This window comes from Drosophila persimilis, unplaced genomic scaffold, assembly GCF_003286085.1.
Source record: "Drosophila persimilis strain 14011-0111.01,24,50 unplaced genomic scaffold, DperRS2 tig00000477-arrow-pilon, whole genome shotgun sequence".
Lineage (NCBI taxonomy): Eukaryota > Metazoa > Arthropoda > Insecta > Diptera > Drosophilidae > Drosophila > Drosophila persimilis.
This window is the reverse complement of record NW_020825313.1, coordinates 321604-443499: the sequence shown is the minus strand read 5'-3', so window position 1 is coordinate 443499 and position 121896 is coordinate 321604. Positions and strand designations below refer to the sequence as shown.

Here is a 121896-nt window from a genome sequence, read left to right as displayed (position 1 = left end):
AATACGTTGCAGCGAATCTGCCGACCGCTGAGCGAGCCCAGCAAACTCAAGCGGCCCAAAAAGTAGGTTCGTTACAACCGCTTGCATAGTTTTTTCGCATCTTCAACAACGCAAACGCTAGAAGCTCGGATTTGGGATCGCGTCTTCTCTGAATTGATTGAGTTGATCAACTCACATTCTGGTCTCACTATGCGCGCACAATTCAAATAGATTAGCCCAAATTATTTATTCCCCGATACATCCGCATCCACCACAAAAAGAATATATTCCTAAACTCTCAAGTTCCGTCTCGAAAAAGCGACATTTTTTTATTTTTCCTTTTCCCTTACATTTTAAGTGAGTTTTAAGCAACTAATCAATAAACATAACAAATTTGGTGATCAAGCTTACCGAATTAAGCGGGATAGCTTAACTTGCATTTTTGGGCGCTATACTGTTTCCCAAATTAACTTTACATTTTTTATCCATACGTTACTTAAACACTAATTAAAATATCTTTTTCGATTATAAGTAGTTATTGATCTTCTTTTTTAAGGAGAACTTAAATTAACTTTAAATGGTTCAGATAACATGGGAAATCAAAAAATCAATGAGAATAAGTTCAATGGGACGCTAATCTGATGACGCCCAGTGTAAGTACATTTTAATAGATTGTCATCAATTTTGGATAACATAACCTCCATTTAATAGTATGACGATGTCAGTCCAATTGGTAAAGATTAATATCAGATCTCCGTAAGAGGTCTGTTCTTAAACTGTTCTTCTTAAACGTAACAGAATTTTTTAGAATAATAGAATTTTTCTTTTTCTATTTATCGAAGAATTTAATTTTCAGCATTTTACGAAATTCTCAATAACTCTTTCCTCGGCTATGGACTATAATAACAAAAGCAATATGAGCACATTATTTCCATCTTACTTATTTTTCGTGCTTGGCATATCAATATTTTAAACAGCTACCCGGTATAAAAAGCTTACTTTTATATGGTTTTAAGATGTTATTTAATTACAAATTTTTAATGTGTCTTTAAAAATAATTACAATTATGTTACAATTATGATTATTTAAACAGCGCTATCGTCCAATTTACTTGCAGTATTTATGTTATATTGATAAAGTGTTGTTTTAGATATCCTCGATCGCGTCTCCGTCGTTTCTGGGGTTGATGATATCTATGCGATTTACTATCTTCGGTCATAGGTCCTTAAGAATGGCACTTTTCGCATTTTTTAGTTTGTCAAGTCGTTTCAATAAATGGTTATTAGCCGTCTCGGCTTCTTCCAGTTTTTCCAAAACTTCACGGTGCTGTCAGATTTTGAGAAATATGTATATTCAATAAAAAAATATGTATGTTTGTATATGTATGTAAAATTGTATTTGTATATATATATATGATGTTTTATATCCAATTTTAATACTTTAACGTTCTATTAAAAAGATTCGTATGTATAAGCCATAGGTTAGGTTGAGGCGGCTGCCGGACTCGCTCGGAGCCCGTCACACTTAGGCCGGTTTCGGCCCGCATAAGCCATAACATGACACCAAAATAATTACAGCCAAACAATGTTTTAATATGTCATACTCAGCTCAAATGACACAACCGCTATACTAAGAGAAGTTTCTTACTTAGAATCTACTTTCGATGATGTACTCGCGCGGTTTTTTTTATATACCCGATAATTCAAATGAGTATAGCGGTATATTAGATTTGTGGTGAAAATGGATGTGTGTAACGTCCAAAAAGAAGCGGACGAAAATCTGAGGCATCCACACATCTTAGAGATTATTAAAGCTAGCGTAACAAAATTTGGTATCCACACTTCTATTAGATCTCACTATAACAAATGTATTTCAAAACTTCGCCCCTTCCCCTTCCGCCCCCACAAAGAACGAAAATCTGTGGCATCCACAATATTGAAGATACGAGAAAACTAAAAACGGACAATCATAGAGTATACCCATATCTATCAGATTGGCGAATCTGGATCATATCGGATCATTTTTATAGCCAAAAGGAACAAATCAATTTGCAGTGGCTACGCAGAGCCCGACGACATGTTCAGACACGTTTTCTGTCTCTCTCACACGCACTCTTTGTCGTGTAGTAAAATATTTTCGAGTAGATTAGACAACAAAAATGTTGCGTGACGTATTCTCTTTTGCCCATTTCTCAATTAGGGAGAGCATTTTGTTAGAAATATTGACACAAAGATTTATTTCATTAACGGGACTACTAACATAAATTTGGACGTCATCAGCATATAAATATACTTTACAATTAGACAAGACACTGGGTAGATCATTAACATATATGGAAAACAGTAAGGAGCCCAGTACTGATTCCTGAGGGACCCCCGTGTAAGAACCCTAAAAGACAGCATGTGTACCGGATACTACTGCCTGCAATCTATTTGTTAGGTACGATTTAACAAAATTGAATGCAGTCCCTGAGAAGTTTAATAAGTTGGTCAGTTTTCTGCAAAGAATATTATGGTTGACTGAGTCGAACGCCTTACTGTGGTCGAGAAGTGTTAAAAACGTAACCCAGTTCTTATCTAGTTGCTGTCGAATATCTTCGACAATATCCGTTAAAGCGCTTATACAACTTCTTTTATATAACTTCTTTTAAAAAATCAAAGCGTAGTTAATATTTATTTTGAACTATAGACTTGTAGCTATTTGGTCAAAGGTGTATATGACGTTTAATTACATGTACTACTTAGTTTAAAATAACTGTAGAAGTTGACCTTTGGAAAAGTTTTGCTTAAAGAACATATTGCTTTGTTTGGTGGAGTGCATCTTGTGAGACGGTTGCGATCTGGCTTCAATTGTTTTTGATAAACATTCTCAAAGGTATTGTAAATTTGGATGCTCAAAATGATCTGCATATGGCTGCCGAAATTAAAAGTCTGGCAGGCTCCGTTTTTCATTTACTTTTGCGGATTACGTTTTCATCCAAAATGTTTCGTTTTCGTTTAAAGGTTCTCCAGTTTTCACATATTTTTGCTGTTTGCACCAAAACGAAAATTTGTGTTGCCATGGCCAATTTTTTCCGACCCAAATTTGAGGTTTGGTTAAAATAAAATTATTTTTAAGGAAAGAAAAAGTTAAATCACCCTGATATAGGTGTCAAGTTTATGTTCATGCATCTATAAGTCATCTTTTTTTTCCTTTTGCAATTAAGGGTCGTTTCGTTGTACGAAACGAAAATGTTTTCGTTTTAAAAACGAATAGTTCTTGCGGAATGTGAAAACGGGAGCCTTAATTTATGTTTATTCAAAATCGGAAGTAAATCGGAAAACTTTTGTGAATGTGAAAAACGGAGCCTGGCTGAGTAATTTAATTTGTAGAAAATGTCCATCCCAAGACGAACCATTTTTTCAGTTCGGTGCAACGAGAAGGTCGCTACCAAAAAGTCTATTGCGGTTGAAAATTACATATTTTAAAATAAGTTTAATAATAATGATTATTCCCAAGAACAACACAAAGAAATTCAAAGAAGAATAAGAACATTTGTAAGCGCATTGCTGCAAAAATAGAAAAAAATGTAATAGAACATTGTCACATTTCGAAAAGTATAACAAGCAGTGGTTAGATGGCGACTGTATATTAAAGGTGCAACCGGAGGAAGATGTATATCCAGTGCACTGTGGGCCAGCGACCCCATTTTTCGACGTTAATTCGAAAAAATGCATGTCTTAATTTAAAATTAACATTTAATTAGTATATACATTAATTTAAAAAAAATCAAAATTTTTTTTTGTTTTAATGCATCCCTGGCCTTTTTGCAACGTTTTAAAGTCAGCTGTTTGATAAGCTGCAATCGATAGTAAAAAACGCGGGAAACTGTTTGTTTACTTTGAGAGCTTACCAAATTGAAACTAAGTTCAAAAACTGAAATCAAAGTAATGGAAAAGAAAGGCCAGGGTATGTAGAGTTATTATATTAAACAAATTTGTGCTCATGTTTTTGAATATGTTTTTATATTGTATATATTGTAGTGCAAACTGTGTATAAAATAATCCTAAAACTCGTTTTTTTGCGCCGGTGTGCGCACTTTAATTTATTTGTTGGTGAGGTGGAGTTTACTTATGAAAAGCTGCTCTGTATTTACATTGAGAATAATCGAAGCGCCGCAGCACTTTCGAGTTGGATTTTCGAAGAACTGAAGGCATACAAAATAAGCACGGAGAAAAAGGATGAAATGAATAATGAAGTAAGGAGCTTTTATCTACACGATTTTGTAGGCCAATCAAACTTGAATTTGTTAAAGAGACTAAAGACCATATTATCGAAGAAAAAAAAATTTGGACGATCAAATTAAAGATTTATCTTCATATGTCTGCACAGTTATAAATGGAAGAAACATAACAGTAAAATATAATCTGCATATGGCACTTTTAGACGGGAAAGTTTTGAACATTTTGACTGAAACTAAATCTGGCCAATTATGTCCCATCTGTGGAGCAAGTCCAAAAGATTTCATGGAAAGTGGAAATATGGATTCACCGAAATTTAAGCCTGGACGTAGAACATTACAATATGGCATGAGTCCACTTCACGCATGGATTCGATTTTTTGAGTTTTGGGTGGAAATATAAAGGATCCATTGCCGAAAGCTGTTATTGAACTTTTAGAAACACCATGTTTTGAAAATATTTTTTATAAAAATAATGCTTCCCTAGAAACTGATACTTATTGTGGTATGTGTGAAAGTGACGAATCGGATTCCGATAATGAAAATTCATTTTCAATAGAAATAGGTGTAGAAGAAGATTAATAATAAATTCGTTGTACTTTGAAAAACTTCTACATTCATCCCCCTCTAAGTATTAAGTTTAAGTGTAAAAATATTAATTTTTAAGAATTTTAATAACATATAATAATAATAACATAATAACATATAATAAAATATTCTATCATAATGGACTACGTGTTAAAAATCAATATTAGCGAATCTTTTCTTTTATGGGCGTTTGGTGTGGGCGTGGTCGGATCGGTTTAAAATTAAGATATATATATATATACACGTCGATAATATTTTGTGTACAAAATTTGAAGTCTCTAGCTTTATTATTTTAATTTACGTCAAAAAATGGGATCGCTGGCCCACTGTGCAGTGGGAAGACCGTCAAAATAGTTGGCAGATTGTTCATTAAAACCCAAATTAAACAAAGCTAAATCTCTTGCAAACAAATCATCGATGAAAGAGCTCATGTTGGTGGCACACGTAAGCTTGTACAAAGGTGGGGAGAGAAATGCTTCTTAAGTTATATCATTGCTCAATTTAATAAAATGTGCTAACAGTGATCCCAAACTTCCTATTAAATTCAGTCCTGAGGAAGCTTTGGCGATTAATGTAGATGGGCGCTTCACGAAAAATGCATAAAAGCTAGTGAAAACGAAAACTAAATCTTACTACGCAAATATTTTTCCAAGCTACGATTCATTGAGAAACGTAAATGTAAAGGGCTCACAACCGAATGTTTTCACGTAGAAATACGATGGAAGATTTAATGCATGCTCTTTTCTTTACATCTGATCCTTTAATTTCAAAGTTATCAAAATCGTCGTCAAGGCTTTCAAAAAAAATATAGAGTTGGATTAAGAAGTTAAAGATGTGCTATTAGATTTCAACTTTCAAAAGACTTTTAATGTACCGATAGTTCAGATATTTGAATTTAAATAAATTTATAATTACGTAAGATAGACTGGTAAACTATCTTTGGAATGGTATTTTAAAATCTTTAAATATTTTGACGGATCGGAACTATCGTATCTATTTGATATAGTTGACCGATAGATGACTGAAATTTTGTACAATCATCCAGCTATTAACAGTCCTGTAAAACTAAAAATCATTAGGATATCTTTTAAATTACGCTTGTTATTAAATTAATGCCGTTTTGGCCGTTTTGCCCACTGTACGATGGGCTCTCTTAGCTAAGATGTTATTATTATTATTAAATAGTTAAAACTAAATATTAACAAAAGTAGGAGCCATAACTACTGAGGCCTTACGCTCACTATAAATATGTACAAAGATGTTTTGATGAGTATTTACAAGTTAGGTTATATATTGTCAAGGATATTTGCGGTTTCTTAGAATTTGAAGATAGTTTAGAAATTTGAGTTAGTGGGGTTCGCGATAAACTGCATGGGATCGTTTTTATTAAATGATAGGAGGGGCAGGTGTATAGTATGTGTCGTATGTCTATGCTCGAGTTGCGGCACAATGGACATGTATTGAGTAATATTTTGTCAATGTAGTGGCCGTTGGTCAGCTTGGTGTGGCCAAGTCTCATTCTATTAATAATGACCTGGTGCCACTATGTAGGATATTGTTTTTGAGGGGAGTGTTATTGGTAGCGAGATTGCTGATTTGTTGGTACCATGTAGATATCAGTGAGGAGGTCGGTTAGTTTAGATTGGACGATTTATTTTAGGAATTGTGCAATATCGGTAGAGTTGTGGTTTGGGGTGGAAATGGGGAACATTTTGCGGTAATCTTGGCTGTGGAGTCGGCGAATTCGTTGCCTTTTATGCCTATGTGACTCGTTTGTAATAATGAAGTAATGAAGTTGATGGAAGACTATTGGAGGGGTAGTGTTTGAGTTTTTTAGCATAGAGCAATATGCCAATGGGAGATGGCAGCAAACCGTTTCCTGTAAAGTCTCAAGATTGATATGGCCATATCGATCGAAGAAGCGCTCAGCAGAGCTGTATAAACTCAGCAGAGCACAGTGCTCTGCAGTTACTAGAGCCATTACGGGACACTGGCAGATCGGCACTCACGCCTCTAGACTGTCAATCCCTCATAACGACTTCTGCAGGAGTTGTCGCGACGAGGAGGAGGAGGAATCGGTCCCCCACTTCTTCTGCCACTGCCCAGCCCTTGGAAATCGTCGTCTTCGTATTCTCGGGGCCGCTTTCCTCACGGACATTTCGGACCTATCCGTAATCAAACCAGGGACCTTGTCCAAATACATCCAAGCCACCGGATGGGACTGCCCTTAACCTGCAGTAGTATGCTCTCACGGTTCGGGCAACGCGAAGGGGCACATGCCCATGCGGCAACACAACGGACCTGTCTATAGGTCCAAGTGAGCTTGGGGGCGGGAGGCTCTTATCCCCCCCCCCCTCCCGGCTACCGCTTTAACCTAACCTAACCTAAGATATGCCGTCAAGTCCAGGGCTGTTTGCTTTCAAGGAGGACAATGCTGATGTGTATTCAATGAGTGTTATATCGTTCTCGATTTCTAGTTCTGATGGTATTGGGGTATGATGGAATGGTATGGTATGTACAGGAATGTTGGGGAGAAGTTAAGGCCGTCTGCTTCTTCTGACCATGACTGGGCGAAGGAGTTGGCTATTTCTGATTCGTAGATTATGTGTGATTAAGTGCAAGGGTTATGGATGGCATGGATATTTTTAGAGAGGTATAGACCGCAGAGACGTCTGATGTTCGTCCATGTTGTGGATTGATCTGAGTTGGGATGTATTGGTGATGTAAATTCGTGGAGAGATTTGCGTTTTGCTGCTCTAATTGCTCTTTTGAAACTAGCGTTTGTTTATGTCTCTTTGTCTCTGTTAAGGTTTAATTTGGACATTTACGCAAACTGCGTCATAGTCTGTGTTGAGTTGAATTTGGGTATGGGAGATGGAGTTGTGTATAAGGAGAGCTTAGTTATGTGGGTTTCCTGTAGGGCTATAATTTGAGGGTTGTGAGTTTTCATGAGTGTTTATAGTTCTTTATAGTTATTCTTATATCCCCGGATGTTCCATTGGATTATTTTGAGTATTAAATGTGGGTTTGCTTAGTGTTAGGTCTTAGCGTAATAGTTTGGGTTGATATTTAAAGATTGTCTTCGCTGTAAATTTGGTTTGTTAATGTATTATTAGGTTTGCGTTTGGGGTCTTAGTTTTTCCAGTCTCATCTTTAGCTTTGAGGTGTTCGGTGATCAGGTTGAGATTGTCTTCGTCCTTAGCCTGGTTTCTGAGTTTACGGTCAGAATCTGGGATAGTGTCTATACCAATTTCTGCTTGGGAGCTGGGGGGTGTTGTTGTAATTAAGTTGGCTATGTGTTAGGGGGTCTTTATGTGTTTGGGGTCTTTAACTGATCTTTTTTGGTGTGTTTGGTTATATGTGTTGTGCGATAATGAGGTACACTTCTGGCCAAATAATAAGTACACTCTTATAAGCTTTCTTTCAAGTCCGATAAAACTTTTTTAATAAAAATAAGTTACAAAATAAAATTTACTTCTAGTATTCTAACCTACAGTAGACTATAAAAATATTTATCATACGCATTTTTCATTTCACATATATATTTTATGATCGATTAAGCCTTAAAAACATAAACAAGGGCCAAAATAATAAGTACAGCAATTCTCCACAGCGAAAAACTAAAAGCGTATCAAAATTTGTCCACTTTTTTCTTATAATTTATAATCTTTTACTAGTATTCTATATAGCAACACTTATTTTGGATGACTTCGGCCATTCTTCTTGGCATACTAGCAATAAATTTGCGGCAAGTCTCCATTGGAATCTCATACCATGTTTTTTGCACACATTTTCCACAATTCTTTTTCTTTTCGAAAAGTATTTCGATGATTCAAGTCACCCCAAAGGTTTTCAATTGGGTTTTAGTCAGTAGACTGACTTAGCCATAAAGTTTATATTTTTGAGTCGTTGTAAAGATATATACATTATCATCAGTCATTATCAAAAATATTTATTTTTGTTTCATCTCTAAATAAAATATTATTCCACTTTTAAGACCCATCTGACCCAGACCATGCCAAATGATTTTCGATGACTTTTTGCATCATCTTCAAATTTTCTACTCGGAGTAAGAGAACTTTTCGGAGTATACGTCCTGTAAAGTCTGTATATTGAAGTCCCCGACGAAACATCAGAGCTGATTTTTCTTTGCCAATTTTAGCGTGTGTAGCCTTGGAGAACATGAACGGATCCTTTTTTGCAAGACTGATGACGGGGGTGTCCGTTGTTTGCAAAGATTTGTTCTTCCATCCTGGATTTTCAATAATGACTTTAGATTTAAAAGCATTGTGACCCAAAAATACCGAGCGTCCAAGACTTTTCGCAATTTCCAGGAGAATTTTCCTTTCTTTTTGAAGATTTATGGAAAAATTGTTTTCTTCGGCAGTACGGCCTATCTAAAGAATTTTTTTTAACTCTCATGTACTTAAATATGAAATAACTCAATAAAAACCAACAAGCCGTTGACCAAATCCATAACAAACCCTTTTAAATTTATTAATAACACCAGTGTACTTATTATTTTGGCCAGACCAAAAATGTCCATCCAACAAAAATTTAAGCATAGAATTTTATAAAGCTTGTTCCCCACTTTAATTTTTGATTTAAATATTTGGCATGATTTATATTTATATTTAAATATTCCAAATATAAACAATTGGCATCCATACATTTACAAAATGGCGCGCTATTCCTTAACAAACTGGCACGACACCGATGTACTTTTTTTTTTGGCCAGTAGTGTAGATGTGCCAGTGAAATGAGGTTTTGGTTGATGATGGCGGGCAGCTAGTAAATTTTCTTTGCGGTAGCGAAGTCTACTTTTTCAATTGTTTTTATTATTGTGATTTCTTTTTGTTTAAGGAACTTTGTCAACTCTGAGGAACGTTGACATGCAATGACCGCATCTTGCAAGAGGCGATGCAATTACTGCACCGTCAAGTGGCCCGTCTGAAACCAGCAGAAGGCTATTACGCGAGCATGCAGGAAAGCTAGATGTTACCCTAATATTAGAGGGAAATTAGCACTAAAGTTACTAAGAGAACTAGACATGCATTCAAAATAAACATAAAAATAAAAATACCACTGCAATTACTAATTACTAGAAAGGTGTGTAAGGACTAGTAATTTAATAAGAGGAAGAGAATTAGTGGTGGATATAATATGGTAGAGGGAATTATAATCCGAGCATAATACCCTGAACAGTTCATGTAAGAAATAATTCGATCTACAAAGTGGAAGGAACAACGGTATACAATTTCTAGTGAGTCTAATGGGTATCGTAAAGTTTATGCGGCCCAACAGATCACGGCTGTCTATGTCACCCCTGATCAAGTTGTGCATAAAAATCACACCAAGCATTTTTCTACGGTTAACTAAGGATGGGAGGTTTACTTATACCAGTCTACTAGAGTAAGATGGGAGTCTCACACCCGCATCCCAGTTAAGGCCCCACAGAGCAGAGTAAAAAGTTGTTCTGTACTGATTCTATACGGTCATGATGTACTATGCACTGAGGGCACCATACACAGGAGCCGTATTCTAAGATCGGACGAACTAGCGAGGTATAGAGAGTCTTTGTTATATAGGGGTCGTCAAATTCCTTTGAGCACCTCTTTATAAACCCAAGCACGCCCAAGGCCTTATTTACCATGGTAAAAATGTGTTCAGAAAACTTTATCTCGGGGTCTAACATAACAGCAAGATCATCCACCAAGGTAATTCTCTCAAGAGAGCCACCACATATGGTATATGGAGCCAACAAAGGGCTAGAACGATGAAATGTCATAACTTTGCATTTGCAACACCATGACTGAAAGTTATTGAGATCGAATTGCAAGCGAGAATGAAACGAAATGTCCTTATACTGGACACAGAGTTTGACATCATCCGCATACATAAGTACTCGAGAGTATGTTAATACCGAAAGCAAGTCAAAAAATGATAGCGAGGATGGGTGTGCGGACGTTCTACGCTTACTGTTTACGAAACAGTACAACTTTGTAGGGTCCTGAGAAAAACGTATCCTGCATCGAGACAGGTAGTTCTTAAGCATTGTGCATTAAGAACTGAACAGCTTGACCCAGCTTTTACATAGCGAGAGTGAGAAGTAGGAGAACCAACTTCCTGAAATTTTGTATGTCTTGATATTAAGTTTTTTAGGCTGGATAACTCCTTTGGTAAACCAAGGGGGCTTTCCAGATCTAATCGGACAAGAAAGCGGGACACAAGAATCAAAAAATGTGCCTAGCGCATTGTAAAAAATGTTTGTGCCTTTTATGACATCAGTGCACAAGTAAAAAGCGGACCAATCAAAATCCCTAATAAATTTATTAAGCTATTAAGTAGGATGGTAGGCGTCTTCAGGTATAGTGCGCGGAAGGGCTCGGTCTATGGTCCGATCCGATACAAAGGACAGATCAAGCAATCAACAAAAAGAATTTTTCACATGGTTTAGTTGAGACAGGGATAGGTCAAGCAAGCCGTCAACAAAGCCAAGTTGAAGTCACCAAGACCTATCATATGATCTTTATCTGATAGCGGAGAAGAAACAGCGATTAAAGCGAACAAGTGCTTCCCATAAATAGGGATATTCGAAGAAGGTGGAATATACGAGAAAGTAATGAATATAGCGAAAGCGGGAAGAATCAGTGTTACACACAGGAATTCCAGTTCCTGTTGAGCTTGGACTGTGAAGTGTTCCGACGTGAAGTTAGAGTTCACTGCAATAAAAACCCCTCCTGCACGTCGAGACGAACGGTCTTTTCTAAAAGGTGTGTACCGACCTGCCAAAACCTCGGAACTAAGAATGTCCGGCTTTAGACAGGTTTCGGTAAGCACAATAACGTGGGAAGAAAATGCAACACTATCCCGGAAAAGAATGCTGAGTTTACTACGTAAGCGCCTAACATTCTGATATGTTACTAAAAGAAAAGTTAGTTTTTTGGACGGATTAAAGCAGGACGGGAAGATGAGGAGGAGGAGGAGGATGGCACACTGGGATGATTTGTGGCAGTAATGGGGGTCTTATTCTTCTTTTTAGCCTTGAAACTTCGCCACCAAATGCTCTGGCCAAAAATTTGGCAGAACAAATGGTATCAAAGTTAGTTGAGGAGATGCTTATCTTGCCTCGTTCAAGACCTATCTCCCTGGCATAAGAGATGTTAAACTTCTCCACATTTAAACCCATGGCTTTTATTTTTCTTTAAATAAAAGCAATTACGTCATTAGATGTGAGGTCAGGGGCCAGCCGTGAAACAAAAACTTGTATTTTTGGTGGGACTCCCACCACACAACGAACACAACGGACACGGACGCTGCAGACGTACTTGGCTGCACGTACTCCGAAACGATGAATTCGGCTACAGAATCTGCATCGCCAGCAGCTGTCGTTGCCCTTGGAGTGGCAAACGAGATCAACTGCCGCACACTTCGAGTGGTCGGAGTCAGTTTGTCGACCGCGAACGGCTGAGTGACGGCTGGCCCTTGCAGATCCCGCGGAGTGACCCTTTTGCGCCTCGGAGACTCATTCAGCAGTTGCAGACTGCCAAACTGAGACTTCATGGCTAGTAGCCGATCGTACTACTTTTTAAGGCCAACGGTCAGTTCCTTAAAGCCCTTCCGCATAAAAGCCACCATATCATTCTCCACCGCTCGGCATGCCTCGTAACTGTAATGCAACCCATTACGTTTGGCTATAGCATCACTCACGAGCCCAGACTATCCAGCGCACTTTGCGTGCACTACGACGTCGCAGAGCCAGCAGGGGACATTCGGCTGATCGTGAGTGATCTGCTTCTTACAAGTTTTTCTGGCGCAGACCACAGCGTATTCCATTTTTATTGTTTATTTATTTAAAAATTTGCAATAAAAAATTTCAAAACAAATTGGTACACCAATGGTCAGACCAATGTGCCAGACAACGCTCAAAGCGGAACTAGTAAAAAAGAGAGCAGGGTGGAGAGCGGTTAAAGCGAAAGCTACTGAACAGAGAGTGCTATTGCTCAGAAAGTTAAAGAGCGAGAGAGAAAGAACAGTTGTTTGAGTTTGGATAATAGGGAGAGAGTGATTAGCTACAGCAAAGGCTACGGGATAAGAACAGTTGTTTGAGTTTGGATAATAGGGAGAGAGTAATAGCTACAGCAAAGGCTACGGGATAAGAGCGGGCGAAACTCAGCGTGAGCCTACTTACAGAAAGCAACACACAAACAAAAGATTAACCAACGCACAGAATTTATATCAAAAACGAGGGGGAACGTTGTAATTTGCTGCGGACACCGCAACTCTACAGTTTTACCCGATACTAAGTCAGTATGGCTCTCCTCCGGCAGACGCCGCTAATATTAAGCGACACCACAAAGAGTGCGTGCGAGAGAGACAGAAAATCAGTCTGAGCGTGACGTCGGGCGCTGCGTAGCCACTGCAAATTGATTTCTTGCTTTTGGTTACAAAAATGATCCGATCTGATCCAGATTCAGCAATCTGATAGATATGGTCATTATCTATGATTCTGCGTTTTTAGTTTTCTCGAATCTGCAATATTGTGGAGGCAACAGATTTTCGTCCTTTGTGGGGGCGGAAGGGGGTGGGGCGAAATTTTGAGATATACGTTTTATAGTGAGATCTAACAGGAGTGCGGATACCAAATTTGGTTACTCTAGCGTTAATAGTCTCTGAGATTTGTGAATATCTTCAGATTTTCGTCCTTTGCGGGGGCGGAAGGGGGTGTGTCGAAATTTTGAAACAAACTCGTCTCGGTCCGATATATTAGGAGTCTGGATACCAAATTTGGTTGCTCTAGCTTTTATAGTCTCTGAGATCTAGGCGCTAATGTTTTACTCTAAGCAAAGCCGCCTATGCTACGTGTGTGTTAGAGAGAGACAGGGCGAGAAAAAATGAAATTGTTTTCTTGATGCTGGCTATAATAATAGTACGATCCAATTCAGATTCTGCAGTCTAAAAGATATGGTTTTTGGTTTTCTCGTATCTTTAAAAATGTGGATGCCACAGATTTTCGTCCTTTGTGGGGGCGAAAGTGGGCAGGGCGAAGTTTTGAAATATTTTTGTAGCAGTGACATATCACAGAAGTCTGGATCCGAAACATCGTTGCTCTAGCTCTTATAGTCTTTGAGCACTAGGCGCTGAAGGGGACGGACAGACGGACAGACAGACATGGCTCAATCGACTCGGCTATTGATGCTGATCAAGAATATATATACTTTATGGGGTCGGAAACGATTCCTTCTGGACGTTACACACATCCACTTTTACCACAAATCTAATATACCCCAATACTCATTTTGAGTATCGGGTATAATAAAGTTTTTATGAAGAAACAAGAGGCATGCACTCGCGTTAAAGAACAGATTTTTTACTATAGGTTAAGTGGGAATTTGTCTCAAGGTTTATTTTGAAAAACACGGGCTGTATTTGCAAAATAAATGAAAAAGAAGCGGAGTGCAAAACAAAAACACGTCTGGACACGAAAGAGAACACCACAACACTGGAAGTCGATGACTTTTTTATTATGAAAAGGGAAGGTGTTTTTGCATGATTTTTTATCTGTTCTGTTTATAGAAATGTATTTTGGTTCTAAGAAACCTGTTTTGTTCCACTGTGTGAGCAATTTTGGATCTGGTGGTCGCGACATAGCGATCGAGCCCGCTGCACTTGGATTTGTAACTGTTCACTTAGTGTGTGTTTGTTATTGCATTTTGTTGGAATTTGATTTTTGCACTGGTTTGTTGTGCTGTTGTGCTATTGTTAGTTTTGCGTTCGCTGTTGCTTAGCTGTTGGCGCGTCTTTAAAATATGTACTAATAATCAATAAAATAATATTTATCAATATTGGGAATTGATTATCGTTAAGTGTTAGCACCGTCTGGGGGAGGAGAGCCATACTAACTGAGTATCGATATTAATGTAGAGTGGCGGCCGTAGCTGCAACTCACAACGTTATGCCTGGTATTTTTTCATTTATATGTTATATCACTTACCAATTAGAGTTAATATTATTTAATGGGAAATTAAACAATTAAAATAATAATAAACATTTCTTATTTTTAATAACCAATTTTACTTTTTGGCAGGGACCGCAAATAAGAGTTGTGAATACAAAATGTATCTATCTAAGTCAATGTGAAGGAAATATGTTACGGCAAATGGAATACAGAAAAAACTTCTGCTTCACAATTTTTATTGAAAAACAAAAATAACACTTATTTTTGATTTAAAAAAGAAAATGAGAAATAACACTAATATTTAATTATTTGAATAAATATAAAAAATCAGAGAATCAGTTCGTTTGTGGCCCAGTTTTCTACAATGATAACACTCTATTAATTCAGACCGCTTCGCTTTTGGCTCTCCGCTTGGAGAGTCAACGAAGAAGTTTTTTTGGAGAATAACTATATGTCGATTTATTTTGGGATCTCACATGTCTAATGGATGAAACATATACATCTGAAGAGGCTGCCAACATGTTTAAAACATCTTCTTTTTGCCTTATTATATTCACCTAAATTTTTTTTTGGGATTACCCGTTAATGCTTTCTGTTATTTACGTGAGTTTCCGACGTCTCCGTTGCTGGCAACAAATTTGCAAAACGCTTTACTTAGGACTCTATAAAAAAATGCCCAAATGAAAACAGATGACGGTGCATTGCATTGGCAGAACAAAATGTCTCAATTCAAAAAATAGTGGATAGAGCTAAGATCAATGCTCAGTGCGAAGGTTTTTAAAAAAATTTCGTGAGACTTGACAAGTGGCGAGGACGCTTCTGAAGTGCAGCAACGATTTACGAAAGAAATTTGACCTCGAACTATACAGCGTCGTCCGGAGGTGTCTTTAATAGCAAGGAAACCTGGCAAAAAGCCACGTCTGCAAAGTCGATTCAGTTAATGAGAAAGAACTAGATCCCATCTTTCAGGATGATTCTGTACCTTGTCATTAAGCGCGCTCGCTTTTTATACCCGATACTCAAAATGAGTATAGGGGTATATTAGATTTGTGTTGAAAATGGATGTGTGTAACGTCCAGGAGGAAGCGTTTCCGACCCCATAAAGTATATATAACTGTAGAGTTGCGGTGTCCGCAGCAACTCACAACGTTCCCCCTCGTTAATTATATAAATATGACATCAAAAAAATGTAGTTAGAAATTTATTTAATGACACACAAAACAAAAAATAGACGAATCGAAATTTGGGGAAACCCCAGGTTACAGAAGTCAAGCATGTATGAATTTCCTGGGATTCTTCTGAAATCTGTTCTCTGATAGGCTCTGATGTTCAATTAAAATGGGACCATGTGTCAAAATTTTATGAAGCGTAGAGTAAGCTTCTTTTCAGGATTTTTTTCAATAACAGCTCTGCAGTCTTCGAGGCGTATATAAATAATATTTAAAATGACACCCAATATTTTAATAATGTCAATATCGACACCATTTATTTCTTTAGTAATTTCGTTTTTCTAAAAGAAGAGATAAGTTTTCATCATTTGTGTTTGCATATCCTTGTTTGGGATAGTCGACCTTCAGTGATATTTTGTCTAAGAATTTTGCTTGAATAATTTTGTTCCTGTTGTTTTTTTTTTCCTTGGTAAAATGCAAGTTTGGTATGGTATACTTACTGTTCTTTCTCTCTCACTCTCGTTACTTTCTGTTCAGTAGATCTCTCTCTCATAAGCCGCTTCTGTAACTGCTCTCCTCTCCTCCTATTAGCGTGCTGCTGACACACTGATCTGATGGCTATTCGCTTGGAAATTTTATTTGATTTTATTTTTGTTTAAATTTGTTTGCTTTTTTCCCCCCTATAATGAAGTTTACTGTGTTCTGTGCCAAAAAAAAACCTGTCGGAAAGAGATCACCATGATTAGCTGAGTATCCCCTGCTGGCTCTGCGACAACGTAGTGCACGCAAAATGAGCTGGCCTTACGGGTCTCGTGGATGATGCTATCTCAAAACGTAACGGCTTGCACTACACTTGTGAGGCATTCCTTGCGGTTGAGAATTACATGGTAATATTTATGAGGCAGACGCGGAAGGGCTTTAAGGAGCTGACCGTTGACTTTAAAAAGCAATACGATCGGCTCCCAGACATGGAGGCGCAAAAGAGTCACTCCGCGGTCAGCCGCTCGTTTCCGAAAAATTGACTTAGACCACTCCGAGTGTGCAGCAGTTGATCTCTTGTGCTACTCCAAGGGCAACGACTGCTGCTGGCGATGCAGATTCGGTAAACGAATTCATCGCCTCGGAGAACGTGCAGCCAATAACTTTTACAGCGTCCGTGTCTGTGGTGTCCGCAAGCTCACTATCTGTCCCGTCCATTCCGATCGGGACATCCGGATATTGCCACCACAGGTACTAGGCCTGTGGTGCCTAATCCACTGCACTATGGTCCCAACGACCACTTTTGTTGGCCAAAAATTAATAACTCGCGAACGGAACAAGATTTTTTTATTTAGTTTTTTGTGAATTAAAAAAAAAAATGGTGGCGGTGTGGCACAGCCTTTTTTTTAATAATGCATATTAAAATTAATTTAGCTTTCTATTTGTTTTAAAACAAATTCGAGGTCGTATATATATATATACTTTATGGGGTCGGAAACGATTCCTTCTGGACGTTACACACATCCACTTTTACCACAAATCTAATATACCCCAATACTCATTTTGAGTATCGGGTATAATAAATTGATGTTTCTTCCCTCTGATACAACAAGATCTGCAATCTGCCTTCTTCGTGATCTGCGACCATTTTTTTAATATAACAGTACAGGGCGTCCCAATGACTTTAAGGCTTTAGGCCAATCCACATATTTTCGTTCAAACATCTTTGAATATGACCTGCATTTGTTACGTTTTATTGCCAAACGACAACAAATTTTCTTGCTGTTGTCTTCAAAAGCTTTATTCATTTAATCTGATATTCAAATTCCAAGAATTTTAATGAAAAGTGGAATTTCTTACTATATACATTTCAACAAGAATTTATTAATCTACGACACACAAAATGTTTCAAGGTGGAACTTGGAAGGACTCATTTTGTATACCTTTGCAAAAATTAGTTTTCATTACATGTTGGCACATGCTGAACGACTCACATTAACCTACAATTACGATGACTTCACAACTACTAGATACAGTTCACAACTCAAAACACGCAGTACAAACCCAACTGATTAATATTCATCACAGAAATTTAATCAGGTTTTGGCGTTTTTCAATTTTTGAGAGATTTAAAATTGTTATTAATATTGCATTTTTTCACTTCACGTGCTTTTCGATAACAACAGTTGGGTTGAACAGCTGATTTTGTGAGTTTTGGCGCCATCTATGGAAATTAGATGTTCAAGGTTCAAGGCTAAAAAGAAGAATTAGACCCCCATAACTCCCACAAATCATACTTATGTGCCATCTTCAACCCCAACTTCCTCTTCCTCATCATCCCGTCCTGCTTCCACCTTTCCAAAAAACTTACTTCTCTTTTAGTAACCTATCAGAATGTTAGAGGCTTACGGGATAGTGTTGCATTTACCGAAACCTGGTTAAAGCCGGACTTTCTTAGTTCCGATGTTTTGGCAGGTCGGTACACACCTTTTAGAAAGCACAGTTTTTTAGACGTGAAGGTAGGGTTCTGATTGCAGTGACCTCTAACTTCACGTCGGAACACTTCACAGTCCAAGCTCAACAGGAACTGGAATTCCTGTGTGTAAAACTTATTCTTCCCGCTTTCGCTATATTCATTACTTGCTTATAATTTCCACCTTCTTCGGATATTTCTATTTATGAGCAGCACTTTTCCGCTTTAACCGCTGTTTCTTTGTCGCTATCCTCGACCATAGTGTTGTTAACTCGAGCCCTTCCGCGTACTATACCTGAAGACGCCTACCTTCGTAAAGCCGAGTTTGCGAAGCTTAAGAACCTCGTTAGGGATTTTGATTAGTCCGCTTTGTACTTGTGCACTGCATGTTATAAAACGCACAAACATTTTTTACTATGCTCTTGGCACATTTTTTGATTCTTGTGACCCGCTTTCTTGTCCGATTAAATCTGGAAAACCCCCTTGGTTTATCAAAGAGTTATCCAGACTAAAAAAATTAAAATCAAGACTATACAAAATTTAAAGAAGTTGGTTCTCCTACTTTGTACTCTCGCTATGTAATAGCTCGGTCAAACCTTTCAGTTATTAATGCTCAATGCTATAAGATGCAGGATAAGATGCAGGATACGATGCAGGATACCTATTCTCAGGAACCAGGATACCTATTCTTCTTTTTAGCCTTGAAACTTCGCCACCAAATGCTCTGGCCAAAAATTTGGCAGAACAAATGGTATCAAAGTTAGTTGAGGAGATGCTTATCTTGCCTCGTTCAAGACCTATCTCCCTGGCATAAGAGATGTTAAACTTCTCCACATTTAAACCCATGGCTTTTATTTTTCTTTAAATAAAAGCAATTACGTCATTAGATGTGAGGTCAGGGGCCAGCCGTGAAACAAAAACTTGTATTTTTGGTGGGACTCCCACCACACAACGAACACAACGGACACGGACGCTGCAGACGGCTATAGAATCTGCATCGCCAGCAGCTGTCGTTGCCCTTGGAGTGGCAAACGAGATCAACTGCCGCACACTTCGAGTGGTCGGAGTCAGTTTGTCGACCGCGAACGGCTGAGTGACGGCTGGCCCTTGCAGATCCCGCGGAGTGACCCTTTTGCGCCTCGGAGACTCATTCAGCAGTTGCAGACTGCCAAACTGAGACTTCATGGCTAGTAGCCGATCGTACTACTTTTTAAGGCCAACGGTCAGTTCCTTAAAGCCCTTCCGCATAAAAGCCACCATATCATTCTCCACCGCTCGGCATGCCTCGTAACTGTAATGCAACCCATTACGTTTGGCTATAGCATCACTCACGAGCCCAGACTATCCAGCGCACTTTGCGTGCACTACGACGTCGCAGAGCCAGCAGGGGACATTCGGCTGATCGTGAGTGATCTGCTTCTTACAAGTTTTTCTGGCGCAGACCACAGCGTATTCCATTTTTATTGTTTATTTATTTAAAAATTTGCAATAAAAAATTTCAAAACAAATTGGTACACCAATGGTCAGACCAATGTGCCAGACAACGCTCAAAGCGGAACTAGTAAAAAAGAGAGCAGGGTGGAGAGCGGTTAAAGCGAAAGCTACTGAACAGAGAGTGCTATTGCTCAGAAAGTTAAAGAGCGAGAGAGAAAGAACAGTTGTTTGAGTTTGGATAATAGGGAGAGAGTGATTAGCTACAGCAAAGGCTACGGGATAAGAACAGTTGTTTGAGTTTGGATAATAGGGAGAGAGTAATAGCTACAGCAAAGGCTACGGGATAAGAGCGGGCGAAACTCAGCGTGAGCCTACTTACAGAAAGCAACACACAAACAAAAGATTAACCAACGCACAGAATTTATATCAAAAACGAGGGGGAACGTTGTGAGTTGCTGCGGACACCGCAACTCTACAGTTTTACCCGATACTAAGTCAGTATGGCTCTCCTCCGGCAGACGCCGCTAATATGAAGCGACACCACAAAGAGTGCGTGCGAGAGAGACAGAAAATCAGTCTGAGCGTGACGTCGGGCGCTGCGTAGCCACTGCAAATTGATTTCTTGCTTTTGGTTACAAAAATGATCCGATCTGATCCAGATTCAGCAATCTGATAGATATGGTCATTATCTATGATTCTGCGTTTTTAGTTTTCTCGAATCTGCAATATTGTGGAGGCAACAGATTTTCGTCCTTTGTGGGGGCGGAAGGGGGTGGGGCGAAATTTTAAGATATACGTTTTATAGTGAGATCTAACAGGAGTGCGGATACCAAATTTGGTTACTCTAGCGTTAATAGTCTCTGAGATTTGTGAATATCTTCAGATTTTCGTCCTTTGCGGGGGCGGAAGGGGGTGTGTCGAAATTTTGAAACAAACTCGTCTCGGTCCGATATATTAGGAGTCTGGATACCAAATTTGGTTGCTCTAGCTTTTATAGTCTCTGAGATCTAGGCGCTAATGTTTTACTCTAAGCAAAGCCGCCTATGCTACGTGTGTGTTAGAGAGAGACAGGGCGAGAAAAAATGAAATTGTTTTCTTGATGCTGGCTATAATAATAGTACGATCCAATTCAGATTCTGCAGTCTAAAAGATATGGTTTTTGGTTTTCTCGTATCTTTAAAAATGTGGATGCCACAGATTTTCGTCCTTTGTGGGGGCGAAAGTGGGCAGGGCGAAGTTTTGAAATATTTTTGTAGCAGTGACATATCACAGAAGTCTGGATCCGAAACATCGTTGCTCTAGCTCTTATAGTCTTTGAGCACTAGGCGCTGAAGGGGACGGACAGACGGACAGACAGACATGGCTCAATCGACTCGGCTATTGATGCTGATCAAGAATATATATACTTTATGGGGTCGGAAACGATTCCTTCTGGACGTTACACACATCCACTTTTACCACAAATCTAATATACCCCAATACTCATTTTGAGTATCGGGTATAATAAAGTTTTTATGAAGAAACAAGAGGCATGCACTCGCGTTAAAGAACAGATTTTTTACTATAGGTTAAGTGGGAATTTGTCTCAAGGTTTATTTTGAAAAACACGGGCTGTATTTGCAAAATAAATGAAAAAGAAGCGGAGTGCAAAACAAAAACACGTCTGGACACGAAAGAGAACACCACAACACTGGAAGTCGATGACTTTTTTATTATGAAAAGGGAAGGTGTTTTTGCATGATTTTTTATCTGTTCTGTTTATAGAAATGTATTTTGGTTCTAAGAAACCTGTTTTGTTCCACTGTGTGAGCAATTTTGGATCTGGTGGTCGCGACATAGCGATCGAGCCCGCTGCACTTGGATTTGTAACTGTTCACTTAGTGTGTGTTTGTTATTGCATTTTGTTGGAATTTGATTTTTGCACTGGTTTGTTGTGCTGTTGTGCTATTGTTAGTTTTGCGTTCGCTGTTGCTTAGCTGTTGGCGCGTCTTTAAAATATGTACTAATAATCAATAAAATAATATTTATCAATATTGGGAATTGATTATCGTTAAGTGTTAGCACCGTCTGGGGGAGGAGAGCCATACTAACTGAGTATCGATATTAATGTAGAGTGGCGGCCGTAGCTGCAACTCACAACGTTATGCCTGGTATTTTTTCATTTATATGTTATATCACTTACCAATTAGAGTTAATATTATTTAATGGGAAATTAAACAATTAAAATAATAATAAACATTTCTTATTTTTAATAACCAATTTTACTTTTTGGCAGGGACCGCAAATAAGAGTTGTGAATACAAAATGTATCTATCTAAGTCAATGTGAAGGAAATATGTTACGGCAAATGGAATACAGAAAAAACTTCTGCTTCACAATTTTTATTGAAAAACAAAAATAACACTTATTTTTGATTTAAAAAAGAAAATGAGAAATAACACTAATATTTAATTATTTGAATAAATATAAAAAATCAGAGAATCAGTTCGTTTGTGGCCCAGTTTTCTACAATGATAACACTCTATTAATTCAGACCGCTTCGCTTTTGGCTCTCCGCTTGGAGAGTCAACGAAGAAGTTTTTTTGGAGAATAACTATATGTCGATTTATTTTGGGATCTCACATGTCTAATGGATGAAACATATACATCTGAAGAGGCTGCCAACATGTTGAAAACATCTTCTTTTTGCCTTATTATATTCACCTAAATTTTTTTTTGGGATTACCCGTTAATGCTTTCTGTTATTTACGTAAGTTTCCGACGTCTCCGTTGCTGGCAACAAATTTGCAAAACGCTTTACTTAGGACTCTATAAAAAAATGCCCAAATGAAAACAGATGACGGTGCATTGCATTGGCAGAACAAAATGTCTCAATTCAAAAAATAGTGGATAGAGCTAAGATCAATGCTCAGTGCGAAGGTTTTTAAAAAAATTTCGTGAGACTTGACAAGTGGCGAGGACGCTTCTGAAGTGCAGCAACGATTTACGAAAGAAATTTGACCTCGAACTATACAGCGTCGTCCGGAGGTGTCTTTAATAGCAAGGAAACCTGGCAAAAAGCCACGTCTGCAAAGTCGATTCAGTTAATGAGAAAGAACTAGATCCCATCTTTCAGGATGATTCTGTACCTTGTCATTAAGCGCGCTCGCTTTTTATACCCGATACTCAAAATGAGTATAGGGGTATATTAGATTTGTGTTGAAAATGGATGTGTGTAACGTCCAGGAGGAAGCGTTTCCGACCCCATAAAGTATATATAACTGTAGAGTTGCGGTGTCCGCAGCAACTCACAACGTTCCCCCTCGTTAATTATATAAATATGACATCAAAAAAATGTAGTTAGAAATTTATTTAATGACACACAAAACAAAAATTAGACGAATCGAAATTTGGGGAAACCCCAGGTTACAGAAGTCAAGCATGTATGAATTTCCTGGGATTCTTCTGAAATCTGTTCTCTGATAGGCTCTGATGTTCAATTAAAATGGGACCATGTGTCAAAATTTTATGAAGCGTAGAGTAAGCTTCTTTTCAGGATTTTTTTCAATAACAGCTCTGCAGTCTTCGAGGCGTATATAAATAATATTTAAAATGACACCCAATATTTTAATAATGTCAATATCGACACCATTTATTTCTTTAGTAATTTCGTTTTTCTAAAAGAAGATTCATCATCATTTGTGTTTGCATATCCTTGTTTGGGATAGTCGACCTTCAGTGATATTTTGTCTAAGAATTTTGCTTGAATAATTTTGTTCCTGTTGTTTTTTTTTTCCTTGGTAAAATGCAAGTTTGGTATGGTATACTTACTGTTCTTTCTCTCTCACTCTCGTTACTTTCTGTTCAGTAGATCTCTCTCTCATAAGCCGCTTCTGTAACTGCTCTCCTCTCCTCCTATTAGCGTGCTGCTGACACACTGATCTGATGGCTATTCGCTTGGAAATTTTATTTGATTTTATTTTTGTTTAAATTTGTTTGCTTTTTTCCCCCCTATAATGAAGTTTACTGTGTTCTGTGCCAAAAAAAAACCTGTCGGAAAGAGATCACCATGATTAGCTGAGTATCCCCTGCTGGCTCTGCGACAACGTAGTGCACGCAAAATGAGCTGGCCTTACGGGTCTCGTGGATGATGCTATCTCAAAACGTAACGGCTTGCACTACACTTGTGAGGCATTCCTTGCGGTTGAGAATTACATGGTAATATTTATGAGGCAGACGCGGAAGGGCTTTAAGGAGCTGACCGTTGACTTTAAAAAGCAATACGATCGGCTCCCAGACATGGAGGCGCAAAAGAGTCACTCCGCGGTCAGCCGCTCGTTTCCGAAAAATTGACTTAGACCACTCCGAGTGTGCAGCAGTTGATCTCTTGTGCTACTCCAAGGGCAACGACTGCTGCTGGCGATGCAGATTCGGTAAACGAATTCATCGCCTCGGAGAACGTGCAGCCAATAACTTTTACAGCGTCCGTGTCTGTGGTGTCCGCAAGCTCACTATCTGTCCCGTCCATTCCGATCGGGACATCCGGATATTGCCACCACAGGTACTAGGCCTGTGGTGCCTAATCCACTGCACTATGGTCCCAACGACCACTTTTGTTGGCCAAAAATTAATAACTCGCGAACGGAACAAGATTTTTTTATTTAGTTTTTTGTGAATTAAAAAAAAAAATGGTGGCGGTGTGGCACAGCCTTTTTTTTAATAATGCATATTAAAATTAATTTAGCTTTCTATTTGTTTTAAAACAAATTCGAGGTCGTATATATATATATACTTTATGGGGTCGGAAACGATTCCTTCTGGACGTTACACACATCCACTTTTACCACAAATCTAATATACCCCAATACTCATTTTGAGTATCGGGTATAATAAATTGATGTTTCTTCCCTCTGATACAACAAGATCTGCAATCTGCCTTCTTCGTGATCTGCGACCATTTTTTTAATATAACAGTACAGGGCGTCCCAATGACTTTAAGGCTTTAGGCCAATCCACATATTTTCGTTCAAACATCTTTGAATATGACCTGCATTTGTTACGTTTTATTGCCAAACGACAACAAATTTTCTTGCTGTTGTCTTCAAAAGCTTTATTCATTTAATCCGATATTCAAATTCCAAGAATTTTAATGAAAAGTGGAATTTCTTACTATATACATTTCAACAAGAATTTATTAATCTACGACACACAAAATGTTTCAAGGTGGAACTTGGAAGGACTCATTTTGTATACCTTTGCAAATATTAGTTTTCATTACATGTTGGCACATGCTGAACGACTCACATTAACCTACAATTACGAAGACTTCACAACTACTAGATACAGTTCACAACTCAAAACACGCAGTACAAACCCAACTGATTAATATTCATCACAGAAATTTAATCAGGTTTTGGCGTTTTTCAATTTTTGAGAGATTTAAAATTGTTATTAATATTGCATTTTTTCACTTCACGTGCTTTTCGATAACAACAGTTGGGTTGAACAGCTGATTTTGTGAGTTTTGGCGCCATCTATGGAAATTAGATGTTCAAGGTTCAAGGCTAAAAAGAAGAATTAGACCCCCATAACTCCCACAAATCATACTTATGTGCCATCTTCAACCCCAACTTCCTCTTCCTCATCATCCCGTCCTGCTTCCACCTTTCCAAAAAACTTACTTCTCTTTTAGTAACCTATCAGAATGTTAGAGGCTTACGGGATAGTGTTGCATTTACCGAAACCTGGTTAAAGCCGGACTTTCTTAGTTCCGATGTTTTGGCAGGTCGGTACACACCTTTTAGAAAGCACAGTTTTTTAGACGTGAAGGTAGGGTTCTGATTGCAGTGACCTCTAACTTCACGTCGGAACACTTCACAGTCCAAGCTCAACAGGAACTGGAATTCCTGTGTGTAAAACTTATTCTTCCCGCTTTCGCTATATTCATTACTTGCTTATAATTTCCACCTTCTTCGGATATTTCTATTTATGAGCAGCACTTTTCCGCTTTAACCGCTGTTTCTTTGTCGCTATCCTCGACCATAGTGTTGTTAACTCGAGCCCTTCCGCGTACTATACCTGAAGACGCCTACCTTCGTAAAGCCGAGTTTGCGAAGCTTAAGAACCTCGTTAGGGATTTTGATTAGTCCGCTTTGTACTTGTGCACTGCATGTTATAAAACGCACAAACATTTTTTACTATGCTCTTGGCACATTTTTTGATTCTTGTGACCCGCTTTCTTGTCCGATTAAATCTGGAAAACCCCCTTGGTTTATCAAAGAGTTATCCAGACTAAAAAAATTAAAATCAAGACTATACAAGACTATTCACCGGGTCCAGACGGGGTTCGAGTTTGTGTACTCAGGTACTGCGCCGAGGCTCTGTGTGGCCCCTTGCTTAAACTATTCTTGTCCCTGTCCATTGATTCTTCTTGTTTCCCCCCGATATGGAAGGAATCATTCATCTCAATAAAAAATGTAGCCAGTCCGACAAAAAAAATTATAGACGTATAGCAAAGTTATCCGCTATTCATACAATTTTTGAGAAGGTCTTAACTCCGCACTTCCATTATCTGTGCAAGTCACTTATATCTCCAACTCAGCATGAATTTATTAGGCGGCGATCAACCACCACAAACTTGTTAGAGTTTACCTCTCTCATTATTAAAGGATTTCACGGTAACTTATAGACGTATGTCATTTACACCGACTTTAGTAAAGCATAAGCGCATAAACTTGACCTTTTAGGGTTTCCGCCCAACCTCCTGAGATGTATTTCTAGCTTTGTTCCAGGTCTCAAAGAGTCCTTCTTCCCTCTCTTCACCAGTAAAGGTTTCTTCGGGAGTACCACAGGGCAGCCATCTAGGCCCCTTACTCTTCACACTCTTTATTAATGACTTGCCTTCGGTATTAACATACTCTCGAGTACTTATGTAAGCGGATGATGTCCAACTCTGTGTCCAGTATAAGGACATTTCACTTCATTCTCGCTTGCAATCCGATCTCAATAACTTCCAGTCATGGTGTTGTGCAAACTTGTTACACCTTATTGCCTCGAAGTGCAAAGTTATGCGATTTCATCTTTCTAGCCCTTGGATGGCTCCATATACCATATGGATGATCTTGGTGTTATATTAGACGCCAAGCTAAAGTTTTCTGAACACATTTCTACTATGGTAAATAAGGCCATGGGCGTGCTTGGGTTTATAAAGAGGTGGTCAAAGGAATTTGACGACCCCTTTATAGCAAAGACTCTGTATACCTCGCTAGTTCGTTCGATTTTAAAATACGGCTTCTGTGTATGGTGCCCTCAATACAAAGTACAGCAGGATCGTATAGAATCAGAACAAAAAAACTTTTTATGTTTTGCGGGTGTGAAACTGCCATCGTACTATAGTATACTGATATTAGTAAACCTCCTATCCATTGTAGAAAAATGATTGGTGTGATTTTTATGTACAACTTGATCAAGGGTGATAGCTAAATATAAGGCTAATAAGCTAATATAAGGCTAATAAGCTAAATGGAAAGGTGTTTGATAGGTTTGTGCCAGTTTATTGCAGAGCTCGTGGGCCTACTTTCCTACTATTTTGTAATTGTTGTATGACAGTGTGAATTTCAATTTTGTCGAACGCTTGGTGAAGTTCATCGAGATTACTGTTAGGTGTTTTTTCAGGGCAAGAGCTCTGGTGGCTAGTGGGTTACTTAAAGTAGACTATCTAGTACCGATTTGGTTCTTTTGAACCCTAGTTGGCTGTTGTGAATCAGGTTGTTATTTAAGATAAACCATCACAACCTTTTTGCCACACTGTTATCCAGTGTATCCAGATAGGCATGAGTTTAATGAGATTGGCCTTTATGATTTAATGTCTGTTTGTGGATTTAGAATGGGAAAGACTAAGCTGAGGTATATTGCTTTGGAGGTGTAGGGTTCTGGTTTTGAGAGTGTAGGGTGAGATTTTTAACATCGAGTAGGAAATGCGGTTAAGACTAGGGGTGTTTCCTCTCAAGGAGTTTAGCGCTGATGTGAATTCTATGAGTGATATATCGTTTCCGATTTCTAGTGCTGATGAAGTTGGGTGATACTTTGTTTGAGCGGAACGTTGGAGAGAAGTATAGATCAACTTCTTCTAACAATGATTGGGTGAAGGAGGTGGCTATTTTTGTTTGTGTCTGGTTGGGGGTTATAGGTACAATAGATATTTTTAGGGGGGTAAAGGCCGCAAAAAGGGCTGATGTTAGTCCATGTTGTGGATGGGTCTATGTTAGGATGTATTTATGATGTAAATTCGAGAATCGATTTCCATTTGGCTGCCCTGATAGAGAGCACAGTTTGCGTTTTTAAGTTTAAAGGACGGTTTTGAGGTACATTTTGGAGAGATGGGTTGTAAAATAACAAAAGTAAGAAGGGGGAGGTGGTCACTACCGTGGGGGGTATCTATTACTTTCTAGAGGAGTTCTGGAGCTGGTGTGAGTAAATGTGTGTTGAGAGATCGGTGGGGGACTTAGAAGAGGGACTTTTGTTGAATATATTTTGAGCGGTATAGAAATTAGGCTATTGTTTTCCCTCTGCGGTTGGACTTGGGTGAGCCCCAGTAAAAGTGCCAATTGTTGAAATAACCCAGGTCATTTGGTGGGGTAAAGACGTTATGGAAGTTACGGGTGTTGAAGAATTTGAGCTTTGGTTTAGATTTTATGGTGACACCTACTGCGTCACTGTCTTTGTTAAGTGGAATGGGTATGGGAGATGGAGTCGTGTATGAGAATGCATTAGTAAAGCTATTGTTGCAGTATAGAGTAAAGTTAACACGGATTGGGTGTGATTTGAGGTTATATGTATATATATGGGTTCATGATTGTTCTATGTTCTATGTATATACTATGTATATAGTTATTACTTTATCCGTATATATTCCATTACATTATTTTGAGCATAATACATTTATTATTACTTTTGGCACTAGCTTAGGGTACAGTTTTAAATTTTATCGAGTTTGAGTCGTGTTAGAGCCGGCTCGCAGAATAGCTTGCATAGCGGTCACAGAAATAGCAAATTTGATAAATTTTTTATGAAATCACTCAAAACACACCTAGTATTACAAATTTTCTCACTTATTTTTTTTATGGGTGGACCTTCAATGCTTTTCTATGTTTTCCATTTTTCGGTCTTCGAAAATTATTTACCACAACCCACATTTATTCGTATATTTAGGACACTCCGATTGATTTTTGAGAATTTTTTTTTATGTGCGCTCGAGACCGCAGTGAATAAAATATTTTGAGTGTCAACGTATTCAAACGTATTTAAGTGTCGCACTTTTGAAGAACGAAAATTTGCGTTATTTGAATTAACTTTTTTCCAATCTCTTTTAATAAATTTTGCTATTCATTTGTCTAAAATTTATACTAAATTGAATAAAGATTTGATGAAAATTCAAATTCACCGTTTCTTTGGATTGTGCTGTAAATATAAGTGCCTAGATTATAAGTGCCTATAAGCTAGATTTTGCTTATTTTAAAATCAAATAGCTTGAAAAATATTTTAAAAGCTCATAGCGTGAAATCTAGCTTATTTTAAATCAAATTAAGCTTATTTTGGTTAAAAAAAATGTAGAACAAAAGAATTTTTTGTTTTTTGATTGTATTGTAATATTTGTTAATTTTTATCGAGAAATCGGACAAAAATCATATTTGTTGTTCGTATATTGGTATATCATCCAATTTTGATAATGACAATGATAATTTTTTCGTTGAAAAATTTCTGTTTGCACATTTACATACACAAAATTTTTACATACATAAAAAAAATTTAAACAATTTCTGGTTAAATTTCGATGAGTTTAAGGAGTGGCTACGTAATGTGCCAACTGACCCCACTAAATCGTACTGCTGCTTTTGTAAGGCAAGAATTGGGGCCAAGTTGAGCGAATTACGGCATCATACTGTCGCTAAAAAACATATTGCGTCCAATGCAAGCATGGCACAAACTAACAAAATAGTTTTTATTAGAAAGTATTCAAAAACAGAGGAGCAGGGGCTGCATTTTGTTTGTACATTGCTGAGCACTCGGCCGTGGTATAGTAAAAATTATGAAATCATGTCATTACTTTTATTAAAATCAATAAAAGTCAATTATCCATTATTTTGATGTGTTTTTATGGTTAGCTTATTTTTAAGCTTTTTTTAATTTTTAGCTTATTCTAGCTTATTTATTTCTTCAATCTAGCTTATGGTGACTCTCAAAATTTGGCAACACTGGTCGGAGGGTAAGAGTAAGTGGGAGTAAAGTTAAGTTTGCATAATACTAGTGCTTAGTATTGTCTATTAATATGGTTTAATATTTCTTTATTCGCTGTAAATTTGATTTGTTAAAGAATTATTAGATAATAAAGCTAGCTTTGCTATTAGAGTTTTAGGTTGTGTTATAGTGAAATGGGAATACTTTTTGGATGGTTTACTTTTTTGAGCACGAATTTATTCCCTTGATGCGTCACTTAGAATGATCGAGCGTCGATCTACATACTTTTCATGTGGTACATTTAGGGATTATTAATCTAAGCTAGGGATGCCGAATTGGCTTATATAGGTTTTAATGGAGCTGCCGTACTGACTCTACAGTTGTATACTCGAAACCCAAAAAGAATATAGGGGTATATTAGATTTGTGCAAAAAATGGATGTGTGTAACGTCCAGAAGGAAGCGTTTCCGACCCCATAAAGTATATATATTCTTGATCAGGATCAATAGCCGAATCGGTTGAGCCCTGCCTGTCTGTCCGTCCCTGTGAGCGCCTAGTGCTCAAAGACTACCTCTTAGAGCAACGACATTTTGTATCCAGACTTCTGTGATATATCACTGTTTCAAAACTTCGCCCCGTTCCCTGCCGCCACCACAAAGGACGAAAATCTGTGGCATCCACAATTTTGAAGATACGGGAAAATTTAGAACGCGCAAGCATAGAGAATGTCCATATGTACCAGATTGCCGAATTTTGATCAGATCGGACTATTATTACTGCCAAAAGTAACAAATCAATTTTCGGTCGCTACGCAGCGGTCTCTTTCGCACACACTTTTTGTCGCTCAGTGTACGCGTCGTCTGCCTGGGGAGAGCCATACTGAGTAAGTATCGGGTACAATAGTAGAGTTACGGTCGCAGCAGCAACTCACAACGTTCCTCCTCGGTTTTAATAACACTACGCAATACCACATGGTCAAGTTCCTTCCCAAACACATTTTTTGCTGTTAAAAAATGTTGTAAATACAAAATTGTCGTGTTTTTTTTTTGTTAATAACTACATATTTCGAGTAACGGAAATTAACTGTAAAGATCGGCATTCAGAGATTTGGTCAAACAGCTGCACCTTAACCGTTTATCCATCGACTTTTACAAACAGTACCTTAAACTACCAATACAAAACGCAACAAAAGTGCAACATGTCTTGCATGATTTTATTTCGACTTTTTTCAGTCAAATTTTGAAAAATATATCGCAAAAATGATCAAATTTTAATATGTAAGTTTAATATTTTCCAGACAGCAAGCTGAAGCTAGGAAGTGTTTAGGTCCGATTTATAGCTGCATTTATCTGTTTTTCAGAATTGCAAAGTTCAATAAAACCAGATTAAGATACTTAAGTTATTTGAAAAAAAGAAGCACAACCTCTGAAAAAAACAGTAACGATAAATTCCAGATTTCAAAAATGTTTAAACATTTTTAAGGCAACAAATATATCATAAAAAGTTAGTTGGGCTTACAGCGGAAAAAAGTTAAATTTTATTGAAAATTAAATCCCTGTAATTTTATAGCCCAGCGGGCCAAGCGACCTGACAAGTCTTTTTGCCTCATAAGCCATTGTAGGGACGCATGGTCCGTTATAACTTGGAAATCCTGTCCTTCTACGTAAGCTCTAAACTTCTTTATTCCTTTAATCACTGTCAAGCACTCGAGTTCGGTGACCGAATAGTTTCGTTGCGCCTTGGAAAGTTTCTCGTACATAAAAGCTATAGGTAACTCTATCCCTTCCTCGTTTAATTGAGCTAGTACGCAGCCCAAACCAAAAGTGCTTGCGTCACATACTAACAAAAAGGGTTTCTTAAAATCGGGGGTGGCTAGAATTGGAGCAGATGCTAAGCAGGATTTGAGTTTATTGAAAGCTTCTTCGGCTGATGCGTTCCACTTAAGTGGTTGATGCTCTTTTAGTAGTTCCGTTAAGGGGTAGCTGACGGTGGCATAGTTATCGACAAAGCGTCTGTACCATCCAGAAAGTCCTAGAAATCTCCTTATCTGTTTCACGGTTTTTGGGATCGGGAACTCCATTATGGATTTTATTTTTTCCCGGATCTGTCTTTAACTTACCATAACCTATTATGAACCCCAGATATTTAATCTCCCGTATACAAAAGTTTGACTTGGCTATATTAATCGTGAGATTTGCCTTACGCAAATGTATCGCTATCTCTTGTAACAGCACCAAGTGTGAATCGAAGTCATCTGAGAGCACCAGTAAATCGTCCAAATAGACAAAAACCCGATTCCTGAGGTGTGCAGGTATCACCTGATCCATAAGTCGGCACAACGTCTGAGCGGCATTAGTTAGGCCAAACGTCATTACCTTATACAGGTAACGCGGCCTATTGGGAATGGTAAAAGCTGTATAGTGCCGAGATTTTTCTTCCAAAGGAATCTGCCAGTATGCGTGTTTCATGTCAAGTCCCGTTATGTATTTGGCTGGTGGTAATCTACTAAGAATGCCATCAATGTGTGGTAACGGGTAGGCAATTGACCAATTAAGATTAATAACACCGTAAACTATAGGGGAAAAGGTTCCAATGCAATGCATATTTAGACAGTAAATTTCTTATACTTTGTGATTCAATAACCTACATTTTTTCGTGACGTTTTTAAATAGCTTCCAAATTTGGCTATGAGAGGAAGCAACACTGCTACAGTTGTGGATTGCATGAGCATCTGCATTAAAGTGTTTCCTAAATCATTAGAGAAAGAAATAATAACTGATGCTCACAACGCCGTACAGCAAAGTTATTAGATTCCACATCTGGAAGGAAAAGTAATGCAGATCATAGGAAACTGTATGACATGTATAATCTACAACAAAAAGCTTTGCAAAAAAGAGGGATTTCTGCATAAGATCGACAAAGGATCACAGCCACTGCATATTATACATGTGGATCACCTGGGGCCTATGGATGCTACTTCAAAGCAGTACAAGTACATATTGGCAATGGTTGATAGCTTTAGTAAGTTCGTATGGATGTATCCCACAAAAACAACAGGAGCAGACGAAGTTCTCAAGAAGTTAAAGGAGTGATCTGATGAATTTGGGAATCCGGCCCGTATAGTAAGCGATCTTGGAGCAGCACTTAAAACTTCGCGCTTTGAGGAGTTTGTGAAGGAAAACAACATAGAACACGTATGGAGCACCACAGGGGTGCCAAGAGGACACCGACAAATTGAACGCGATTCTGAACCGATCAATTCTGAATATCATTTCCAAATTGTCGTCGTAAGAACCTGGAAGATGGTATAAGTTCGTACCGCGAGTTCAGAGGGCTATTAACAGTACTGTTCACTGTCTGCACTGTCTACAAAGCGTTGTCCATTTGAGCTGATAATCAGGGTAAAAATGCGTTGTGGACCGGATAGCGACATACTTCAGCTGATAGAAAAGAAGATGGTTGTTAATTGTAAAGACGAAAGACAGAAGATGTGATTACGTGCATAGCCTTGGATAGGTGCCAGCTTAGTGTAAATTACTCTGTTAACATTCTACAAACCAGAATAGAGGCAATTGTTTATCATTTTGATGAGCTTAGTATTAACAAGTCTAACATTCAACGAATTCGTCAGAAAGACGGAAGAAACGGGCAATAGCGATAAAAGAGGATTTCAACAATAATATCCCAGAAGTTGTAAGTCTGCACTGGGATGGAAAGCTTTTACCAGCTCTAGACGGTCGAAGCTGTAAGGAGGAACGTCTTCCAATTGTTATCGCAATTGAAAATACCGAACAACTCATTACTCATTGCAGTGCCACGTCTGAAAAGTTCGACAGGTAAAGAGCCAGCAAAAATCCATTCTCAAATGGAATTTTGAAGATTGTGTACAACTTCTTTGTTGTGATAAAAGAGCATCAAACATACAGTGGTGCTCATACACTTAAGCCACAAGAACTACACCAAGAATTTAAGCGAATATCAAGAAAAGTTTTTATTTTACAGCTCCCATTTTTTGTCTCAAATTAGTTCTATATGTCAGTGTTTTAATACAACAACAACCAAGTTATGAAAATATATAGTCAGCGAAATAATTAAAAAATCTGAAATCATCTCCAAAATATCCTGCTCATATACTTAAGCCACCTCAAAAAAAATGGTTAAAAATGTTCAAATTTGCCCAGTATTCCTAGTATTTTTACTAAAACTACTTTAATATTTTGTAGGATGACCTTTCTGCTTAAGAAAAGTGGAGCAACGCCTTAGTATTAAATCTATAGGACGTGCCCACTGTTGAGGGGTGATTTTCCTCCATTCTTCCTGTAAAATTCGGCACAAATCCCTTTAATTGCTGTTTTTTTTTGGGCAATGACTTGGTTTAGAATTCCTCACAAGTTCTCTATAGGGTTCTGGTCGGAACTCTGCGGAGACCATTACAAAACATTGATTCCCTCTTGGTTAAGCCACGACTTGACTATCCTGCAGCAATGTATCGGGTCGTTGTCCTGTTAAAATATACAGGCAAGTGGCAAATTATCGGCATGTTCTCCAGATAATGTGTTACTCAGAATGTCTCTCTACATTTCGGCATTCATAATACCTTGAATCTGTTTAACGGCCCGTGCTTATTGCTAGAGCAAAAATTTGATAGAGATTTACTATATTTTACATGTCGCTATCACATCTACGAGCTTGCACTGAAAAGTATGTTTGAAGTAAAAGTTAAGCAAATATCAAGAGGTCCAGATATTCCCCTTTTTAAAAAGCTAAAGGATACTTGAACAAATCTGGACCTTTCAAATATACAATCCGGCCTACAAAATGTGGAAGAGCACCGTAACGCTCTAAATATAATGGGTAGTTGGAGTTTTTTTAAGCGAAATTAAAAGAAAACGAATTTTTTAAATACACTTGTGCAGGTTCGATATCAAAGGAGTGTGGATACCAAATTTGGTTGCTCTAGCTCTTGTAGTCTCTGAGATCTAGGAGCTCACTTTTTGAAATATACTTGTAGCAGTGACATATCACAAAAGTCTGTATACAAAATGTCGTTGCTGTAGCTCTTATAGTCTCTGAGCACTAGGCGCTCATAAAGACCGACAGACGGACGGACAGACATGGCTCAATCGACTCGGTTATTGATGCTGATTAAGAATATATATTCTTTATGGGGTCGGAAACGATTCCTTCTGGACGTTACACACATCCACTTTCACCACAAATCTAATATACCCCTATATTCATTTTGAGTATCGGGTATAATTATGCTAAAGGAGACATCCGGAAGTTGGTTGAACTCTCCATAATTTTCCTAGGTGGAGATATTAGACGGGAACAAAAAATAAGACCTCTTGGCGCGATGCATCAAGCTCGTTGGATGGCACGAGCAATTTACACTTTAAAGATTGCAATTTAAGCTCTCAGCTCAAGCTTAGTAAAACAGAAATCGCAGCTGTCTACGAGCTGTTATAGTTCATAGCATCTACCTATGTGAAGCCATGGCTTGAAAGTTCTTTGGCTGTGATTTTAATTTGATTTTGAAGCTGAGTATGAAGCTACACCTAATTCTGTTTTTACATGGTAAATTGGTTCCTGAATGTGATAAAAGCTAAGGCCTTTTAGAACAAATATTTTTAAAACATAATGAAATTTAAACGAGGAGGAACGTTGTGAGTTGCTGCGGAGACCGCAACTCTACATTTATCCCCGATACTTAGTCAGTATGGCTCTCCTCCGGCAGACGCCGCTAATATTAAACGACACAACAAAGAGTGCGTGCGAGAGAGACAGAAAATCAGTCTGAGCGTGACGTCGCGCGCTGCGTAGCCACTGCAAATTGATTTCTTGCTTTTGGCTATACAAATTATCTGATCTGATCCAGATTCAGCAACCGGATAGATATGGTCATTATCTATGATTCTGCGTTTTTAGTTTTCTGGAATCTGCAATATTGTAGACGTAACAGATTTTCGTCCTTTGTGGGGGCGGAAGGGGGTGGGGCGAAATTTTGAGATAAACGTTTAATGCTGAGATCTAACAGAAGTGCGGATACCAAATTTGGTTACTCTAGCCTTAATAGACTCTGAGATTTGTGGATGCCCCAGATTTTCGTCCTTTGCGGGGGCGAAAGGGGGTGTGGCGAAATTTTGAAACAAAACGGTCAAGGTACGATATCACAGGAGTGTGGATACCAAATTCGGTTGCTCTGGCTCTTATAGGTTCTGAGATCCTTGAACTCATATTTTGCAATTGGCAAACCTGACCATGAAACCTGTGTGTTAGAGAGAGACAGAGCGAGAAAGAATGAAATTGTTTTCTTTATTCTGGCTATAGTAATTACACTATCTGTGTGAGATGCACTCTAGAAGATATAGTCATCCTCTACAATTCTGCGTTTGGTTTTTTCTCGTATCTTTGAAATTGTGGATGCCACAGATTTTCGCCCTTTGTGGGGGCGGAAGTAGGCGGGGCAAAGTTTTGAAATATTCTTGTAACAGTGACATATCACAGAAGTCCGAATATAAAATGTGGTTGCTGTAGCTCTTGTAGTCTTGGAGCACTAGGCGCTGATAGGGACGGACAGACGGACGGATGGACGGACGGACAGACAGACAGACAGACAGGGCTCAATCGACTCGGCTATTGATGCTGATCAAGAATATATATACTTTATGGGGTCGGAAACGATTCCTTTTGGACGTTACACACATCCATTTTTACCACAAATCTAATATACCCCAATACTCATTTTGAGTATCGGGTATAAAAGTTTGAAACGTGCAAATGGATACAGTAAGTATGTCAAGAAACTCTACACCGTTTTTTCATCGAACTGATCAGTTTTTGTAGGTCATACTCAAAGGGAATCTTTTGCCACTCTTCCAGTATGAATTCTTTCAGCTGATTTCGGTTTTTGGGCTGTATTTTTCCCACTTTCTTCTTCAAGTGGGCCCACAAATTTTCAATGTGGTTAAGATCGGGACTCTGGGGTGGTGTATCAATAACTTTTCCACAGTTGTAAAGCAGCCCAGCTCTCACATTGGACTCTTTATGTTTGGGATCATTGTCTTGATAAAACTTGAATTTGGCCCTATTGTCCGTAATGATCCCAAATTTCTCCGCACTGCTTTTTAGATTTGTTTTTAAAACTTGGACGTACTGTTTGGCATCCATTGTGCTCTCAATAAATGCAATATTTCCCACTCCTCGGCTAGAGAAGCACCCCCAAATCATAACCGAAAGTTTTCCAAACTTTACAGTCGGAATGATGTTTCAGTTATCTAAAGCTGTTAACGGCTTGCGCCATACTCTGGGTGGACCATCATTGTAATAAAGCATCATTTTTGTTTCGTCGCAAAATATGACGTCATCCCAGTACTCTGTCGGCTTATTGATCATGTTAACACCGAAAGTGAAGCGGCGGTTTTTTTTTTTTTTGTGCAACTCTGGAAGAGTATTTATGGCGTAGAATGGCCTGGCGTACTGTTTCGTGTGAAACAACCAAGTCCAGTTCTTCGTCAAGTTCCTTGGCCAGAGTCCTGACCGATATTTGCGGATTCGGATTAATTTTCCTCATGATTATGCGGTTTGCTCGTCTGTCTATCTTACTTTTACGGCCACCTCCAGAGTTTGTTTCCAGTCTGCCTTCGTTCTTCGCGCGATTTAGGACATTGTAAATTGTTTTCCTTGATACTGAAAACATGTCTGCAACAGATTTGCCCAACTGGTGATTATAGTAAATCAATTGGACAACGTCAAAGCTTAGTCTTTTGCCAGGCATTTTAAAATTTTCAGAAAGTTAGTCTGTATATGTGCACCGGTCAAAATTTCGCAACCAAATCAAAGTCAATGCAAAAATAGATCAACACTGAGCAACGCCAAAAGCATAGTCCCTTTTTTTTTTCTAAGAACGAGATCAAAACAGAGCTCGAAAACGAAATGTGTAAAGAGTTTCTTGACAGTGTCAAAAATGAGTTATCATTGTTTATTGTTGTTTTGTAAGTTACCTATTTATAGTTTTGTTATTCTTTTTTCACAAACTACTTTATGATTAATCCCTGAATAGTTATGAATTAAAAACATTTGATAAATTTGAATCAAAAGCCATTATTTTCTTATCCAAAGTTAAAAAATTTAATTTATTTTCAGTGTGTAAAGAGTTTCTTGACATACTGTACATGGACTTATATTAAAAAAAAAATTAATTCTCTTGAAAATGATATCTTTGAATTCTAATAATTTTTTTTTTCTTGCTTACTAAATTGAAGAATACACTCCCCGACACTTGAATACGACATACTAAAAAGTACATTTTAGGCACCAATATTTCCGGTACAAGCCAAGGTAAACGGTGAATTTGAATTTTCCTCAAATCTCTATTCAATTTATCATAAATTAAAAAAAAATAATAGCAATATTCATCAAAGTAGATTGAGGAAAAAAATTTAATTGAGATAACTCAAATTTCCGCTCTGGTCGCGACCGGACATTGAATAAATTCTCAAAAATCAATTAGAGTGACCTTATTACGAGAAAAAAATTTGGGTTGTGGTAAGTCCTTTTCAAAGCCGTCAGCCATCGGGTGCTACAGGGGGACAAACGGATGACGGGTCGGCTCGCACAACTGTGAGCTCGGAAATGAGGCGCAGCCGCTCCGGTTAGTAATACCCGGTGCGGTCTGCGTCTCACACCCCCCTTAGGACACAGAGGGTGGCGAGCGAACCGTCACCCGCCGTAACTGTGCACACCGGTGGAAGTGCGACTATACACTCCCCGTGAGGGCGGCTAGCACGGTCATGTCTCTGCTAGGATGCTGGCGAATGGTAGTCGGGCGGAGAGAAGAAAACTCTCAGTGAAATTACCCCAATCCAAGGTGACACTGTTATATGTCGAGGGATGCATGGCCGGGGGGGTGCCCGGTCGCTAATATGCGGACTCTGGATACCTGCCGACCTCCAGTTTAAATCAGGCTTCCCGGGGCAAGCGGGCTATGCCTCGGGTGACCATCCCCTTCCAGCCTACTAGTGGGAACTACTATGTCAAACACTCAAAATATAAAAACAAACAAAACCGCAAAGGAGCTCGGTACTCCTTTTAAAGTACCGGAGGGACAAGCCAATCCCTCTGCACCAGCGCCTGGGAAACCGGGTCCAAAGAAGACGGGGAAGGAGACTGAGTCGGTCCACCGTCTTCAGGCAGCAGCCGCAGCGAGGGGGGGCCCGAAAAGCCAATCGGGTCCCTCCAAGTCGGGTGGCTCCAAGGGCGAAGCGGATACCGGGGTGGCTGCCAAGCAGCCGGGACCGAAGAACCCATGGGAGCCCCGGCGGGCAGCGTCTCTGCACCACGGGGAGGAAAGCCGTCGTACCAGGACAGGAGACGAGCGGCTTTCATCCTGTCCAACGAAGACCCGAACTTCAGGGCGTCAGCCGAAGGAAAGGGGCAGAGGCTGTGGGCCTCCTCAATCCTTCCACTGTTCCAGCCAGCCAAAGCCGGAAAGGGCGCAGCCAAGGCCCCCAACAAGCGGCAACGCTCAGCGGAGGACCCCGCGAATCAACCAGGCCAAACCCAGCAAGCCAAGCGGGTGAAGACCCACCTCACGAACCGGTCGTTCGCTGAGGTGGCAAGGGGCAGGACCCTGATCGGTGTCCTGGACGGGGGCGCCGAGGACGGCAATGTCCCTCGCGATAAGTGGCACCTGGTGGAGAACGAGCTCCAGGACCGGTTCCTACTGGAACTGGAGGAGAACGGCGGACCACCGCCAAAGTGTGAGGACGCAGGGTGGCATCAAGGCAAGGTGAACGCCATCGCCTGCCAAGACGCTCGCTCTGCGGCCCTCTACATGAAGGCGGTGGCGGCCCTAAAAGAGGTCTATCCAGGGGCGAAACTGGAGGCCGTGAAGTGGGAAGATGTCCCTAGTCGCCCGAGAGCCAGAGCGTGGGTCTCGGCTAAGCCTGCAGAGCCTGAGAAGATCCTCAGGTTACTGCAGGTCTGCAACCCCCACCTTCCTACAGCCGATTGGAAGGTGGCAAAGGTGGAGGATATCCAAGGGCAGAGGCGCCAGATTATCCTCGTCCTAAATGAGGAATCCATTGATCTCCTCGCAAAGTCGGACGGTGTAGTGGATTATGGCTACAAGAAGGTCACCATATCCACTTACAAGTGCGATCGAAAGGGCAGGCAAGCGGAGGTCGAGCCAGACCCGGAGCTGCCGGAGATCCCGAAAGAGGGGGCCTCGTGCGAGGAAGACAACCCGGCGTCGGATGCGGCGTCCATGATGTCGGACGACATCTTGGACGACTACGCGTTCGACGAGAGCGACCTAGCCAGAGGTCTCAGCCACATCGTTGTCGGGGAGGAGCCGGAGTCCCCTGACAGCGATCTAGAAGCAACAATGGTGGAGGCGAGCCTCAGGAATGTCGTTGACGCTCCTGCAGATAAACCTCCACCATTGTAAGGCAGCATGCGCTGCTCTACTGCTCCACCTGGCCAAGGGTGGAGCCGACATAGTCCTCATTCAGGGGCCCTGGATCCTCGGAAACAGGGTCTCCGGTCTGAGGACTTCTGAAACCGCAGGTAAAATTCGTATCTGCATTCTTGCAAAAAGAGAGTTGCACTTATTTTTTCTCCCAAATTTCAGCAATGAAGACCACACCGCAGTGAGCCCCGAAGGCCAGGAGCGCTCACTGAGGATCTGCTCCGCATACATGGGGCATGAACAACCAGACCCCCCTCCACACGCACCTCTTCGGGCTCTAATCGCAGACTGTTTGACCATGGACATCGTCCTAATTGTGGGATGCGACGCTAACGCACATCACTGTCAGTGGGGAAGCACTGACAAAACGAAAGGGGTGAGTACCTTTTCAGTTACTTACTGACCACTCAGATGGTCTTATTAAACCGGGGTAGTGATCCCACCTTTATTATTAAAAACCGCAAGGAGGTCCTGGACCTCACGCTTGCCTCTCATGAGATACAGCGTAACATTGTATCCTGGAGGGTCCTGGAAGAGCACTCCTTCTCGGACCACAAGTACGTGGAAACTGTCTTCTCCTTCGCAGTACCGAAGCCAGTCCGTTTCCGGAACATCAGGCGGACAAACTGGACTCGGTACTCTGATTACCTCTGTCGTGTTCTCCCTGAGCCCCCATCTGAGGAGGAGTTCTCCACGGAGGCCACGACTCGTCTTCTTAAGATCTTTACCGACGCCTGCAATAAGGCGCTCGACAAAGCATGCCCCTCTGGCAAGAACAGAGGCCGGAAGAAACCTGAATGGTGAAATCCAAAACTGGGTGAACTCCGGAAAGCCTCCTGGAGACTCTTAAATAAAGCTAAGGCTGAAAACGTTGAGCAAAACTGGGCCGAATACAAGGCCAGTCTGTCAACCTACAACAAAGAACTTAGAAAAGCCAAACGCGCCTCCTGGCGTAAGATCTGCAGCGAAATCGAGAGTAACTCAGAAGCCTCACGCTTGCGCAGAGTTCTCTCGAAGACAACACCCACCCTGGGCTACTTGAAGAACACCGACCTGTCGTGGACTACGTCCAGCGATGAGTCGCTAAATCTTCTCCTAAATACCCACTTCCCTGGCTGCGATGAAAACAGACCCAACTACCTCGCGCCTCCTTCTGTCGAATCAAATGCCATCCTGAGACTGCTAAGCCTGACACCTGGCTTCAGACCAAAGTCGTATTCATACCCAAGGCAGGCAAGCCCTCGCACACTGCCCCAAAAGATTTCAGACCCATAAGTTTATCGTCTTTTCTTCTAAAGGCGATGGAACGGCTCCTGGGGCTGCATCTCACGGCGTGCATTCCGCCCAGTCTGATCTCAGACTCCCAGCATGCCTATCGGAAGGGAAGATCCACCGAAACGGCCCTACACTCGATCACATCGATCATCGAAGCGCCCCTTAACTTTAAGGAGTACACCCTAGTAGCCTTCCTCGACATAGAAGGCGCCTTTAACAACATCCTTCCGACCGCCATCGCGGGCGCACTGACGGATCTGGGCGTTGACTCCAGGACGGTGAGCCTGATCGATCAGATGCTACAATGCAGGACGGTTGAGGCATCACTGGGGACGTCAACGTGCACCAGATTTGTCAGCAGAGGCACACAGGGCGGAGTCCTCTCGCCCCTTCTATGGAATGTGGCAGTGAACACACTGCTGCGGGAGATAGAGGGGGGTGGCTGCCGTGTGGTGGCGTACGCGGACGATGTTGCCATAGCTTTCTCCGGAAAATTTCCGCAGACGTTGTGTGAGTGCATGACAAGTACTCTCACGAAAATGTCGAAATGGGCAGACAAATGCGGGTTAGGCGTCAACCCGTGTAAAACGGAACTGGTGCTTTTCACTAGGAAGTACAAAGTTCCGGTACTGACCCCCTTAAAACTCTGTGGGGAGGCGCTAGTTTTTAGCAATAATGCCAAGTATCTCGGCCTAATCCTCGATAGAAAGCTCGATTGGAAATTGAGCATAGAGGATAGAGTAAAGAAGGCCACCGTGGCCCTCTATACTTGCAGGAAAGCCATCGGACTAAAATGGGGAATGACCCCCTATATAGTTCGGTGGCTATACACCGCCATCATACAACCAATCATGCTCTATGGAGTGGTGGTATGGTGGCCAGCCTTAGACAGAAGGACATGCCTCAATAAACTCAGCAGAGTTCAACGCATGGCAGAGCTATGCATAACTGGCGGGCTACGCACTACTCCAGGGGAAGCCCTGGATACTGTGCTGGACCTCCTCCCTGTGGATCTCATGGGAAAGAAGGTGGCAACACTTTCCGCCCTCAGAATGAGAGAAGCCAGACTGTGGAAAGCATCCGCGGTTGGGCACTCGGGAATCCTGATGAGACTCCCGCAATTACCAGAGAGGACAGATTACTGTATTCCTAGTGATCACCTCTCGACGCTCTTCCAGATCCCACCTAGGGAGGACTGGGAAATGGGCGAACCAGGACCTGCAAATGCGGTCCACTTCTACACTGATGGCTCAAAGCTAGACGGCCGCGTGGGAGGCGGAGTCTACTGCAGTCATTGCTTCAGGCTCCCGGATCACTGTAGTGTGTTCCAAGCGGAGGTTGAAGCCATCAGGGAGGTCATTTCGATCGTCTCCAAACTACTTCTAGATACGCACTTAGTGTGCGTCTTCTCGGACAGTCAAGCAGCTATCAAAGCTCTAGGCTCAATATCGTCGAACTCAGCGACTGTAAATGACTGCCACAGGCCTCTGCACGAGATCGCAGAGCAGTTAGATCTCTTCCTTGTATGGGTCCCCGGCCACAGGGACATCGAGGGGAACGACGCCGCCGACGAGCTAGCCAGGCAGGGTACTACGATTCCTCTCCTGTCGGAGAGGGAGCAAGTAGCGATGCCCTTGGCTACGTGCAGGCTCCTAACGCACGAATTGTTCGAGCAAAATGCCAATAGGAGATGGCAGCAAACGGTTTCCTGTAAAGTGTCAAGATTGATATGGCCATATCGATCGAAGAAGCGCTCAGCAGAGCTGTATAAACTCAGCAGAGCACAGTGCTCTGCAGTTACTAGAGCCATTACGGGACACTGGCAGATCGGCACTCATGCCTCTAGACTGTCAATCCCTCATAACGACTTCTGCAGGAGTTGTCGCAACGAGGAGGAGGAGGAATCGGTCCCCCACTTCTTCTGCCACTGCCCAGCCCTTGGAAATCGTCGTCTTCGTATTCTCGGGGCCGCTTTCCTCACGGACATTTCCGACCTGTCCGAAATCAAACCAGGGACCTTGTCCAAATACATCCAATCCACCGGATGGGACTGCCCTTAACATGCAGTAGTATGCTCTCACGGTTCGGGCAACGCGAAGGGGCACATGCCCATGCGGCAACACAACGGACCTTTTATAGGTCCAAGTGAGCTTGGGGGCGGGAGGCTCTTATCCCCCCCCTCCCGGCTACCGCCTTAACCTAACCTAACCTAAAGTCCTTTTCAAAGGACGAAAACTCCACATTAAAAGCCTCGAAGGAAGTAGGTCCATCAATAATGAAAATAAGTGATAAAATTGGTAAAACTAGGTGTGTTCTGAGTGATTTCATAAAGAACGGGTTAAATTATGGTAAAAAAATAAAAAACCGAATCAAAATTGCTACTTCCGAGACCTCTATGAGATCTCATCTGCGAGCCGCATCTAAAAAACACGCTTAAAACTCGATTTAAAAATCTAAAAGTGTACATTAAGCTAGTGCTAAAATAATAAAACATATTTTTTCGATGACTCCACACCATAAGGGACTGTAATTAATAAAAAACCTCAGCCAACGGACGAAAACTTAGAATACTCCCGTACTTTTGCATTTTCATATGGCGTGGAGTAGAGACTGTCGCTATATAGCATTTTCAAAGGAACAAAAATTTAAATTTTAAGGGTCATAAGGGTTTTTTTTTTATATTTATAGGGACTCAAGGAAGTAAAGGAAGTGAGTAGTGTTCGGGCCAGCCGCTGAAGAATAACCGTAACTTTAACATTATTATTGTATGAGCAGAGAGAGCCGCCTATGTTGTAAAACGTTGACGTTCTGCAGAGCTGCTGCGCTCTCCCGCTAAAGGGGCTCTCTGCCGCCGCCACTTCGGCAACTACTTTGATCTGCTGCCGCCACTTCGGCAATCACTTTGATCTAACGCCGTCGTCTATAGTTTGGTTCTATGCTAACCCCTCTGCGCATTGGTTGCATATCGATCTCGCATAAATTTTATCTGGCAATAGCAAGTAATCGGCTTCCGCTAAGCCACCAAGATTAAATACGAATTATAAAGTTTAACCCAAAATCTCTTTTCATTTTTGAAACACATAGGTGCCAAAAAAGCTTGGCATCTCAAACAAGTAGTAAAGAAGAATTATAATTGGATCGTTTTCACATCAGTGTGAGCGCTATTATTCTGCGGTGAGCAAGATCCTAAAACGGCGTGTACCAGTTGATTTTTCATTAAGTCGAGTTTATCAAATATGCAACAAAGTTGAGGGGTTTTTTTTTATTAATTACAGTCCCTTATGATGTGGAGTCTTCGAAAAAATATGTTTTATTATTTTAGCACTAGCTTAAAGTACAGTTTTAGATTTTTAAATCGAGTTTTAAGCGTGTTTTTTAGATGCGGCTCGCAGATGAGATCTCATAGAGGTCTCGGAAGTAGCAATTTTGGTTCGGTTTTTTATGTTTTTGCCATAATTTGACCCGTTCTTTATGAAATCACTCAGAACACACCTAGTTTTACCAATTTTATCATTTATTTTCATTATTGATGGACCTACTTCCTTCGAGGCTTTTATTGTGGAGTTTTCGTCCTTTGAAAAGGACTAACCACAACCCAAATTTTGATCTCGTAATAAGGACACTCTAATTGATTTTTGAGAATTTATTCAATGTCCGGTCGCGACCACATCCAAAATAAACAATTTTTCAATGTGAATGTCGTATTCAAGTGTCGCATTTTTTGAGAGTGGAAATTTGAGTTATCTCAATTAAATTTTTTTCCTCAATCTACTTTGATGAATATTGCTATTATTATTTTTTTTAATTTATGCTAAATTGAATATCACAGGAGTCTAGATCTCGTACCTTCAAAATTGTGCCTTGAGGGCACTTTATAGGGTCGGAAACGCTTCCTTGTGGACGTTGCACACATCCAGTTTCACCACAAATCTAATATACCCCCTATATCAATTTTTAGTATCGGTTATACAAATAGCAAAATTCATTACAGAAGCGCCTAATTATTATCTGTAGTAATTCATTTTTGATATATTTCTCCCTCTTTCTTCCCGTCTTTCTCTCTACCCTCCTTTCTCTCTCCGAAATGTCTCTCCACCTCTTTTTCTCTCTAAAATCTCTCTCCCCCTCTTTCTCTTTTCGAAATCCCTCTCATCCTCTTTCTCTCTTCAAAATCTCTCTCCCTTTTCAAATCCGCAATCATTCAAATATTTTGCAATTGTTTATTGCTATCAGCTCCTTTGAAAATAGCTTACCTCACGTTGTAGCTTGCGGCGTTCCAATTTTAATTCTGATTCCGACTTCTCAGCGGCTTCTGCGGTGCTTTTATATCGAATAACTTGCGTCTCTGAACGTGCTAAGCTCGATTGTAGATTAGCCATTTCTTGTTCAGCCTTTTGTAACTTATACTTATAGTCTGATATGATTTTGTTTGCTTCCCCTGCGGAATAAAACAGTGAATTCAACTTAGAGAATATTAATTAATTGCGTGCATACTTTGAGCCTCATAATCGTTGTCTTTACCAAAGGGACACGGTGACGAACTGCCACGCCTTACAATTCCTTCGCTTTTATACTCTTTAATCATTTTTTGCAGCTTCTGTACTTCAGATAGTAATTGTTGTTTTTCATCGCACAATTTTTGTATTCTTACATCTGAAATACAACACAGTACATGAATTAATGCTTAAGGCATTTGATTTTCATGATGAAAAGACAATCACCTAAAGAACCCTGAACGGATGCCAACACATTAGCATTTTCAACACTGACTAGAGCTCGCTTGGCATCACTGCCATCAGCATTTTCAATTGCAACAATCAGAAGACCCTGTTCTGCAATCAATGAATCTCGCTCGCTAAGCTGACCTTGAACTAATTTAAGCTCAAGAGAGGTACGATCTAAGTTTCGCTTAATAGCGTTGCAGTCACGCGTTTTCTCTTTAAACTCGCGCTGCAGCTGTGCGAATGCCTCTTGCATAGTTTCACATTTGTCCTTAAGCAATTTTACTTCGTACGTTTGTGAGGCACGATCATTGTCAAGCTGTGCATTTGTTATCATAGCTTTCCGAAAACGTTCTTCGACATCCTACAAAAAAAGTCATAATCACAGTATTTAGTCGAAAACAGAATTTGGCTACCTACTTTAAGCTCATATTTGAAGTCACGTAAGCTTCTACCTTCATCCTCCAAAGAATCTTCACTACTGCGTCGGGATGCCGTGGCTCGAGTAATATTTAATAGTCCGCCAAGAATGAGACGTGCAGGATGTGCTGAGATTGAGTCACTGCCGAAACTGGTACTCGAGTTTTGCATATCAAATACACGATCAGCATTTTGTTCCTGTTCTTTTTGTTGGCGTTCAAGCTCTCTCATACGTATCTCGCGAGCTTCAGCACGGGCTTGGCGGCGTGCGGCAAGGCGTGCTTCGGCCTATATCGAAATTAAATAGAATATTATAAGAACAGTATGACAGTAAATATTTTGCGATGTAAACTATCTAAAAACGAGTGGGAACGTGATGAGACACGGCTAAGGCCGCGGCTCTACATGTTTACCCGATACTCAGTCGGTATGTGTGTTGCTATCTCGCTTCCTTCTGCCAGAAAGCACACACTGCTTCAGAAAGAGTGAGCGAGAAAGAGGAAATGAGTAAGCGCGTTTCGTAGCCACTGCAAGTTTATTATGGCTATAATAATGACATGATATAAACCAATAAATTGGCAATCTGGTAGATATGGTAATTTTCTATGATTCTGTTTTTGGTTTTTGTCGTTTTTGTGGTTACCACAGATTTTCATTTTTTGTGAGGGCGGAAGGGGGTGTGGCAAAATTTTGAAACAAACTTGATCAAGTGTGATATCTGGAGCCCACACAAAAAATTTGGTTGTTTTAGCTCTTACAGGTTCTAAGAAGACGGACAGATAGACAGTAAGACATGGCTATATCGACTCGGCTATTGATACTGATCACAAATGGGTATATGTATATACTATATGGTGTCGGCAATGCTTCCTTCTGGGTGTTACGCACACCCCCTTTTACCATAAATCTAATATACCCCTATACTCTTTGAATACCGGGTATAACAATAAAAACCGTAATTTTCAAATCACATTTTTTAATATAATTACTCCTTCAGTACATAGTACATAAAATACTATTGTTAATAATACTACTATACTATACTAATCAATTAACGTCGACTATGAATTCCATGTTTCTATGAAAACCTGTTTTTTAGTTTTAAAGCTTTCTAAGAACAACTCCAGTGAAATTAATACTTGTACGAGTACGATTTTTTTTGTTCTACGGCGAACTGTACGGGAGCCATTGGATCCAATAGGATTAAATTTTTACTCATCCGAGAATATAATGCGTAACCACGCAGAATCACCCAAATTTTTTTGTTTTTTTCGACCATTTTAATCGATTTTTAGACACTCAACATAATAATCGAGGTATATTAGATTTGTGGGGAAAACGCCCTGTCGATGTGTTTAACGCCCTGAAGGAAGCGTTTCCGACCCCATAAAGCATATATATTCTTTATCAGCATCAATAGCCGAGTCGATTAAGTCATGTTTGTCCGTCCGTCCGTCCCTATGAGCGCATAGTTCTCAGAGACTATTAGAGCTAGAGCAGCGATATTTTTGTATCTATACTCCTGTGATATCAGACTAAATCAAGTTTGTTTCAAAATTTTGCCACGCCATTTTCTGCACAACCCACTTTTAATGATAGAAGAAAACCAAAAACGCAAAATCGTAGAGAATGACCATATCTTCTAAACTGCCGAATCTGGATCCGATAGGATTATTATTGTAGCATAAAGGAACAAGTCAATTTACAGTGCCCCGCACAGTGGGGCATTCCGCCGTTTCAGCTTGCTAAATTAATAACTTCTGAGCAACTAAAGATATCTTCATGAAATAAACTGCATTTTAAAGAACAATAACGGGGTAATGTTTAACTTTGTTGCCGGTGCATATTTTTCCATACATTTTTTTTTGATTTAATTTTCAACTTGCTCTAATTAAAAAAAAATTTTTCTGCAAAGTAATTTTAAGTATTACTCCATTTCCTGTTTACTGGGAGGAATATCTAATAAACGTATAATTTCTAAAGAACAACTGCTTAATGATTTATTTTGTGATCTCACATATGAAATGGATGAAATATATGGATCTGAAGAGGCTGCCAACATGTTGAAAATTTCTTGGTTTTGCTAAATTCGTGTTGTCTTGCACGTTTCAGATTCCTGTTTTTTTTTTTTATAATCTTTGTTTCTCGCTTCCTGGGCTTCCTCTGACATATCTCTAATTGGTAGGCTCTAACCTTCAATTACAATGTGACCATGTGCCAGAATTGTATGAAGCGTGGAAGTTAGCCGTCGTACCAGGACAGGAGATGAACGACTTTCATCCTGGCAACGAAGGCCCTAGCTGCAGGGCGTCAGGGGAAGGAATTGAGAAGAGTCTGTGGGCCGCCTCAATCCTGCTAGACTTCCAGCCAGCCAAAGCCGGAAAGGGCGCAGCCAAGGCCCCCAACAAGCGGCAACGCTCAGCGGAGGATCCCGCTAGTCAGCCAGAAAGACTAGAAAACAGCAAAGAAACTGAAAATCACCGCGTCGGTCGTGCAATACCCCGTCTGCAGCTACATATACCACAGCAGAGCCAAGTGAGAGCATCCAGCGCCAGAAGAGAGAAGTACAGCACCTGGAATTTCCGATCTTATAAAGAGGTATCTGTGCAAAAAATTGAAAGCTCGAGTGAAGACGCAAAGATTAAAAAACTCGCAATTATTGTCTTCAATTCTTGGCACATACGTATGACATAGTAGAGCTAGAGTTAGAGTAGTTAGAGTTGAGCATATATATTAATACATATATATATACCCCTAACCATCTTGGACGCAACACATATAACTCAATTAACTGCAATCGCTGTCACCCCTTCCCCTTTCTCGTTTTCGTTGTGTAAAATATATATGTAGTTGGGTCATTGGCCAAGCACGCATACTAATACGCAGCTGCAGCGGTGAATTTTTCGTTTCGCTCATTACCGTTGCTTATCGCTGTTCTTTTTGTTTGGTGCGCTTGATCCAAACAAACACCAAGTGACGCGCTACCCTGTTGTCGTCGGGTATATTCGTTTGGTGTCAGTAGGATCCAACTATCAATTAAGACAAAGTCGTGCTTCGCAAATCAATTTATAAACAACGTCCATTCTTCAGAACTACAGCGGTAAATTTTTTCGTTTTCGCTTGTCACCATTGCTGTTTGTTGCTATTCTTGTGTGGTTTTCGTTTACGCGACAGCCAAGCGACGCTCTACTCTAAATTGGTCGAGTATATTGATTTTCACCTCGTTGGATACAACCACGAACTAGATACGTAAGTACTTGAGCTAAGTGACGCAATACCCTAAATTTGTCGGGTATATTGGGTTTTTACCTAGTTTGGGTACAATTACTCATTATTTCATTGAGTGCCTCGGCATTGAATACGATTATTAGAAACGACTTTTCGCCTTTAGTTGCTTGTATTGAGAATCAATATGACCTCCATAGCCAACAATATCGTCCTTGAAGATCTGAAGAAAAAGCGCAGTTGCTGTGTCTAAGGCATTAGCGGACCGTTAAGAAGCGGAGGATATTCCGCTGGTATTGACGGAGCTCGAGTGCAGACTCGAAACGCTGATGCGTAGCATTGACACGGCACGCGAACTTCAAGAGAAGATTGAAGATGTAGACATTGACGATGAATTTGGAGCCGAGTTGGAAGAACTCTCAATTGTCACAAAGGCAAAATTAATGTCTCTCATTTGCGCCTTGAAGACAGCTGATGAGACAAAACCTGCAGTACCAGCTTATGGTGGCCCAACTCGTGCTCGCCTTCCGAAGTTAGCACTGCCGCAGTTCAGCGGCAACTTTTCGGACTTTAAAAACTTCATAGGTTTATTTGAGACTCTGGTTCACAATGACGAAAGCATTCCAATTATCTCTCTGGTGAAGCGTTGGGAACAGTTAGGGCTTTCCAAGTAACCGAGACCAACTATGAGAAAGCAATGGCTAGCTTAAAACGGGTCTACGATAATGATTGTCTGATCTTTAAAAATCACATTGATGCCCTATTTAGTCTTCCCAAAATGACCCAGCAATCAACATCGTCCTTAAGGAACCTTATCGATACCGCCTCATCCATATATGGTTCATGTCGATAGGCGATGATAAAAAGATCTCGAATGCGATGATTATTCATCTCGTCTTGAGCAGAGTCGATCCGGTGACCAAAGAGAAATGGGAAGAACAGCTCGATTATGAGAAGCTGCCACTTTGGGATGACTGTGAAAAGTTGCTTATTCGCAGACATCAGCATCTTTCGGCCGAAAATTCGGACAAACCAAAGCAGGAGCAGAAAGCTGTGCCAAGCAAGCCGCATAATTGGAGCTCATTCGCGTGTTCTACCGCGAATACCAAAAACCAACAATGCAGCTACTGCAATGCGAAAGACCATTTGTTGACAGATTGCAGTCCATTTGGTCGGCTGGCAGTAATGCAAAGGTTCGAATTTCCAAAAACTGCATCCCTGTGCATCAATTGTCTGCAACAAGGCCACTCTGTAGTACGATGCAAAGCTAAGAAGTGTCGAGTGTGTGGCTGCTCACACCATAATTTATTGCATAGGTACACAATGGCGAATAAAAGTGTGGCGTTACCATCACCCCCCGGGAATTTTTCTCCTCCTCCCAATCAGAATCAACCTTCCACGTATGCTCTCCATGCGACAGCTATGGATAGAGTTATTCTGGCTACGTCGATCGTAAGCGTCCGAACAAATAATGGTGAACATGTTTTGGCCCGAGCTCTGCTTGACTCGGGGTCTCAAACCAATTTTATAACTGAGGACTTAGCACAGCGCTTACAGATCCGTTGGGAGGAGTCGTGTATCAACTTGCTTGGTATTGGTGAATCCAATTCACAAGTCAACAAAAAGATACACACGGTGGTGAAGTCGCGAATTACTGGTAGTGAGTTTTCGGTCGATTTCTGGATTTTAAGGTCCATTTCGGTGTATCACCCTGATCAAACACTTAACGTGGGTGACTGGAAAATCCCGAAGAACTTACCACTTGCAGACCCATATTTCTTTAAGCCACAGAATATAGATATGTTGATAGGTGCAGAAACATTTTTCGAACTTTTATCTGTTGGTCAAATTAGACAAGGTCCTGACTATCCAATCCTGCAGAAAACGCTTCTCGGCTGGATTGTGTCGGGCAGATACACTCCAAAGGTGACTGCCACCCAAGAAGCGAGGAATTGTTTGAGTTGTCGAGAAGAGTCAGTGATACACATCGACAACACATTACAAAAGTTTTGGTCACTGGAAGAATTGCCGTCTTCTAAAAAGTCTCTATCTCCTGAACACAAGTTATGTGAACAGCATTATATAAGGACTACTCAGGTCGTGCCTTCAGGTCGGTTTGAAGTAAAACTACCGTTCAAATCAGATCCCAGTATCTTAGGCAACTCCTTTGAAGTGGCTAAACGGCGGTTTTTATCGCTTGAAAAAAGATTGTCTCGTGACCCCGAGTTAAAGAAAATGTACTTGGAGTTCATGGAAGAGTACCTCTCCTTGGGTCACATGTCTACCACGGACAACACAATCCCATAAACTCCACATTATTTCATTCCACATCAGTGCGTGTTGAGGCCCCAAAGCACGTCGACCAAGCTCCGTGTCGTTTTCGATGCGTCTTGTAAAACGTCCTCTCAGGTGGCCTTAAACGACATCTTGATAGTCGGTCCTACGATACAGGATGAGCTGTATTCGACATTGCTCCGATTCAGACTACACAGGTACGCCTTGACAGCTGATGTCAAGAAGATGTATCGCCAAGTCTGGGTCGCTGATGGGGATAGACAATTCCAGCTCATAGTGTGGAGAAGAAACCCGTCTGAGTCCTTGAGAATATACCAGCTCAACACCGTAACATATGGGACTGGACCAGCCCCATTTTTGGCTATTCGGTGTTAGAAGAGGTTGAGTGAGTCTGCAAAACTCTCATTCCCTAAAGCTGCTGAAGTTATTGGCTCCGACTTCTATGTCGATGACATGTTGACTGGTGCTGGGTGCGTAGAGGAGTTAAAGACAATTAAGTCTGATGTGGCTCGGGTTCTTCAAACTGCTGGGTTTGAATTGGGTGAATTGACTAAATGGTTTTCGAACTCACCTGAGGTCACCGCATCCGAGAGCACAGTTAAACCGATAACGATCTCGGACTCAGAGTCAACTAAGGCGTTAGGAATATCGTGGCTGCCACACGAAGACGTCTTTAAGTTCCAAATTGACTCGTCAGTTATAGGTCTCCGAGCGACAAAACGGAACATATTATCGGTGACATCCAAGCTGTTTGACCCCCTTGGCTTGTTAAGTCCTTTAGTAATTAAGGGAAAGAGCCTACTGCAGGAGCTTTGGCTTAACAAGCTAGATTGGGATGAGTCAATTCCAATGAACTTGGAAACGGCATGGAACTTATTAAAAGAATCCTTGGGTCAGTTGGAGAAGATTACCATACCTCGATTTGTGCATACTGATCCCATGTCACCAGTTCAAGCTTATGGAGCCTGCGTCTATATCCGTAGAAAGACTGCAGAAGGTTTAGAGGTCTCCTTGTTGACTGCAAAGTCGCCGCTCAAGACGAAAACGCTGCCAAGGCTTGAGTTATGTGCCGCTCACCTTCTCGCAGACCTTTGTCACCGAATGTCGCTGCTCAAGGTTCCAATTGAGAAAATAATATACTGGTCAGATTCAGAAGTTACTCTTCATTGGATCCGATCCCACCCTTCGTCGTTGTCAACATTCGTTGCGAACCGAGTAGTGGAGATTCAAGAGTGGTCAAGTGACGCTACGTGGCGGCATGTGCCAACAAAACAGAACCCAGCAGACATAGTTTCGAGAGGTTGTGACGTAGAGGAAATCGTGCAGTCGATCTGGTTTGGTGGACCAGCATTCTTAAAGTTTGAAGAAGAGAGCTGGCCCAGAAATCCAGACTTCGAGCTTTCCGAAGAAGAGCAACAGATGAAAAGTCGGAAGAAATCGGTCGGACTGACCGTCGGCCCCAAGCCAAATTATGTAGTGGATTTAATCGAGGGATACTCGTCACACCTCAAACTGCTAAGAGTGTTCGTTTTCGTGTTCCGCTTCATTCGAAAATGCAAAGACAAAAGTCTCAACTTTGAAAAAATTACGTCATTCGTAGAATACGACGAGGCGTTTCTAAAAATAGTCGATATAACTCAGAAAAATGAGTCTCAAGAATATATTGAAAGGGTTCGTAAAGGCACCAAGTTATGCCCCAGTCTTAAGCGTTTGAATCCCTTCATCCATGAAGAGTCTGGGACTTGGTGCTCCTTTTCGTTGTTGCGAGTTGGGGGGCGACTACTTAACGCTCCTGTTTGTGCAGACATACGTTCGCCATCTGTATCGTATTTGGATAGTGAACGCTCAGGCGATCTGAAGGGCGACAGTTAGGTCATGTATTCGGTGCTTTAAATGCAAGCCTCTACTCCAGACCCAAATGATGGGCACTTACCCGCAGACCGGCTCCGTGCTCTCCGCCCATTTTCAATATGTGGCGTTGATTTAGTGGATTTCTCTGAAAATTCGTGGAAGGCCCCTGTTCGGAGCAGAACCCAGCCGATTAACTTCTTGCCAAACAGCACCTAATTCTTGGCCCTCAGCCGATTATATTGTTTGTTACTTATGTCTGTGTCACTGATTTGTTTAATAAAGCTTTGCGCGTGCTTGCCCTGCTAAACGCTCTCTGCCAGCTCGCTCTTCGCTATCTCCGCTTTGCGTCTGCCTACCGACGTCGGCTGAGCGAAGCTACGCTTAGCGATCGGAGCGGCAATGTAAAGGGCAGGCAAGCCACACTTGCAATTTGGATGTCACGCATTAAAGAACATATCGTAATTTTATTTCTGCGCCGAGTTTTATTTAATTCGAAATAATTAGTCGGCCGATTAGGGATAAAAAACATTATCTCCACATAAAATTTTGTGACCCCGACGTGATCTCTGAGTTGCAGTATCAATTAATAATCATTCGCGATCGACATTCGTTAGCCTTAGCAAATTTTCGGCGGTTAAGCACAATTCGGTGCTAAAACATACTTACATACACCTACATACACGCATTGCTGGCTATTATATTCTGTGTCGCGACAATTCGGTCAGTGCAGTGCAGCGAACTCACTAATACACACAAGCGGAGTACAAAGCGGAATCGGACAGCTCGCACAGCCGCACAGCTAAAGGCATTAGCTGTAATCCCTTTGCTTTCGGTTCCCACGTTTATACGTATACAGGGTGTCTTTTTCGGTCGTGCTGAGTGACTCTTTTAAAACCTCAACATGGCAGCACATGAGCCTACCAATGTCGCGAACGCAGCAATGCCGAGTGATGTAGATTTCTACAAGCACAAGGCTGAGTCCATCGCGCGCCAACTAAAGGCCATGGATCGCTTTCTCACCAAGGAAGAGATTGCCGAGTTAGATGAGGCAGAACTTCAAGCTCGCTTAGAGTAAATCGAGCGAATGAATGCGGATTTCGATGACGCTCAAACGAGCCTTGAAAGGCTGGATTTCCTGCAGTTAGCCCATGATGCCCGGCTGGACTTTTCGAATGTTTATGTCAAGGTTAGGTCCAAGCTATCGCGGGAGTTGATGGCTGCGCGCACGGTAAATGTTGCCAATTCTCGAGGGGAATTCGTCGTTGTTCGCCTATAATAGTATAGGCCGTTCTCGAATGCCCGAGTTTCAGCTTCCGCGATTCGGTGGGAACTACAACAATTCGACAATGGTGCACAAAGATCATCGTATACCAATCATCGAAAAATTCCAATATCTTCGTGGATGTCTAGATGGTGCTGCGCTGGATACGATTCGTTCCTTGGAACTTTCTGAGGAGAATTACGACAAGGCGATGAATTTACTAAACTGTTACATTTTCAGGTACACGACAAGGCTATTTTCGGACTGCAAGGGGTGGAGAAGGGCTCGGCTATCGGCTTGTGCGCGCTCAGCGACAAAATCAACTCGCACTTGCGTGCACTTCAGACCTTGGCGACCCCAGAAATCAGGATTGCCTCGGTGGTCAAGCATGGCCTCATTCTTGGAAGCAAGATGTCGGATGCTGGAGAATTTGGGATCAGCCATGGAAATAAGTCCTAGCCAACAGGTGGGAGAAAGTAAACCTGTCACCCTAATCACCTCCAGTAACAACCATCCTAACCCCACATGTAACCATTGCAATTCCTCCGAGCATTACATATATAGATGTCAGGCATTCCTGAATCTCTCTGCGTTTGAACGATACAAAGAAGCAAAGAAGAGCCGCTTGTGTTTGAACTGCCTCAACAAAGGCCATGAATTGCAGAGGTGCAGGTCAGGACTTTGCAGGCATTGCCAGGCCAAACATCACACACTGCTCCACATGCAGTCGAGCGCTGGCGCTGAGTTGCCGTCGCCGAGCACGGAATCGACCCAGCATGATCCTGCGAGTGCCCTAGTAGCAAGGAAATATACTAGCCCTCCCCCTCGAGTCAGAAATCTCAGCCTAGCCAGAACGTGTTGCTACCTACTGCCCTCGTCCATGTAACAGATCGTTATGGAGCACTTATCCCATGTCGTGCCATTTTGGATTCTGCATCACAGGCAAACTTTGTAATATCTAGACTTGCTAATCAGTTGCAGTTGGATCACCGCTCGTCTTATGTTAACATCTCCGGTATCGGAGATTCCATTCCACCTTCGAGCATGTCTGTACATCGAGCTTCCTTCGCTGCAATTGTCACCAACTCAATTACGGAAATGCAGCCTAACTTCGGCCTAGACGCAAAGGATGGGCCCATGCCGAATAATCTAAAACTAGCTGATCCTAATTTCTCCAAGCCCCAACGTATCGATCTGTTGATAGGTTGTGGTTTGTTCTTCGATTTAATGTGCGTCGGACAGATTCGACTCTCAGCCCAATTGCTAACTTAGCAGGAGACAAAACTTGGTTGTATAGTGTCAGGAAGCATTGATAGCTCGGAGAATAAGCGTGCAGTTTTAGCCGCTTTTGAAAATTCGGCCCACAACGCTGGAGTACCAAAACTTAAAGCAGCAATGCAGGAAGCAGCTGCTCGAGTGCCAGGTGCAAGTGGAAAAACTGCGATCGGAGAATCAGGAACTGCAGCGCGAACTTTTCGATATATTAAAAACCTACATATCCAAGCTAAATGAAATTCAACTTTCAACAATTTCTACATTGCCAAATTTCCTGCCATTCTAATTGCATAGAATTGCAGAGGTTCCCGATGATCAAGATGTAATCACGACAAGGCGCCTTCGTAAAGAAGCGCCGATTGCTGCATTCGACGATCATCCCAGCGTAGCCACCAGCTGCGCCCAAGCAAGCATGTTCAAGAGGTCCGTTGGAAAAATAGCGGTTCTGCCCCTTCAGGATGGATCTGTTGAAAGCCTTTGCCTTCCAACGGGGGGTGAATGTTCGGAGCAGAGCCCAGCCGATTAGCTGCGTGCCAAACAGCACCTAATTCTTGGCCCTCAGCCGCTTATTTTGTTTGTTACTTATGTCTATGTCACTCATTTGTTTGTTAAAGCTTTGCGCGTGCTTACCCTGCTAAACGCTCTCTGCCAGCTCGCTCTTCGCTATCTCCGCTTTGCGTCTGCCTACCGACGTCGGCTGAGCGAAGCTACGCTTAGCGATCGGAGCGGCAATGTAAAGGGCAGGCAAGCCACACTTGCAATTTGGATGTCACGTATTAAAGAACATATCGTAATTTTATTTCTGCGCCGAGTTTTATTTAATTCGAAATAATTAGTCGGCCGATTGGGGATAAAAAACATTATCTCCACAGCCCCCTTATAAGTCCTACATAGCGTTATTTGTCTGTTTTGCGTCCAAGGCGGTTCATTTACAAATTGTCTCCGATTTGACGTCTAATTCCTTCTTGTTGGCTCGTAGGTTGTCGAGGATGTCCGCAACGCGTGAGCTGTGACAACGCGACAACTTTCGTCGGAGCAAGCCGCCACTACAGCGAACTGCGGAGGAAGATAGAGGCGGAAGCGGACGCGAATTCGCGTCAAGAAGCGGGTGCGAGTTTGCCTTCATACCGCCTCGAGCACCGCACCTGGGCGGACTTTGGGAGGCCGGTGTGAAGGACCTACTCCTACGGCAGTCGGAAGCGCTCTCCTCATCGCAGAGGAGCTGGAGCTAATCAAATCGCGCCCGCTAGGACCTTTAAGCCCAGACTCAAGCGACGGAGACGCACTGACTCCCGGGCACCTGCTGACAGGCGGGCCGCTCATCGCACCCCCAGCACCCAGGACCACGGACCAGGAGGGTCTAAGCTGCTCAAAGCGGTGGCGGCTTGTCTCGTCAGCCAGGCAAATGTTTTGGTAGCGATGGTATGTGCAAATAAAATGCAAGTGGCACCAGGAGAAACCAAATGTCAAGGAAGGCGAAGTCGTAATCGTCGCCGAGGACAACCTGCCCCTCAACTGTGGCGGCTCGGAAGGGTGGTCGGAACAACCGCCGGGGAGGACGGAAGGGTAAGGATGGTCGACCTAAGGACGAGCAGCGGAGCTACGTTCAGGAGGCCAATTCACAAGTTGGCGCTTCTGCCATTGGCTTGAAGCCTTCCAGGCCTTCAACGGGGCCAGTGTAGCGCAATTTGGCGTATAATCTGTATTATAATGATTATTAGGATCGAACTTTATGAAATCTGGTGTAAGTCAGGCTAGTGCAAAGCGGGAGCAATAAAAGCTCGCTCTCTCGCTCTTGGGGAATTCGCTCCGCTTTGCCACCGTAGGTTAGATAGGCTAAGAAGAAATTGTTTTTGAATCCATTGGAGAAGTCGAGAAAATCTATTGAAACGAACGCACGCACTCCTTTTTTTCGTCGTAAAATACAATAATTTGCAGCCACCCAAGTTTTCGGTCTCTTTTATTTAGAAAAACTATTCTAAAATTTCACGGCGCTCCCGGGTGGACTCGCAAATTAAACGTATTAATAACGAGGGGGAACGTTGTGAGTTGCTGCGGACACCGCAACTCTACATTTATACCCGATACTAAGTCAGTATGGCTCTCCTCCGGCAGACGCCGCTAATATTAAACGACACAACAAAGAGTGCGTGACAGAAAATCAGTCTGAGCGTGACGTCGGGCGCTGCGTAGCCAGTGCAAATTGATTTGTTCCTTTTGGCTATAAAAATGATCTGATCTGATCCAGATTCAGCAATCTGATAGATATGGTCGTTATCTATGATTCTGCGTTTTTAGTTTTCTCGAATCTGCAACATTGTGGATGCAACAGATTTTCGTCCTGTGTGTGGGCGGAAGGGGGTGGGGCGAAACTTTAAGATATACGTTTTATAGTGAGATCTAACAGGAGTGCGGATACTAAATTTGGTTACTCTAGCGTTAATAATCTCTAAGATTTGTGGATGCCCCAGATTTTCGTCCTGTGCGGGGGAAGAGGGGGGGTGTGGCGAAATTTGGACACAAAACGGTCAAGGTCCGATATCACAGGAGTGTGGATACCAAATTTGGTTGCTCTGGCTCTTATAGGTTCTGAGATCCTTGAACTCATATTTTGCAATTGGCAAACCTGACCATGAAACCTGTGTGACAGAGCGAGAAAGAATGAAATTGTTTTCAGGATTCTAGCTATAATAATTATACGATCTGGTTCAGATTTTGCACTCTAGAAGATATAGTCATCTTCTACGATTCTGCGTTTTTAGTTTTTTCGTATCGTCGAAATTGGGGACTCCACAGATTTTCGCCCTTTGTGGGGGCGAAAGTGGGCGGGGCAAAGTTTTGAAATGATCTTGTAGCAGTGACATATCACAGAAGTCTGGATCCAAAACATCGTTGCTCTAGCTCTTATAGTCTTTGAGCACTAGGCGCTGAAGGGGCCGGACAGACGGACGGACGGACAGACAGACATGGCTCAATCGACTCGGCTATTGATGCTGATCAAGAATATATATACTTTATGGGGTCGGAAACGATTCCTTCTGGACGTTACACACATCCACTTTTACCACAAATCTAATATATCGCAATACTAGTTTTGAGTATCGGGTATAAAAAGTGAAAGGCAAAAGTGACAGTGACACGAGTGTAGAATAGATCAATAGCCAAGATCTATCATACCTATGTAGATGCATATGTGCTACAGCTAAATTGCCAAATTGACCGCGACGTGTGTGCAAAGAATACAGCAAACAAACTGAAAATCTCCGCGTCGGTCGTGCCCTGTCTGCAGCTATATACCAAAGGAGATATATATATACCATATACCAAAGGAGAGCCAAGTGGGAACATCCAGCACCAGAAGAGGAGAGTACATAAAGAGGTATTTGTGCAAAAATTGAAAGCTCGAGTGAAGACGAAAAGATTAAAAAACTCGCAATAATTGTCTTGCGCTGAAACAATTGCACCTCGCTTTCAATTCTTGGCACATACGTATGACATAGTAGAGCTAGATCTTATGAAGTCTAGTGTAAGTTAGGCTAGGGCAAAGCGGGAGCGCAATAAAAGCTCACTCTCTCGCTCTTGGCGAATTCCCCCGCTTTGCCACCGTAGGTAAGATAGGCTAAGAAGAAATTGTTTTGAATACATTGGGATGTCGAAAAAATCGATTTGAAACGAACGGACGCACTTCTTTCTTTCGTCGTAAAATACAATAATTTGCAGCCACCCAAGTTTTCGGTCTTTTATATTTAGAAAAACTATTCTAAAATTTCAAATGAAAATTCTCCGGGAAGTTGCGAAAAGTCTTGGACGATCGGTATTTTTTGTTCAGAATGCTTTTATATCTAAAGTGTTTATTGAAAATCGAGGATGGAAGAAGAAATCTTTACAAACAACGGACATCCGCATCATCAGTCTTGCAAAAAAGGATCACTTCATGTCTTCCAAGGCCATATCCGCTCAAATTGGCAAAGAAAAATCAGGTCTGATGGATCGTCCGAGACTTCAATATACAGACCTAACAGGACGAATAGTCCGAAAAGTTCCCTTACTCCGAGTAAAAATTTTGAAGATGAGGCAAAAAGTCGTTGAAAATTTTTTGGCATGGTCTGGGTCAGATGGGTCTTAAAAGTGGAATAATATATTATTGAGAGACGAAACAAAAATAAATCTTTTTGATAATGACTCCAGAAGATGTATACAACGACCCAAGGGCAAAGAATTCGACTTCCGGTACAAAAAGAAAATGGTTAAGAACGGAGTCCGATGTATAGGTATCTGAGGCTATTTTTCTTGGCATGGCGTTGAGCCGCTACATCGCATAACTGATCCAATTCGGGTATAAAAACATATTGACAGACATAATACAACCGTTTGCTGAGGAAAACATGCCCTTGAGATGGATCTTTCTACCGGAAATTTACCCAAAACACACCTCAAAGGTGGTGAAGGCGTGGTTTACGGGAAAAATGTAAACGTTATGGCTTGGCTAAGTCAGTCTCCTGACTTAAACCCATTTGAAAACCTTTGGGGTGACTTGAAACGTCGAATTGGTAAAAATAGTTTTCGAAAAGAAATAGAATTTTGGAGAATTTGTGCAAAAAACATGGTATAAGATTCCAGTGGAGACTTGCCGCAAACTTATTGCTAGTATGCCAAGAAGAATGGCCGAAATCATCCAAAATAAGTGTGGCTATATACTATTAAAAGATTATAAATTATAAGAAAAAAGTGGACAGATTTTGATACGTTTTTAGTTTTTCGCTTTGTAGAATTGCTGTACTTATTATTTTGGCCAGTAGTGTAGCTGAAACCGTAGGTAAAATTCTTACCTACATTCTTGCACTTATTTTTGCTCCTAAATTTCAGCAATGAAGACCACACCGCAGTGAGCCTCGAAGTCCAGGAGCGCTCACTGACGATCTGCTCCGCATACATGGGACATGATCAACCAGACTCCCCTCCACACGCACCTCTCCGGGCTCTAATCGCAGACTGTTTGGCCATGGACATCGTCCTAATTGTGGGATGCGACGCTAACGCACATCACTGTCAGTGGGCAAGCACTGACACAAACGAAAGGTGTGAGTACCTTTTCAGTTAATTACGACTCGTCTTCTTAAGATCTTCACCGACGCCTGCAATAAAGCCTGCCCCTCTGGCAAGAACAGAGGCCGGAGGAAACCTGAATGGTGGAATTCGAAGCTGGGGGAACTCCGGAAAGCCTCCCGGAGACTCTTCAATAAAGCTAAGTCTGAAAACGTTGAGCAAAACTGGGCCGAGTATAAGGTCAGTCTGTCAACTTACAACAAAGAACTTAGGAAAGCCAAACGTGCCTTCTGGCTTAAGTTCTGCAGTTAAATCGAGAAGAACTCAGAAGCTTCGCGCTTGCCCAGAGTTCTCTCGAAGACAACACCCACCCTGGGCTACTTGAAGAACGCTGACCAGTTGTGGACTACGTCCAGCGATGAGTCGCTAAATCTTCTCCTAAATACTCACTTCCCTGGCTGCGATGAAAACAGACTCAACTACTTGGCGCCTCCTTCTGTCGTTCCAAATGACATACTGAGCCTGCTAAGCCAGGAGAAAATTTTCTGGGCGATCAGAATCTTGAAACCTTACAAGTCCGCGGGCCCAGACGGCATTTTCCCTGCCCAACTGATTCACGCGGGACATGAAGCCATTAACTGGCTTAAAATAATTTACGATGGAATCTTTCCCCAATCGGACGGTGAGCCTGATCGATCAGATGCTACAATGCAGGACGGTTGAGGCTTCACTGGGGACGTCAACGTGCACCAGATTTGTCAGCAGAGGCACACAGAGCGGAGTCCTCTCGACCCTCCGGAAAGCAATCGGACTAAAATGGGGAATGACCCCGTTTATAGTTCGGTGGCTATTCACCGCCATCATACGACCAATCATGATCTATGGAGTGGTAGTATGGTGGCCAGCCCTAGACAAAAGAACTTTTCTTAACATAACTATGCATAACCCGCGGGCTACGCACTACCTTAGGGGAAGCCGTGGATACCGTGCTGAACCTCCTCCTTGTAGATCTCATGGGTAAGAAGGTGGCAACACTTTCTGCCTTTAGAATGGGAGAAGCCAAACTGTCGAAAGCGTCCGAGAGGACAGATTACTGTATCCCTAGTGATCACCTCTGGACGCCTTTCCAGGTAGGGAAGACTGGGAGATGGGCGAACCAGGACCTGCAAATGCGGTTCACTTCTACACTGATGGCTCAAAGTTAGACGGTTGTTTGGGAGGAAGAGTCTACTGCAGCGAGCTGAACATCAGTCAATGCTTCAGGCTCCCGGATCACTGTAGTGTGCCCAGCGGAGGTTGTAGCCATCAAGGAGGCCATTTCTATCGTCTCCAAACTACTTCTAGATACGCACTTAGTGTGCCTCTTCTCGAACAGCCAAGCAGTTATTAAAGCTTTAGGCTCAATATTGTCGAACTCAGCGACTGTAAATGACTTCCGCAGGTATCTGCACGAGATCGCAGAGCAGTTAGATCTCTTCCTTATATGGGTCCCCGTCTACAGGGACATCGAGGGGAAACGACGCCGCCGAATAGCTAGCCAGGCAGGGCACTACAATTCCTCTCTTATCAGAGAGGGAGCAGGTAGCGTTGCCTTTGGCTACGTGTAAGCTTCAAACCATCTCCAGTAAAGTCCCGAGATCGATATGGCCTCATCGGTCGAAAAAACGCTCGGCGGAGCGTTCGTACAATGTACAATGTGAGTACATTCACTCGAGCCATCTCGGGACACTGGCAGATCGGCACTCACGCCTCTAGATTTTCAATCCCTCATAACGACTTCTGCAGGAGTTGAGAAAGAGGAGGAATCAGTCTCCCACATCGTCGTCTTCAGATTCTCGGGGCTGATTTCCTCACGGACATTTCGGACGTGTCTGAAATCAAACCAGGGACCTTTACCAAATTCATCCAAGCCTACGGATTGGACTGCCCTTAAGCTGCATTAGTCTGCTCTCACGGTTCAGGCAACGAGAAGGGGCACATGCGGTAACACAATGGACCTCCTGTAGGTCCAAGTGAGCCTTGGTGGGGCGGGAGTTCCTATCTCCCCTTCCCGGCTACCGCCTTAACCTAACCTAACCTAGCTTCTTTTCAGGATATTTTTCCAGTAACAGCTCTGCAGTCTTCGAGGCATATTCACCAAACTTGCGGGTAATTATTTTTTCTTTGCAGTTTAAAATATTCAAAATGACACCCAATCCAAACCAGTTATTTCTGCAGTACTTTCGTTTTTCTCATAGAATTTCGGTGATGAGTTTCCATCGTTTGTGTTTCCAAATCCTTTTTTGGGGCAGTCCACTTTCAGTAAGTTTGTCTAAAAATTGTTCTTGAATAATTTGTTTCCTAGTCTTTTGTATTTCCTTGGCTGTTGTCAATAGATTCTCCCTCACGCAGATTGGTACATGCAAGTTTTAAAATTAACTCCATACATATAATTCTTGCATGCAAAACCTGGTCAGAAAGACAGCATATTCATTAACAACCAACAACATAATTGAGGTAGCGCGAAATATAAAATTATTCTAATATTAAGTGTACCTGAGCAGTTTTTCCAACTTTGACTGGACTTAAAAAATATTTACCTAAGTTTTCCAGAGATTTTTATTGTGTATGTTCCTTAAACTATTTATTACCTTAGTCTAAAAGCCCTTTCTGCGCTTCGAAGCCGTTTAGCTTATATACCGATTTATCTGCTACAAGCTCGAAAAACGAGCTAAAAAAAAAGAAGCAAAAAGGTTTGCTATACCACTATCCGTTTCTCTATTAGATGCGTTCATCTATTGTATCCGAAGCGCTAAAAAAAATCGTCGACTTTTGCCACCTCTTTTCGTCTAAATCGCCACTGTGCACCATCCACGCGCTCATTCATTTTCTGTCTCTCTCGAAGTACAATTCGTACTGATGGTGGAGGAGCGCCATACTGACTAAGTATCCGGTATAAATGTAGGATCGGTCGTAGCAGCGACTTAAAACATTCCGCCTCGTTTTCATTCAAAAGTGGCTTTTTGGTAGTATGTGGCAGTTAATATTAAATAGAATTAAATCAATTGAATAGTTTGAGCTGGAATATCATTTGCAAAACCTTGATGCTATCTCAATATTATTTGTAAACCGTTGCTGAGGCTCGTTTCATAATAACACGATATTTTCTTACCCCATAGCCAATATTGGTACCACAAAATAATTGATTACTAAATAAAATTCTGAATTATATTGAAATCATTATTTTACAGGAAACAAATGAAATTGCTGGAAAAAATTAAGTTTTTGTTGTAAAAAGTCGTGTTTCTATTTTAATTGATTTTTTTCATATTATGTCAATATTACCGAATAAACTTTACACCATATGTGTGTACAATTTGTTTCTAAGTACATATATAGCCTACAGCCTCTAGCTGGTTAAGAAGGTGCCCCAACTGGTAGCTTTGTAGGAGTGGGCCAAGCTAGAGGTGGTAGACAGGGAGCTGATCCCGTTTACTCCAAAAGCGAATGTGTCCAGGGAGAGCGAGCGCTGATGCTGCTGCAGAGGCAGAATCCAGACTGGAGAGTTCTGCATGCTGGTAATCCATTACCGAACGAGGCGGGCCAGCATGTGATCCTCCAGATCAGCAAGGAGGCAGACAAGAAAACGCACACCCTGCAGCCGGTCGAGGTCGAGAAAGACCTAGGTTTGGAGATCATAGTGGAGGTCGCCCAAGGTCTTGGGCGACTCGGAGGAAAAGGAGGACGGCGACCTGACAATTATAGTCAACCCTTCGTGTGAGGTTGAGTTAGCCCCTTATGAAATTGAGGGTGCTGCAGCTCAACCTTCATCAAAGTAAAATAGCATCAGGCAAGGAAATTCGAAGCACCAGCCGCGAAGCTCGACACAGTGCCCCAGTGACGGGAATACGCGAGCCAAACGAAATAACAAACTCGAATAATAAGCGGAGCAATGGAATCTTATACAGAGGAACAGCCCGGTGAGTACTACCCTGGAGAATTTATCGCCAACCCAGGGGTGAGTACCGGCTGGATACACAAATGCCGCCGAGAGGAGCTGGAGTCCTTCGCGGAAGAATTCGGATTCAGCCGCGAGGGTAACATGGAACATTTGCGGAGGAACTTCGCCGAACTAGTCGACGGGCCACTCGAACACGATGCCTGGATAAGGTTGGCAGAAGTCAAGCGACAGTACGCCAAATCACCGGGACGAGCCAGATCGCCACAGCCCGACACCTTGGAGCAAACGGAGAAGCGGAAAACCGACCCCGAGCTCACCCTACGAATCCCGGGAATCACGGAGGGCAAAATCAGCGCAGCAGAAGCTACCGAAGCCCCCGCCCCCGGAACCAAGGCCTTCGCCCATGAGAAGGATCTTGCCAACGGCAGGAGAAAACGACCCCACAGACAGCCATTATTGCAGTCACGACGCACAGATGGCAGAACGGGGCCGTAAATGGGGAATCCAGCCTTTTTCCTGCCTTTCCGGTATTTCGAGCAATTGGAAGACCAGATCAGAGACCGCAAACAGGCGGTGGGCGAATCGTTCAAGGATTTCGTCATCGAGCTCCGGCTGCTCATGCACCCCGCCGGGTATAAAGCCGCCAAGGCGTACCACCTAATCGTGAGAATCCACGAACTACGAAACCTGGCGCAACTCATGATGATCCGATGCCACAGAGTACGAAATTATACAGGAGCGAAACGTCCCAGCGACGCCAATCCCCCTTCGACAACCGCCAAGGAACACACGGCCAGCGGCGCAGCCAGTGAAAAACGAAGGCGGGCCAAATCGGAATCCCGTCCCAAACCCCACTGGAACACCGCAGAACAAGCGAGGAGGCTACCACAAGTAGGCCCTCCAACCCAGGGAGCTACGCATCAAATGATCACCACTCCCATCGCGAACCTGAGCGAAAGCTGGGCATGTTTCTCGCGACTGCGCTAGCCTGCCCATCCTCTTCTTTTGGAAATGCGGTAAGCGCGGAGTACGGATCGTAAATTGTTGCCGCCGACACCCGTCGGGAAACGACTCGCGTCCCCAGCTGACACAGGAACAGCCGGTCACGACGCTTCATCAGACACGCAACTAAAGAACCCGCTACAATTACACGACGGCCGGATTGTGGCGAGAGGGACCATCGGAGGGCAGCGCACCGAAGCCACGATCGACACCGGGGCGTCCCGAAGCTTCAATCAGGACCCACGAACTCGAGACCCCCGCCAACAACGAATCCCCCGACACGAAACGAGATACAAGCACAAGGAACACAGAATCCACTTCCACAACGAGTCATACAAGCTCCAGGCCCACTCCAAGAAACCCAAGACCAAGCAAAGCAACGAAGAAAGCGAGCCGGTCTCCCCAAGGCACCGACGCGATTCCAGCAACGAACGGAAAGGAACCCAGGACGCCACTCTGGAATACAACCCGGCCCACCGGCGTAAACCGCCACGCAGCAGCCAAGCGCTCGAGGTACCACTTCCGACCGACACCATGGCCCAGGACTGCAACGACAGCGCCAGCGACACAATTACGACCTCTACGACAGAGACCGACGAGCTACACCCGCGTTTTCTTAGGCAGGAACCGGGAAAGGCGACCACCTGGAGCCAACACGCCATCGATCGTCACAGGCACCCCTCGCACAGCGCCGGCATGCGACCCAGTACCACGCCTGGAGCCATGTCCGAAACCTTCGTCGCCCAAACTAGCCGTCGGTCCAACACTAGGATCGCCACCGAGACCCACACGGGTACCCCACCCATGGTCAACCCCGCCCGCGGTAGCCACCCACATAAGCGCCCACGTACACTCGCGAAGTCGAGTCAACAAGCGCATTCGACACAACGATCCTCCCTTAGAACCACGACCACACTTGCGACCCAGGAATCGACGAAGCATCCGAAGACGATTCGGACCGAGGAACGACAAATAAAACGGAACACACTATCGTCATGAGGGACAACCGCACCATAAAACAGCGGTACTACCCGAAAAATCAGGCCATGCGGCGGATCATCGACGAACAGGTCGACCAACTAATAGCGGAGGATCTAATCAAACCATCCCGGAGCCCCCACAACGCGCCGATCGTCAAGGTCAGCAAAAAGGACGGTAGATGGCGTATGTGCGTAGACTATTGACAACTCAATGAGCGTTCTACCCCGGCCGCATACCCGCTGCCCAGGATCAACTACATACTGAAAAGATTCCGAAACGCAGCCGGGAAGCCACGGAATTCACGACACCCGGAAGGGGGCTGTACCAATGGAAAGTTATGCCTTTCGGACTACACTCCGCGAGAGCCACGTTTCAACGGAGCCTTGATACCGTTATCGCAGACATGGAACCGTTCGCGTTCGCATATCTCGATGACATCGTCATCGTCGGGAAAGACTTCGGTTGGTACCGCAGATTTGTGCCAAACTTCGCCACCGTAGCGTGGTCCAGCCGATGTCGCTGTTGCTGAAGAAAGGAAAAGCATGGACGTGGGGTCAAGATCAACAAGACGCTTTCGACGAACTGAAAACCATGCTCACCACCGCCCCCGTACTCGCCTGCATAGACTTCAACGTCAAAATTTCCCTGCAGACGGTCCGGCAACCAGAACGTAGTCGCGGACGCGCTATCGAGGCAACCGTTGATAATCCTCTCACGCATCGAGGAGGAAGACAACACAGCAGCCTGGCTCAAACAAAGAATCCAACAGATCCATGATGAGCCCCAGAAATACCCAGACTACGCATACGAAAATGGACCGCGACCTAGTACACGGAGCCGATGACGACGACCACATTCGGTGGAAACTATGCGTGCCTAAGAATGGCCGAGCAACAGTCCTCCGCGAATGGCACGATGAACCAACAGCGGGTCAGCTCAGCGTCCGGAAGACCATGCTGAGGATAACACAGCGATATAACTGCCCAGGACTGCACCGAGACGTGCGACGATACGTGCAGGGCTGCGTGAGCTGTCAGAAATTTAAGGCTACACAAGCCGAAGAACGCTTCGCCACCCTGGGCGCCAATTTCGTCGGACCATTACCAAGGTCCAAGCATGGGAACACCATCCTACTGGTTTTCATCGACACTTTTTCAAAGTGGGTCGAACTGGTGCCACTAAAAAAAGCAACAACAGCGAACTTCGATCGAGCTTTCAGAGAACGAATACTAAGCAGCTTCGGCGTGCCAAAACTATTCGTCTGCGACAACGGAACCCAGTTCACCAGCCGATCATTTAAAATATACCTAGGCACCGCAGGCGTGGAGCTACAGCATACGGCCCCGTAGTGCCCACAAGAAAACCCAACGGACAGGGCCAATCGGTCTATGATCGCCCAGTTCCTCGACGACTACCAGAATTCATGGGACAGAGATGACACTAGCGATCAACTCAAGCGTCTCCGAGACGACCAGATTTAGACTCGCGTTCCTCTGGCAAGGAAGGGAACCCCGGCTCCCCGGCACCCTTTACGACGAAGTCACGCCCGGGACGGGAAGCACGCCAGAGACGGCCACCAACAAAGTGACGAGGCTGAAAGAGGTATTTGCCATCGTACGGAATAACATCCAAAGAGCCAGCCCAGAGCAAGGGAGACACTATAACCTCCGCCGGCGACTATGGCGCCCCGCCGTTGGGTCATTGGTACTACTACGCCAACACTACCTCTCGAACGCTGCCGAGTGCTTCGAGGCAAAGCTAGCCACCAAGTTCGACGGCCCCTACCGGGTCAAAAGTTGTCCGTCGCCGAACATCGCCAAGCTACAACATTGTGAAAGCCGGAAACAGAAAGTCGCGAATATCAAATCAAAACAAGAAAAGGGCACGCGGATGAACCAAACCATGGTGCAACATGGGAGGTAAGAAGGGAAAATAAAAGCTTGCTCCGCAAGTATAGATGATAGATGACTCAAATAGCCCCAGCGCCGACCGTCATCAATCAGTACGCTCCCGCCAGAAGAATAGAAACCACCAGATCCCGACCAACAGCCCAAATCAAAGGTACACTAAAAAGCTACCGCACCCACCACCGCACACGCGATGAACGAGTCTTCGTAACTCTCGCCGGGGAAGAAAGGGGATTGTGTAACGAACCTAAAAGGGTTCGCTACAACGCCTCTCCCAACGTTGAATAATACATATATTATTCGCCATGCGCCTAAATCTAAGAACCACTCTGTACACAGAGCTACAAAGACAGGCGCAGACCCTACGAACCGCCGACTAATCATACACGCAGACTTTCCCCACTCCAGACCAGGCGACCGGTCAGATGACCGAGAAAGCTCACGACAACTGCCAACGCCAAATCTGCCAAGTTGCCAAAACGCGAGTAAACAAAACCAGGTCAACCCACGATCGTTAAAATGGTGAAATGTGAACCCTGCGCGGAATCACACTTTCGGTCTCGCTGACACAGCAATAGCAGGCGTATAAATAGACGCCAGCTGGAACCAGAAGGGGACTTACGAATAAACTCGGTCCCGAGTACCAGCGATGTACCAATCTAAGAATTTAAGAATGTGCTAAAATTATTTATAACGAGGGGGAACGTTGTGAGTTGCTGCGTACACCGCAACTCTACATTTATACCCGATACTTAGTCAGTATGGCTCTCCTCCGGCAGACGCCGCTCATATTGAACGACACGACAAAGAGTGCGTGCGAGAGAGACAGAAAATCAGTCTGAGCGTGAAGTCGGGCGCTGCGTAGCCACTGCAAATTGATTTCTTGCTTTTGGCTATAAAAATTATCCGATCTGATCCAGATTCCGCAACCGGATATATATGGTCATTCTCTATGATTGTGCGTTTTTAGTTTTCTCGAATCTGCAAGATTGTGGATGCAACAGATTTTCGTCCTTTGTGGAGGCGGCAGGGGAAGGGGCGAAATTTTGAGATATACGTTTTATAGTAAAATCTAACAAAAGTGCGGATACCAAATTTGGTTACTCTAGCCTTAATAGTCGCTGAGATTTGTGGACGCCCCAGATTTTCGACCGTTTCGGGGCGGAAGGGGTTGTGGCGAAACTTTGACACAAAACGGTCAAGGTCCGATATCACAGGAGTGTGGATACCAAATTTGGTTGCTCTGGCTCTTATAGGTTCTGAGATCCTTGAACTCATATTTTGCAATTGGCAAACCTGACCATGAAACCTGTGTGTTAGAGAGAGACAGAGCGAGAAAGAATGAAATTGTTTTCTTTATTCTGGCTATAATAATTATACGATCTGGTTGAGATTTTACACTCTAGAACATATAGTCATCCTCTACGATTCTGCGTTTTTGGTTTTATCGTATCTTTAAAAATGTGGATGGCACAGATTATCGTCCTTTGTGGGGGCGGAAGTGGGCGGGGCGAAGTTTTGAAATATTTTTGTAGCAGTGACATATCTCAGAAGTCTGGATCCAAAACATCGTTGCTCTAGCTCTTATAGTCTTTGAGCACTAGGCGCTGAAGGGGACGGACAGACGGACGGACGGACAGACGGACAGACAGACAGACAGACAGACAGACATGGCACAATCGACTCGGCTATTGATGCTGATCAAGAATATATATACTTTATGGGGTCGGAAACGATTCCTTCTGGACGTTACACACATCCACTTTTACCACAAATCTAATATACCCCAATACTCATTTTGAGTATCGGGTATAATAATGTATCCAATTATCTAAATAATATCAACCGCGTAAGTCTTTTCAAAGAGCCGAGGCACCGACGCTACCCCACCCCACTTCCACATACACCATTCGACACACAGCACTGCAATGCTCGCCCCAGCCCCGATCCATCCTCTATACGATAGACCAACCATGACGCCTCCCTCAAAGTTCAATCCGTTTCTACAAATTACTTGTGAACTGATCCCTGGACGTGACTGAGTTTACCTTAGCCTGCAATAGGTCCATAGCACTAGTCTACTCAACATCGGTAAGCAGGGACAAAACCGCCGTACTCGTACGGTATCCATGCTTATCTTATGTCTCATTACAATAGGATGACCTGTCAGAAGTGATGCTGAAAATTGAGGAAAAGCGCCTTCTGGTAGCTTCCTGCTATATGGCATACGGCAGACCCGCACCATCCGACGAACTCAGGATGCTGGTGATAGCAGCCGTCACCAAAACCCACCAACTCATCATTGGTACGGACGCCAATGACATTCAAAACGTGTGGGGAAGCCCCGACATCAATGACAGTGAGTCACTCTTAGACTTTTATTATCAACTTATTTAGACATAGCAAACGTTGGGGAAGAGCACACCTCCGTAGGTCACACCTCATCCAACGTGCTAGATCTCGGTTTCTGGCTGGAGCGTCTTCGAAAGACCATCCCTTTCAGATAAGTACATTCAGTTTAAATGTGAATTCAACCATTGTTCGAAGATAGCAGTCTATAGAAACCCCCGGAATACCAACTGCGAGTCCAGGCTCAGTGAAAACCGCGGAAGACATAGAGAAGTCCCTAGAGACCCTATCCAACGAGTTACTGGACGCCTGCCACGCATAGTGCAAAACCCTCGAGAACAAAGATGAGGTCCAAGCCACTCTGATGGAATCTGATCCATTTCTCCATAGGAACTACCTCACGGAATTTTTCAAGACCGCCAAAACAAGCGAACAAAGAGATCGTCAATGAGGAATACAAAATCATTCTACAAAAAGGAAATATGTAAGGCACAACGGAACTCGTGGAGGGTCTTCTGCTCCAACATCGAGAAAGTACCTGAAAGCACAGGACTCCGGAAGATGCTTTCAAAGCAGGCCATCATACAGAGTCAATTAAAGCTAGATGACGAACAGTGGACAGATCGCAGTGATAAAGCCCTTACAGCACTAATGCACCGAAGTCACTGATGCATCACAACCTAGCAACCGAGGAACAACACCCTCCAATAGATCTGTTAACCACTAAGAGAATCCACTGGGAAATAGACTCCTTTGCGGGAACAAAAGCACCAGGACTAGACGGGGTATTCCCAGCATGACGCAAGAGACGAAAAATGTTTGAGAAGGTTTTAACTCCGCACTTGCAACATCTCTGCAAGTCACTTATATCTCCAACTCAGCATGGTTAGAGTTTACCTCTTTTATTATTAAAGGCTTTCAAGGTAACTTACAGACGGATGTTATTTACACCGACTTCAGTAAAGCATTCGACTCTGTAAACCATTCCCTTCTAGCACATAAACTTGACCTTTTAGGGTTTCCGCCCAACCTCCTGAGATGGATTTCTAGCTATCTTTGTTCCAGGTCTCAAAGAGTCCTCTTCAAAAACTCCCTCTCTTCACCAGTAAAGGTTTCTTCGGGAGTACCACAGGGCAGTCGTCTAGGCCCCTTACTCTTCACAGTCTTTATTAATGACTTGCCTTCGGTATTCACATACTCTCGAGTACTTATGTATGGGGATGATGTTAAACTCTGTGGCCAGTATAAGGAAATTTCATTTCATTCTCGCTTGCAATCCGATCTCAATAACTTCCAGTCATGGTGTTGCGCAAACTTGTTACACCTTAATGCCTCGAAGTGCAAAGTTATGCCATTTCATCGTTCTAGCCCTTGGATGGCTCCATATACCATATGTGGTGGTTCTCTTGAGAGAATTACCCTGGTGGATGATCTTGGTGTTATATTAGACGACAAGCTGAAGTTTTCTGAACACATTTCTACCATGGTAAATAAGGCAATGGGCGTGCTTGCGTTTACAAAGAGCTGTTCAAAGGAATTTGACGACCCCTATACAACAAAGACTCTCTATACCTCGCTAGTTCGTCCGAACTTAGAATACGGCTCCTGTGTATGGTGCCCTCAGTACAAAGTACACCAGGACCGTATAGAATCAATACAGAAAAACTTTTTACTCTTTGCTCTGAGGGGCCTTAACTGGGATGCGGGTGTCATACTCCCATCTTACTCTAGTAGACTACTATAAGTAGACCTCCCATGCTTAGTTAACCGTAGGAAAATGCTTGGTATGATTTTTGTGCACAACTTGATCAGGGGTGACATAGACAGTCACGATTCCTATTAGACTGACTAGATCGTAGATTGTAGATCGAATTATTTCTTACATGAACCGTTCAGGGTCTTATGCTCGGATAATTCCCTCTTACATATTATATCCACCACTTATTCTCTTCCTCTTGTTAAATTACTAATCCTCACACCCCTTATAGTAATTAGTAATTGTAGTGGCATTTGATTGCATGCTTAGTTTTTTAGTAAGTTTAGTGCTAATTTTCCTCGAATGTTAGTCTAACAGCTATCTTTCTTGCATGTTCGCGTTCGGTTCGCCTCTTGAGAGATGCAGTCATTGCATGTCAACGTCAATGAACGAGGGGGAACGTTGTGAGTTGCTGCGGACACCGCAACTCTACAGGTATACCCGATACTAAGTCAGTATGGCTCTCCTCCAGCAGACGCCGCTAATATTAAACGACACGACAAAGAGTGCGTGCGAGAGAGAAAGAAAATCAGTCTGAGCGTGACGTCGGGCGCTGCGTAGCCACTGCAAATTGATTTCTTGCTTTTGGTTACAAAAATGATTCGATCTGATCCAGATTCAGCAATCTGATAGATATGGTCATTATCTATGATTCTGCGTTTTTAGTTTTCTCGAATCTGCAATATTGTGGATGCAACAGATTTTCGTCCTTTGTTGGGGCGGAAGGGGGCGGGGCGAAGTTTTGAAATATTTTTGTAGCAGTGACATATCTCAGAAGTCTGGATCCAAAACATCGTTGCTCTAGCTCTTATAGTCTTTGAGCACTAGGCGCTGAAGGGGACGGACAGACGGATAGACGGACGGACGGACAGACAGACATGGCTCAATCGACTCGGCTATTGATGCTGATCAAGAATATATATACTTTATGGGGTCGGAAACGATTCCTTCTGGACGTTACACACATCCACTTTCACCACAAATCTAATATACCCCAATACTCATTTTGAGTATCGGGTATAAAAAGATTATTACCCTATTTCTTAGGGTCTTTCTTTTGTAAACTAAATCTTTTGTATCTAAATCTCTCGTACTCAGCTTAGCAGGGGTCCCGAGCAGCTCTAACGCTCTCCGGCTATCCTACTCTCTCGCTCGCGTCTAAGCTATAATATAATATAAAATTCAATTAACTTCGTATAATTTTCTTCGTAGCAGTAGAGTAACGGTAGTGTACAGTAGGTAAATCGTAAATACAAATTAAATTTTAGTTTTTATGAAATACAAATAAAAGATGTCTAAAAGCTTAACAATACATTGTTAACGTTGAACTTTGTTGTCCATGCATATTTGCCCAAGGAAAATAATCAATCTTTTTTCCCCTGATATAAATTTTCTATAGGTAAATTATATTAATATATAATATCAGACTCACTTCTAGCTTTTGCTTAAACCGGTTGTGTTTTTTCTTGCTCCTGCGTTCTCCGCCCTTTGCTTAAATATCATACAACATTGCTGTAACTTTGTTATGATATATCATCGAATCTCTTTAATTTGATTATACTTTGTGAGTGTTTCGTTTATAAACAAGTGTTTAATACAAATACAATATCGCAACGTAACGCATCGGACTCGTGCAGGCAATTTGTTATTGTTTTTTACCCAGTCTGCTTTTCGTTATCGTTTCTTCGGTGTGCACTGTTCTTGCGCATCTTGTGCATCGCCCACACTCTCTCGAAAGCATAAGCTGGCCTGCTGCTCGCATTGTTGCTCGCACTCTCTCTGGATTGCCTATACTCTCCCTCTTTGTGGACTATTCCTTTGTGTCTCTGCTTTCGTGAGCTTACTGCTCGTTTTCTGCACTTCGTTGGATCATCTCTGAATTATTGCAGCTGCTGCTGATTGTCGGGCTCGCTCTGCTGTCTGCTCTCCCATTTTGAATGCGCTCTCCCTCTGTACTTTTTTTATTCGTGCACAGTGATTCTACTGCTGTCAATAATGGCAATTGTTTGCAGTGCAAAGATTTGTGAATTCGGTGGAGTAATCATTGGTGATTCATTCCTTAGCCGCTGGCTGTGCCACAATTTTGCCCACATAAAATGTGCTGGTGGCGGAACGATGGCCGGCTAAACGATCTGATCTCGAAACGTATGGGCCTGTCTTGGTCATGTCTGGCTTGTCGGGAGATTGAGGCCGAAATGCGCACATTCATGAGACAGACTCAAACTGGGTTTCTGGATGTCCGGAAACAATTCGTGGCTCTCAACGAGAAATTCCTAGCCCTTGAATCGCAGTTTCTTGGGCTCAAACTCTTGAGCGAATCGCCTAGACGGAAAATTTCGCATTATGATGCCAATCTCTTGCAACCTAATCCGATTGGTACGCCTGGTAAGCATTTGTTACTCCGTGTGGTCATGCCTCGCCGATTCTGTAAATCCGCCAACGGCGGCTCCGGTGTTCTTTACACCGAGCACATTGCTTCCTTCTAGCAACCAAGTTCCCGTCAGCATCAACCAATACCTGCAGTTTCTACTGTCATCACTCACCACGTGAGTGCTCCTAGTGCGGGTGTGTTGGTTGCTGGTGATGTCTTGCCAATTCCTGCTCCAGCCGTTGCTGCCAATTCTTCTGCCCCAGGACCGAGATCTCTTTTAGAAGTAGCTCCACCATCACGATCTCGCTTGGGACTTCAACTTAGATCAGTGGTCCCTCGGAAAGCAATATTTGTTTCGCGTCTTATTCCGGAGGCTACAACGGAGGACGTTAAACAACATCTTTCCTCTAAACTTAACGCTTCGCCTGATGATATAGTTGTGACTAAATTTACATTTAAACATAAGCGCAACATATCATCCTTTAAAATTATTCTCCCTGATTCTATACTATCCAAATCTCTTGAGCCGTTAATATGGTCTGAGCATACAATTATGCATGAGTTCCTTCACAAAGATTCGAGCTCGAGTCCCAGAATTACCGAGCCTGCTGCTCCACAAAACTGATGTACCATTTTTCTATTCACTATCAGAACGTTCGCAGTTTGTTCGGCAAATTGCGTCAAATTCATATAAATAGTGCGTCTTTTGATTTCGATGCCATCGCTTTTACCGAAATCTGGCTTAATTTCACTATCAATGATCATAAAATTTTCATTGACAATTACAATATTTATGGAATGGACTACACATCTTTTGCAGGTGGGGTTTTGATTGCAGTCAAATCTGATTTTTCATCTGAGTTATTCCCATTGAATAACATCCATGGCATTGAATTTGTTGCAGTCAAAGTTCGTGTTGGCTCGGTATTTTTCTATTTAACCTGCTCTTACATTCCTCCCAGGTCTAATGCGGAGGTTTACTTATGCCACCCCTCCGAAATTAATACTGTCGTATCTGCATTAAGGTGCAATGATCGAATTATTGTCATGGGGGACTTTAACCTCCCATTTCTTTCTTGTTTGCCTTGCGATGACGCAAACCTATTTTTTCCCAATTGCCACAATGAGCTAACGGATATTTCCCTTGTCCAAATTAATGCCGTTAAAAAAATTAGGGACAGACTTCTTGACCTCATGTTTGTTAACGATGCTTCTCTTACTACGGTATCAAAAGCAAACCCAATATCACTCCCTGAAGATCCTTACCATGGCTCCTTGTCACATAAAATGTTTTCGCAAAACAAACTTTATCGATTTAGATCTACATCTCTCGCGTGTTGATTGGTCGTTTCTTTATTCATTACCGAACATAGATGCAACTGTTAACTCGTTGTATAGCTCTATTTACTCCGCCCTTAATAAATTTGTTCCAGATATCACTACCCGTATCGTCCAAGCCTCCCTGGTTCTCCAAGTATTTGTCATACTTAAAAAACAATAAATCCAGACTCTATAAAAAGTACCAGAGGTCGGGCTCCACGTCGCCCTTAGCTCTATACTCCTCCGCTCGCTCTCTGTTCCTTGCCGTTAATAGTCAGTGTTCACAATGTAGTAGTAACTTTCGTAGTTATCCTGAAAGATTATATTCGTTCGTTAACTCTAAGCGTAAGTCAAACGCTTTTCCTCCGTCCCTTCATTACCAGAACAAAACAGAAGCTTCTGCTGTTGGTATTGCAAATTTATTCGCTACCTTTTTCCAAACAACGCACTCGTCTCATATTTACAACGCATCCACTCTGTATCCGTACCAGCTACCTCAAGCTAACAGCATTTTTCTGCCCATCTTCGAGGAAAGCGTTGTTCTGGAAGGTTTGTCATCTATGGACATATCGTTTTCTGCGGGTCCAGATAAGGTACCAAGTTGCATTTTAAAACACTGTGCCCAGTCCCTTTGCAAAACCTTTGACCCTTATCTTCAACCTCTCCTAGGAACAGTCTTGTCTCCCAGTAATTTGGAATGAGTCCTACATCATTCCGCTTCACAAAAAAGGTTCAAGATCAAATATTGAAAACTATCGTGGTATCGCAAAGCTTTCCGCCATCCCGAAGCTTCTTGAGTTCCTGGTCACCCGGCAACTGCAACATCTTTGTTGCAGCTTGATGTCTCCGTCGCAACACGGTTTTTTCAGACATCGTTCAACATCGACTAACCTTCTTGAGTTTTCTAACCTAATCCACAGTATTTTCAAAATGGATGTAGTTTTTACGGACTTCAGCAAGGCATTCGATTCTGTGAACCATGCTCTGCTTATTCACAAGCTCGCTTTATTAGGGTTCCCAACGAATCTTCTAGATTGGATTTTGTCCTATCTCTCTAACCGTACTCAACGTGTTTTGTTTTCTAACGTGTTGTCAAATACTGTTAATGTTACTTCAGGTGTGCCACAGGGAAGTCATCTGGGCCCGCTTCTGTTTATTTTATTTGTGAATGACCTTCCTCAAATTATAACATACTCTACTACACTAATGTATTCTGATGATGTCAAAATCTGTCTTTCTTACTCTGATTGGTATTTGCACACACGCCTTCAACTTGATCTAAGTGAACTACTATTGTGGTGTTCAACTAATCTTCTTTTTCTGAACCTTTCCAAATGCAAACTTATGACATTTTACCGTCGTGCTCCACATTTTGTCTCATATGTTCTAGGAAATCATGTCCTTGAGCGAATTTCGAGTTCAAATGACCTCGGAGTCCTTTTTGATCATAAGATGTGTTTTAACAGCCATATAGCTGCAACTGTAAATAAAGCTAAGGGTGTTTTAGCGTTCATAAAGCGTTGGTCCAAGGAGTTTGACGACCCGTCCGTTACGAAACAACTGTATATCTCGTTAGTACGTCCTAATTGGAGTATTGTTCTTGTGTTCTTGTGTAGAGCCCACAGTATAAAGAGCAGCAGGCTGTTATTGAATCCGTGCAAAAGCAATTTTTAATTTTTGCCCTTCGGAACTTTAACTGGGACTCGGGTAGAATCTTGCCACCCTACCGGTCTAGGCTAAATCTTATTGACCTGCCGTCGTTGCACCATCGCAGAATATGCAATGGCGTAATGTTCGTGCACAAGCTCCTTCTCGGGACTGTTGACTCCCAAACTCTCTTGGGTCAGATTGACTTGGCCGTTCCATCTAGACCTACCCGTACTTTTAGGCCTATCCGTCTACCCATATGTTGGTCTAATTATGCTGATCATGAACCTTTTAGGGTTTTATGCTATAATTATAACTCCCTCTGCCAAACCCTATCCCCTGAACTGTCTCTTAAACTAATTGCATGCAATTTTTAGAATCACTTAAATTTAGCTAACTTTTAACTTCTCTTTTTCCGCCTTTAGTAACTAAGTACCATTATTAACAGATAATTTTTTAACATTAAGAAAATAAAAATGTATAATTAATTTCACAATATATAATATTTGTATATTTAATTTGTAATTGGGTTTTAAAAAAATATAAAACATATACACCTTACATTAGAGACCAAAACAAGACTCATACATGACGTAGTTTACTTATTATTCGACCTTAAAGACGCAGAATGTGCATACAAATTGAGTAAATTGCTGATCATTGAAAAAATTCAACTTTTAATGCTCATACCAATCTCCTAAACTAAAAATCCAATTCTCTTAGTTTCCATTTTTGAAAGCCTTGTATGTATAGATGCATCTGGAGCTGGATGAATGGTCGTCAATAATGAAAAAATGGACAAGGACATGAACAATGATATTTTGAGTGACGACTCCACTTCAGTTACCTCACGTAGGTACCATTGAGCCTGTTTGGGATATTTTGGAAAAAATGATATGGAGTTGGAAATGTTTCCGTTTTTTCTTTAGTTCATTTTTATAAGGATAACAAAGTAGAACATTTTACTTTTTTTGGGAACAGATAGTAGAAATTCTTTGATATAAAATTATGTTAATGGCCATTTCCGCGTGTCGCGAACGTACCTTCGTACAAAACAAAAATGTTCTCCATGGAACGGAACAGAATAATTTTATTTATTTATTTATTTTAAAAGATGATTAACGTAGTTTTCGATCATTTATTTAATCAATAAATTATCTCTAAGGGTGTTTTTTAAATTTAATTAAGTACCGAATTAAGTATGAATCACTTAATTTGTTGGCCTCGGTAGACATTTTCACGGAAATGCCCATATGTATACCAGAGCCCTGTATGAAAGGGCAACCTTACACAGTGTAAACAAAAACCGAATGTGCACAACCTAAGGCACACGAACTGCATAGTATGTTTAGAGTCATTTTAACGAAATGCGTAAAAAACTTGCGGATATTAATCCCTACTGCTCGGATTCGGTTTTTAATGATTCGGTGATTCGAATCTGACTGAAGGAAGGATTTGTAATGATCGAACGCATCGAAGAGGCATGAGTATAGCTTTGATTTTATGAATACTGTGGATACAAGGCTCAAATGTATACAACTTGATTGTTTTTTGAATAGATTTGTTAAAATACCAAGTCCTATGCATACATCATTAATATTTTATCTACATAGCTGCTTTCTTTTGCACATTTTAAAATTCCTTTTATATATAAAATAGACGTGCGAAAAGAGTTATATAAATTAAAATATAGATATATGCATGTTTCAAGATGATTTCAAAGTTAAAATCTTTGATTATATGAAGTATATTTCACTTTTATGTATCAAATTAAAAAAATATCTAAATTTTACATAAACTATAAATTAATTATGTATGAAGACATGTGGGAATTGGTTTTATAAGCGTGAATCAGGAATACGTACCTCTTTTGTGATTTGATCTAGCGCGTTGTCCTCTGCATTCACTCGTGTATTGTTTCGTCGTCGACCTGTGGCGCTTGTGCTTTCCATTTCATTAAAATTGGAGTGTTGTATTGTGTTAACCAAGCCACAGGTAAAAATTCAATTAACTTTGTATATTGATATTCCAATTTTCTTCGTAGCGGAAAGCACCGGTAGTACAGTATGTGAATCGGAAATGCAAATTAAATGTTAATTGTGATTTTATTTTAAGTTTTATGCAGCAGCTCCCACTTAATTAGCAATGAGGCCAAACAACGCGAGGAAAATAATATCAACCAAAAATGAAGCCGAAATCATATCTACATACATACATACATACGTATGTACATACGTCTGATTCTAGTTTAATTTTTAAGACGACAGCGCACGTACCAGCACACTTTAGTAATCACTGTGCAAGTTTTGGCGATTTCGTGACCATTGGAGGTATTCTGAGATTAAATATTGAGCAGGTCCAATGAACTATATCTAAATTGAAATCCTTGTCCAACAAAAATGACCATATTTCTACATTACTATAGGCTCATTAAAAGTGGTAAATGCTAAGTGCGCAAATAATTGTGTTCGCCTTATTTTAGATATTTTTTCACTTAAAAATTGTACAAAATAATGCATTAAAATTACGCTTATAAGTACAGAAAAACAAAAGCTCTTAAAACAGAACTAAACATTTGGAGGTTGTTTAAACATGAACATATTATCGTCGAAACCATGACACTTTCGGACCATTGCAGAATGTTCAAACATAAACATATTATTGTACACATTCACTCATGTATCCAAAAAATTGATCTCTAAAGAAATCACATAACCTAAAAAAAGATCTGTAACCCATTAAAAGATACTAAAACAAAACACAAATGTCTAGACTTTTCTTTTAAGGTCTTAACAGAGGATTGAACATACTCATAATCAGCACCTTAACCCGAAGTCAGGAAACCGGCCCTAAGTCTGACTGGTGACTCATGCTGCCACATGCATAGGACGCTCCTAGGACTCAGAGACTATATAAGCTAGAGCAACCAATTTTGGTATCCACACTCCTGTGATATCGCACCTGCACGAGTTCATTTCAAAATTCCCCACAAAGGACGAAAATCTGTTGCATCCACAATAATGAATATACGAGAAAACTAAAAACGCACAATCATAGAGAATGACCATATCTATTAGATTGGATAGATAGATGGATAGAGTGATCCGATCTGGATCAGATCGGATAATTTGCATGGCCAAAAGGAACAAATCAATGTACAGTTGCTACGCAGCGCCCAACGACACGCTCAGACTGATTTTCTGTCTCTCTCACACGCACTCTTTGTCGTGTCGTATTAGCGGCGTCTGCCGGAGGAGTGCCATACTGACTAAGTATCGGCTATAACTGAAGAGTTGCGGTCGCCGCAGAAACGCAGAAAACGTGTCTGAACGTGTCGTCACGATTTTGTTTTCTCGTATCATTGAAATTGTGAATGCCACAGATTTTCGCCCTTTATGTGGCCGGAAGTGAGCGGGGCGAAGTTTCGAAATATACTTGTAACTGTGTAATACAAGACAGACGGACGGACGGACAGACAGACATTGCTCAATCGACACAGCTATTGATGCTGATCAAGAATAAATATAATATATGTTTATAAAATGTTCGTTCTCTTTCGTAGTGACCAAACGTGTTTTTGTTTTGCGCTCCGCTTCTTTTCCTTTTTTTTTTCAATTACAGCCGGTGCTTTTCCAAATAAACCTTTAGTAAAAACCAAAATTAACCTACAATACAAAACCTGTTCTTTAACGCGAGTGGATGCCTATTGTTTTAATAAAAACTTAATTTTGATATTAATTCTGTTCGTTGGTTATTGATGTGTTGCTTTCCGTAAGTACGCTCACGCTAAGTTAAGCCCGTTCTTATCCCGTAGCCTCTTCTTTAGCTATTACTCTCTCCCTATTATCCAAACCCAAACAACTGTTCTTTCTCTCTCGCTGTTTAAACTTTCTGAGAAATAGCGCTAATTTTGCTTTGAGCGTTGTCTGGCACATTGGACTGATACCAATTTGTTTAGAAATTTTTGTTGCAAATTTTTAAATAAATAAATAATTAAAATGGAATTCACTGTGGTCTGCGCCAAAAATACTTGTAAGATGCTGATCACCAACGATCAGGCGACGGAGTAGTGCACGCAAAATGCGCTGGATCTGGCCTCGTGAGTGATGATATAGCCAAACGTAATGGGTTGCATTACAGTTGCGAGGCATGCAGTACGGTGGAGAATGATATGGTGGCTTTTATGAGGCAGACGCGGAGTGGCTTTAAGGAGCTGACCGTTGGTTTTAAAAACAAATACGATCGGCTACTAGCAATGGAGGCTCAGATAGCGGTTTGAAGCTGCTGAATGAGTCTCCGAGGCGCAAAAGGGTCACTCCGCGCGATCTGCAAGTGCCAACAGCTCGTTGCCGGAAAACTGACTCCGACCACTCAAAATGTACAGCAACTGATTTCTTTTGCCATAGCAAGGGCAACGACAGCTGCTGGCGATGCAGATTCGGTAGCCGAATTCATCGCTTCGGAGAATGTCTGTAGCGTCCGTGTCCGCTGTTTTCGCAAGCTCACTAGTTGTCACGTCATTGCCACCACAGGTACCAAAACGACAAGTTTTTGTCTCACGGCTGGCCCCTGACCTCACATCTAATGATGTAACTACTTTTATACAAAGCAAAATAAAAGCCGTCGGTTTAAAGGTGGAAAAGTTTAATTTATCTTATGCCAGAGAGATAGCTTCATTTAAGATATGTGTCTCCCCAACTCATTTTGGTGGGCACTCAGAGCATTTGGTGGGGAAGGAGTTCAAGGCTAAGAAGAAGAATAGGCCCCCCATGACTCTTACAAATCATCCCAGTGTGCCATCGTCCCCTCATCTTCCCGCCCTGCTTTAAACCTTCCAAAAAACTAACTTCTCTTTTAGTAACATATCAGAATGTTAAAGGCTTACGTAATAAGCTCAGCATTCTTTTCCGGGATAGTTTTGCATGTTCTTCCCACGTTATTGTTTTTACCGAAACCTGGCTAAAGCCAGACATTATTAGTTTCGAGGTTTTGGCAGGTCGGTACACAACTTTTAGAAAAGACCGTTCGTCTTGACGTGCAGGAGGGGTTCTGATTGCAGTGAACTCTAGCTTCACGTCGGAACACTTCACAATCCAAGTTCAACAGGAACTTGAATTCCTGTGTGTAAAACTGATTCTTCCCGCTTTCGCAGTTTCGCAGAAGTTGGTTCTCCTACTTCTCACTCTAGCTATGTAATAGCTCGGTCAAAATGTTCAGTTCTTAATGTACAATGCTATAAGAACGACCTGTCTCGATGCAAGATGCGTTTTTCTCAGGACCCTAAAAAGTTTTACTGTTTCGTAAACAGTAAGCGTAGAACGTCCGCACACCCGTCCTCGCTATCATTTTTTAATACGTCGGCAAACAATGATCGGATGCCGATCTTTTTGCCCAATTTTTCCCAACGACCTATTCTGAGGAAAGCTACTTTGGTCAACCGTACCCATACGATTTACCGAGGTCGAACGGAATTTTCAGTCCCTTGTTAAATGAATGTTTTTTACTTCATGATCTTCGACTAGTTAAGTCGGTGTTTTCACCGGGTCCAGACGGGGTTCCAGGTTGTGTACTCAGGTACTGCGCCGATGCAATGTGTGGACCCTTGCTTAAACTATTTACCCTGTCCATTGATTCTTCTTGCTCCCCCCCCGATCTGGAAGTAATCGTTTATAATTCCTATCCATAAAAAAGGAGTCTGATGCAAAAAATTAAAGAGGTATACCAAAGCTATCCGCTTTTCCCAAAATTTTTTAAAAGATTTTAACTCCGCACTTGCAACATCTCTGCAAGTCACTTATATCTCCACCTCAATATGGATTTATAAGGCGGCGATCAACCACTTGTTAGTCCTCTTCAAAAACTCCGTCTCTTCACCAGTCAAGTATTATTCGGCCCCTTACTCTTTAAACTCTTTATTAATGACCTGCCTTCGGTATTCACATACTTTCGAGTACTTATGTATGCGGATGATGTTAAACTCTGTTTCCAGTATAAGGAAATTTCATTCTCGCTTGCAATCCGATCTCAATAACTTCCAGTCATGGTGTTGCGCAAACTTGTTACACCTTAATGCCTCGAAGTGCAAAGTTATGCCATTTCATCGTTCTAGCCCTTGGATGGCTCCATATACCATATGTGGTGGTTCTCTTGAGAGAATTACCCTGGTGGATGATCTTGGTGTTATATTAGACGACAAGCTGAAGTTTTCTGAACACATTTCTACCATGGTAAATAAGGCAATGGGCGTGCTTGCGTTTACAAAGAGCTGTTCAAAGGAATTTGACGACCCCTATACAACAAAGACTCTCTATACCTCGCTAGTTCGTCCGATCCTAGAATACGGCTCCAGTGTATGGTGACCTCAGTACAAAGTACATCAGGACCGTATAGAATCAGTACAGAAAAACTGGTTACTCTTTGCTCTGCGGGACCTTAACTGGGATGCGGGTGTGAGACTCCCATCTTACTCTAGTAGACTGCTAATAGTAAACCTCCCATGCTTAGTTAATCGTAGGAAAATGCTTGGTGTGATTTTTGTGCACAACTTGATCAGGGGCGACATAGACATAGACACGATTCCCATTACACTCACTAGAAATTTTGTACCGCTATTCCTTCCACTTTTACTATAACGAATAACAACTATATTCGAATTATTTCTTACATGAACCGTTCAGGGTCTTATGCTCGGATAATTCCCTCTACCATATTATATCCACCACTTATTCTCTTCCTCTTGTTAAATTACTAATCCTCACACCCCTTATAGTAATTAGTAATTGTAGTGGCATTTGTATTTTGATTGCATGCTTAGTTTCTTAGTAAGTTTAGTGCTAATTTTCCTCGAATGTTAGTCTAACAGCTATCTTTCTTGCATGTTCGCGTTCGGTTCGCCTCTTGAGAGATGCAGTCATTGCATGTGAACGTCAATGAACGAGGGGGAACGTTGTGAGTTGCTGCGGACACCGCAACTCTACAGGTATACCCGATACTAAGTCAGTATGGCTCTCCTCCAGCAGACGCCGCTAATATTAAACGACACGACAAAGAGTGCGTGCGAGAGAGAAAGAAAATCAGTCTGAGCGTGACGTCGGGCGCTGCGTAGCCACTGCAAATTGATTTCTTGCTTTTGGTTACAAAAATGATCCGATCTGATCCAGATTCAGCAATCTGATAGATATGGTCATTATCTTTGATTCTGCGTTTTTAGTTTTCTCGAATCTGCAATATTGGGGATGCAACAGATTTTCGTCCTTTGTGGGGGCGGAAGGGGGCGGGGCGAAGTTTTGAAATATTTTTGTAGCAGTGACATATCTCAGAAGTCTGAATCCAAAACATCGTTGCTCTAGCTCTTATAGTCTTTGAGCACTAGGCGCTGAAGGGGACGGACAGACGGACGGACGGACAGACAGACATAGTATTGTATTTTGAATGCATACCTAGTTCTCCTAGTAAGTTTGCTTCTAATTTTCCTTGTATATTAGTCTAACAGCTATCTTTCCTGCATGTTCGCGTTCGCGTTCGTTTTGGGTACGCGCCGCGCGTCTTGCGGCAGCGCCCCTCGGACGGTGGGCGGGAGGGGGCTGCGTTTTGACTGGAATCCGCAAGTAACAGCCTTCTGCTTGCTTACAATTTTCTTTCAAAACTTTCTGGATATCAAAGACCATTCGAAGTACCATACAAAAAATATGGGTAAAACGGCTAAGTTGCAAGAAAAAAGCATTTGCTCTCTGAGCGCCACCGAAAATGAAGAAAAACGTTTGCCCAGGAGCACTCTAAAAGGGACCAAAGCTGGTGGGATGATGTAATATTCTTAGATGAAAGCCAGCTCAACGTTTTTGACGTGACGGCAAGACTTTGGGTTGCTGGAAACCAAATACTGATCTGCAATGATACGCCAATTTTTAAGAGAGGTACCAAAAATCTCATTTCCAATTATAGACCAATTGCCAAACTCAGCAATGTTTCAAAACTTCTAGAGCGAATCATTGCCAGAAAAATCACCTTCCTCATGAAATCGTACATTAGCCCAAATCAGCATGGTTTTATGCCGGGTAGATCAACAGCCACTAATCTCATTGCTTTCAGTAATTTCTGCACTCGTGTCTTTGAAATGCACTCTCAAGTCGACGTTGTGTATACTGACTTTGCTAAAGCCGTTGACAAAGTCTCCCACTGTGCTTTAATAGCCAAGCTGCATCGGTTGGGGATTCATTCCTGCCTGCTCAGTTGGTTTAGGTCGTATCTTGAGCGGCGAGAGTATGTCGTATTGATAAATGGAAAGCCTTCGGACCCATTCTTGGCTACTTCCGGCCTTCCACAGGGAAGTGCACTTGGTCCACTTCTGTTCTTAATTTTTATTAACGACATGTCTCAGCATTCAAGCTTCTGAGCATCTGCTTTATGCTGATGATCTTAAAATCCTCTGATCTGTCAAAACCTTAGGCGATAGTATCCTTCTGCAGCGCGACCTGGATAGAGTTGCTCGTTGGTGCAGACTTAATTCGCTCCCACTCAATGTTACTTTGTTTCTTTTAGCAAGCGTGTCTTTAATGTGCTGGCCTCATATTCAATAGATGGCCATCCATTCTTAAAGCAGACGGAGATACTTGACCTCGGGGTCTTATTTGACTCTAAATTTCTGTTTGCAGGGCATATGAATTTAATATTGCCAAAAGCCTATGCAATGTTCAGCTTTGTTAAGCGCAATTCATCCCAATTCAAGGACCCATATACAAGGCTCAGTCTGTACGCATTCCTTGTGCGCTCGCTCATTGAGTACGCTTCCATGGTCTGGAATCCCAACAGGGTCGTCCAAATTTCGCGCATCGAACGACTCCAAAGAAAGTTTCTGAAATTTGCACTCCAGCCTCTGCACTTCTCCATTCCGTTGCCGTCGTATGAGTGCAGATGTCGCCTCGTGCATTTCTCCTCTCTCGAGGATCGAAGGACCATTGCGGCTCAGATCTTTATTTATGACCTTATAGTGGGTAACTTCGACTTAGTGGGTAACCTCAGTGCGCCTGCCAGGAGCCTAAGGACCCATGCCCCCTTTACAGTTGATCTCCTCCGGACCAATTATGGCTTTCATGAGCCCATCAGTAGGGCGCTTCGGCAGCACAATGCGCTGCGAGCTGGGATGCGCTTTGACTTTTGCCAGGGGAAGGGAGCCGTCAGACGGTTGCTTGTGGATTTCTTCCTGCTAATTAATTTATTAATGTTATTTGTTAAGATAGAAATAAGTTAGCCTAGCCAGTTAAGGATTTTTTGATTCCGTTGGCGAATAATAATAAATAAATAAATAAATAAGAATCACTTAAGACAAACAGTGAAACACGGCGGGGTTAGCGTTATGATTTGGGGCTGCATTTTCACAAAAGGAGTAGGAAATAAGCTGTTCATTGAAGGCAAATGAATCAAGAACAGTATCTAAAAATTTTGAAAGAAAATTTTAAGCAGTCGGTGGAGAAAATGGCCATACCAAATATTAAATTATGTTTTTGTTCTAGATGAAGAAGGTTTTTTTTAATCATATAAGGTTTAATTATATTTATTTTTTTTTTTTTTATTAAAAACAAAATCATGAGCATATATCCCTCTGAAAAGGAAATACTGCAAGCTGTATTCTACCAGTTAAACTTTTTTATTTCTTTGTAGTTTTATACATTTTATTCACGTGTGAAGCTGAAAAAAATAAACCGAATATTAATGTTATCCAGTGCAGTTCTATTTCTGTGGAATTGTCCAATTTGAAATCCCAAAATAATCCAGTAGTGGCCAAAGCGCTAACATTAAACAAAATAAGAGGTAAAAAAAAAGAAACCACAGAATCTCGTGAGAATATCATTCTGCATTTTGCCCACCAAGGCCAATCGCAATCTGATATTGTGGAAATTACAAATCGTTTAACGATTCAAAAGAGCTTCATAATTATAAAGTCCCATTGAATTTTTAAGACAGTTTCAAAGAACTAGAACCTATTGCGAGTCCTTGTCAAAACTAAATGACCATATGGTCATTACAAGGCCAACTTACAAAAATATAGCTCATAGCTTATTAAAAAGTGATAAATTTACCAACATTTTTCTTCACTTTATATTTGACTTTTTTTCGTTTAAAAACTATAATATTAGCTACTCTTATAGAAAATGTATTATTTTTTTTGTTATAGAAAATTGATAAATTGATTAGAAAATTGTTTTATCGAATAAAACTGTTTTCCTCTCTAAAAAAATCGCGATGGAAAAGCTCTCAAAACAGCAGTACACTAAAGTTATTGCTCTGCCAACACGTAAGCCCGCACTATGTATGTATACATATGTACATATGTATGTATGTGCATGGTAAAACTCGGTTGATAGTTTTGAGATTTTTGGCCATCGTCTGAATTTTGGCCCTATGCTAAATGCAGTAGTTTCTAAAATTTGATTTTGAATTTTCTATAGATAACCGAGATTTTGCCTTTGCATAGTTGCACATCTTTAAAACTAATTTTCGGTGGCACTTTCATCCATTTACATGGGTGTGGCGACCCAAATACATAAACATGCGTATGTGTAAAAGAAATTTACATACATATGTAGCATCCAAGAAGATTTTCTCACATTCAACTTTTAGTTATATTTATAAAGAAATAATAAGTGTACTCCACTAAAATAAAATACTTTCTAAAATATGGAGAGCATCAAAGACAAAGTAGACCTGGGTAAGTCAACTCCTCGCGATACTATCGATATATTGAATATACATATGTGTGAACGTTATAGCAATAATAGGCTCACCATACTGAGCCCCTCCCGGAGGAATGGTGGATTTTTCGTCACAGATGTGAAACTGCGATTCACACTGGCACCATCCCCCATCCGTCAAAAACAGCTGATTCCAATTACAAGTACATTAAATTTGCGCGGAAGATTTATTTATTTTTATTCTTATAATGGATGATGAAGATGTAGCAATTATTTCGGCTGTGTTTCAACAGCATAATATGTGAACAGCCCGATAGCAGCAACAGTTCTGGTGACTTCAATCAGTCAGCAGAACAGACCGTAATACAAATAAGAAACTTATTTATTGATTATTTTTTATTCTGAATGTTGGTTTAATTTACCTGCCGAACGGCTCAGAGGTGTGGTATGCGCTTTTAGACTTAGGTAATAAATTATTCAAAGAACATAGAAACAAAAGATCTCGGTGAAATTTAGGGATATATTTTTTAAAAGTCCAGTCAACGTTAATAAACAGCCAACATTTTAGATGGCTTGCAAAACAAGTTTTTCTAAAGAACTGCCTATGCAACTGACCATATTTTAAAAAAGTTTTCCTAAGTATTAATGCACCTAATAAAAGATACCATAAGCAGAATCTGTAACCTATGATTTTCTATAGTTTCCTTTTTCATTTGAATGATGCAGTATGTGAATAGGGGTAATACAATTTTTGCACACTGAAACAATTTTCAACTTTGAGTGCTCATGTATTCGATACTAATAGGCTATTCACACTGACGACCACCCACCATCTATTTCGGGGATGGTCCGAAATGTTTTGCCTTTCCGAAGTTTCCCAGTTAGTGCACCATCCATTTTGGATGTTCCTAAACCACACATTTCTATGCGATAGTTAGCCGATGGTTTTCAAATGCAACTCTGAATAATCGTTATTCACAACGAAAAAATGGAATTTCGTTGCTAATAACACCCAAACTCCAATATATGTACATATGTATGTATTATTTATTATTTTTTTTTTCGGATCACTTACGGCATTCCTTTGATTGGTTTTAATAAACCCGTTGAAACAGCGATGAAAGCGCTTCCATGGACTCCAACTGCGGCAACGTTCCTAAAACGAAAACTGGAGAAATAATTTTACAAAAAAAATTCACGTTCTCCTCTGCGGTTCAACTGTTGTTCACTTTCGCCCTGTCACCTATGTATTTCACTTGCGCTTTCATCCGAAAGAATTTATAAAAAAAAAAAAATGAAAGAAATTTACTAAGCTAATTAAACTAATGACACTATTCAAATAAACTAGGAATCAGCGGATACACTGTTAAACGGTTAAGCGACAGTCGTTGCCGCCGGCTTCACATCTGGCACTCCTCGGCCCTTCGTAAGAGGAATAAAAATCAGGTCTAGGTCCAGGTCTATATTTCGGGTCGAAAGTGCTTGATCGTTTACATCACTTTTATAACTTCCGCAGAATTGGACGGCCTCCAATATATTCCGGCTCCGCGACACATAAACAGCCCGCGCCCGCAAGCGACTGAAGAGCAGATCTTTTACCCCTCCCGCTTTGTGCTGTTCGGCCTAAGCGTTGGGAATTTTGGGTACGGAGCGGTAGTTGGGCGAGGAGCATAAGTCCCTCGTCGCGAACGGAGGCCCTAATATCGGGGAAATTGTTGTTGCGAGCATTCGTATTGGGGTTCAGACAGGTACCAAAAGATTGCCCGAATTTTAAGCTGGTACTAGCCGCCAATCTGGATTGTGGTTGTGGTTGTAAAAAGTTGTATTTCTATTTTAATTTAATTTTTGCTTCCTCTGGGTAAAAATTACCAAAAGGGCGTTACAAACGTGTGGCTTTAAAAATATTTTTTTTTCTATGTAAAAAAATATTGGTGTAAACTTTTGTTTTAAATTAAAGCGAAAAAAAAAAACAAATTATAGAAATCGGATAACTTTTAAGAAAGCCTCATGCTGGAGAAGTCAATCATGCATGCAATTTCAGAGTGCGGCTTTTTTTGGGTCGCTGTGTGTACCATTTTTATCTATCCATGAATTGTCTCTTTCATCAACACCTAACCATACAAAAAAACTTGTTTTTTTTTTCCTTCTGAGTATGTTTTCCACTTAGAAAGCACTTTCATCTTTCACTTTTTTGAGTTCTTGATCATAAAATGAGCCTTGGATCATTTCCCCCTAATAGTCCTTCAGTTCATATGTTACAGGATTAGTAGTCTTTACATTTACTTATTCTAACAGGATCGCCAATGAAAAACTTGTTTTTGGGAAATACCTTACAGATATTATAAGCTGCTTTAAAAAAAAACTCTTCATTTTGTTTGTATGAATTATTATAATCATTTAGTAAGTCATGCAAGGTTTAAATCCACATATGATTACCCTGCATACTAACCATTTTCCACATACGATATTGTTTGAGATGCCAAGCTTTTTTGGCACCTATGTGTTTCAAAAATGAAAAGAGATTTTGGGTTAAACTTTATAATTCGTATTTAATCTTGGTGGCTTAGCGGAAGCCGATTGCTTGCTATTACCAGATAAACTTTATGCGAGATCGATTAGGTCGCAGAGGGGTTAGCATAGAACTAAACTATAGACGACGGCGTTAAATCAAAGTGACTGCCGAAGTTGCCGCAGCAGATCAAAGTAATTGCCGAAGTGGCGGCGGCAGAGAGCCCCTTTAGCGGGAGAGCGCAGCAGCTCTGCAGAAAGTCAACGCTTTACAACATAGGCGGCTCTCTCTGCTCATACAATAATAATGTTAAAGTTACGGTTATTATTCAGCGGCTGGCCCGAACATACTCCCCCCGTTGGGAGCTAGTCTCTCAACAGATTCCTTAAGGGGCAGCAAACATAGCCGAGTGACGGCCCTCCTGATGTTTCCTGAGGATGTCTTCAGGTCAGCGACGCGACACACTCCGTCCTTGCCGAAAACGACATCGACCACTCTAGCCAGTGGGCAACTCATTGGAGGAAGATTTTCGTCCTTCACCAGAACGAGGTCATTCTTGCAGATGCTTTGCGCGGGGGTACGCCACAGTGAGATACTCTTCGCGCCAACGGCTCCAAAATATTTGTTGTAGTTGGGTGACCCGCTGCCAACCATCCAGACGATTGTAGTTCAGCTTCGTTAGGTCAGGCTCGAGGATTTGCTCATGGGGGCCGCCTAAAAGCAGATGAGCAGGAGTCAAAACGTCTAAATCATCAGGATTTTCTGAAAGCGAGAGCAAAGGGCGAGAGTTAACAATTGCAGTGATCTGACAGATCAGAGTGCGCAGCTCGTCGAAGCTAACCACAGATGGTCCAACTGAGCGGTACAGGTGATATTTTGCGGTCTTCACGGCCGCTTCCCACAACCCGCCAAAATGCGGAGAGCGAGGTGGGATGAAACGCCAGTCGATCGAGTCAGCCAAGCAGGATTCGTGGACCTCCTTCATATGCGGTTCGTTCAGACAGAGCTTCTTTAGCATTGTCCGACCAAATTTGACTTGGCCTTCCTCGAGTGGAAGTAAAACGCTTTAGTGCGCCTAGAAACGATGCGGTGGTCAAATCCTTTACGAGCTCCATGTGTATAGCCTTAGAAGTGAAGCAGATGAATACGCTAATGTAGCACTTGATCGGAGGCCTTGTGCGGATTTCTGATCGGTAGAAAAAAGGTCCACAGTAATCTACTCCAGTGACTTCAAAAGCTCGAGATCCTTCCAAACGTTCCTTAGGTAGGTCTCACATGATGTATTCAACCATGTGGATAGCAGGCGCGAGGTCCGGCATGGAGATTTCTTTCGTGATAATATCTTATCAGCGCAAAGATAATGGAATGTCCCTTTGGCAGGATGAGCGGGTGCTGAGCGTCAAATCCTAGCGATGAGTTGCCAAGACGACCTCCAACTCTAAGTAGTCCAGAATGATCAATGAACGGGTTGAGCGAACTAATAGAACTGGATTTCATGACTTGACCATTGTGCCGAATCTCCTTTATGTCCATCCACAAATTTGCCAGCTGAATGTGTCGAATTAGAAGATGCGTTCCTTGCCGAATATCAGAAACGGTGAGTCCTGGATGCCTAAGACGATGTATAAATTTATGCATGTAGGCGAATGTGCGCTGCATGCGAAAGAATGAATTCGCAAATTTGCATCCGGATGTGAGATCGGCATGTGGAGACGTGATTAGCAATCCTCTCTTGCGAAGCTCCAAAGTTGCTATGTTGTTAGTAGGAGATACAGGCCACTTATCCTTGGAGCCTAGCAAAAAGAATGGGCCGTGAAACCATAGCTCTGACTGGATAAGATGGTTGGGAAGCGAGCCTCCCGAGAGAATATCAGCAGGATTTAAAGATGTGGGAACATAGCGCCATTCCATGGCTGCCGTCAACTCCTGAATTGATGCCACTCGATTTGCCACGAAAACTTGAAATTTAGCTGGCTCGTCCCTAATCCAAGATAATGCTGTTGACGAATCCGACCAGCAATAGAACCGACCTGTAAAGATTCCCATGTCCTTTACATTCTGCATGATTTTCGCAAGCAAATGGGCTCCACTTAATTCCAGCTTAGGAATCGATATAGTCTTTAGCGGCGCCACTCGCGACTTTGAGCACAAAACGTGGCTCGAAGACTGGGCTTCCCTGGACACGACATACACGCAAGCGCCATATGCTTCTAAGCTGGCATCACAGAATCCGTGAACTTCTGTAGCCGCACTAGAACGAAGAACCAAGCGAGGAAATGAGATCCGAGAAATGCTTGCCAAACTATTTCTCAAGTCCATCCAAGTTGAATGCAACGCTGAGGGTAGGCTTTCATCCCAATCCAAATTTTCTCTCCAAAGCTGCTGAAGGAAGATTCTGCACCTGACAATGACTGGATTTATCAATCCAAGAGGGTCGTAGAACCGCGCAATCGTAGATAAAACCGACCGCTTTGATGGCTTTGAGTTTGTGTCCAGTGCGGACAAGGCAAAAAGCAGCTGATCCGAAGCAGGGTCCCACGCTAAGCCGAGAGCTTTGGCTATGTCGCTTCCATCATTAAACTTTAGGAACTTCTCTATGTCATCTTCAGGGGTTCCCTCAAGTACTTCCTGGTGACTGGAGCACCATTTCCTAAGTCTAAAGTTACCACGGGACAGTAAAGCTGATGTTTGGTGCATCTTGTCCATGACCTGTGCGACCTTTAACTCCCCGAAGGCTACATTGAAAAACTGCTTTCGATGATCAGATTGAATATTTTAAGGTTTATGTATAGATATTTTTAATAAATTGTTGTATTTTGTAAGGCTGCAAACTTAGGAATAATATTATTATAGTAGAGGTATATGATTTGTTGCTTAAGTATCGTATTCCAACATAAGAATGTGTTAAAAATATTACTAATCTCAAAAAATGATCTCCAGGACTCACTATCAAATTCAATATTATTTCCAAACTGATTTATTATAAAAAAAAACAAAAACATACTGCTTATCTGATTTTCGTAATCTAAAAGTACACTTAATAGTGGTCAATAATGGACGGTCTATAATTGTATCAGGCATAAAAAAATCATACTGATCAAGTTTCAAATTGAAACTTTGTGTTTGTGTTGTGTTTTTGTCTTGCTTTCCTGCATTCTCCGCCCTTTGCTTAAATATCATACAACATTGTTGTGACTTTGCGCATAAGCGTTTGCATCGCCCACACTCTCTCGAAAGCATAAGCGGGCCTGCTGCTCGCATTGTTGCTCTCACTCTCTCTGGATTGCCTATACTCTCCCTCTTTGTGGACTATTTCTTTGTGTCTCTGCTTTCGTGAGCTTACTGCTCGTTTTCTGCACTTCGTTGGATCATCTCTGAATTATCGCAGCTGCTGCTGATTGTCGGGCTCGCTCTGCTGTCTGCTCTCCCATTTTGAATGCGCTCTCACTCTGTACTTTTTTTATTCGTGCACAGTGATTCTACTGCTGTCAATAATGGCAATTGTTTGCAGTGCAAAGATTTGTGAATTCGGTGGAGTAATCATTGGTGATTCATTCCTTAGCTGCTGGCTGTGCCACAATTTTGCCCACATAAAATGTGCTGGTGGCGGAACGATGGCCGGCTAAACGATCTGATCTCGAAACGTATGGGCCTGTCTTGGTCATGTCTGGCTTGTCGGGAGATTGAGGCCGAAATGCGCACATTCATGAGACAGACTCAAACTGGGTTTCTGGATGTCCGGAAACAATTCGTGGCTCTCAACGAGAAATTCCTAGCCCTTGAATCGCAGTTTCTTGGGCTCAAACTCTTGAGCGAATCGCCTAGACGGAAAATTTCGCATTATGATGCCAATCTCTTGCAACCTAATCCGATTGGTACGCCTGGTAAGCATTTGTTACTCCGTGTGGTCATGCCTCGCCGATTCTGTAAATCCGCCAACGGCGTCTCCGGTGTTCTTTACACCGAGCACATTGCTTCCTTCGAGCATCCAAGTTCCCATCAGCATCAACCCATACCTGCAGTTTCTGTTAGTGCTCCTAGTGCGGGTGTGTTGGTTGCTGGTGATGTCTTGCCAATTCCTGCTCCAGCCGTTGCTGCCAATTCTTCTGCCCCAGGACCGAGATCTCTTTTAGAAGTAGCTCCACCATTACGATCTCGCTTGGGACTTCAACTTAGATCAGTGGTCCCTCGGAAAGCAATATTTGTTTCGCGTCTTATTCCTGAGGCTACAACGGAGGACGTTAAACAACATCTTTCCTCTAAACTTAACGCTTCGCCTGATGATATAGTTTTGACTAAATTTACATTTAAACATAAGCGCAACATATCATCCTTTAAAATTATTCTCCCTGATTCTATACTATCCAAATCTCTTGAGCCGTTAATATGGTCTGAGCATACAATTATGCATGAGTTCCTTCACAAAGATTCGAGCTCGAGTCCCAGAATTACCGAGCCTGCTGCTCAAAAAAACTGATGTACCATTTTTCTATTCACTATCAGAACGTTCGCAGTTTGTTCGGCAAATTGCGTCAAATCCATCCAAATAGTGCGTCTTTTGATTTCGTTGCCATCGCTTTTACCGAAACCTGGCTTAACTCTTCTATCAATGATCATGAAATTTTCATTGACAATTACACTATTTATAGAACGGACTACCCATCTTTTGCAGGTGGGGTTTGGATTGCATTCAAATCTGATTTCTCATGGGGGACTTTCCCTTGTCCAAATTAATGCCGTTAAAAACATTAGGGGCAGACTTCATGACCTCATGTTTGTTAACGATGCTACTCTTGCTACGTAATCCAGAGAAAGCCCAATATCATTCCCTGAAGATCCTTACCATCCAACTTTGTCGAAATCCCTTAAGTGTACCCGATCTGGTTGTGTTGACAGTTAAATGGCTCCTTGTTTTCGCAAAACAAACTTTATAGATTTAGATCTACATCTCTCGCGGGTTGGTTGGTCGTTTCTTTATTCATTTCCGAACATAGATGCAACTGTTAACTCGTTTTATAGCTCTATTTACTCCGCCCTTAATACATTTGTTCCAGATATCACTGTACCTGTATCGTCCAAGCTTCCCTGGTTCTCTAAGTATTTGTCATACTTAAAAAACGAGGGGGAACGTTGTGAGTTGCTGCGGAGACAGCAACTCTACATTTAAACCCAATACTTAGTCAGTATGGCTCTCCTCCGGCAGACGCCGCTAATGTTAAACGACACGACAAAGAGTGCGTGCGAGAGAGATAGAAAATCAGTCTAAGCGTGACTTCGGGCGCTGCCTAGCCACTGCAAATTGATTTGTTCCTTTTGGCTATAAAAATGATCTGATCTGATCCAGATTCAGCAATCTGATAGATATGGTCATTATCTATGATTCTGTTTTTTAGTTTTCTCGTATCCTCTGTAAGGAAGTTCTCAGGCCGAGGTACAGCTTCTCAGTCTGTCCAGGGCCCGGTCCTTCCCCACAGCAAAATTTGTTGTGTGAGGTCGTAAGGGGAGAGCCGTTCGCAGCGAAAGCGCATCCGTGGGGTGGATCGAGGCGCGGGTGAACCCGTGCTTGGGGAGCTGCCGAGACGTGCGTTGGGGGTCATGCGAGGCGGGAGGAGGGGGTTTGGGTCAGGGGTCGGAAGGGTAGGGGAGAGGGGAGCCCAGCTTAGCAGATGCCGCATGATCCACGACTCACATCTGCGTCGCCGGGTCCCCAGGGCGAGGGTGTAGGAGAGGGAACCCAGCTTTGCGGATGCCGCGTGAATCCACGACTCACATCCAGCATCGCCGGGTCCCCAGGGGAGACAGGTATGGGAAAGGGAAGCCCAGCTTGGTGGATGCCGCATGATCCACGACTCACATCCACTTCGCCGGGCCCCCAGGGAATAGGGAAGAGAGGGGGTGGGGCTGAGGGACTCCTACGGGCGAAAGTTCTGAAACCGGTGGGTTGAGGTGGGTGTCTTTATTGTGGGGGGAATAAATGACAAAAATTTACAACATTTTTGGGAAACTTCTGGTTCTGTGCGTACACCCTGCCTACTGCACCGATCTATCCCCCCCAGAGCTCACATACTTGAGGTGGCTCACCCTTGCTTTCCCTTCCTTGGGTGCGGCGGCCGGTCCTCGTCACGTCGGTGGCTACCTTTGCACACCGCGGTCACAGCTGGTTTTTATTCACTGCGTGCCGGCTTATTGCGTACACGGCGCGGTCACGGCTAGTTTTAAATCTATTTTAAATCTGGCTCAGCCCTCGGAGATCACTCTCGAGCCTGGCCCGCGCTGGACCGTGCCAGGGCTCTGCTTTACCTTTTGCAGCTTCTCTGCCGCTTCGTGGCTGCGCAGCTTTCGGCTGTCGGCCTCGGCTGCGTGGGCGATCGGCGGCTTCTCTGCCGCTTCGCTCTCTTGCATGCTGTTCCTTTGCGTTCGGCTGTTCTCTCTCTTGCTTTGACTGCGTGGGCGTAAGAGCGATCGGCGAGTCTCTTCGTTTCCTTCTCTTCCATGTCGGCTCTCTTTGCTGCGTGGCCGTAGTAGGCGTCTCTCTTTCGTGTTGTCTCTTCGCTGCTAATAAGTAAAACGCCTCACTATTTTAGGGGTTTTCTTAGCCTATTTCTTATTTTAATTGGGGAAACTAAGGATTCATTGTTCGTTGTCTAAGTAATACTAATTATAATAGAAGTAATAAGAATCGGATAAAAAGTGATAATGAAATAATGAAATTGGATAACAAGCCGTCGGGGCGGTCCCTCCAGGGGATGGTGTCGTGGTCAGTGTTGTGGAGGCTTATGCCTTCACACTCCCTTCCTACTTCGGGGTGGGGCGCGGTGAAATGCGCACCAAATTTCCGCTGATGCATACGCGGAAGCGTTGGCCGTCATGGTGTTCTAGGCTGCGGATCCGGCTGCGCCCGTGACGCGCCGCGTTTGCCTGAGCGCTGGCGCCTTCCAGCAGGCTTTGCGGGATGCGGCGGTCAGGCGTGCTTACCCGCCAGGCGACTGGGGCGATTGGCCATTCCTGCTCCTCCTGCAGCGTGTTTAGCTCGGGCATCTCCTCGAACGCTGTGAGCAGTCCGCCCGCCTCTGCCTCTTCCAAACTCAATGACAGGTCGCTGTCCTCCTTTGGTTGGCTCGCGTTTCATGGTTCGGCCTCTCGGGCCGTGCAGTTCGTCGGTTCCGGGTTCGGGGCGTTGTGGTCGGTGGGAACTGGCGATAGCCACTTCATTGGTGCGTGGTCCAGCGGCTGCCAATCGGGATTCTCCCTTCTTTCCGGGGCTGCCGCCTCCTCCTGCGCTTCCCACTCCTGCAGTCGGGCGTGCCACCCGTCGTCCCAGCTGGTGTCCGGGATCGGGCCGTTTGTGTTCTCCTGCCCTCCCAGGATCCAGGCTACCTCCTCGTCTCCGTCATCCCTGGGTATCGGGGACACGGGTCCGTCCCCCAGGCCGAGTTCCTGGAGCAGTTGGGGCAGCTCATTGCCGGTTACGTGTCTGGGTGGCTCGTGTTCATCCTGAAGGCCGAGGTTCCGGAGCCGTCGGGATAGCGCATCGCCCAGACTGCCGTCGCGGATCCGTATCGGAGTGGTGTCGTCCTCTGCTAGGAGCTGTACCTCGTCGTCGCTTGTTGTGTCGTGTTCCGACGCGGGGATGATCTCCCTCTCGGGCCTGGGTGGGGTGATGGGCCGTGGATGGGCGAGCAGCAGTTGCAGGGTCCTGTCGGCGTCCTTCCAGGTGGTCCAAGGTGCCACGTCAACCGCGATGTTGGCTGGAGTGCTCTTCTGGCAGTTGGCCGGCCCATCTTCGTCCTCGCTCACGTCCGAGTATGGGCCCGTCTTGGCCCGCTCGGCCTCCAGTTGGCGGTTTAGCTCCCGGACGGAGTGCTTGACCCATGGGCGGCCACCCGCTTTTCCGAAGCGTCGGTCGTGCAAGAACTCTTCATCGGTGCTTGCCTGGCAGGTCGGCTCCCAGTGCTTGTCGGCCTCCATCGTGGGGCTGGTGAACCCTTCGTCGGAGCTGCTGTCGTAGTTCGGCCGTGGGGTCAGCGGTTCTCCCATGAGGTACGGGTAATAGGGCGGTGGTGGTGGGGACCGCAGCCGCAGTTTGTGCGCGACTGGGGAGCTGCTCTGGGGTCCAGGTTGACGTGTCCTGGCTCGACGCGTCTTCGAGTCGCGCGTGGGGTGACGGCGGTGCCTGTTCCTTGGCCTGGATGCTTGCGGCGGCGTAGGCGTCTTGGTGGCTCCTGCTGGGCCCGGCCTGCTCGGACCTCCTCGTCTGAGTCCGATGGCCGCATCGCCTCCACTGTGATGATCCCAGCCAGGTTGTTTCGTGACGTGTTCGGATGGACGACGTCGTTGAGCCATGCCCAGGTCATGGTTGTCGCCTGGCGGGGCGACGGTGGGCCTTCGGGGCGGGCCCGACGTCGGGATGGCCTAGGTGGCCTGGGTGGTCGTGGTACGGCTCCTGTTGATGGTCCAGGCTGCGTGGTGTTGCCCGGTTCTGCTTGCGGGGTCGGAGAGTGGTGTCTTGCTTGTGGTTGGCTGGTCGTGGACCGTGGTTGCCTTGAGCTGGGCGGCGACGCACCCCTAGGATGCCCCTCCGTGCCATCCTCTGCCTCTAGAGGCTGTGCGTCGCTCGTCCTTGGGTTGTCCATGTCGGATCTGTCCATGTCTTGAGGTCGGCTAGTCCGGCCGTTCGTCGTTGTCTTCCCGGATCCTTCTGGAGTCGTGCTATGGTGGGAGAAATAAATTTAACTACTTTGTAAGGCCCCTCATATTTGGGAGCCAGTTTGGCAGCGAAGTTGTCCGCCGCTTTGGACAGGTGATGTTGGCGTAGCATCACGAGCGTCCCGATCGTGGGTCTCCATTCGCGTCGACGTAGGTTGTAGGTCCTGCTCTGCGTCTGTGATGCCTACTGGGTATTTTCTTGTACGATGGCGAAGATTTCCTTGAGTCGCTTGGCCTTGTTGGTTGGGGTCTCTGTCACTTCGCCTAGTCCTGGGGTCGTCTCTTCGTACAAGGCTCCAGGCAACTGAGGTTCCCGGCCGAGTACGATGAATGCTGGGCTGAAGCCTGTGGTGTCCGATGTGCTGCTGTTGATGGCTAGGCTGAGTTCGGGCAGCAGCTCGTCCCATGTCCGCTGGTCTCCATCGATGTACTGGGCGATCATGGTTTTGATCGTCCTGTTGGCTCGTTCCGTGGGGTTTTGTTGTGGCGTATAGGGCGCCGTATACTCCAATTCCATGCCTGCTAGTTTGCAGAACTTTCGGAAAGAGCGACTTGTGAATTGGGTCCCGTTGTCGCATACGAATTTCCGTGGGGTTCCGAATCGGCTCAGGATCCGTTCCCGGAAAGCGGTCTCCAGTAGTGCGGTGGTGGCCTTGCGTAGTGGGACCAACTCCACCCACTTGCTGAAGGCGTCGAAGAACACCAGCAACATAGTATTGCCGTGTTTGGATCGGGGCAATGGTCCAATGAAGTCGGCGCAGACGATGTCCAGTGGTTCTTGGGCTTGGCGGGTGTGCATCTTCCCTCCTGGTTTGGTTTGACTCACCTTGTACGGCTGGCACTTGGTGCACTGCTGGATATATCGGGCGATATCTCGGTGCAGTCCAGGCCAGTAGTACCTCTGGGCTATTCGTGTCGCCGTCTTCCTGATTCCGAGGTGTCTTGCTGTCGGATGATCGAGGCACTCTTCTAGCACGCGTCGGCGGTGGTCCTTGTTGACACATAGTTTCCATTTGATAGGGTCTTCTTCGCTGGTTCTGCTGCTGGCTCGTTTGTATATTTGGTCGCTCTCGATGATGAACTTCGGGTGTCCTTCCGGCTGTTCCTGGATCCGCTTGCGGAGCCTCTGCAGCCAGGGGCAGGGGCAAGGGTCCCGGTCTTCGTCCGCTCGCTTTCTACTGGTTGTCGTGAGAGGGCGTCAGCCACAACGTTCTGGCTTCCTCGGCGGTAGTGGATGTCAAACTGATATTGCTGGAGCTCCAAGGCCCAGCGGGCGATGCTGCCCGTTGGATTATCGATGGAGTTTAACCACTTCAAGGCGAGGTGATCCGTGACTACATCGAAGTGGTATCCTTCCAGAAAGCATCGGAGCTTCCGGATTGCCCAGACTATGGCAAGGCACTTTTTCTCGGTGGCTGAGTAGTTTTCCTCTGCCTTGAGTAGTCGACGGCTTGCGTAGGCGATGACTCTTTCTGCTCCGCCGATCTGTTGTGTCAATACTGCTCCGAGGCCATACGAACTGGCGTCCGTTTGGAGTACGAATCGCTCGGCGAAGTTGGGGCATGCCAGGACTGGTGCTTGGGTGAGTCTATCCTTGAGAGTCTCGAACGCCTGATGTTGTTCGTCTGTCCTCTCCCACTTTTGATCCTTTTTGAGCAGGTTGGTCATGGGCTGGACCACCGTGGCGAAGTTGGGGACGAAACGTCGGTACCAGGATGCCATCCCGATGCAGCGTCGCAGTTCTTTCAGTGTGGTGGGCGGTGCTAGTTTCTGGACTGCGCTGACCTTGTCTGGGTCCGTGTGGATGCCTTGTTCGCTGATGACATGGCCGAGGTAGACTACACTCTTCCTGAAGAAACTACACTTGTTTCTGTTCAGTCGGAGGTTCGCCTCTCGCAGCCTCCTGAAAACCTCGCGAAGGTGGTCGATGTGTTCTTCTAGCGTGGCTCCGATGACGATGATATCGTCGAGATATGCGAACGCGTACGGCTTCATGGTGGGTCCGATGACGCTGTCCAACGCTCGCTGGAACGTCGCTGGGGCTGAGTGCAGGCCGAAAGGCATAACCTTCCACTGGAAGAGTCCTCTGCCGGGGACGGTAAATGCTGTTGCCTCTCTGCTGCCCTCGGCCACCGGGATCTGCCAGTATCCGTTTTTGAGGTCCAGCGTGGAGATGTAGCGAGCGTGGTGAAGTCTCTCGAGAATGTGGTTAATCCGTGGCAGCGGATATGCGTCCGGCACCGAGCGGGCATTTAGTTGGCGATAATCCACGCACATTCGCATTTCTCCGGTCTTCTTTCCTACCAAGACGATTGGGGCGCTGTGGGGACTCTGGGATGGCTCGATCCTTCCGTCCCGTAGCAGCTCGTCCACCTGCGCGTTGATGATCTTCTGCATGGCCGGGTTCTTCGGGAAATAGCGCTGCTTCACGGGCCTGTCGTCTCGCATTGTTATCGTGTGTTCGGCGATGTGGGAGACTCCAGCTAGTCCGTCGAATTTCGCCAGTTCTTCTTCCAGAAACTTGCCTGCCCACGGCGTGGGGGGTGGTTCGGGGTCTGGGTCTTGCTGCCACGGCGATAGGTCCTCCAGTTCCAGGGCGGTAATGGCGGCCAAGATCGCGTTCTCGTCATCCGAGTCGGCTGGGCGAAACGGGTTTCGTTCCCGGGCTATTTCGGCGTCGGCTAATGGCTCCAGTTGGTAGTCCGTCGTCGAGGTCTCTCTGATCTCGTCCTGTGGTGTCGGGGTTCGTGGCTGGCGTGATGTCTGTCGTGCTGGGTTACTCCGTGGTGACTCCCGGTTCGATGAGCTGGCCCTGGAGGGGTCCCGCGGGGCCGCAGCTATCTTTGCTGGAGTATTCTGATGATTCCTAGGTCCTGTTGCTGACTCCCGGTTCGATGAGCTGGCCCTGGGTTGGTCCAGAGGCGCCGAAGCTATCTCTGCCGAAGTTTTCAGCTTTCTGCTGTGTCCTGTTGGTGACTCCTGGTTCGATGAGCTGGCCCTGGATTGATCCAGTGGAGCCGTAGCTGTCTCTGCCCAAGTCCTTTGCTTCCTGCTGTGTCCTGTCGGTGACTCCTGGTTCGACGAGCTGGCCCTGGATTGATCCAGTGGAGCCGTAGCTGTCTCTGCCCAAGTCCTTTTCTTCCTGCTGTGTCCTGTCGGTGACTCCTGGTTCGACAAGCTGGCCCTGGATTGATCCAGTGGAGCCGTAGCTGTCTCTGCCAAAGTCTTTGTTTTGTTGCGTTGTCCTGTTGGTGTCGGGGTTCGTGCTGGGGAACTGGCCATGGTTGGTTCCATCGGTGTCGCAGTTCTTTCCGTCGTAGCTTTCTTCGTGTCCTGTTGTGGTGGCGTAGTCCTGGGGTTGTTGCTTGATCTTGTCTGGTAGGGCTTTGTTGTCATTGCGGTTGGATGGTTCGTGGTTGGCTGTGGGGTGTTGGTCTGCGGCTGGTCTCGGATGGCAGTGGAGTCCGCAAACGTGACAGACCGTGGGCGTGGCTGTGCAGTGCATGATGGTATCGTCCCAGCGGGTTTCTGCTGCAACTTCAGCTGTAGATATGCCCGTCCGCAGTGGATCCCTGCGCGGATGCCACAGAGGAAGTCGAGCCCCAAGATGAAGTCGTCTAATACCGTGGGGAGTATAAGAAGAGATACCTGTGTTTCTTTCTGATCCAGGCGCACTGTGACTGCTATCGCTTGGTTGATCTCCTTCCTGGTTCCATCTGCCAGGCGGATCCTGGTCCTCACCTCTCGCCTGTTCTCGGTCGTCCCTATCTCCTTCGCCAGCCGCTCACTGATGAAGTATCGTGTGGCTCCAGTGTCGAGGGTGGCCGTAAATGCTCTCCCATTGATGTCCACCAGGGCAGCGATCCTTCCTCCGGTCATGCTTAATGGGTGGGTTTCTCCTGTTCCGGGGTGCGCGCCTCCGTCCATGTCCCAGTTGGGCGGAGACCCGATCCGTTTCCCGACGCTGGTCTCCGGCAGCAGTTGATGGTCCGGACCACATTCCCAACAGAACAGCTTCTGTCGGTTTGTGCACGCACCACTGAAATGGCCGTTTTTCCCGCAGTTCCGGCAGGCTCGTTGTACATCGATCGCCTGCTCTTGCTCCTGGCCGATTCCTCGGTTGGCGATCTCGGTTTTCCCGGGTGTCTCGTGTGTGTTGCCACGTTGTGGGTTGGTTCCATTGGCGGCACGGGGTCGATGGTTCTGCGTGGTCCCGATGCTGCGGAGTGCGTCTCGGTCCTGCGCGGTTTCGTAGGCCGAGACGAGCTGGGTCAATTCCGTGAGTGATCGGAAATCTTGTCTGCGCGTGTACATTTGATACTCTGGACGAAGATTTTCGTAGATCCGCTCGAGTTCCTGTTCCCGAGTATACTGGGCTCGCGGCATCATCAGACGCAACTCGATAAGGTAATCCCGGAAGGATTCCTTGGGCTTCTGTTCCCGACTTCGTATTGTGTCTTCCAGCCGCTGGAAGTATCTGGGGGGCAGGAAGAATTCTAGGAATTCTTTCCGAAAGTCTGTCCAATTCTGCCCCTGCATCTGAAAAGTTCGGAACCATCCTTCGGCCTTACCTGTAAGGAGACCGGAGATGGCTCGCTGCAGCTGCTCTGGGCTCCCGCCGTATGATTCCACTCGCTCCTCGAGCCTTTCGATGAACGCTAGTGGGTCCGCGTGGCCGTCGAAAGTAAATCCCCATTTCCAGAGTTTGTCCGCCAGTAACGAGTACGAGATCTCACCCCCTCCGGGGCGTTAGACCCGATGTCCCTGAGGAAGACGTGGCTGTTCTCCTTCCGTGGTTGTCTGGTGGCTAGGCGTGGCCAGGGCTCCAGCGGTAGTGGGTACTGGCGCGTGGTTCTTGCTGGACGCCTCTGGTCTGGTTCCTTGGAGTGGTCCTTGGGCAGCTCGTTGTGGTTGTTCGTCCTGGGCGGCCGGTGTCTCGGTTGCTGACTCGCGGTATCCGTGGGTGGATCCTTGGCTCGTGCTGGGCAGCTCGGGTACAATTAATCGCAGTTTTGGCCCCTCCTTGCTGTCTTCCATCTTCGTCCGGCTCTCTGGCCCGGGTGACGTGGCTGGACTCCGGTGGTCCCTGGGGCTCGGTATGTTCCCAAAGTGCGAAGCCAATTCGTCCAGCCTTGCCTGCACGGCTTCGGGGTGCTCAGGGCGTGCGATGAATGCGGTGATCCGGCTCCGTAGGTCCTCTACAGTCCCAGTTTCTCCTAGTCCAAACTCCTTAGCTAGGTTCTGCAGCTCGTCCTTCCTGCGGGACGCTGTCCAGCGGATGTTCATCCTGATCCTGGTACACTAATCGGGGCACCGGTACGAGTCCTTATCAGCACGGTACTGGGTCTGGGGCTTCTGTACTAGGATACACGGCACTGGGTGGAGAGTCCTGTCCGAAGGACACGCGGCACGGTACTGGATCGGTGATCCTATACTAGGATACACGGCACTGGGGTGGGGGGATCCTGTCGAAGTATACGTGGCGAGGTACTGGATCAGTGATCCTATACTAGGATACACGGCACTGGGGTGAGGGATCCTGTTCGAGGGACACGCGGCACTGTACTAGATCGGTGATCCTGTACTAGGATACAGAGCACTGGGTTGGATGATCCTGTCGAAGGATAAGTGGCGCGATACAGGGAAAGGTTCTGTCTGAATGCTCGGTGGTAACTGTGTGACTGCTCGGTAACAACTGCCTGACTGCTCGGTAATGACTGTCTGACTGCTCGGTAACAACTCTCTGGCTGCTCGGTAACAACTGTCCGCCTGCTCGGTAACAACTCTCCGCCTGCTCGGTAACAACTGTCCCGACCGGTGTTCCTGCTCCGCCTTCTATTGGCCGTGGCCATTCCTTTGTGACCGAGGGCTCCTCTGCCATCTAGCTGTTCCTCTGCCTTCGCCCTCTGTCCCGCGCTGCTCCGTTGTTCTACCGCTGCTCCGCTGCTTGGCTGCTCTGTCGCTGCTCTTCTCCGCTCCGCTGCTGTTCCGTCGCTGCTGCTTTGCTGCTCTGTCGCTGGTGCCGCTGGCTCGCAGCTCTGTCGCTGCTGCTCTTCTACGCTCCGCCGCTGTCTCGCTGTTCCGTCGCTGCTGCTTTGCTGCTCTGTCGCTGGTGCCGCTTTGTCGCCGTCGCGTGCCAAAGTTCTAGGCGCCGTCCGCGGCCATTTTCTCCCGGCACACGGTGCTGTGTCTTCGGCGTCTCTCCCCGTCTCTTTCTGTCGCGTAGGTGGCTGGCTGCGTGGTTTTCCGCGTGGTTTTCGCCGGCGCGTCTGGGACACGTGCCGGCGGCTGTTGCTTGGGGGGGTATTAGGTAAACCAGCCTCAGCTGTACACAAGTCGAGGGATCAAAGATTGGTGCTGGCTATTCGCCGGGGCTCTGATTCTGGGCTGCTAATCCCTGATTTGAAGTTTTCTGCTGCTGCTTAGTTCCCTTTTCACTTTTCACTGCTTTTCACTTCTCCCCTATGCTCACCGACTCTCCCCTCGTGAGTCCCTGCTCGGGCGCCATCTGTAAGGAAGTTCTCAGGCCGAGGTACAGCTTCTCAGTCTGTCCAGGGCCCGGTCCTTCCCCACAGAAAAATTTGTTGTGTGAGGACCTAAGGGGAGAGCCGTTCGCAGCGAAAGCGCACCCGTGGGGTGGATCGAGGCGCGGGTGAACCCGTGCTTGGGGAGCTGCCGAGACGTGCGTTGGGGGTCATGCGAGGCGGGAGGAGGGGGTTTGGGTCAGGGGTCGGAAGGGTAGGGGAGAGGGGAGCCCAGCTTAGCAGATGCCGCATGATCCACGACTCACATCTGCGTCGCCGGGTCCCCAGGGCGAGGGTGTAGGAGAGGGAACCCAGCTTTGCGGATGCCGCGTGAATCCACGACTCACATCCAGCATCGCCGGGTCCCCAGGGGAGACAGGTATGGGAAAGGGAAGCCCAGCTTGGTGGATGCCGCATGATCCACGACTCACATCCACTTCGCCGGGCCCCCAGGGAATAGGGAAGAGAGGGGTTGGGGCTGAGGGACTCCTACGGGCGAAAGTTCTGAAACCGGTGGGTTGAGGTGGGTGTCTTTATTGTGGGGGGAATAAATGACAAAAATTTACAACATTTTTGGGAAACTTCTGGTTCTGTGCGTACACCCTGCCTACTGCACCGATCTATCCCCCCCAGAGCTCACATACTTGAGGTGGCTCACCCTTGCTTTCCCTTCCTTGGGTGCCGCGGCCGGTCCTCGTCACGTCGGTGGCTTCCTTTGCACACCGCGGTCACAGCTGGTTTTTATTCACTGCGTGCCGGCTTATTGCGTACACGGCGCGGTCACGGCTAGTTTTAAATCTATTTTTGGCTTCCGCCGCACAACCGGTCTGGCTCAGCCCTCGGAGATCACTCTCGAGCCTGGCCCGCGCTGGACCGTGCCAGGGCTCTGCATTACCTTTTGCAGCTTCTCTGCCGCTTCGTGGCTGCGCAGCTTTCGGTTGTCGGCCTCGGCTGCGTGGGCGATCGGCGGCTTCTCTGCCGCTTCGCTCTCTTGCATGCTGTTCCTTTGCGTTCGGCCGTTTTCTCTCTAGCTTTGACTGCGTGGGCGTAAGAGCGATCGGCGAGTCTCTTCGTTTCCTTCTCTTCCATGTCGGCTCTCTTTGCTGCGTGGCCGTAGTGGGCGTCTCTCTTTCGTGTTGTCTCTTCGCTGCTAATAAGTAAAACGCCTCACTATTTTAGGGGTTTTCTTAGCCTATTTCTTATTTTAATTGGGGAAACTAAGGATTCATTGTTCGTTGTCTAAGTAATACTAATTATAATAGAAGTAATAAGAATCGGATAAAAAGTGATAATGAAATAATGAAATTAGATAACAAGCCGTCGGGGCGGTCCCTCCAGGGGATGGTGTCGTGGTCAGTGTTGTGGAGGCTTATGCCTTCACACCTCAATATTGTGCATGCAACAGATTTTCGTCCTTTGTGTTGGCGGAAGGGGGTGGGACGAATTTTTGAGATAAACGTTTTATAGTGAGATCTAACAGGAGTGCGTATACCAAATTTGTTTTCTCTAGCTTTTATAGTCTCTGGGATCTAGACGCTAATGTTTTACTCTAAGCAAAGCCGGCTATGCTACGTGTGTGTTAGGGAGAGACAGGGCGAGAAAAAATAAAATTGAATAATGATACGATCAATTCAGATATAGTCATTCTCTACGATTCTGCGTTTTTGGTTTTCTCGTATCTTTAAAATTGTGGATGCCACAGATTTTCGTACTTTGTGGGGGTGTTAGTGGGCGGGGCGAAGTTTTGAAATATTCTCGTAACAGTGACATATCACAGAAGTCCGGATATAAAACGTCGTTGCTCTAGCTCTTATAGTCTTTGAGCACTAGGCGCTGATAGGGACGGACAGACAGACAGGACTCAATGGACTCGGCTATTGATTCTGATCAAGAACATATATACTTTATGGGGTCGGAAACGATTCCTTCTGGATGTTACACACATACATTTTCACAACAAATCTAATATACCCCAATACTCATTTTGTATATCGGGTATAATAATAAATCCAGGCTCTTTAAAAAGTACAGAAGTCAGGCTCCACGTCGGCATTAGCTCTATACTCCTCCGCTCGCTCTCTGTTCCTTGCCGTTAATAGTCAGTGTTATAATCATTACCTTTCACAATGTAGTAGTAGTTTTCCTAGTGATCCTAAAAAATTATATTCGTTCGTTAACTCTAAGCGTAAGTCAAACGCTTTTCCTCCGTCCCTTCATTACCAGAACAAAACAGAAGCTTCTGCTGTTGGTATTGCAAATTTATTCGCTACCTTTTTCCAAACAACGCACTCGTCTCATATTTACAACGCATCCACACAGATAAGGTACCAAGTTGCATTTTAAAACACTGTGCCCAATCCCTTTGCAAACCCTTGACCTTTCTCTTCAACCTCTCCTTGGAACAGTCTTGTCTCCCAGTAATTTGGAATGAGTCCTACATCATTCCTCAGTCCTTCCATTAGTCCTACATTCCGCTTCACAAAAAAGGTTCAAGATCAAATATTGAAAACTATCGTGGTATCGCAAAAGCTTTCCGCCATCCCGAAGCTTCTTGAGCTTTAAATTTTGTACTACATAATATTCGAGACCGAAAATGACTTCGTGATCCTGCTTCTTTCTAGTGGACCTAATTCTTTTTGATTGAAGCGTGTCCATTAGGGTTGAATGCATTTGTTAAACTAAGAACTCTTACTGAATTGGGCTGTATATAAAGGAGATAGACATCGCCGATTATTCAGTTTCTTACAAAATCTCAAACCAACATGAACACAATCGACAGGAATTCAAGCGTTATAGTTGATTTTCATTATATCTTTGGAAACAATAAACAACTTTTATTAAGGAATTGGCGTTTATGCAAACCGGAACAGTAACACCAAACTTATTTTATTTCAAACCACCATATCATCTGAATGAATTGGATAATGAAATGATTAAACAACAAAATATTTATCGTCAAACCATAAATGGATTGGAATGGTTATCATAGTTAAGTTTAGGTGAAATATCATATTTAAGTTTAGGTGAAATACTTTCACCACTAAATAGATTTAGCACCGTCATTGCATGTGGTGAAATTAAAAAAAAGTTTTTATCTGTTACACTTGGCTTGTTTCCCAGGGGGCAATGCCGGCTACCTGTCGACCCCAGGGCTGGGTAGTTCCCCTTGCCCGCCAAATTTAGACAAAAAAGGAGACATACTACTTCTCGGGACATCAAAACTAACAACAACCTAAAGACAAAGAAAATCATAAACAGACGGCTATCAAGTGGGTGAAGCTTGGGTGTTATCACTTCGCGCGCCTGCCCTACCTGTGACCAAACACAACGTTAATTTTGGCCACCCTCTGCTAGAACGGTAACGGCTGGCCTAATCCATGGCTTACGCCACGCGTCCTCCCTCTATTTTAATTTACTGCATCATGCTTCAATATATATCCAAGCTTTAATAATTATAAATTGACAATTTCATCTTTCTCATTAATAAATAGATATACTCAAAATTATCACTAACCAAAAAGAAACACCAAAACGTTCGACACAAAGGCAAACACGGAAATTACTGCTGAAATTTCGTTCAACCAACAGGGATACCCTCACCCATACGTAATGGAATATGTGTAGATGAGTGGATCTAGTTTTACGGGAGTTAATTTAACTCGGGCCCCTACGGAGACTTAACCTACCAAGAGCTCTTGTTAAGGGTCCCCGGGACATAAACAATAAACAATATTATTCCAAAAATCGGTCGACCCAATACGGTGGACTGATGGGACCCTCGCGTCACCCACTAAGGGTTAATCTTCTGAAACTGAACAGCTGATCGCAGATTTAGCTTCGTGAAAGGTGTTGATGTTTTTACATATTTTTTCAATGGCCAAGATGTTACGTTAAACGGTTTAAGCTAATACTAAATACTAAATAAAGGACAACACACGGAACAAAATAACATTTAATGTGGAAATGTGTTTGGAGTGCGGATTATGTTTTTTTTCCTTTAAGTTCGACATGTTCGGCCAGAAAAACTGCCTACGCAATAAGTGCAAGGTTTTCGCGATTCCTCCGTGCGCTGTCTTCTCTTCCGAATGTGCTTTGTCTATCAACGCGGCCGTCAGCGAACTCGGAACCCACAATTTCCAGACGGCACCCTCCAGTTGATCATCCAATCGTTCAAAGCGCATGCGCTTGAATATCATGCCGTCAACAATCTGGAGATCAGGTAAGCGGTCTTGGTTCTCTGTTATTTCCTTCTTTAACTCCTGATATTCTCCAGATTCAAACTCCACCGTTTCAAAACCCAGGATACTACTCGGATCCACTTCCAGCTCTTCAATACTGCGCGACAATGTATCTGCCACTACATTGTCCGCTCCTTACCGGTGTTCTATGCCGAAATCGGAGGCCTGCAGTTGAAGGGACCAACGAGCTAAGCGACCATCCAGGTTCTTCATGGTCATGAGCCATTTGAAACTGGCGTGGTCAGTTATGACTGTAAACGGCATAAGCTCTACGTACGGACGGAACTTTAGGATCGCCATGAGGGCTGCCAGACACTCCTTCTCTGTCACCGAGTAGTTTTTTTGGTGGCAATTCAGTTTGGCAGAGAAAAACGCTATGGGCTTCTCGTTCTGCTCGTCATCCCGTTGGAAGAGTACGGCTCTTACCCCATAATGTGAGGCGTCGCACTGTATGTAGAAGTGCCGCTTGAAATCCGCGTGTACCAGGACTGGTGCCGAGGTGAGTGCAGCTTTTAGCTCCCCCATGGCTCGTTTTGCCTCCTCCGTCAATTTAAACTTTCCATTTCCCGACTTTTTCAGGGCGTCTGTGAGCGGACCGGCCATCTCAGCATAGTTTTTCATAAAGCGCCGGTACCAGCCCGCAGTTCCCAGGAAACTACGCAATTCTCGAACAGATCGCGGCTCGGCAATGCGCAAAATGGCCGACACACGATCCGGATCCATCTTCAGCGCTCCTCCTCCCACTATAAATCCCAGGTATTTAATGTTTTTATAGCAAAAATGAGATTTGCTCAGCCCTATCGTTAAATTTGCTTCTCGTAGACGCTCGGCAACCTGTCGCAGAATCTTCGCGTGCGTTTGGAAGTCCTCAGCTATAATCAGCAAGTCGTCAAGATACGCATAGACGTTTGAACGCATCTCCACCGGAATCACCTTATCGACCAGTCTACATAGGCGTTGTGCGGCGTTGCAGAGGCCAAAGGGCATCATACGGAACTGGTACAGAGGCCGTCCCGGCACCGTGAACGCCGTATATGGTCGACTCTGCTCGTCCAGCTCGATTTGCCAAAAAGCGAATTTTAAGTCGACGCTGGAGATATATATCGTCTGATCGAGACGCGACAAAATCCCCTCGATGCTAGGAAGTGGGTAAGCGTCCTTGATGGTTACTTTGTTGAGCTTTCGGGCATCGAGACAGAAACGAGGTTGCTCCACGGACTATCACTTTACTCGATGACTCCCAAAGCCAACATTTTATCCACTTCACCACACACCACTTCCTGCATCGCTGACGACAGCGGGTAATGTCGATCCTTCACAGGCTCGGCATTCTCCACCAACTGAATTTTGTGAGTCTCTCTCGACGTCCTCCCCAGGCCTACGGCTTTGAAAGTCAGAAACTCTGCCTTCACCTGATCCAAGGCTGCCTTTTGCTCTTCTGACAACTCCCATTCTTCCTGCACTATCTCCTTCTCCGGGCCTTCTACATAGTGAGCGGCTTGATCAGCCAGCACTTCTTCCACTAATCTGTGAGATGCCCCTACTGGACCTTCTCCCATCACCTCAGGAGCCAATGAGAATACCCGCCAAAAGTCTACCCCCAAGTAAATTTCCTGTTCCAAGAAAGGGCATACGAAAAACGTTAATCTTTTTACATCTCCCTTGTATTTCACCGGTAATTCTACTCGGCCAACGATTGCGCGATCTTCCCCATTCGCTACCTTCACTATAGAAGAATATCGACGAGCCTCCACGCCCAGCTTCTCCAGGAATTCCTGACCATTACACCCTAGCATGCTGTGTGTAGCGCCTGAATCCAACAGGCCTCGCACGGACTCGCCCATTATAGAGATTTCTGCGAAAACTCTCGGGTCTTTCTTGCAACAACGCTTTACTGAAGCAATCACCTGCCTCCTCATAGCTCGCCTTTGCTTAAACCGGGATCTCGCCTTTCTCACCCGCACCGACAGTGCTCGCATACCATCCACTCGTAGTTCAGAAAATATTCTATTTCGGGTTTCTAAATAATTTCTTAAGCGCTCTTCATATGATAAGTTCCTTAACCTAGCATGCAAATTACGTCTATCTAATTCATTTTTATTTTCTTCTACTTTCTCTGCGCAGGCCCCTTCTGTGAGCGTGATTCGCCTGCTTGGATCGCACCCCTCTTCACGTTTCCCGCGCAATTCGGACAGGTTGGACAATATAGATCGGGCTTTCCACACCGGTAGCAGAAAATTCGCTTCTCCGATGCCATACAGTCCCTAAAGCCATGATCGGTCTGCCCGCAGTTCCAGCAAATCAACTTCTGTGGAACACGGTGTGTCACTTGCGCTTCCTCAATGACCTCTGCCTCTTCATCGATAATCGACCGATCCTGCGCTTCCTCGCTGACGTTCGCATTCGCCCCGCGACTATAGTTTGTGGCTTTGGGTGCTCCTCGCCACGAAGATCGAGCCTTCCTCTTCAGATGTGCCTCTATTTCCACGCACTCATCCCGCAGTTGGTCTGAGGAATAAGCCGTAGACGAAACTCGGTATCTCATCTGTGAGTGCCTTTTTGACGATTTTTACCATCTCATTTTCAGGTGGTGGCCTCTCCAACCTCGACGCGAGCTTTCTCATGACATGGAAAAAGTCTTCCACACTCTCGTTTGACCGCTGCATTCTTTCTCGCAGTTCTCTCATGCGGTCGAACTCGGACGCCGTGCCTCGGAAACGTGTAATTAAGTCGCCCCTTAGTTCCTGCCAAACACCACCGCCATGATCACGTATGTACTGTCAGTACCATTCCCGCACGTTTCCTGTAACCAGGTGATGAAATCCTTTTAGAACTTCATCCCACGGGCAGCGACATTAGAAGACATTGTAGGAATTTAATGCGGAACACAATATCCTCGACTGTCATTTTGTTGCTGTCTCCGTCGAACGTCACGTCCCATTTTTCGACTCGGCCCCACCGTGGCCAAGGTCTATAACCCGGGGGACTTGGATGCGGATCTTCTCGAGGAATCCCACCAGCTCTCCTACTCTCGCCACGACCCTGACCCGAGTATCTGAGTGCTATCGGGTTTCGCCAATTTCGCGCTTGATGCCCACCCCGTTGATGCTGCTCACTGGATGCGGTCGGTCCTACTCCTGAAGACGGTTCCGGACCAATACCACCTCGCCCCGAGCGAGCCAAAAATGGTTTTGGTGGCGGAATCGGCGCATCAGTCGTGCTAGACGGCTTCCTTTTCGGGATGGCTCCTCGATACTCCTGCTCGTTGTGAACCTCCTCCCGCTGCGGTTCCTTCTGCTGCTGCAGCTGTCTAACCGGCTGAAGTACCTCGTTGAGTTGGTGCATCATCTCGATAAATCCCTTACGCAACTCCTCCTGCAACACCCGACTAATCGAGTCAGTGTTCACTGACCGCTGCCAACGATACGTTGACTGCTGATGCCAGTTCGGAAGCAAGCGTGGGTGTAGGATCGGACATTGGCCATTCTGCTGACCTGGCCTGGACCGGTGTTCTCGGCAACCCACCCACAGCTCCAAGTTCCTCCCGATATTGATCAAACATCGCCCCTGACACTTCTCCTATCTGGTCCACTGTTTTGTTTACGCGTGATAGCGTATGATACTGTCGACTACCCCCTTCTTGTGGCATCTACACCGAGCAACACCAATATTACAAAACAAGGGAAAGTCCTAAACTAAGGTAATATATGTGGGGTTTTTATTTACTTTAGGTTTTGATAAATTTAGGATAAAAGTATTCTTTATTTTGCGTCGTTTAATTCTTCTTTTCTGCGGCCGTCGTCGTTTTTTACGTCTTTTCGGTACTGTCCTCGTTTTATTTCTCTGCTTCTCTCTTCTTTACTCGTCGTCTTCTTCGTGATGGCATAATCGTTGTTCGTCGTTCTTTTTAGTGATGGGATCATCGTTGCTCGTCGTCTAGGGATCTTATCTTCATTTGGTATTTTGTGTGGTACACCAACCCACATTCGGCCATTCTGATTAAGCATTCGACCCGAATGCGTCGTCGTTGTCGTTGCCAATGGACCATGGCTTCATGTACTCCGCGCACGATGAGGTATTCTTTAGGCCATCGCAGTTTCCGGCTTTCTGAACATCATACGCATTGTTATGTTTGATTCCAACAACTTGGTAGGGTCCCAAAAACTTTGCTTTTAATTTCAGGCCACTACCAAACTGTGTACGTTTGATGGCAACCAAGTCACCAATATTATATCGTCTTGCAGATTTCGTCGAAGATTATACGTCTTCTTATTTTCGTTCTGAAGCTTCACAATTTGAGCCTTTGCCTTTGCTCTTAGATCGCTGCGTTCATCGTTAAATATTGTTGCTGCTTCTTTGTTGATCAATTGTCGTATCTGGAGGTCTTCTTTTGTCCGCATCTTAACTCCAACTAGCATTTCAAAGGGTATCGTATCAATGCTTCTTGTAAATGTTGAATTAACAGCTTGTTGAACTTTGCTGACATGCCTGTAACATTTCGTGGGGTCGTCGATACTCAGTTTTGAGAGCACTGAAATTATGATTGCATTCAGTCTCTCAACTTGACCATTTACTCTCGGTAGTCCTGTAGTCGTCTTCACCAGCTTAATCCCTTCGTCGGCACAATACTAAACAAAGTCTTGCGAGGTAAAAGCGGAGCCCTTATCCGAGATTATAAACGATGGATACCCAAATGTAATACTTTGACTGCTAAGCTTCGCAATGACCTCATTTGCGGTAGTCGATTTTGTAGGATACAGCCAGCAATACTTCGTGAATGAGTCTATAACTGCAAAGATATGTTTGTAGTCCTTGTGCGTCGAATCCAGAGGTCCCAAAAAGTCAATATGATAAGTGTGTAATGGAACGTCTTCTTTCTATAGTGGGTGTAGTAGCCCTTCCTGCTTGCCTCTCTTTCGGTTCATCAAAATACATGGAATACAGCACTCAATATATTTCTTGATCTTCTCTTCGACATTTGGTATGTAGAATTCTCTGCAAATCAAATCCTTCGTCTTCTTTGCTGCAAAATGACCTCTATCATGTGTACGGCTAATAATTTGTTTCTGCAAGTCATTGGGTACCACCATAAGTTCTTCGTCCTGCACAACTCTATGTAGCATACCAGACTTAAGGAAATAATCGTCGTAAGTCTTCTGTTCGTCGTTCAGAATTTCTTTAATAGCCTTAATCTTTTCATCTTTCGACTGTGCCTCTTTTAAAGCGATGATTATGCTGTCTTCAGTTATCCTCATGATTGGGTAGCGGCTGAGAGCATCGACATGCTTCATTCTAGTTCCTGACCGATGTTCCACAGCATAATCGTACTCCTGTAGAAACAAAATCCATCGCGCCACCCTAGTGCATAAGTTTTGTTTCTCCAGCGTCTTTGTAAAAGCATTGCAGTCTGTTATCAGTTTAAAATGAATGCCTAAGAGATATACTCTAAACTTGGTTAACGCTTCTATTACTGCCAAAATCTCTAATTCGTAGCTGCTATATTTCCGCTGTGCATCAGTAGTCTTTTTGGACATATAATAGACCGGGTGTAGCTTTCCGTCGTCTGGCGATTTCTGTAATAGAACTGCACGAAAACCATCAATTGATGCATCTGTGTGTACTTCTGTAAGTCTGATTATATATATTCGCGCGCTCGCCCTACCTGTGACCAAACACAACGTACATTTTGGCCACCCTCTGCTGGAACGGTAACGGCTGGCCTAATCCATGGCTTACGCCACGCATCCTCCCTCTATTTTAATTTACTGCATCATGCTTCAATATATATCCAAGCTTTAATAATTATAAATTGACAATTTCATTTTTCTCATTAATAAATAGATCTACTCAAAATTATCACTAACCAAAAAGAAACACCAAAACGTTCGACACAAAGGCAAACACGGAAATAACTGCTGAAATTTCGTTCAACCAACAGGGATACCCTCACCCATACGTAATGGAATATATGTAGGTGAGTGGATCCAGCTTTACGGGAGTTAATTTAACTCGGGCCCCTACGGAGACTTAATCTACCAAGAGCTCTTGTTAAGGGTCCCCGGGACATAAACAATAAACAATATTTTTCCAAAAATCGCTCGACCAAATACGGTGGACTGACGGGACCCCCGTGTCACCCACTAAGGGTTAATCTTCTGGAACTGAACAGCTGCTCGCAGATTTAGGTTCGTGAAAGGTGTTGGTGTTTTTACATATTTTTTTTTTCAATGGCCAAGATGTTACGTTAAACGGTTTAAGCTAATACTAAATACTATATAAAGGACAACACACGGGACAACATATAATGTGGAACGGTGTTTGGAGTGCGGATTATGTTTTTTTTCTTTTAAGTTCAAACGACGTGGGCGATCGCTGGCCGTGGCCGGTCAGCCCTAAATTTATATAGGTCCGTGTATACGTGTGCGCGTGTGTGTGTGTAAATAGGGTTTCGGGGTTTTTACGTGGTGAATGAGACCAAACGTGTGGCACGCACTGGAAGGCGATGCAACGATCGTGCGATGTGGCTAGAATCGCCCTGGCAGCTAAATCGTCCTCTTTCACCCTCCCCCTTCACACGTCCCGCGCTTCTTGGCTCACACACGCGCAACTGGAACGAACTCACTCAGGTTCACGTTGGACAGTCTTCTTCTCTGCCGTCGACTTTCTCGAACTCCAGTGTTTCTCTTCAGGAAACCTTCTGGCCCGGTTCTGGTGGCTGTATTCCTTGCCGGCTGTGAGTAAAATTTCCTGCATTACAACCTATTTTCTCGCCCGCTTTTTTCTGTACTCCCTTCAAACTTTCTGTTTTAAGCACAACATTTCAAATTTCGACGTTACTCTTCCGTCCACGCTCCACGATTTCCATAATCCAATCCACGTTTTCTAATATTTTCACTCCTATTTATCCCTTTTTCCCTTACTAATACATATAACTAATCCTATTCTATTCCTTATATCCCCAGTAACGGCTCCAGCTCCCCCCGATGTCCCCATACACCATCGAGCCTCCCTAGACTTCCGCTAGATGGCGCGTCGCCCTCAGCCCTGGCCACCTATCGTTCAGGTGGGACTGGAACTCCACCACGAGTATGTCGTCAGTCCCAGGAGGGACAACATACGCGTGGGCATGCCCACCGGATTCCGGAACACTATTGAGCATACGCCGGCGTGCCCTGAATTCTTCTGCCGTGCCCAACGTAGGCCACACCCACACCTCACTACATTCTCAGGTCTTTGGCGTGGTACACTCCTATGGGACGGCCGTTAAGGTCCTCCAGAGTATACTCGTTCTCTCCTACTGGCTTCACTACCCATCGGATGAATTTGCGCGCGAACTTGGCATTAAAGCCTTTTCCGAAGTCGGCGGAATACCTCTTTTCCTGGCCTCGCGTAAAACACCCGAGCTCGCTGGTTGTACCTTACCCTAATACGCTCGTATGCCTGATGTAAACTAGCGCGAATCCTCTCTTGGATGAGTTGTCGCTTGTCCTGACCCTCCAGCAGCGATATGTCATGCTCGCCGATTGACCGCAGTCGCTTTGCCAGCTTGTAGCATGACCCATGCAAATACATTTGCTGCCCGAAGACTGCAAAGAATGGTGTTACGCCTGTCGCCTCGTGAACCGATTTCCTAATAGCCAGTTCTATCTCTGGCAGATGCACATCCCAGTCCCGGTGATCGTCTTCCAGATACGTCCGAATCGCGCTGAGTACTGTGCGATCCACGCGTTCGGCTGCGTTACTCTGCGGAGAATACATTGGCGTTCTCATATGAGTGACTCCGAATGCATCGGTCATCTTCTTAAAAGTTTTCGAGACGAACTGAGCCCCATTGTCCGAGTGAATCATCTCCGGCACTCCAAACTTGTAAAACACCTCGTGAACGAGGAATCTTACAACTTCCCTTGCTGTGGCCTTGCATCCCGACCTGCATCCGATAATTCGGCGCTTTCGACTCCTTGCACACGGTGCACCGTCGGATATAATCCCGCACCTCTATCGCCATGTTCGGCCAGTAAAACTGCCTACGCCAAGGTTTTCGCGATTCCTCCGTGCGCTGTCTTCTCTTCCGAATGTGCTTTGTCTATCAACGCGGCCGTCAGCGAACTCGGAACCCACAATTTCCAGACGGCACCCTCCAGTTGATCATCCAATCGTTCAAAGCGCATGCGCTTGAATATCATGCCGTCAACAATCTGGAGATCAGGTAAGCGGTCTTGGTTCTCTGTTATTTCCTTCTTTAACTCCTGATATTCTCCAGATTCAAACTCCACCGTTTCAAAACCCAGGATACTACTCGTATCCACTTCCAGCTCTTCAATACTGCGCGACAATGTATCTGCCACTACATTGTCCGCTCCTTACCGGTGTTCTATGCCGAAATCGGAGGCCTGCAGTTGAAGGGACCAACGAGCTAAGCGACCATCCAGGTTCTTCATGGTCATAAGCCATTTGAGACTGGCGTGGTCAGTTATGACTGTAAACGGCATAAGCTCTACGTACGGACGGAACTTTAGGATCGCCATGAGGGCTGCCAGACACTCCTTCTCTGTCACCGAGTAGTTTTTTTGGTGGCAATTCAGTTTGGCAGAGAAAAACGCTATGGGCTTCTCGTTCTGCTCGTCATCCCGTTGGAAGAGTACGGCTCTTACCCCATAATGTGAGGCGTCGCACTGTATGTAGAAGTGCCGCTTGAAATCCGCGTGTACCAGGACTGGTGCCGAGGCGAGTGCAGCTTTTAGCTCCCCCATGGCTCGTTTTGCCTCCTCCGTCAATTTAAACTTTCCATTTCCCGACTTTTTCAGGGCGTCTGTGAGCGGACCGGCCATCTCAGCATAGTTTTTCATAAAGCGCCGGTACCAGCCCGCAGTTCCCAGGAAACTACGCAATTCTCGAACAGATCGCGGCTCGGCAATGCGCAAAATGGCCGACACACGATCCGGATCCATCTTCAGCGCTCCTCCTCCCACTATAAATCCCAGGTATTTAATGTTTTTATAGCAAAAATGAGATTTGCTCAGCCCTATCGTTAAATTTGCTTCTCGTAGACGCTCGGCAACCTGTCGCAGAATCTTCGCGTGCGTTTGGAAGTCCTCAGCTATAATCAGCAAGTCGTCCAGATACGCATAGACGTTTGAACGCATCTCCACCGGAATCACCTTATCGACCAGTCTACATAGGCGTTGTGCGGCGTTGCAGAGGCCAAAGGGCATCATACGGAACTGGTACAGAGGCCGTCCCGGCACCGTGAACGCCGTATATGGTCGACTCTGCTCGTCCAGCTCGATTTGCCAAAAAGCGAATTTTAAGTCGACGCTGGAGATATATATCGTCTGATCGAGACGCGACAAAATCCCCTCGATGCTAGGAAGTGGGTAAGCGTCCTTGATGGTTACTTTGTTGAGCTTTCGGGCATCGAGACAGAAACGAGGTTGCTCCACGGACTATCACTTTACTCGATGACTCCCAAAGCCAACATTTTATCCACTTCACCACACACCACTTCCTGCATCGCTGACGACAGCGGGTAATGTCGATCCTTCACAGGCTCGGCATTCTCCACCAACTGAATTTTGTGAGTCTCTCTCGACGTCCTCCCCAGGCCTACGGCTTTGAAAGTCAGAAACTCTGCCTTCACCTGATCCAAGGCTGCCTTTTGCTCTTCTGACAACTCCCATTCTTCCTGCACTATCTCCTTCTCCGGGCCTTCTACATAGTGAGCGGCTTGATCAGCCAGCACTTCTTCCACTAATCTGTGAGATGCCCCTACTGGACCTTCTCCCATCACCAAGTAAATTTCCTGTTCCAAGAAAGGGCATACGAAAAACGTTAATCTTTTTACATCTCCCTTGTATTTCACCGGTAATTCTACTCGGCCAACGATTGCGCGATCTTCCCCATTCGCTACCTTCACTATAGAAGAATATCGACGAGCCTCCACGCCCAGCTTCTCCAGGAATTCCTGACCATTACACCCTAGCATGCTGTGTGTAGCGCCTGAATCCAACAGGCCTCGCACGGACTCGCCCATTATAGAGATTTCTGCGAAAACTCTCGGGTCTTTCTTGCAACAACGCTTTACTGAAGCAATCACCTGCCTCCTCA

General features: G+C 43.9%; 2 protein-coding genes and 1 long non-coding RNA gene across 3 annotated transcripts; 2 read left to right on the top strand and 1 right to left on the bottom strand.

Annotated features, from left to right (window-relative positions):
* Window positions 1-277: 277 nt before the first annotated feature.
* LOC6603591 (leucine-rich repeat flightless-interacting protein 2) lies at window positions 278-81079 on the bottom strand. Its single transcript, XM_026989976.1, has 6 exons — window positions 80993-81079; window positions 46902-47189; window positions 46482-46845; window positions 46255-46413; window positions 46014-46198; window positions 278-1305 (listed from the first exon to the last, which is right to left on the bottom strand). The coding sequence occupies exons 1-6, from the start codon at window positions 81077-81079 to the stop codon at window positions 1195-1197; spliced, it is 1194 nt and encodes a 397-aa protein (XP_026845777.1). The 3' UTR covers window positions 278-1194.
* A 31153-nt stretch (window positions 81080-112232) lies between these two features.
* On the top strand, window positions 112233-112642 carry LOC113566072. The gene is made up of 3 exons (XR_003408925.1): window positions 112233-112291; window positions 112372-112548; window positions 112615-112642. It is a non-coding gene; the product is annotated as an uncharacterized LOC113566072 (long non-coding RNA).
* A 5643-nt stretch (window positions 112643-118285) lies between these two features.
* On the top strand, window positions 118286-118993 carry LOC113566067. The gene is made up of 2 exons (XM_026989987.1): window positions 118286-118525; window positions 118755-118993. The coding sequence occupies exons 1-2, from the start codon at window positions 118311-118313 to the stop codon at window positions 118945-118947; spliced, it is 408 nt and encodes a 135-aa protein (XP_026845788.1). The 5' UTR covers window positions 118286-118310; the 3' UTR covers window positions 118948-118993.
* The last annotated feature ends 2903 nt before the right edge of the window (window positions 118994-121896 follow it).

Excerpts from the sequence above, each read along its gene's own strand:
- LOC113566067 (XM_026989987.1), top strand. The coding sequence starts at position 118,311 with ATGTGGCTAGAATCGCCCTGGCAGCTAAATCGTCCTCTTTCACCCTCC. Across the intron at positions 118,526-118,754 it reads GGCTGTATTCCTTGCCGGCT|TAACGGCTCCAGCTCCCCCC; the intron begins GTGAGTAAAATT and ends TTATATCCCCAG.
- LOC6603591 (XM_026989976.1), bottom strand. The coding sequence starts at position 81,079 with ATGGAAAGCACAAGCGCCACAGGTCGACGACGAAACAATACACGAGTG. Across the intron at positions 46,414-46,481 it reads ATCCGTTCAGGGTTCTTTAG|ATGTAAGAATACAAAAATTG; the intron begins GTGATTGTCTTT and ends GTTGTATTTCAG. Across the intron at positions 46,199-46,254 it reads CAACGATTATGAGGCTCAAA|GGGAAGCAAACAAAATCATA; the intron begins GTATGCACGCAA and ends TTTATTCCGCAG.